Consider the following 144,179-nt stretch of genomic DNA (forward strand, 5'->3'; position numbering starts at 1 on the left):
GCCTGCCAATCCACAAATTCCAGATACTTTTTTACTGAGCCAGGTCAGTTTAAAAAAAAATCTACAAGCTTGACTCTGTTACATTAGTTTAATGTATAACTACTTAATGTTATTTGTAATTTTGTAATTTGTATGACTGTTGTTTTATTTTTGTTGTAATTGTCATGCTCTGACCAGTACACCACAGCGAATTCCTGATACATGTAAATGTATATGGCCAATAAAGTTAATTTGATTTGATTATGATATTTAATGTTGGTTGTGAATCATCCATTTTGGATGGACCAATAAAAACTGGGCAATGCTGCTAAGAGTAAGTGGTGGACATCCACCATTAAGCTGCCTGCTTAGATTTAGCCTATAAGATTCCTCCGTGCTGCTCATACAGTGTTGGCGGTTTATAATTGGTCCATTACATAGATGCTGTTCCAGTTTGTCACAATGCTCTTCTGGGTGATTTATATATTCCAATGGAGAGTAACAACAAAGAAATTACTATTATAAATAATTCCTTTCTTTGATTTTAGGAATGAGCTGGCTGTGATGGCTTCATTTATTTAACAGCTGCTCAGTCTCTGCACAGTGTATGTTATCTGGTTTAAATCACACACACACAAACACACACACATCAGTTTGATCTTGGCGAGGCTGAAATTTTGACTTTGCTGCCAAGCCTTACATCATGTGTGCAGTTAAAGGTAATGCCCCGAGGTAGGAATCCTGGCTGGAGACCTTAGCCACTCAAATTTCATGTGCTCTGTATTTGACTGTAATTTAATTGGGACATTTTATGATCGGGAAGGCTCATGTAATCACATCTGAAGCATTGCCAGCTACTTTATCTAAAGGCATGCTTGAGAAGCATTTTTTTAAGCATCTAATGTGTGCATGAACTTTTAAAGCTCTAAGTCTAAACTTGTGCCCATGTACCTCATAGAAACGCACCCCTCCCAATCACACTCCTAAACTGCCCGTGGAATGGAAATGGTGCCAAACTTGGAAGAAATGGTAGTTTAATTTGTTGAACAATGGCAGGGGCAAGCAGCTGTTATGTATCTGCTTCTACACAGAGCAGTAAGTGGAACCATTTGTCTTTTCCATGTTGTCCCGCAGGCAGAGAAGACGCCGTAACACAGGGTGAACTGTCATCACTCGGAGGTCGACCGACTGGACTGTGAAGGTTGGGTTGGCTCTGTAACAAGTACAGCCACGGTGCCATCAAGCGAGGGCCTGTCCATATGCCAGTTAGTGGATAATTGAGCACTGAGTGTTGGACAAACATTTCTAGGGGAGCGCAGTATAAAGCAGTGGGCAGAACACAAGGAAACATAATCTACAGGCTTCTGTGCTGGTGTTGCCATTGGCAGCTGAAATGAGTATGAAGGTCAACTGCTCCTCGACCACTGCTTTACCACATAAAAGGTTCTGGGATCTCCCTGTATCTGCAGGCATTCGCCAGTCAGTGAGATGAAAGCAAATGGCCCTAAATTTGAAAAACATTGAAACTTAAAGGGTTAGTGCACTGTCTGGGTTTTTCTGATATTATTTCACTTTCAGTCTGTTTTCGATTGGCCAAGACTGTTTTTGTGTGTGAGAACAAAAATGCTATCCCATTAGCCTCCAGAGGTTGTATGTGTGTATGCTACTTCATTATTCTACAAATAATTATATTTAATTATATATTTGGTTATAAATAAACACAGGCATGCAAACGACATACAGTAAAAAATAATATTTGTGTTTAGAATTGTGAATAAACACAAAAAGTACATCTGCGTACAGCCTCTAGAAACAGCAGCTGCTGTACGAGTTCTCATCTCTGAATGGTTTGAGGGAACACTTCTCCCTGGGCCATGCAGTATCTAATAACCACTTAGCATGGCACTGTGGTTGGTTTGCAAGTTTTTTGGTTAGAGCCTTAGACCCTGCTGTGGTGTTGTTGAACAGAGTGACCTCATTTGCTCCTGTTTAAAAAACCAGCTGTCTTAACTTATAAAGTTCATAAAAAGAACTTAGGAGCATTGTAATTTTCCTAAGCAAATAACTTACAGTATGCAATGCAGTACCTCTCAGGTGGAATTTAGCCCTCTCTCATCAAAACACTGTTTGAAAACATATACTTTTATCAGGTAAATAATTCAGTATAGATTTTTATAAGGGAAAAATCACATTGAGCTGTCATTGACGAAGTGATTTGCCTTTCTCTTTCTCCCACTTTCTCTCTCGGTTGGAAACAATTAATCTGCCACGTGGTGCTTGTACATCTTGAAACCATTTTGGTGAAAGTGGAGAAGGAGACCACTCTCAGCAGGCTTAATTTTGTCTCTACAATGAAACTTAGGGGCCTCAAACTTGCTGCTGCAGTGGCAGTTAAAAGGTAAAATTACAATAGACTTGTCGTGCCTGCCAAAGTAACCAGATATCACACTGATTCAGTGTGTTTGTGCAGCCTGCAATGATACAGAAATGCTACAAAAAAAGCACTCAACTGAAGAATGTTCTAGCCAGTTGATCTGATGTAGTTACAATCGCTTGTCCAGAGACATGTGCTGTACTCCATGCTGTTGTTAGGAGGATATCACACACAGGGATCAAAATGCGTGCTTGGTTTCCAAAGTTATCAAGCCAAAAGGGATTTCAATGGTGCTTAATTGATACTTTTGACTGTAAAGTGGATTGGCTTATTGGCATGTGGAATACAGAGTTGGAATTTAGCAACACTAATGCATTTCAGAATCCACTCTTCCCCTGTAATATCAGACTATCCCACTGCAATGGTGAAAGTGCGTGATATAGTTGCTGAGTCCTGGACTTTGACATGTGCAACCACTGGTAGACTAGCTGGTGATGTTTCTTCCCTGAAAACAATTTTGTTCATGTAGCAGTGCAATCAGCCAAGACAACCCCAGAATGTATTTCTCTCTATTCAGTCTCCATAGGAATTTAAATGTCAACTGTTTTTATTATTGACTTTGTTTTATTATTATTTGTCATTGTCTTACCATAACCTCCATCCTGCATCCTCTTTTCCGAGGGACCAAACCATACCAAAATAATTGTTTTTCAAATTCTTCTGTTGAACTCAATGGAAAAAATATTCAGGAGACACAATCTTTTTTTTCCTCGATCTACTGCATATCTGGTTTGAAGCTCATTTGATACATTGGACCCTTGATGACTTAAAGCCATTTAGCCAACACATGTGTTCCATACCAAATTCCCATAGAGATCCATCCAAATGCAAAGTTTTAGTATCAGTTGTAGGACAACCTGAAAATAAAATATACAGACTCTCATGATCAGGAAGTCATTGTATGCAAAGGATACGCAACAAAATACTAAACATGACTACTTCAATTCACATAACCATGATAAATATGATACACCAAATATTTTGGTGTATATAAACAGTGTTAATGTCTACATGGTGAAACCAAAATGTTTGGTTGTTAGAATTTGACGGTGACACAATTTCTGTGGTGTTGGCTCTGTAATCCAGCATTGGATTTAAAGTGAAATAAATAAGAGAATATTTGATATGTGGATTTTGTTTTTCACAACTAAATAGAATGTTAGGGAAGCCCAGCCACTGGCTCCCTCGCATCAACCACTGTGTCTGCCCAGAGGTCAGTGGTAAATTCCCTTGACATACATGAATGTAACAGCACTCAGAATGAAAGCAAAGTGTGAATTAAGTTTTATTATGAGCATTATAAGGGCCTCTTTCTGACCATTGCTACCTAGTCAAAAGACAACATGATTTCATCTCTGACACAAACAGAACGTCGTTCCGAAATTTCCAAGACCGAGTGGTTGTTGGAGAATAAAAACAAAAGTCTGTTAATTACTGTTAAGATACAGGTTTTTATTAAATCTGTACATACTAAAATATACAAAAACACTAACATCTGCCAAACCAGCGGCAACAGACATCAAATGGATTCTCAGGATAGGTCTACAGCACCCTTCCATTTTGTGCTTCATACATGTGGCATTATTCACCAAGATTCATGGATTTATGCTGTACTGCAGGTTCTAGGCCAGTCTGCACAAGCCTTTCACACAAATCAGTTGGATTATCACCAAAAGGAAATACACTTGGACCGAAATGCACAAAACGCAAGCTGGTCAGAGAGAGGGAAGTTTTATCTTCACTATCACACACAAACACACACCCACATGAATGCTGCACGTGCTTTCGAAAGCCATGCGGTGCCCCCCAGTCACACACACGAAAGAAGAGACGAGATTCACAAAATGTAAGTCTCCCACAATCATGTTTTGTGTCAAATTGTTCTTTCACACCTCTAGCCACCAATGACAAGACTGATTAAGTGAAACACATTTCATCTAACTGCACAGCAGTTTAAAACATTTTTTAATTCCAGCTGTCAACATGTTTTTTTTCCAGAGTTTTGTATTTTCTGTTAGCCCACATCTGACATATACTGTACTGTAGACACACACACGTGAATACTGCTTTTTCATGATGTAATATCTGCTGTAAAAACACAGCAGCTCATCTTTAAGTCTGATGCCATGCAAAGTTCATCCTATCATGATGCACCGTCAACAACACCATGTACAGTGTATTATTGGGGATGCAGGATAAATTAATTCTCCAATCCATGAGCCTGCAATACATCTTGTGACTTTTTTGATTAAGGCCAAAACAATTGCTTGAATTGTTAAAGTTCATTGAGGAATGATTTAAAACAAAACAGGTTGTAATCTTCAAGGCTATGTAGCCTTTTTTGTAATTGCACTTTGGAAAAATGGAATAGATATCTGCTGGATGGATGCCTGAATGAACATGCACACATTAGCCAGGCTGCAATGACTTGCACATGAGATGTGTAATGGACACCATGATACCAGAAACACTGTCATACCTTGGACCAACTGATAACACAAAAGAACACACATACTGGATAGAAAAATACATTGAAAGCATGACACAAAACAACAGATACTCCTGTAATAAGCATTTCCTAACTGAACCAGTCTCCTGATCTGGCAGCAAGTTCTTAGGTAAGAATAATAATATGAAAATAATAAGCTTCTGTTTCACAAACTAAGATTTTCACGGCCATTCCATCCTTCTTAGGTGTAAGCCTTACAGCATTAGATATGGCACATTAACCGTAGTCTTCATCCTTCTGATTATTCCTTCATGACAGAGGACTGTCGGGTTGATTCTGTAGAAAGGCTGGACCTTGTAGCTTACGTCGGGTAGCATCATTGCACAGCTGAGATGTGTACTCTCCTTGCTTCAATCCAGTTGCTTTTACGAATCTCCAGGAATGTCAACTATACGTACGATAACACAATTTTTAAAAATGAAAAAGGATCAAAAGCATAAATGTGTAAGATGGTCACATCAATTTCTGACAATGTATGTTAGAACAGATTTGGTCATCAGCTATATCATTTTTAATCACTTCTCACTACTTATAGATGTGTGATAGAATTATATATTTTATAGCAAACAGAAACAAATTCACCACCTTCTAAAATGATCATATTACCACATTATCATAAATCCAACATAAATTCCACCTTATCGTTATGGTCCGGTAAGAATAAAACATATTCTGTTGACAACACACTCACCACAAAGATTAAGATTTCTGAATAAATAAAGCTTGGTTTGAATTTCCAGACATAAGCCATACCAGCAATCCCTTTTTCTGATTTGTCACTTTTATACTGTACTTTGGTTGACAGGTTTTTAAAAAGATAACCAGAACTACATGTAGCAGCTGTTGATTTCCAACTTTTCTAATGATGGGGTCAGTAAAAGAGAAGAGGGTAGTCGACCTACAGTGCAAAAACATTCTACCCCCAAATAAAAAAAAACACATAAACTCAAAATATACTCAAGGCATTAGTATTACTGTTGTGTGTTCCAGTTTGTCACCATACCATTTAAAACAATCCTTTCTAAAAATGTCACCTCAGTATGAGTTAAATGATTTGATATAATGACATGTAAAAAAAAAAAAAAAAATTAACTTTTTAAAACATTAACTTTATCACTTTTAGAAAAATATGCCATTGAAATTTAAATTACCTCTTGGATTTGGTCTATGCCTTTAGTCCTGCTCTGGGTTGAAGTGCAGTGCATCATATTTAATACTACTTAGCACTCCCAAATGCACATAAGATCAGATTTCAACTGGGAATTCAGACCAAAGAGCTCAGCTTTCCATGGCTGGTAACAAAAGACAGTTGTATTTTATAAAGCCGAGAGCCTCACAGAATCTCTGAAATGTGACAATAGTTAAGTAAAACAACCTGAAAAATCGAAATGCCTTCCCCAATGGTGCCACCTCCATAGGCACCAAAATGGCGTCCCTCTTGTAGTCCACACTGTGGCACACGGTAAGCCCTTCGGGGGCACCTTCAGTCCAGGGGTTGAGCCATTTCCCAAGGTCTCTGTCCAGCAGGTGGCCCTGTGAGTCACATGCAGGAAGTCCTCCCAGCCACTAGGGGTCCTCCTCCATGTCGTCAAGGTTGGGTGACATGATGAAGTGATTGGGGTAGGCCAGGCTGCGCTCGTCGGCGTACTCCTCCCAGCGGGCGTCGTCGCTCTCGTGGGTGATGTAGCGCTCCCCTCTCCTCGTCTCGAACTCCCTGAGGTCCAGCCATGTTTGGTAGTCCTGGGAGAAAGTAGAAGGAGTCAGTCAGGTCACCCATCATGCACCTCTTAAAAGCGGGGTTATGAAATGTGTTGCATTGTGCATTACCTGGAGCCAGGGGTGACTGAGGGACTTATCCACACTGTAGCGTTTCCTCATCTTTACTTGAAGGAGGTTGTTTATTAAGTCTGTCGCTATAGGAGAGAATGGATAAAACAGCCTTACTCAGAATCAAGGGAAAGCCAACCAGAAGAAATGCACTTTAACCAGATTGAGGCAAACCAGATTTCTGGCTCTGACACTGAGGCTGACTAATTATTTCAGGACATTATTTCAGTGTGGAACAGTGCAGGTAGCCTGAGTACTACAGAAACACGTGTCAGCAGAGAGAGAGAGAGAGAGAGAGAGAGAGAGAGAGGGAAAAAGGTGAAGATTATAGAGTTTGCTGTAAAAGGTTGAAAATACTTGTAAAAACATGTGGGGAACTTTCAGAGTGAAGGGGTGGAAGGGGCCTGGCTGAAGGGGTGATTCACAGAAACCACTCGCTGAAGGTCAGGACCACCAATCTGAAACCACAGTGATCTCACCAAACAGACGCGTAGGTGGTCCACCGGCTGGCCTGCTACAAATCAAAGTCTCATTTTGAGACATGCGTTTCAGCTAGTCCCACTGCAGACTCCCTGATATTACTGAGGGTCACCTAGTTTAGCTGTGCAGAACATGTCCTTACACACTTCTTTCCCTCAAAATAATAAATCATACGTATTGAAGACTATATACAGGTGTATCTTTTTTTTCAGTAAACTTAATTCAGAAAGTGAAACTTTAATTACACATAAAGTTAAATTATTTTTAAAATGAAAAATCCAGGATCTCAAAATATTAGAATATTACATACGACCAATCAAAAAAAATGCAACATTTGCTTTCATCTGAAAAGAGGACTTTGGACCACTGAACAACGGTCCACTTCTTTTTCTCCTTAGCTCAGGTAACACGCTGAAGCTTGAAATATTTAACTTTATGTGTAATGAATCTAGAATATATGAAAGTTTCACTTTTTGAACAAAATTACGGAAGAAAACTTTTCCACGATATTAACATTTTTTGAGATGCACCTGTATGTTTTGCATAAATTACCCATATATTTCTTGACAGGATATAAAAAAAACTATTCTGTGTGTATCCTTGTAGAGCCTCCTACAACTCAAAACACAACCACACTACTACATTATTAGGTCTACAATGTAATGTTTGCAATAAAGGGTTCTGGATGGACATTAGCAAAAACTTGAGTAAGGTTGGAATTTGGCAAAGGCAGAACAGTATGTGCAGTATGATTTGAGTATACAGTGCAGTCCATAAGTACAGTGGTAGAATTTCTGTCCTTTTGGCTTCCTGTGAATGAATCCACTATGAGGCTGGGAACTGTTTGGAACATCATTAAAAAGAAAGAGCACTCGTGAGCTTGGAAATTGCAAAGGGGCTGGCAGGTCAAGGAAGAATAATAATCATTGCCATAATGAAAAAAAAGAACAAACACCTGTCCAACAGACCAAAATCCCTTATTTCTCAACCTCATAATGGCTTTCTTGACTTTCACTGGTGCAACTCTGGTCCTCATTTTGCCTCATTTTAATAGACTCTGAAGGCAAACAAAATTCTATAATCAAGAATAGATACAGAAAGCTTTCTTATACCTGCACTAGATGAATGATTGAGTACACCTGACTAATCAGAAAGATCTGAGAAGCACACAGACCACATGATTTGGATATAAATATCCTCAAAATTAAAGGTGATAATCTGCCCTTTAACCTCATATTCATTTTTTCATTTGAAATCCAATATGCTGGAGTACAGAGCCAAAAGAAAAGAAATTGTAACCGACCCTCCGCTGAGATGTCTTTCCACGGTGTGGGCGGGTACATGAAGGCAGCGTTCTGGATCTGGTCATTGATGTCCTCGTCCTCGTTGAAGGGGAAGGTGCCGCTCAGGCTGACGTAGACGATGACGCCCACGGACCACATGTCCAGTGAGCGGTTGTAGCCCTTGCTCCGCAGGACCTCAGGGGCCAGGTAGGCCGGGGTCCCCACCACTGAGCGGCGAAACGACTTCTCCCCGATGATGCGGGCGAACCCGAAGTCGCACAACTTCACCTGCACACACACAAAACACCCCAGGGAGATTGAGTGTTAAGGAATAGTCTCATCTCACAGGGATGTAGAATTGCACATAGAGAAAAGGCAAAAACCTATCCCTGGTGTAAACTCCAGCTATGACCAGTTTTAAATGACCAGTTACCAGCCGTTTCAAAACATAGTTTGAGCTGGTCAAACCATGTGAGTATGGAGCTGGTCTGAACTTGTCTAACAATACCTAGCTTGAGCTATTTTTCAGCCGGGATCTTTAAGGGCCATGAGTCATGTGACTCCATATATATATAATGGTCAAGCAGGATTACAGCACCTATCTTGACCATTATAACAATACAATCTTGACCCTCTAAGGGTCTAAGTTCTCCTTTGAATGATGTTATTCAGCTTTGAGGAGCCATGAACACAAAAGCCTCAGGGACTTCTAAGACAGCCTGGCTTGGGTTGGCTTAGCCTTGTACCTTCAGCTGTCTTCTGATATTTACCTGTGGAAAGGGCTCTGCTGAAGCCAACAGCACATTCTCAGGCTTCAGATCACAGTGGACAATGTTCTTAAAATGCAGGTGTCTCAAAGCCACCAGAATCTGTGGGAAGAAGAAATACATCATGCAATCATTTGCATTTGGCAGCCTTTAAGAATTTACATTAGAGTCGTACATATTAAATTGTCTACATAATTTTGAGATTTTACCGTAACACATTTTATAAAACTGTAAAACATTCTAGAATATATAAAAATACAGTTGTCTCAACTCAGTTTGGTCCAGGACTATGCTTAATATGTGTCTATGGAACCACCTCCATATGTTTCTGAATGACATGTTTCTGTATTTTATGTTTATTACAAATGTATTATGTACATAAAAACAATATGGCCAGGATTCAATCAACACTTGTCCTCATTGACTAAGAAATAATTTCTATTTAGATATTTTTTTCTTTTTTTCTTCATAAACTCAGTTTGTTAAGTTAAGGACAAATGTGGACTGAATTCCGGTCTAATGCATTATTGGTACAGCAACACCATACATAGTTGCACTAAAAACATTGATAGCAAGTATGTTGTTTTTTTCCACACTTGACTCATGACAGTAACAGCAGTAAGATTACAGTTGAAGTTTACTGTTGAAGTTTACTGTAGAAGTTTACTGTTGAAGTTTACAAGGGCCCAGTCTCTCCACCCATATCACATCAAAGATGGAATACGCGCGAGCTCTCCTACTCATGCGTCTGTGAATGTTTCCCGAGGGGCCCGATGTGTTGTGGGATTCAAGAACTCAGCCCCCCAAACCACATCAGGGCTGTGGCACAGAAGCAGCCAATCCAGGCCCAAATAGAGGGCTTGTGTACTCCGATGAGGTTTCTTTCTATAAATCACCCTGCCAACCACTGTGCCATCAAACTCCCGCCTGCAACTGCCAGTGTACGAGCAGGTCCCATCTTTGATATGATCCAGCCCAGAGGCCCATAAACAATCCTCAAACCATATAAATAAATAGACATCTCTGGCAAATGTTAGTCAACCATCAACATTGTGAGACGCATACTGTGAGTACACATGCGCAAATGGATACACACACAAAGAAACCTCAAGGCACTCAAAATGAAATGCACACGTACAGTGGGCCCCAGAATTATTGGCACCCTTTATAAATATGCACAACGAATGCTGTACACTAAAAAATTATACATTTATTGACATACATTTTCTTTTCCAACATGTGTAAAGCAGTGTGTTTTATTAAAGATTCAATGGACCTTTTTCTCCTTTGGCAGACACTCTTATCCAGAGTTTCTTCAGGCTGCAAATAATTCTGGAGCTCACTGTATATACAGTACACTCACTCACACACTCACTCACACACACTGACCTGTGTGACCAGGAACTTGGTGAGGCGCTCCGGGAGTTTGCTCTTCTCGCTCGACAGTATCATCTCCAGCATGTCACCGTGCAGCTTCTCCATGACAACGAAGACGCGCTCCGGCGTCTCAAACATGCACTCCAGGTTCACAATCCCAGGGTGGTGAAGGTTCTGCTCAGGAGAACGTCGAAGATGTTCACTCTTTTGACCATTTTCGCACATTCACTGGTTACTCAAATCCTCTACCAGTTACTATCCAGCAGCCAAAGGATAATGCTAAAACAACACACCCACCACACCACTTCCAAAAAAATTAAGCCTATCTTAATGTATTGAAGTATTTTAGTCTTACTGTCAGACAAATATTTTGCAAACTAGGAGAAAAATATTCCCAAAGAGGCTAAACAGCTTGACTCGTTTCAAGATTTCAAGTTTTAATGGGGTAAGAACATTTCACCAGTCAAACAAACGGTAACTTTTGCTAATATTTTGTACTTTAGAGAAAAAAGTAAACACTTTAAAGACTTTTTGGCAAAGTGAAATCTTATGCCGATTGACATTTATTACAGCAAGGACAATAAACATACATATTTATGAGAGGCTCCCCAGGGAACACAGACAACCCCATGTGCAGGTGTTTAAAGGCCCACGCCATGTTCTATACCTGGAGAATGGCCACCTCATTCCTCAGCTGGCTCTCCTGCTTGGTGGGGAAGCGCATTTTGTCGATTACCTTGATGGCCACGTCTCTTCCCGTTTTCCTGTGCTTCCCTTTAAGAAGTGAAAAATGTACAGTGGGACATTGCAAACACTCAATCGTCCATTTTGCGTGCAGTCAACAAGGATAAGAATGCTAACAGAATGACTACTACCCACACACTAATTACAGTGTCAGTTCAGCTGATCCCATTAAACCAATTACAATGCCTTTTTACTTTTTTATTTATTTATCACAATTTAGCTTCATTCCTCACATTTTAATTCCCTAATTGCAGGCTGGTTGCAACATCCTCTGTCAGTTTCAGTGGGCAAATGCCAGCATGCTCATCCCCTCTATCTTATGAAACCAGCACCCACTTATTTTCACGTTATAATTCACCGGTTGAGCTGTGCAGTCATTGCCCTGAAGTGGTACACAGCAAACTCAGTTGGTGCAAGAAGCTCAGCAGGCCCGCAATCAAGCAGGAATACCTGGCTGACTGAAAGCCTGAAATTAAATGCTGCCCTGTGCAGTGACACATTCAGTATTCAATCTGAACGTTGGGGTACATCGCTGCACAACAAACTTTTGCTTTATTTGGATAGGGTATCTAGGAGCACCACAGGTATACATCCATGTTCATATGGCAGAAACCTACCTCCATACACAATCCCAAACTGTCCCGAACCCAGGACCTCATCAGCAAAGATCTGGTAGACTGAGCTGATATCCTAAAACCAGGAAAGAAACACATACTTAGCAAGAAATTTCTAATTACAAAAATACGCCTGCTGAAAAAAACAGCTAGGTTTTGAAATAGCTGGTAGCTGGTTGACCAGTTAGATCAGCTCTATACTGAACATGGTTTGACCAGCTAAACTATGCTGGTAGCTGGTATTTCAGGCTGGTCATAGCTGGATTTTACAGCAGGGACTAAGGTCAAACCACAGAAGAAAAAAAACACCCAACACTAATCTGCATATATGTAACAGTACACATTAACATTGACCTTTTGTGGTTCCAGAAGTGGGGGTGATAAATGGTTAAACAATGTTGTCTGTGTGGCTCACACATTTTAGAATTTGATAAACCAAGATGAACATCCGCAAAGACAGGGAAATCCAATATCTAGTAACACAGAGTGCTGGTCAAATATAGTCAAACTCACCACATTCTCCTTCACCTGGGAGTTGGACACAGATATGCTGATGGACACCTCTTCTGTTGGAAAGAGTACAGAAAAACAAACAAAGGACTTTGACGGGGATTGCCAGTGTCAGACATGTTTTAAATTAAAGTGGGCCATATATACCTTAAACAGTATTACCCTACATTTTCCTTCCTCTAGACCTCACAAATGGAATTTTCCCTTTGCAAATACCAATGTGTGGCTTTAAGGCTAGTTACAATAAAGGAAAATATAGGACATACAAACTATACATTATATTTCAACCGTAGAGAAAAAGCGAGTGTAATACGCATTTGGGAAGCCCATTGTGTCTTTTACAGTAACCATCCACCAAATGAATACCAGTCATTGTGCTCAATGACAACAGCAATGTTTGTGTCTGGTATAAAAGATATATTGAAATTTAGAAATGTAAAACCTTGAGAAAAGAAGAGAAAGGAGGTCAGCAGTATTTGTGCTCATTAGATGTGTGAGGTTGTCATGGAAATCAACAACAGTCAGAAGAAAAATGAAATGCAGCCATTTCTTCAAAACACACGGTGCCTACGACTCGGCTAACTGCTGCAGACTGACGTTAGAAAAACCAGACAATCCATCAATTCAGAACAAAGGACTAAAACAATGCCCAGATCTGAGTGAAGAGAGGTTATTTTGTATGACCAGTAATGTAAAAACTAGACAGGTGAAGGTTAGTCTGCAATTTTAAAAAATGTATAAAATGAAATGTGACTATATATTTTTTTGAAATCAGAATTATTGACAGAACACATTTCTTTGTTTGAAATGACCTCTAAAAAGGCAGGCCTCACAAAAAGAGTTATTTTCCACAGGACTGTGTTATTCTGTTCGGCACGGCCGACCTTCATATGAAAGACCTTCTGACGCACGGAGACTGGGCTCATCTGGTTCTCCTCACCGTGCGGAGGAGAGGAGAGGAGGACAGAGAAGAGGAGAGAGGAGGAGAGAGGAAAGGACTGGAGGAGGAGAAGATAGAAGAGAAGGGGATAGAAGGGGAGAGGAGAGGGTGGCAGAGGAGAAAGAGAAGATAGGGGAGAGAGGAGAGAAGATGAGAGGAAAGGAGAGAAGAGAAGATGAGGGGAGAAAAGAGGGGGATAGAGGAGAAGAGAGGAGAGAAGAGGGGGTAAATTGCATCCAGAAGGGACCCAGATGAAGGCCTTACCCTGCTCTTTAGCCATTCCTATTTTTACATTTTCCTTTTTAAAGGATTCATTCATGCTAATTAAAAGCACTGAACCAGTAGCGTGTGTTTACAATATTGGCAGGACTTTTCGGCAGAAAAAAAAAAAAAACAATTATTTAATCCTGGTCTTTAACCCTGATGTGCTGTTATCATATTATAAGTAAGGACTGTTCAGTAGAAAAAAGCATGAATAAAATGGGGGATCAGCAAATAACCTTGAATCTGCCACAATTTCATTTGCTAGCTGTATGATCTACTTTCAGAGATTGGGGCCTGACATTAGTGTGGGCCTGAACATAAGCTGCATCGACATCACTCAGGTCAGCTCCAAGGAAAAATATACACCATTTCTTTCATCATTCTTCTTCCATTTTTCTACACTTTCCCAGTCTCCCACATTTGTAAGGCCTGCAACCCTTCATGGTCAGTACAGACATTAATAATGTACTGCCTACTATACGCAAACTCTTAATATATCTCTTACAGATAAAGGAAAGCCATGTCTCTAGAGATGAAGCTTTATAGTTATAGAAATGTCTGACAAAATAATTCCCCAAAATACTCAATAGCAACTGAGAAGAAGATTTTCACACATCAGTTTTCTTCCTGAATCCCGTTTTAACATAATACACAAAATTGAGATGTGGAGAGTAAATAGTTAGTTAATATGTTGGTTAATAACATAGTGAGTAGAAAAAAGCCTTTTGAAGAGTATGTTTTTTGTAAAGTTTTTTTTTTCTAGAACTGCATTTCTTTCTATTATCAGTAGTGACATCAGCATTAGAATGTTCAGTTAAGAACATTCTAATCACATAATTTGCGATCTTACACCTTAACCATTTGAGGAGTAGTTTTTTTGGAATGTTTTCTTCTTTCTTTTTTTTTACAAAATTATAAGTCAGTGTTCTCGGACTCTATTGCTTTCCATTATCAGTAATGACTGCGACATCAGCATTAGAATGGTCAGTTAAGAACAAATTAATTACATCATTTCTGATCTTACGCCTTAGAGTTAAAATGGCTATCAGCAAATCCAGTTGAATCTGCCACATTTGCTAGTTGTAGAACATCTTACAGCCAGTCAGTTATAACAGTCAGTTATGAAATTTGGCAATGAGGAGCACTCACTGTGGTCCCTGCTGTGTCCCGCGGTGGTGCAGATGCTCGGTTGGGGGGTGACGGGCATCAGCGCCTGGCGAATGGCCTTCTCCCAGCCCTGCCCCACCTCCAGGCCCACCCCCGAGGCGGCCAGCGCCGGGTTGTGGTGGTCACCACCGTTGTTCTCGCCGACATAGTAGACCATGGTGTCTGTGATTATCTCGAAGCAGTGCGGGTTGCCCCCCTGGGCCAGGCTGCCGAAATCCCGCGCCGGGTCCACCTGCAGGATCTCCGAGAGGGGTATCTCCTGCGGGGAAGGGGGGTCACGGCATGGTCACGCACGCGGGTCAGCCGCCAAAAATCGCTCCTGAGTCGTAACAGAACTGGGCTCCTTCTTATAATCTCAGAACTGACCTCTGTTAGTTAGTCCCAGACTTCCCCTGCCCCCCCTCCTCCCCCTCCTCCTCCTCCTCCACTACTCTCCCCACCCCCCACGGCCTCTCCACCACATTCTACCTCCCCCTGCCTCTGCTGAAGGCCCTCTGAGGAGAGAAGTGAAGCGCGGGGGCTTTTTGAGTGCGCCTTTAAGAGCTCTGCCTTGTCTTGAGCCGCAGTTGAACACACCCACCTAAAAAAAAACAGAAAGGAAACAGCAGCCGCCTAACCAATAGGCGCTCAGTCAGCCAGTCAGCCAGCGGCCCGGCTGCCGCCGACAGTGTCAGACAGAAAGGCTGCGGTCGGCCCTCGGCACCGTGTCACTGAGCGCCCAGCGACAAGCTCCCACTGAAGAGTTTGGAATGGCTTTTTGGAATGTTTTCTTCCAAAATTCTAAGTCAGTGTTCTAGAACTCTAGAATGCTTTCAATTACCAGTAGTGTTCAGTTAGCAACATTCTAATCACAAATTTGCTATTAGAACTCCTTAAGTGAAAAGCAGGGACATGAAGTTCTGATCCGGGTACGAGCCTGGTTGGTGGCCGGAGCCAGACCGAGATGGGTCCCGCGGGTGGTGGGAGGGTGGGGAGTGGTCCTGCGTTTGAGCGGGAGACGCTGAGGAGAAGCCCCCAGGCCCCTCTCAAAGAGGCAGAGAAAACCACAAGTAGAGGGATCACGCTGCCTCAAAGAAGGCGAACAGACTCTATATGGTTTCCAAATGTACGGACGCACGCAGCTACTGTGTAAAGAGATGATGAAAAGAAAGAGAAGAAGAAAGACAGCTTTGCAGTGGGTGGGAGGAAGGGAGGGAGGGAGGGAAAATGCCCCACACCCATCCACCCTAATTCATAAAGCCACTAAAGGACAGCTATTTATTCAGGACAGTCTATTTTTCAGACTCGCCACAAGGTTTTTGACTGTCAGATGACATCATCTAGACACTTAATTGAAGGTTGCAGCCGGGTAGAGAGGACACACATCATCATCACAGAGGATTACTCCTAAACCCTCTGAAGGAGAGGCATTGACTGACCGTATTCTCAATCAGTCTCAGTTACAATGGGATTATCCACAAAAGAAGTAATTTAGCATCAAAATAATGTATCTGTCATACAGAAAAAGCAAAGGAACAAAAAAGCACATTAGTAACAAAATTAAGCCAACAAAATTTAGAGCCAGCTAAACCTTCAATAAGCACCTTCATACAAGTGCAAATCCACAGAAATGTTTTAAAATATAAAAACATTAAATCCCAGAAATACTAACCAATGTTTCGGTCATAATTGAGAATAAGCAGTTTCCCCCTATGAACAAAGGTGGTGTGGAAAAAGCACCAGAGAACTATAATCTGAGCAGCCCAAACATGTGAAGGACCCTCCACATTCTCTGGCTTGACTCACTGTCACAAATTAAACCCAATGATTGATCCTGCTGTTGTACAGAAACCTCAGGGAACCATACACAAGCTACACCTTACAGACCACACTGCAATAGACCACACCTGGGTCAAATACGGAATTCAAATACTTTCCTACACTTTACTGAGCTTGTCTGGGGTATTGGCACCTATGAAATACTCTCAAAAAGCGCAAACTCCACCTTCTGGTCCTCCTGGTTGGCTTAATTGCACCAGGCAAGATCAATGCAGTATTTGAAAACAATTATGTATTTGACCCATCAGACTTGTAAAACTGTGAATTTGGGCAATATGAACATGATAATTACTATTCGATAAAATACTGTAATAGACAATTATCACAATAATGCAAAATAGCTGGTTGGTATATCTCTTCAGAATGAAATCACACCAGCTACACACTGGCAGACAGTTCAGACAGAATGAACAGATACTGTTTACTACATGAACAAACGCACTATCCAACATGAACAAACACACTGGAATATGTGGACAAACATACCATCGTACATGAGTGTGAAGAAACCCAGTGTACTGTTTGAAAAACGACACCATCTAAGTCTTGTACACAGTGGTTTACTTGAACGCAGACCACTCCCAGATGGCAGATACACACAGAAAGCAGTTTATAATAACTGTCATAAAGTGATTGTGATATATGTTATGTTGGTGTAATGACATCCATCTAAAACTGCAATACACAGAAATGGCCAGTTATAGCAGATGGCATATAGTTGGCCATAAATACAGTTTAAGGGCTACAGTGAGCATAATTAATATAAAGAGAGCAACCATGTCAAAACCAATTCAGTTAAAGCATTCAGTTGTAATTGTGCAAGCATAATATGAAATATTAAATTAATGCATTAATGAAATTATAGGACACAAAGATTCATTTAAGTGACCCCCGAAAATGTATGTGATTCATGAAGCCCAAACCAAAGGCAAGTAGCGTACATTGTTTGACATTTTAGCCATTAGCCTCCTAAACACTGGAGTTTCCTCTGACAAAAGTGTCTGTCAGATAAAGAGACTCTGTTCACTGACAAAAAACTTTTACTTTACATACAGGCTTATAATTCATAGAACTATCAGTGAAAGTGAAACCAACCAAATGGCTTTTCGGGGGATTTTTTAAAATCTGCTATCAGTGACCACGCTGTTGCTGTGTCCCCAGAGATGTTACAGTAAAAGCCTAGCTCGCCCTCCTGTTCAGTCATCACGCTGTTGACACATCGAGTGGGCGGCCAATTAGAATGACCTTTTCTGCTACTCCACTGATTGCAATACCAAAATCACTCAGAAAACCACAGTGTCATGTGTTAAAAAAAAAAAAAGAAGAAGATAAGTTTTAATCTATATTAAAACAGATGCAGCAGGGACAAACCTATCGCCTGAAGAGAGAAGCGATGGAGTGGTGGTGGTTTTTGGGGAGAATTCTGGGGACCTGATAGAAGCAGTTTGGTGTCTTACCTTGTAGTACTTGGCACCCGTGTCATTCTGAAACAAAGTCAGGCTCTTGCTGTCCAGTCTCCAGTAATGCCTCTTCCTCTGGAAATGAGAGACAAGCACGGAGAGTCACACCACCTATGTATCAGACAGTAGCATAGTATACCCCCTGTGTTAGCCCTTTAAGGTGTAAGATCGTATATATACAGATATACTACTTAATTGAACATTCTAATGCTGAAGCAACAATTATTACTGGTAACTGAAAGCAATGGATTACAACACTGACTTAGTTTTACTTAAACCTACAGAGCCAAGAGCAACATCAACATGAACACATACCCCATGGGGTTCTGAAGGGTTCCAGGCTCTGTCATGTGTGAAGTGATATGTTCTTACCAGTACACCTCATGTACACTTAGAAAAATTGTTCCAAAATGGTTCTCTGTGCAAAAATAATTCAATGAAAGGTCCTAAATAAACGTACTATACATTTTACATTACATTTTAGCAATTTGGCATAATAGTTAAAAATGTAATCAAATTAATATTTTTTGGACCACCCTTGCAAAACTGCATCACTTCTCTGAGATAGCCACCACTGTCCTGCAGTTCTATAAGACAATCAGCAGGGAGGTTGTTCCAAGCATGTTGGAGAACTTGCCACAGTTCTTCTGCAGACTTTGCTTGGCTCCTTGCTCCTGATCTCAGACAGCCTTGATCAAGTTTTTATGTAAAAAGTAGTCAATTGCTTACAGTAATATGTTACTTTTTTAAATTAAATAAAGAAATGTCTAATAATGTGTAAAAATTCAATATTTTGGAAAATGAATATTTGGAAATCTCAAATGTGTTCTTTTATACTAACACACACAAAAACATAAACATATATATAATAAAGTCTAGGGTGCCTAAGACTTCTGCACAGTCCTGTATATAATGTTGAAGTGTTCTTTGTAGGGCAATATGCTTTCAAACTTCCCACCACCAATAGAGGGTTCCATAAAGACCTAAAAAGGGTTCCCCTGTGCAGGCAAACCAAGGAACCCTTTTGAGAGTGTACCCTAATGGTGTCGGACTAAGGGTCCAACACTTTCCTCTTCTCCCCGCTCTGGGCACCTGCCCGGAGCGCTAGCCCAACTTTTCCTGCGCACCCCCTCCTGGCCCAGAGCTCCAGCCCAAGACCAGCCACACAACTCCCTCCTGCCACTGTTGATTCAGCTGTAGCACCAAGGCTGTCCCCTTGCCTGACAGTGCCACCCATTGGTGTTCTTGCCATCCCTCAACCTCATCTGTGCTTCAAGTTATTGGACATTTATGTACTTTTATTTAATTTTCTGTTTAAAACCATTGTTTCTACAAACCGGTGTCAACCAGCGGCAGATGGGTTCCCCTACTGAGTCAGGTTCTTCTCAAGGTTTTTTCCTGTTTCCAGGGAGTTTTTCCTTGCCACTGTTGCCCTAGGCGTACTCTTGGGGCCCGGTTTCTCTGTAAAGCTGCTTTGCGACAAAGGCCCTTTGTAAAAAGCGCTATACAAATAAAATTGAATTGAATTGAATTGAATTAAGTGCTAGGCCTTGTCACAAGTACCCAAATGAGCGTTTAGACTAAGGGCGCTGGACTCTTCCTCATGTAGGCGCTCAAAAAAAAAAAGGGTTCCTTGGCTTGAGGAACCATAGAGGAACCTTTTCTAGTTCTTTATAAAACCCTCTAACATAGGTGTGATGTATGAAAGGTCCCAGACAAAGAACCATGTTGCCTGACAAAGAACCATTGAATTGGAGATGGTTCTTCTATGGAATGACAGGGTTCCTTTCGGAACCATTTTTTTCTGAAAGTGTACCCCGTGGGGTGCTAGGCTCTTACCAGGTTGTCTCTGTTGGTGTAGTGCACCATCCAGCCCTCGCGCACCATGGTGGAGCTCTTCCTCTTAGTGTGCTTGATGGACTGAACCACTCGCATCAGGGGGATGTTACTGCTGGTGCAGGGACTGGAGACAGGACACAACACAGAAACATGCTAATCACAACACACATGTTCACATACAGTACCAGGGGGGCTGTTACTGTCGGCTAGAGATTGAGCATGATTGAGCTGATTGAGCATGCTATCAAGGTATAAAGAAAGTTGAAAGCATTCACACTCTTTGAAGAGAAACTTAACCGGGAACAGAAACTAAATGGTAAATGGTAAATGCTTGGCATTTATATAGCGCCTTTATCCAAAGCGCTGTACAATTGATGCTTCTCATTCACTCATTCATACACACACTCACATACCGACGGCGATTGGCTGCCATGCAAGGCACTGACCAGCTCGTCAGGAGCATTTAGGGGTTAGGTGTCTTGCTCAGGGACACAGCCCGGGCGGGGGATCGAACCGGCAACCCTCCGACTGCCAGACGACTGCTCTTACTGCCTGAGCCATGTCGCCCATGTGAGCAGGCCCCACTCAGAGGTGTAAAATTCGAGGAGGCAGAACTAAGCACTGAAATCAGCTGATGGGTGGAAGAAACACGTGGCAGGACTTTTACTTTCTGACCCCTGGATTTTGCAACGGCAGCCCCATGCTACCTGATAGTTTTGCTGGTCTCCTCATCCTTATCTCCATCCAGAAAAGAAGGATCCATGAAGAATCCTTCTGGAGGAGAGGCCTCCTCAGACTGCTGACTGCTGTCCACCTCCATGGTGACATCCAAATCGGGGCCGGGGCTGGCCGGCTCTAAGGAGAGAGGACACAACCGATGTCAACCCCGTCACCACTGGGTTTCTGTACACCCATGATGAACAGCAGCAACTGCTGGAGAGTATCACACAGTAAGATATTATAGTTAGCTGGATAACTGCACTCAGTGAAACCCAGAACAGTTCTCTGGGCTCCGGTCCATGTTCCAGATTTGGGATGGCTCTTGGTTTTAATCGATGCAGTTATCCAGATAACTCACTAAATCTGCTTCATGATACAGGCCCCTGTGCAATTGGCCAGACTGCTGCAAGAATGAATCACACATGGGACACTGCTATCAAGCAAAATACTCAACCCAAACCGCTTCAGTAAAGGCCTGTTATATAAGGGTGGGATGTGTGAAATGGCAAGAATATAAGTGCCACTGCATATGGGCGCCTATTTGGCAAATCAACACCGTTGGTGCTATGTCACTGTGTTACGTGATGTTCGACCCCATTATGCGCTATGCTGGGCATCCCTCTAATGACCACTTGAGGATTCTCAGCTGAATATTAATGAGCAAAACTCTTTACATGCTCAGCGTAGGACAATGGAATAACCTCAGAATTATGTGTTTACATTTACATTTTAAGCATTTGTCTGATGCTCTTATCCGGAGCTACTTACAATGAGTGCAGAGAGAAAAAGCCTAGATTCGAAAAAATTAACAATATTCCAAGTAGCAATTAATGAGAGCACAATGGTAAGGCCATAACACACCGGCAATAGGTAATCCTTTGTCACTAGAATTAACATGTGGAAGGGATGGTAGAGAGGCTTTTGGGGTAGGGAAATATAGGACAGATAGGAGAAGATGTGGAAGAAGGGAATGGGAATCGGGTGGAGGAGGGGGGAGCAGTCTCTATCATTTTAAAAGGCACTTACCTCCGTTAAAAACGACCTCGCCAAGACAATCTCTTGGTACCTTTGACGCACATCGCTTGTGGCAATTAAATTTACAATCTGAAATCGAAGTAGAAAAAGCAAACTTGAGTCAACTCTGTATCTGTGGGTCACATTGAGGTGAGGAAACAACATCAGAGCTAAAGTTAATCATTTTTGTTTATCATTTTGACCAATAAACAGAGCATAAATTATATAACTAATGTTACAACTGGCATTCTACCAGAGCAAGTTTTTGTATCATAGTGATTAAAAAGTCTCTGAAATACATACTAATAGTGCAATGGATCCTGTATATGCTACATATAAACAAACAGGATGAGTACATTAAAGCGGTGCTCTAGACTAAACATAGTCACAATATGAACGTTTGACTGGGAAATGAACCAAAACAACCAGATTTACAAGGCAGACTATGAACATGAAGGAGTACCACCTCCTCAAAATTTACGGAATGAAAAAACACATTTCAAATGGAGATTTCTTCAGTAACAAGCTGCCTTTAACCTGAATTTTAATGGAATCTCTTGGATTCATAATAAAATAATTTCAGTTACCCAACTGTACTATAATCTTATCATTCTGAAAAGCATTTTTCTCGAATGTTCTGCACAATTTCTCCAACGCAGTACTGAAATGCAAGGCACATGCACAGAAAGTGTCAACTTCGCAAAAGCAACACATTCAAACTTTAAAGGAACCATGACACAGAAGTTAGAGTAGCTCTAGTGTGTCTGTATCTATGCTTCCACTCTAGACACTGCCTCTGAGCTGTCAGTTTCACTTTTGGCTCCCTTGCCATTTTATGTCTATGGCGCCCCCTACTGGTTCGCAAGCATCACCGCTCCCATTGGCAACCAGAAAGTGTCCCGTGAGCTAGCAGAAAAGGTCCGTACCTTTACACTGCATGCCCTGGCGAAACAGGCCCTTCAGCAGGCGCTTGCAGTACTGGCAGATGGTAGGACGGGTATAGGAGTGCACGGCGAAGGTGTGGGGCACCTTGACCCGGCCCAACACCATCTTCTCCATCCAGATGGGCCGGCCGCTCCAGGATGGGATCCGCTTCCCGGGCTCCTGGTGGGAACGTTGCTGTGGAAACCCGGGATAAACATCACAGGGGGCAGCTACCACACAACGCAGAACATGGCTAAAGGGTAGTTGCTCCCGATAATAATGACCTTGAGCTGTCTTTGACACAATCAACGCAATCTGGACACCATGGAATTATAAGGTTCTAACAGACATTTTTGACAATGTGACAATATGTTGTTCCTGTAAGTGACAAGAAGTAACAGCAAAAAGACACGGGAGGGGTCCTTACCTCCTCCAGAGCCACGACCACATGCTCGATCGGGGCAGGGCGAGGGATGGACAGAGAGGGTCCTGGGAGGGACACGTTGGACAGGCGCCTCTTTCGCACCCCGCTGCAGTTGTTGGGGATCTTGAAAGCACAGCGCTTGTGATAATTCAGCCCACATCCTGTGGACACAATGACATAGGATAAGTTCACAGGTCATTTAGTGTGGAAGGCCATACTAATGCCTCAAACATCTTGACAGCCACAGAGTTGTTAGGATGTAAGTAACTGTAAAGTGTGAGAGAAAATCTATATTGTGAGAATTTATATTATTCCACTGCTCATCTCAAATTTCCTCAGCAATGGGCATAATTTGCATGAATATCTCTCATGAATGTTACCTCTGATTGTAATCAATAACTAGGGCTAACACATAACATGTCTTAAATTATCTGAGGAGTATTTAGAAAAACAGACAGACACAGAACATGTTTCCAGAACATTCTCTGAATGTTTCTACCATCACTTGGCTAAAATACTAAAGGAAATTAAAGTACCTATTCAAGAAAAAGATCTCACCTTCTCAGTTCCCATTTTTAAACACCAATAAGTCGCATGCTCAGTGGAAAGTGCACCAGAACGCTACATGTTTTAATGAGCTCCAATAACAGGGATAAAAAAACAACCCTCTCTGGCTGCTCTCTCCTTCTCTGGTTCTGAGGCCAGTTCCAGGCGAGTAGGGTTGGATCGAGCGCCGCAGTTGGAGCAGGCAGTAGGCCACACACGAGGGAGATGTCCCATAATCCCGTTCCTACCTTCACATTTGAGGCCCTGGCGCACCAGGCCCCAGAGCATCTCCCCGCAGTCATCGCAGAAGGCCGGGGCCTTGTAGGAGTGCACATACAAGGTGTGCGGTCGGATCTGGAAGTCCTCAACGGTGGCGAGGGCTGCAAGTCAAACACAACTTAAATCATCCAAATGCATTGAGAAAGAGAATGAATCAAATCAAATCTGCTTTTTTTGGATAGCGCTTTTGACAGTTCTCTGATTTACATGAAAACAGAAGGAAAATTGGGCAAAGCCATGCCCAAACCCGCAAAAAGCAATCAATTGAGGTTAAAAAAACCTCAAAGAACTCTCTAAAGGAACCTGACTATAGAGGGAGAGCCTGTCCTCCACTGGCCGGCCCGGTATAAAGTAGAGTTAGAATGGATGGTAACAGAAATGTCTATCACAGGAAATAATCCATCGGGTTGAGCAGGTTAAACACAAAACAGAACTGAATCCAGAACAATGGACTTAACAGACATGATCAAAAACAATTATAATTCTCTTCTAACCCTCAAAGTAATGGATTATTACTTCAGTGGTAACGTGTAAAAGCCTGGCCTTCATTGCATAGCACCGAATGTCCCACATTAATTAAAGACAGATTACATCATGCTAAATGAAGCTGACAGTTAAACAGAGCAATCCAATTCAACACATTCCACGATGGCTGTTTCTCATCACTTTAGGAGAATATAAGAATCCACTAATACTGACCCATTTAATTTCTGAAAGTTGCTAATGTGAGCACTTTCAATAACCTTTCACACTGCCCATTAATTTATCACAATGCTGATTAAATTGCATGTGATGCAACTAAGGCAGCATCTCATTCTTTTGATGGCAGGTTCATATCACCAGGCTGTTGCCTCAGAACTGCACAAGTGTCTGTCATTGTGTGTGTTTGTGTGTGCGCGCATGCGTATATATGTTTGTGTGTATGTTTTCTGTGAGTATGTCTATCATGTTTATGTGTGCAAGTATTGGTGTGTGTGTCTTTGTGAACGTTTGTTTTTCTGTGTTTTGGTGCATATCTGTGAGTGTTAGCTATATATATTTGTGCCTGTTTGTCTTTCTGTTTGTTTGTGAGTGTGTATGAACTGAAGTGCATTATTGTGTGTGTCTATGAACGTATGCATCTTTGCGTGTTGTGGGTTAGTCTTTGGGTGTGTGTGTGTGTGTGTGTGTGTGTGTGCATGTGTGTGTGAGTGTGTGCATGTGTATGTTTGTACGTGTGTGCATGTGTGTATATGTGCATGTGTGTGTGTGTGTGTATGCGCGTGTGCATGAGTGTGTGTGCATGTGCATGTGTGTGAGTGTGTGTGCGTGCATGTATGTGTATGTGAGTGTATGTATGTGTGTGTATGTGTGCATGTGTGTGTGAGTATATGTATGTGTGTGTGCATGCGTGTTTGTGTGTGTATGTATGTGTGTGCACCTCCACACATCTACTGCTGTGCCTGACTACCACCGCAGGTCCAGCTGGAGAGCAGATGCCTGCTGCCTCGTTCACCCCGAATGTTTGTGTTACAGTCGGGACTGAGACGCCCGAGACGAGGACACGGCCCCGCTCGTGCTCAACAAGGGAGAGAATGACATCATCGCCGCACCATACGTGTAATTACAGCAGAACAGCACTGTGCAAAGCAGTCACCACGAGCTGTGTTACAGACAGGCAGACTGCATGGAGCCAGTGCCAGACACTCACACAGGGAGTAGCTTTTGTAACTGAAGAAGAATGATCAACTGTGAATGCAAAGTTAGACAACAGTACATCTTAAGTATGTCACACTATCTGTGTGAGCAAACCAATTAGAGGAATAATTAGATTACTAATGAGAAGTAATTAAGACAGTGAGATGAGAGCAACGTGGCACTGGTATACAAACACTCAGATGCAGAGCAAGCAAATAAACGCTTGTATTTTACCAACATTTAAATCTGCTTTAGCGATGTGTGTTTGTTAATGCTGGGTCTTCCGTCTCTGAAAATATGTCCCTGATAAATATTACCTGGCCAAATAGCATCTTCAATGTAAAAAATGTACAAAAATTCTATACCACAGTAATTATAGATTTCAAGCTTGAAACCAACAACCAAAATTGAGTGAGTATAGTGCTCTTCAGCCTGCCTTTCTAACTAAAAATAGAAGCTAGCTTCTTTTCAAAGAAAAATATGTATTTGAAGTCAGACCATATTAGCTTAAATTGCGCAATCAAAAATTAAATTCAGTTAACAAGACATTTTCATCTGTATGTCAAAGTAACCATTCATAATTTGTTCCCCACAGCCAGTAAGTCACTTTGACATTCTGAGACATGCACTTAAGCAAAGCTATGTAGTTTGAGGAAGCTGAGGAAAATGATGGTGGATCTAGCGCTTCACATGAATGGCATGCTCAAGTAGAGCCATTGCTTCTCCCTAGCTGACCTCTAAAGAGTTGAAAGTTCATCTTCAGTTTAAGACGAACAATCCCTACCCCACATGCAGCAAACAAAATCATGTTACAATAACCTTTTAGTTTACCACAACAAACACAGCTCTCTTGCCGCTAACCCTCTATCATAGAGCCACTGTAGACCAATCAGTGGAACTCTAGACTCGACAAAATGCCAGAAAGAAGGCTCAGAATGGGAAGATTATGAAGTCATTAGTCACAATTATTAGTTCACACTTATTGAACAAATAAGCTAAACACAACCTGTGCAAATACGAGTAGCAAGAGTGTCGGTTTATTTTCATGTCTCAGTTCCTCCCTCTACATTAGGTAGAGCACTTCTTTGTCATGTCAACGAAAACAGCCCAAGCAACAGGCTGAGGGTGTGGTCTGGGGCTCAAATCCTCCATGTTGTCGTTTGCATGATCCTGGGACCGTCAGTATGGCACACAGAGGGGAAGGACACAATTGAGAATTAATTAAGCCCCAGGATTAAACTAAAACCACAAACCAATTCTATCAATATCACACCAATTTGGTTTCATACTGGATGATCCAATGTAAAAGCTAACGGCTGCTGGGACTGTTCGATTGTCAAATGCAGATGGATAGGAGTCATTTGTTAGGCCTTGGAAACAAGATGTAGGTTAATTAACCAAGAACAGACTGAACACAACTGAATTTGTGCTGGACACCCACCAAGTCTCCTGACAGCAGTTTGTGTTCAGCAGTTGCCATGCATCAAATTCGCACCACTGGTAAATGTAACATGTTTAATTTTACTGTACATTCTACTGTTCAGTGCCTTGAGTTATCCACTTCATCTTAATAGCCTATGACTACCAATAATGAAACAGATGTAGGAGAGACAGAAGAGAGCACAGAAAATCCCAAGGGACTTAGCAAACCAACTCTGGAGTTTATTAAACACTGCTCTGCCCGCCCTGTACCTAGCTACACCCAAAAACTAGACCCTGCCCCTAACCCAAGCTTCAACATAACAGTTGCAGCAGGCAATGAATCTGAAGAAACTTTTATGAAAGTCCCAAACTACAAATATTGCTCTTTTTTCCACTACATTGGCTCTGCTTTAGCTCTTCACTGATGTGAAACCATGTAGAAATAAAGACACCACAGAGACTGGAAACCTCCTCAGGTTGCTCCTCAGTTATCGGGGGGGCACCAGCGACCACAGCTCGGCTCTCACCAGAGACGACAACCTCGATCAGGTCTCCCTCGTGGATGTCCTCAGCCGATGTCAGCCTCTGGAGTATGTTCTCCGAGTTCAGGTCGTGGCGGAACAGCAGGATCTTGTCATACATGCCAAAGAACCCACATTCCGGGAACTGGGGGGGGGGAGAGAAGTGGAGGGGCCAGTCAATTTTCAATTTATGCAAAAAAAAAGTATGTCATTCACGGATTGTTTTTGTACGACAGGCAATTTTAACAGCCAAATTTCATACATGTGGACGTGGCTTTGCGCCTCTTCTTTTGTAGAACCGTCACTTGACCAGGAAGTACACAAAGAGCAAGAGAGCCCTAGTTCTTCAGAGCGAAAAAAATCGGCATCAGCTCTTCAATGAAGACAGCAGGAAGTGTAACCCACCGCCCCTTCACAAAGCTCTACAGGCCCTGGCACCACAGGAGCCTCACACCTCAGGCGTTACTAATCTCACCTCTTACACACGGCGTAGCCAACATCCACAACAGCGCGACACACACCTTCTCAACGCGCTGCCAAAGCTCATTCAAGAACACTGGACGAGATGCCACTGACACCATTGGCCCGACCCTGTATTACAGTCAGGAGGCAGCCTCTAGCCTAGTCGGAGCAATGCGCACACACACACACACAAGGCCCTTCACCGGATTTAAAGGGCAATTTCCACTGGACGCGAACCAGCAAAAATATATTATAAACACATCTCCTTGAATGGAAAAAGGATGGACAATAAAATGTGTCGAAACGTTTCCAATTGTGTCTTGTTTTCCATGCTTGACTGAAAGGCGCAGGATTGTTTCCTTTGAGCTCACTTTGCCCACTCCTCTGGCAGCACTGCTCCTGGCAGCTTCCCTCAACAAGTCAGATAGAGGCTACCCAGTCCTGGCAGGACTCATAATGACTGGCAGTTATAAGCTGACAAATTAGGAGAGAGAGAGGCAGAGAGAGAACGAGAGACATAGAGGGAGAGAGGCAAAAAGAGAGAGCCCTGATAAACGCAAGCTCCATCCTGTTGTAGGCCCCGCTGGGGAGAGAATACTGGTACTCGGGTCTCCCTGCCAGCAGCCTGGTCTGGAAAGTCCATCTGACGCAGCAGCTTCCCCGCAGGGCCCGCGCACAATGCGCACGGAACAATGCCAGTGTGAACGGCGGCCCCGACAACACCCCCGGGCACCTGAGAGCCGGCTCGGACAATGGCCGTCTGCTTCAGCAGCTGGGCCGAGCCCATCGCTCTCAATGTCACCGCTCCACAGCTGGGCCACACCTGCCTGCTGACCCTCCAGAGAGAGGGCACGTCCACCCTCAACGTGGTAGGGGAAAACTGAGTGCGGGGGAGAGGCAAACTGAGCGTGGGGGAGAGGCAAACTGAGAGTGGGGGAGGAGGAAACTTAGAGTGGGGGAGGTGCAAATTGAGCATGTAGCAAGCTGTGGACACGGGAGGGTGGGAGGTGAAGGGAGGGTGGGGGAAACACACTATAAGCGAAGTGATAACCACCACAGTCTGGAATCAGATCGGTCAATGTCAAAGGTCAATGGCAACAGTGGCTGGCAGCCCTGCTGTGTTATGCGTAATTGGCCACAGAGAATACCTGTTCAATACCGGTTATAAAATAATAAAATTAGACCTTATTGCACACTAGTACGCATCACTGCTCAGTTTGCGGATTACATAACTATCTAAACAGCAACTCCCCCCACTCCTTAGAGCTGAGTCATTATCTACAGCAGTCTCCCATGTGTGTAATCCATCTAGACCCCACTGGCTGTGGCCACTACACTGGGAGCTGCTCATTAAGCTTGTACAGACCTCTCTCTGCTGTGGCTTAGATAAGAATATCGGCCAGGTGAGGACAGGCAATTTGAAGATGGCTGTGCAGAATACTGTAGGAGGCTACTCCACACAGTGCTTGCGATTTGCTGCCAGACAGCGAAGAGCTCAGGGGCTGTTAATCTTTCCGGCAGCTTCCAGGAAAATGGGATGCCGGCAGTTTTCGCATTCCTATGTATACGGGATTACACCCTGTGTCTCTGCCCCGATAATCCCGGCACTTTCCTGCGCACTAAAGGTACTTATGTGGAGAAAACATGACAAATATACAGATGCGGTGAGACCAGAGGAACATAACGGAACAGTGTAGATGAAAAGAACAAAATGGACGGTATACATCATCGGATGATCTGCTCCCTTCTCTGGGGTGTTAAAGTGAATGTCTAGCATATGAATAAGCAGCCTGAGCACAGGAATCGTACCAGAGCCAAACTGTAGGCGGTACAAGAATTACCTCAGTCGACTGGAGTCCTGAAAATGACACATCCTCTCGCACCCTTCTAAGAATACACAATAATTACATGAAGAGGCTGAACATGCCCAGTTGCCTGTTAGGCCTAAGCCTATTGCAGCACAGAACAAAGTCAATTTTGCACCACGCAGGCTCTAAGCTATAATTTTCACCTGGGGAGGAACACCTACTCCCTGTCTGAGAGAGAAGCACCCTTTTGTAAAACATTTTATTTACACCCAGCTTTGGCTGGGGCATTCTTTAGTCCAAAGGGCCTGATAATCTAAAGGGACAAAAACTGACTGGTTTGTACAGAACAGGCCTTGCTTAGGTTAACTCCCAAGGCCCCAGGAAGGCGTGGACAGCAACAGAGCTAAGATTACACACGCAGCCGCTGGAGTGTATATAACACAACCCATGGGTGGATACACTCACACTAGGAACAAGAATGGACTGGGGTCTACACCTACACCCCCCCTAAATACATACTGTATTTTCAAGTTCAAGTACTGAACCCTTTGAGCTTGGAGTACAGCACCACAATGTGGAGAGTATGCACATATACCAGAGTGATACCACTCTCTGTTATCAACTTGCATTGGTATACGAGCTGTGGTAAATTATGCTACTTGATACTTCTGTTGTGAATGAGATGAATGAGGTCGACATTGGAGGCACATTCATGAATGACAGTACTCAAGCTGGACCAGTTTCAGAAACTGGCTTTGTTCCCCTAATCTTTGGTCAGGCTGAGTAATCTTGTCATCGATCTACTAAATCCAGTTACAAGCTGCAAATATAGATGGATAGGCCAGATCTGGAATGATGTTGCATAATGCGTGCTTTGAGAAAGAAATATATACTGTACACAGTACTTCAGATATACACTCAGCGAGCACTTTATTTGTTATTCATTAGACTTATTTCATTGGTCTTTTGCTGCTGTAGCCTATCCACTTAAGAGGTTTCATGTGTTTTGTGTTCAGATATGCTCTGCTCTGCTCTGCAGAACTGCTGCTCACTGGATGTTTTTTTGTTTTTCGCACCATTCTTTGCAAACCTTAGAGACTGTTGTGCTTGAAAATCCTAAAAGATGAGATATTGAGATATTCAAACCACCCTGTCTGGCACCAATGACCATTCCACAGAGTCATTTATATCACATTTCTTCCCCATTCTGATATTTGGTCAAAAAAACAGCTGAACCTCTTGACCATATCTGCATGCTTTTATGCATTTAGTTGCTGCCACATGATTCGCTGATTCAATATTTATCATTAACAAGCTGGTGTACAGGTCTGCCTAATAAAGTGCTCAGTGAGTGTATTTTCTGGCACTTGAAAATGAACTGTTATGATTTAATCAATGTGTTTTGCCATCATGTTCTGAAATAGACAATGGCTCATCATTGAGAAAGCTGGAACATAAGAGTTCAGTAATATTGTGTCTCTACCACCAAGATATAAAAACTGGGAACAGCTTCCGCTTAATAGTTCCAGGGATTCCTATGGGAGCTGCTTAATGGCGCATGAAGCCAGCTAATGGAAGTCGCCATGTTTGACTACGGTTTCTTTTTGGCACCACAATGGGTACCTAAATGTGAAGGAATGAATAGGAAAGTTAAAAAATCTTCTTCTGTACAGCTGAGAAAAAGAACGGGTACCTGCATAGTAACAAGTTCAATGCAAAGAAGTCTTAAAAGTACTGTCCAAAATGAGCTTTTTGGCTCCAGAAGCTTAATAAATTGAAATCTGGTAACCACAGGAGTTTGTGAGCTTCTGGGGAAATCCCTGGTCCCTTGGTCAGTGCTCAATTGGAATTTTAACTGGAACCGACTGTATGACTTCTCTCTGGCATAGCATACAGCTATGAAGCAAAATGCACACTCCAACCAGCGGGTGGCAGCAACAAGCTAGACTGTCTTTGGCCAATCACAGAGATCTCCTGGTGAAGATCTCCGGGAGTGCAGCAACTATGTGTTGAAATCATAGAGAAGATATAGGTTCCTATATCTAACCCACTCCTTATGCAATCAAAGGTCAGACTGAAACAGTTCTATACTATACTATTAGAAATACCTTCATTTTCCTAAAATCACCCACTACATCAATTTCACTACCAGAGTTGCATTTGTATATGTACAAGAAAATACAATTAGTCTGAATTGGCAATATGAGAAAAACAATATTTTGAGAGACAATGCTGGGAAACGTATGTGTTTTCTATACTGATTATCAGTATATGTTCTAGCGTGTCTTATCTGTAAGGTTTCCAGCTTTTCTTTTACAGCTTGTTCCAACTTAATTTTCTGTACTGCTTTCTATACAATAGAGAGCAATATAGAAAGTGTTTATGGGGAAGTGTTTATGTGGACAAACTGATAGACTGGCATTGTCTCTAGGTAAACTTCCAAATACCTTCACTTTTCTCAGAGATGTTTATCAATACTAGGCTGTTTATCACAGTTTCACACTGATAAATGTTACATTATAACAATGAGGGAAAAGGATCTGTAGTTCCTTACAGAAGTACTCTTGGTGCCCATTGTACAATGTATGAGTAATTTTTGTAACAAAAGCACGCAAAGAAACGTAGCACCATCGTTGAAAACAGCACACACCTTGTTTTTGAAGAGAATATTCTTTTTTTGTGTTCTAAAATAACCCTGCTGATCATATCTCTAACGGTGACGGAGGGGTGGGGGTGGAGAACGAGGGCAGGCTGTGTACGTTCGCGGTGCGAGGAGCTGCAAATGCAAAGCCCGCTGCACGGAAGCGCGAGGAAGCAGGCTTCCCTCAGTGCGCTGCTCGCCTTACGAGCTCCAGATGCGAGAAGCTTTCACTGTCACCTTCAGTCATTCTCGGTGTGACACACTGACTTCTCTGTAAAGCCCAGTCTCCACCAAACAGCCAAGAAGACACAAGACTCGAGAAATCTCGAGTATGGACTAGGCAGTCCATGCCAAAGCGGCGAGTAAACGAATGTATAAAAATTTCCATGAAGTTAACCGTAACGTTAAATCATGAATTGTTCTAAATCTCCAGGCGTAATATTTGACATGCTCAGTTTTCGAAACTACAGCCGTCAAGAGCTGATGTTCTAAAACTGTCTCCTAAAGATGTTCTAAAACCGTCTTGTGTCTTTGGTGGAGACTGGGCTTAAGGAAGAGCCATTTCAGTTAACCTGAAGAAAAGTGAGATTATACTGTATATTTTACCATGTTTTTAATGTAGCTTTTCTGTTGTTTGCAACACTGTATTGATGCTATCTTGGCCAGGGCTCACTCAAAAAAGAGACCGTGTAATCTCAATGGGACTCACCTGGTTAAAGGTTAAATGAAAAAAGCTTCAGTTGTATTAGAGGGGAAAGGGGCAAGAGGGTGTATAGGTTCTTTGTGCTGTGCATGTGAATAATGAAGAGAACAAATAGCATTACAAAATGATGGCCATTCAGCCCAGCAATGGTCACCACTTTCTAAAGGGTACTTAGAAAAATCTAGATGATCTGGACCGATTTACATCATAGCTTGAACGTAAACACTTTGAGGATGGTGAAGAGAAACATCGCAAAAACATTCTGAAAGGATGCAGTCGTGTTTTGTACAAGCTGGGCAGTTGGCATTTGCCCAGGAAGTCTAAAATGAATGTCAAGCTCCAATATGCAGATGCTGTGTTGACAAGAAAAGTAAAGTGTGAAATTGCAACATACCGTGCGCACACACATCACATTCCACTCCTCAGGGCACCCTCAGTACAGGCCATGTGTTCTGTAAGCCTCTCATCTGAGTGTGAAGAGTGGAAACCACCAAGCAGGGCAGGGAAAGGCCCGAGGTGGGCAAGAAAGCTCAGCCCAGCAGCCCACTATATTTAGCCTGTAGCCTAGCAGCTAAGGTACAGGACTGGGACCCGGAAGGTTGGTGGTTCAAGCCCCGGTGTAGCCACGATAAAGAGCAAGTCCCTTAACCCCTGCATTGCTAAATGGTAAATGGTTGGCATTTATATAGCACTTTTATCCAAAGCGCTGTGCAATTGATGCTTCTTATTCACCCATTGTTCCAGGGGCATTTGTCCCCTGCTTAGTCTAATGAAGTAATGTAATGTAACATGCAGCAGCTCAGTCTCATACAGTACTGTAAGTCGCCATTCTTCTGTGCGTTTCTTTAGTGAAACAGAGCCTGACAATCCTTATGAGAGAGCTTATGAAAGAGAGTAAGCCATAAGTTAGGAGATTTTTTTTCAATCTGTCACTTAACTGAAGAGCTCACTTAAATGTCTGACGTAGGACGAGCCAGATCGTGAGAGCATCACAGCAAGGGTGGTTGCCCTGGCAACAGAGGTGGTCAACCAATGTCAGGGGCCTGACTGGAGAGAGACAGATTCTCCCTCTTTGTATCAGATCATCAACTTCCCAGCCAACACAAAACATTCTCACAATGTTGCTGCAATGTAGTGGCAATGTTATAACATTAAGAAAACATTCTAGTAACATTGTGCGAACATGCTGTGTTCACTGGGAAGCACTTACCTGAGGTTAGACTTAGATCAGCCCTGTATATACCAGATATGTCATCAATAGGAATGTTGTAATGAACAATGCTACAGTGCGCCAAATATAATTTTCCTGTCGTTTTTGGTCTGCACGACCAAACACACTGTGTTCAATTCCATAAAAGGAAATTACAATTTCCCTTTGCAAACAAATAGGTGAATTCAGAGGACCAAAAATAACAATGGGAACGTAATGGATAATGCTCTTGCTGAGTGTCATTCACAAGTCTGTTAAGTCCATGACTCATCAAACAAGCACTATTTATTCCAGTAAAAATATCACCTTAAAAAAATCGGCAATACCATGCTTGGCATTACAAATACATTTCACTAAAAAAACAGTTAAGTTAAACTATTACTTCCTAAGATAAAAAATACTGTATACACACTCACTGAGCACTTTATTAGGTACACCTGTACACCAGCTTGTTAATGCAAATATTTAATCAGCCAATCATAAGGCAGCAACTAAATGCATAAAAGCATGCAGACATGGTCAAGGGGTTCAGCTGTTTTTCAGACCAAATGTTAGAATGGGGAAGAAATGTGATCCAAGTTACTTTGACCATGGAATGATTATTGGTGCCAGAGAGGGTGGTACCTCAGAAACCACTGATCTCCTGTGATTTCCACGCACAACTGTCTCTAGAGTTTGCAGAGAATGGTGTGAAAAACAAAAAACATTGAGTGAGCAGCAGTTCTGCTGCCAGAAAATGTGTTGTTAATGAGAGATGTCAGAGAAGGTTGAAGCTGACAGAAAGGTGTCAGTAACACATATAACCACGCATTACAACAGTGGTATGCAGAAGAGCATCTCTGAACACACACCATGTCAGACCTCTAAGTGGATAGGTTACAGCAGCAGTATTTGTTAGACTAAAAAATAAGTCTAACAAATACCTAATAAAGTGCTCACTAGTGTATACAGGAAATTTCCCACAAGCATACCTTGATGCATTCTGTCACTAGCCTACGCTATTCCCCACAAAGTTCAATTTTACATACCTTTGGCCTCCTACATCCAATTACTGTAAAACTCTGATGATGCATTTTCCAGTGAATCATCATCAGGATGACTCAGAATATTTTGACTGCCTGTGCACCTTGATAGAGGCAGGCTGCTGAAAAACGGCCACTCCAATTAAGAGATAGGCTATGTCATTTAGCTTTGCATTTGCATGCGGGTAATTAGTGCTAAAATTGCCATTTCCTTTCAGATTGCATAATTCACAATGAGAACTTTCATTTAGCACATATTGCGTAACCGTACAGAACCACACCTGGAGCAATTAAACCCAAATCAGATGTGTGAAAAGTCTAGATTTGCGGCAATGTGTACCATCAGAATGAATTCATAAAGTGAATCGATGTTTGATATATAATTCAGAAGATAAAAATGCGGTTGTCTATCGGTTGGTTTTCTCTTTTGTCTTGAGAGAGAATCAGCATCAACATAAATGATTTCCCAGCCCATAAGCTGGAAAAGTATTTTACCCACACAAGTTGGCAAAGAAAGTGACTATACTACCACCGAAAGCACAGTAAGTGGGGTGGTCTGTACAACATAAATAAACATAAAAAAAATAGAATGGCCACCATCCACATTTAGTGTACTAGAATTTGTTAGCCCCCACCACAACTTTGGTTCCACTTGGACTCTTATTTTCTTTTTGGCTTCTAATGGACTATTTTCCACCTTCAACCCTACCCAGCCCCCCCACCCCTGTTGTTTCTGGTCACCCCCCACGTTGAGAACCACTGCTCTCCACACAGCCTACGGTTCCTGTCCACCTGGACCGCGCAATGACTCATAGCAAGGAAAACAAAAGGATAATGTAATTAGTTCTGAGGCAATTCGTTTTCTTTGGCCGTGCCAAGACTTTAGCGTGGTTCTCTCGACTGTACTGCATGCTCCCCGTGCACAGAACCTGAACACTGCCCCAAAGACTCACTTTCACAAAGGACCGGTGGTGAGACCGGTCTCTCAAATGAGATCATAAAAGGACAACTGATGGCAATAAAATAAGTGCTCTGTTTTCAGGGATTGAGGCCCACTTAAGAGTTATGTCTGAGTCTGAAATATAAGCCCTATCCATCCCAGACTGGATTACATGACCCCAGCCTGAAACAACCCCAGCCAACATGAAATAGCACTAGCCTTGAAGATAATAAACATACATTTTCCATTAAACACAATTGCAGTATTTAGTCTACTTCTAGTTAGTTACATAAATGGATTTCAATTCGATTTGGATCCTGTAGGCTTATGTAAATTGAATGGCAGATGAGATCTGCTGTTATTGTTAAAAAAAAAACAACACCCAGAACTCAGCCTAAAAATGGATAAATACCATTATAACTTAGGTACACAAGACATCTTTCTCTTTCTCCTGAAAACCAGGCAGTGTGTTTTAAGGGGAAATGTATATATAGGTAGATAACTCATTTGCAAATTCATACAAAATCTGTGAGAGTTCTCCCCTTCACAAATGGACATTCACAATTTCTCAACTTGTCATGCTAATAAAGACTGCATCCAGAAGAGCAACATAAAATTGTTTCCAGCCCAGCATCAAAAGCAGCCATCATCAGCGGCCTTCCACTTATCATAATTTACGCACAGCCTTTTATCTTTCCTCAGGCTGCTTTTCTTTGTTGTCCTTCCCCTTTCCTCAGGTGGCTCAGCTACCTCGTGTTTCCTCAGCTCTGTTAACCATTACAATTAGCAACCATGATCCCTCTGATAGTTGGAAAAAGGGAGAGTGATTTTGAAGCTTTTTACCCACAGGGCATGAATCACGGGGTGCTGATGTCAATGGTAGCGCTTGTGTATTCCGTGTAGCTTTTAGCTAATGTTTATTTTTTTCGGTGTCATATGCCATTAAGTTGAGGGAATGTTTAAGGGAATATGCGGTGAAAATGGTGAGCTTTACTAAAGGAGGTCAAGTGAGACTAACTACATTTGCTGCCATAAGAGGTTTTTTTACCTGTTTTTGGCAGGCAGAAGGTGGGTAATTACAAACCCTAACGCAGTCTGCTGTTCTTATCTCTGTTCCCAAGAATGATGATAAGAAATATGTTAAACATGGCTTCAAAATCAAATTGAAGCAGCACACTTAAGTCAACTGTTTTCATCCATAGCAATTGTTCACGTATCAATTTAAAATAATGTGCGTAACTTACAGTGGTGTGAAAAAGTGTTTGCCCCCTTCCTGATTTCTTATTTTTTTGCATGTTTGTCACACTTAAATGTTTCAGATCATCAAACAAATTTAAATATTAGTCAAAGACAACACAAGTAAACACAAAATGCAGTTTTTAAATGAAGGTTTTTATTATTATGGGAGAAAAAAAATCCAAACCTACATGGCCCTGTTTGAAAAAGTGATTGCCTCCTAAACCTAATAACTGGTTGGGCCACCCTTAGCAGCAACAACTGCAATCAAGTGTTTGCGATAACTTGCAATGAGTCTCTTACAGCGCTGTGGAGGAATTTTGGCCCACTCATCTTTGCAGAATTGTTGTAATTCAGCCACATTGGAGGGTTTTCGAGCATGAACCGCCTTTTTAAGGTCATGCCACAGCATCTCAATAGGATTCAGGTCAGGACTTTGACTAGGCCACTCCAAAGTCTTCATTTTGTTTTTCTTCAGCCATTCAGAGGTGGACTTGCTGGTGTTTTGGATCATTGTCCTGCTGCAGAACCCAAGTTCGTTTCAGCTTGAGGTCACAAACAGATGGCCGGACATTCTCCTTCAGGATTTTTTGGTAGACAGCAGAATTCATGGTTCCATTTATCACAGCAAGTCTTCCAGGTCCTGAAGCAGCAAAACAGCCCCAGACCATCACACTACCACCACCATATTTTACTGTTGGTTTGATGTTCTTTTTCTGAAATGCGGTATTACTTTTACACCAGATGTAATGGGACACACACCTTCCAAAAAGTTCAACTTTTGTCTCGTCAGACCACAGAGTATTTTCCCAAAAGTCTTGGGGATCATCAAGATGTTTTCTGGCAAAATTGAGACGAGCCTTAATGTTCTTTTTGCTCAGCAGTGGTTTTCGTCTTGGAACTCATTTTTGCCCAGTCTCTTTCTTATGGTGGAGTCATGAACACTGACCTTAACTGAGGCAAGTGAGGCCTGCAGTTCTTTGGATGTTGTTGTGGGGTCTTTTGTGACCTCGTGGATGAGTCGTCGCTGCGCTCTTGGGGTAATTTTGGTTGGCCAGCCACTCCTGGGAAGGTTCACCACTGTTCCATGTTTTCGCCATTTGTGGATAATGGCTCTCACTGTGGTTCGCTGGAGTCCCAAAGCTTTAGAAATGGCTTTATAACTTTTTCCAGACTGATAGATCTCAATTACTTTCTTTCGCATTTGTTCCTGAATTTCTTTAGATCTCGGCATGATGTCTAGCTTTTGAGGATCATTTGGTCTACCTCACTTTGTCAGGCAGGTCCTATTTAAGTGATTTCTTGATTGAGAACAGGTATGGCAGTAATCAGGCCTGGGTGTGGCTAGAGAAATTGAACTCAGGTTTGATAAACCACACTTAAGTTATGTTTTAACAGGGGGGGCAATCACTTTTTCACACAGGGCCATGTAGGTTTGGATTTTTTTTCTCCCTTAATAATAAAAACCTTCATTTAAAAACTGCATTTTGTGTTTACTCGTGTTGTCTTTGACTAATATTTAAATTTGTTTGATGATCTGAAACATTTAAGTGTGACAAACATGCAAAAAAATAAGAAATCAGACCACTTTATGTATTTTCACACCACTGTATGTAAGGAGTATGTTTGGTTTTTCGTGCCCTGTGCCAACGCACCATTCGTGCCCAGCTATTTAAGTCTCGGATATGACCACTGATAGCAGTACTGATAAGTTGAGCAAGGTGTGAAAGTGAGGCCTACAAGCTTTGGGCAGCAACCACAAAGGCACAGACAGATGCTTTCCTTTTATCTGTCCTTAACAGATTCTGTTTGAATGAGCATTTTTCCTACAACCTACTTAAACAAAACAAAACAAAACACTGACAAGTTCCCTACTATTTCAAGACCAAAATGGGCACATATTTCATCCCAATATTATTTTCAATGATTTTCAGAAAGACTGTTCCCCTACATGAGTGTAGGTCTGGTTTAGCAGTAGTCCTGAAATAGAAGTTCATTATCCAATGTATTCATTCATACAAGTACATAGGTGGGTGGGGGCAAGTTTTAATGACAGCAGCATTATAAAACATGAAGGTCGAGCGCACTGACTAAGCAGCCATTACACATTTCATAAAAGCACTAAAGATTACATTACGGGGGTTCGATACAGCCACTGCGAATCTTCCCTATAAACATACGCCAGTGTAGAGGACCACATTAGGCAAAGATTACCCTGCCATTTTACAACCAAAGATATGCCCTGTCACTCATTAGAGCCAACGCTGCAAATAGCAGAGCTCCATCTGTCTAACTAATGGCCGACCCAAAGCTGCCATCCACAGGACACATGACCTGCATACATAATGTTAGAAAGTACACAGCTAAATTCCTCCCAGGCTGTGATTGTGTAACTAGTGCAATAATCACCAGAACATCTTCCTTCTACCAGCGGTGTAAAACTACTTACAGCACATCAGGGCAGTAGTTCCGTAATGCTACCCCCTAATCTCCAGAGTGTAGAACAGGTGCTGCTAGGAGCTTGGAGGACTACCTCCGCTAAGCGGCTGAGAGGGTGGCAGGAAGAGGCAAGGCCTTTAGCTTTTACCACAACAGCACATTGCATAAGAAGTCTGCCAGCCTGACACACTACATCCCCATGTGCAGCCATTACGTTTCATACGGCACACGTTTCTCACAGGCCCCAGGTTCAGCTATAGGCCCTATCAGACCTTACAGCCCTGAGATTCATTACAATTTCCAAAAGGCTCTACTGTAGAATATGGAATCAATCAACTAGGCTTACTCTCTCCAGGGCAACCTGTAACTGTATAGTAATAATATATCACTTTGTAGGCTGTTTAATAACATGCCATACGCATGTACGGGATTATGGAAAGCAGTGATGTATACTTGAAATTTACTTTGACTGCACTTCTGCAACTGTTCAGCTTTCCAAACCGTGTGGGTCAGGTGTAAAGTTTCAGAACTTTTCTGGCTGGGTCAGGCTGAAGTAGCTCATTTGAAGGAAAGTTATGTCAGTGCGCAAAGGCAATTATGACCAACAGGCTGACACAGCCCCCCACATGATTAATACACTTGGTCATTGTCAGATTGTACAATATGATATTTATCAGAAGACTTCCTGTTTATCAGGAAAAAACTTGATCTTGTCAAGGTTCTTCAGCAAGACTAAGACCTTCAAGTAAAATGTTTCCTTTGATTTTGAAACTCTCAAAGGCTCTCTGACCTTGAACATTCCTTTCTATGACAAAGGCCAACAGAAAGAGGACATAATATTGCAGAATTTGTGTCCAGAAGCATTTAGCTAGGCCTTCAGCTTCAGAAATTGCAACACCATTTAGTGTTACTTTTGCACAAACATAAAATAAATTTAATACCATGAAATAATTAAACCATTAATAATTTTATGTATTATATATTTTTGCCTGATTCATACACAAACACAAACGCACATTCATCCAGTTTCTTGTAAGCACACAAGCACTCAGAGACAAAGGTCAGACTATCATTAACAGGAATCCACCTTAAAACATGTGCGTAGGATGAGTTACATAACTAACAATTTTGAGTATCATCACAGATAGAGATGTACATTAAAGTGATCCAACTTGACTACCTTACTCAAGAGTGCAACCTCAGTGCCGTTGCCGTTACCTTCTAGTTACACGTCAAATATCTTCTGACAATGTAACCGAACCGCCCTGCTGCCGTGAACTCAACTGCCCTCTCTAAAGGCACAAGCAAACACAGCGACATGCGTTCTTTAACACATGTGCTGTCCCACATCAACATGAATGCAACCCAAAAGTTATGTTATGAGCTGCCCTTAAAAACCACACTGTAACCACTACACAGCGTTCTCAGGCGTCCAATTCCTCTTTCAAAGCACAGCCGCGGACCGCCGGCAGGCCCAAGCCACTCTCTCTATGCCCCCCTTGTACATCACAGGCTTACATCTGCTTAATTTGTTCCTTTGCCGTTTTCTCTATACTATGATTCTTTCACATTCCTTCTCCTATAGAGAACCATAGATTGGTACTCTCTGTAAACATGCCCTGCTGACAGGAGGGCAGAGATCAACAACAATGAGTGCATTGTGGGAATGAAAGCGTGAACTAGGAGGCCTCGCTAGCAGCTCGCTTCCCAATTGCCTAGTACGTTACCACACATGTTGACCATTTCTACTGCAAACAGCCTTTGTGTACCAGTACACTATGCAGACTGCATCAGTGCAGTATGGGAAAATACTCCCCAGTGTAAAATCCAGCTATGAGCAGCTCCAAATACCAGCTACCAGCTGCTTAAAAACATAGCTTGAGCTGGTCAAACCATGTTGAGTATAGAGCTGGTCTACCTGGTCAACCAGCTACCAGTTATTTCAAAACCTAGCTTGAGGTGTTTTTTTCAGCAGGGGTGACATCTCAGTGGTTCCTGCAGATTGAACAAATCTGCATCGCTGTTTGTGGAACACGCCTTCCCAACAAGCCGATATTGCATAAATAACGCACACATTAGCCTGATTAACTATGGAAACTCATTTATAATTGTGAAAAGGGTTCTCTCCATCATCACTGGTTTGTCATGTTTATTTTCAAAGTCACTTGAACCATGACACTCATGCTTTATGGATTCAGTGCTCACAATTTAAAAAAATCCCCAAATTCACGGAATGAGCTTTTCACCTGACATGTCCCTTTCTCAGCAACTATTTATTTGAATGAAATTCATTTCAAAGCTGTTTAATACCTTTGACTTCCCACCCAGCTTACTTATGGTGATATGCAAAATTGCCTGTTTTGTTCACAACCTCTGCAGGGAACTTAAACATGACATATTTCAGTAACTATTTCAGTCAGTACTTAGTAATACCTCCATTGACAGAAATCGCAGCTGGTTACAAACATTTCCTGTAGCCAGCTAACAGTCTTTCTTTCCCCACTCTTTGTTATAGAAGCTTTCTAATTCAGAAATATTCTTAGGACTCCTTGCATGCACTGTTTATTTGAAATATCCCCACAGATTCAATAATATTCAAGTCTGGGGACTGTGAAAGCCACCCCAAATCTTTTTCCTTTACGTAGTTCACAGTTGATTTTGAAGTATGATTTGGATAAATGTCTTCATTGACTCAGTTTCTATGACTGGTTGAATCATATTTAGCTGAATCCATTCTTGCTCCCACCTGCACAATATTTCCTGTGCTACAGGCTGCCACACAATCACAAAGCATAATAGATCCACCCCCTGCATAACGGTTGGCAAGGTGTTCTTCTATTCAGATGTTTACCCTGTTTTAATCTGTTAACAATGTGTTTTGATGGTTGCGGTGAAATAGTTATACTTTCCTCAGTTCACAGCACTACAAAAGTCCCTGGCTTATCTAAGCGTTGTGCTACATATTTCAGATGTTGACATTTGTGCTGCGATAGCAGGAAAGGTTTCCTTCTGACAACTCTTCCATCCAGATAATTTCTATGTAAGCAATGCTGCTGAGCACTGGTTCACCACAACTTTGGTGTCACTAAACCTGCAGGTCTGCAGGTCCTTTGCAGTGATATGTGGGTTTTTGTTATGCATACCTAACCAGCCTATGAGAAGTTCTACAAGAGATTTTTCTCAGTCTTCCATATTTTGTTTTGACTTTAGCAGTTCCCCTTAATTTCCATTTCTGAATTATGCTTCTGACAGTCAAAATTCAAAGCTGGAAGCCTTGTCCTCAGTCAGTTGCTTAGAAGAGCTCATGGATGAGAGTAAGCACAACACCCTGAGAGGTTAGAAGGGTCAGAGTATTTATTAGGCTCTGGAATTGACCTCATCTGGCTTAATTGAAGGCCTAATGATTCAATCATGTTTTGAGACCTTTTAAAAAGAAGTATTAATGGAGTCACTGGAAGGGTGCCTAAACTCTTGCACAAGCCACATTTATAGTTCCATTTTTTGTTTTTTTACTGTTGAATTCAGCAAATAGTCATTGTCCAATCAAATTTGTAGAAGTAGGTCATGTTTATGCTTGTACCCTGTAGAGGTTGTGTTCTGTGTGAACTTAAAGATACAAGAAATAATTCAATTTGATAAGGTGCGGCCATACTTGTGCATACCAATCTACAGGTCCAACTTTTGCTCTTTTCGGTGTTACAGCCCAGTCTGGTGCCAGTCCAGTCCGGCGCTGTTCTGGGCAGAGGTGCGGCCAGCTGTCCGTCAACGGGAGGGCACACCAATAACGGCCCGACGGTTCGGCCAGCCATTAGGCAGCCGGCGCGAGCCGCTCGCTCGGTTTCCATGTGACCTGTATCCTTGGGCACGGGTGGTCGGCTGAGGCCCGCATTCCTCTCAGATGACGGAGTGAGGACAGGGGGGAGAGGGGCCAAGTGCTCTGAGGAAGCACTGTGCGTGTGTGAGCCGGGGGGGTGGGGTGGTGGTGCTGTAGCTGGCTGTAGAAGTGGGGCTCCCCTTTCCTCTCTGCGAAGGTGGGCAGCCACACCATTTCCTGTCCTGGTTGACTTTCCTAAATATAATGTAAATACTGCTGCCACTTCCGCCGGTGTGCCAGACAGCTGAAGAATATGCTGACAGAGGCTCAAGCTGGTGGAGATAACACATTCGGTATGTGTTTTTCCATTCTGAAGTTACAAATGTGTTGGAGGCAACAATAATGCAGTGCATATGATGATAGGGCGGCCATTTTAATTTGACATACAACCCTTAGTTTACATAGGTTCTTTGGGCTATACATTAAGTCTCACACTCTTGATATACAGCACTGTACAGATACTTCACACACGCAGTGTTCTTCTACCATTCCTCCTTTGCTCAATTCTGTAATACAGCTCTAGAGAGCTCTTACAGAATTGAATATATTGCCATACAATGTAATAGAATTGTAAGACGATAAATAGGTCTAATAGATTTGAACATATAGTATATTTCATAATATACCATATTCAGATATATACCATAGACTGAGAGCAAAGTGGTAAAAATTGGTATATTGTGCAATACATTTTTATATATTATTCTAATTCAACCTATTCTCAGTACACAATATATTGACATTTCAAGCATCAGTCTTCTTATTTTTCAAAATGTTTTATACTGATATCATTTATATTTATTTGCCAATGTTGAAAATAGTGCCAGAAGAGCCTTCTTATGTCCCAAAAAAATGTATGTTCAATGATGAATCTCATATATGGTTAAATATACACTCAGACCACTAGGTAGATCTGTACACCAGCTTGTTAATGCAAATATTTAATCAGCCAATCACATGGCAGCAAATAAATGCATAAAAGCATGCAGATACGGTCAAGACATGGCACAATAGAATCTGTATTTGCAGGCGAAAAAGCAGTTCTGCAGCAGCAGTTCTGTGGGTAAAACCGTGTTAATGAGCTCAGAGGAAAAGGGCCAGACTGGTCAAAGCTGACAGGAAGGCGACAGTAACGCAAATAACCATGGATTACAACAGTGGTATGCAGAAGAGCATCTCTGAACACACAATTTGTCAAACCACTAAATGGATAGGCTAAGCCTAAAAAATAAATAAATACCTGATAAATTGCTCACCGAGTGTACTTTTAGTGCATAAAGGAGACTACTCCCATTTCTGCTTTACAGTGACATACAGTGACATACAGGCAGTGTGCTACTTTCTGCTCCAGCTCTATAGTATTACACAGACTTCTACATTATACAATAGTGTGGAGCTCTGGCTCCTTCCCCACTCTGAACTCTGTAGCGACTACACCCCTTCCTCCGCCTATAGCTCTCAGGTCGATGACGGCAGGAAATGATCCGCGCACGTGAGCTAGCCTCAGGGCCATCCCTGTTTTGCATCAGGGGAGATGAATGAGGAAAGTTCCGGACCAAGAGACCCCCAGCTCTGGAGAGAAACCCAACACCGTTTCCTCACACAGATAACTCTTCTGTCGCCCCTCCAACCCTCCTTACTTTTTTATGCCATGTGGAGAGAGAACTAATTTCATGTTCTGATTCATGCAGGAATCACAACAACAACATTTTATCTCATTATATTTATTTTCTGCTTTAACAGCAGAAGTGCTGCTTGTGGTTTCAATGGCGTAAGAGCACAATCCTAAGCAAATGCTCAATACTGGCCTATACTATAGGAAAACAAAGAATAACACAAGCACCAAAGCAAAGCGCAGGTGACTTCCACATTAGCGACAAACATTAACCGTGTTAATTAATTAAAGTATTTGCAGGAAGACTTAAGAAGTTGGATTTCTCACTGGGTGTAGAGAGACTCGCTCACTTCCTTGCCACCTGGTTATCAGATCTGCTGATCGCCCAGACAGGAAGGACGAACAGAGCGGAGAAAACACTCGTGAAAAAAAAAAGCATTTCATAACCATCGAGCATGAATCCTGCAGAGTACGAACAATAGGATTGCATATGGTTTCCATCATATAAACCTGCAGCGGTGAATACAGTAGGGATATGCCCTAAGGTAATGACATTAACTGCCCCGCTGAAAAAAACAGCTCAAGCTAGGTTTTGGCTCAACATGGTTTAGCTAGTTGACCAGTTCAGACCAGCTCCCAGCTTGACACAGTTTAGCAGGTTGACCAGTTCAGACCAGCTCCCAGATTTACATGGTTTGACCAGCTCAAGCAATGTGTTAAAACAGACAAGCTACCAGCACTAGGTGGTTGACCAGCTCATACCCAGCTAGACCAGCTTATGACTAGCTTAATCATCTCAATTTTCAAGCTTGTAAGTTGGTCTTAGCTGGATTTTACAGCAGGGCCCACCATCATGATCCGTTTTCGGAGGCTACGGACACTGGTATCTTTGCTAGTGAAACACGGAAAATTAATGTCATAATAAGGTCGATCTGCACTCCAGTATTTCAGCCAGCATGCGATCTGCCTAATGTAAAACAGATCCTGTTTCTGCCGCTTCCTTCATCTCCCCCATTGGGGGATAAATGTTTAAGTGATGCGTTTCCTGAAGGCCGTAGCCTATTCCGTAATATTTCACGCGGGGGTTTGGCGCTGCCAGGTCCGGATTCCGAAGCAGAGCTCAAACAGGTGCGTCCCGCTTGCCGTTCCAGAGGACATGACGCTGCAGAAGAAGATGGGGGCGCCCAAAACGCCTGCAACAAGGTCTTCTGGGAGAAAACAGCAACTTGCAATGCAGCATTTACCAGTGGTGTACACGTCGCCTGTTGCGGCAATTTAGCAACACGCTCACTTGAAATGGTATACTGCAGTGTGAGCTGGCAGGCCCAGGAGAAGACTGCTAGTGTTTGGCATGGCGGGAATTTGCAGTTACTAAACAGTGCTCGTGACGGGAACAGTTCCCAGAAAAACGTCTCATCCAGGAAGCACGGTGAAGCGGTTTACCCAAAAGGCATAGGCTACTTTCCGCATTGTAGCGTAGCCGTACCCTGCCAAGAAGAGTTATTCACGCCCACCTACAGGGCACACCGACTGATTCACAGTTTCTGGAGGCGCTGGGTAAATTTCCAGCCGAAAGCAAAGACCAGCCAGAGCTGGCATGAGCTCCGGTGTGTCATAGACAACATTCGCCCTCATCGGAAGCAAGGGCCGGTTTGTCACCATCTCAGTCCTGGGTCAAATACGTTTTTGTTTTGGAGTCAAATACTTTTCTGTGTTCAATTTATCTTGCCTGGTGCAATTGAGGATCAGAAGGTGGGGTTAGCACTTTTTGATAGCATTTCATAGGTTCCAGACAAGCTCAGTAAAGCATAGAAAAGTACCTGAATCCAAAGCAATTACGTGTTTGACCCAGATCTGCTCCGTCTGCCAAAAAAGTGCTGTGACTACTGACCCAGTTAAAATCAAAACAATCTTTCTGAATTTTGCTGCCTGCATTGCTGACCTGTCCCTCATACAGTGCCATGAGGGACAACCCCACACATCTTCACCTAGGCATCAGCATCCAACAGCGCCTAAACATGCCCCGTTACCAGAATTAGCAACAAACTAAACGTTCAAAGGTGGCTCCATTTGCAAAATTGCAATTACTTAGGAATAATCATTTCTGCAGTGGACATTTTAATGTAATCACTCCAATCCAAGTGGACCGCTTCAGCCAGTAATAACAGGGATTTATATAATCGTCCATTTGGTTACTGCGGGATTATCCTGCCGCACCAGGCCACACTCTCTTTGTACAAGCTGCCGGGAAAAAAAGGGCTGCATGGTCTGGCCCACTTGGAAAATATCCTGACGCTCCAGATAGCAAAGCAGACACTGAGCACTAAGCAAGCCAAAAAAACCAATGCTCTCAAAGCACTGTATTCATTTTTTCCATTCTAAAGCTTGCTGCCCCTTATTCGATCCTACATTAGGCTACAAGGCAACATGTAGACCGCCTGTAGCCTAGCGGTTAAGCAACACTTTATCGGTGGTTCGATCCCTGTTGTAGCCGCTATAAGCTCCGCACAGCTGTCGGGCCCTTGAGCAAGGCCCTTGACCTCTCCTGCTTAGTCTAATCAACTGTAAGTCATTTTGGATAAAAGCGTCAGCTAAATAACATGTCATGTAAAAAGAAGGTTTCTTTGGCACGTCTCCAAAGAGGAACCCTTTTGAGTTCTTTACAAAACGCACTATCATAGGTTTTTCCTGACAAAGGACCCTTTAACTAGATAGGGTTCTTCTGTAGAATGAAAAGGGTTCCTTTTGGAACCATTTTTCCTGAGTGTATCGTCCATTTGGATGAAATTAAATTGCAGGGAAAATGTGTGATAGCACAGATCAGCTTGCTAGCAAGCCCTTGATCACATGCGACTTTGAATGTAGCAAATTGCCACTCTGGTCTCCTAAAACGTCTGGATGAGAAAAAAGGGGTTAATTTATTGCATTTCAAAACCACAGAAAGATGTGAAAATATAATATGAAACAAGAACAAATCATATGCCAATTCATAAACTCCTATAGCAACCTAGTTCTGCTGTTATGAAACTCAGCAAGCATCATAAAATGATTTATAACCTGTAATTTCACAGCTAGTGAAGTGGTTTCTTTCTTTACTTACACTTTTCCTGGAATAAACACGGTTCGCCAGGAAATGTCTTTGAGTGAAAGTACATGACAGTGCTCTCACTCGCTCTCCTGAACAGAGATGATCCTAAGGGTAAAATATACAGTCCTCCTGCTCCACAGGACCTGTCCAGGTTTGGGAAGGGTGGGTGGGAAGCTGGGTTGGGTGTTTCCTGTGCTTTTCTCTCTCTCTCTCTCCCTCTCTCCCCCTCTCACTCTCACTCTCCCTCTCCCTCAGGTTCTCTGAGCACAGTACCTGTCAGCGGGCCTCGGTTACCATAGAAACATTTAACAAGTTGACAATTATCCCTGACGTGAAACTGCAGGAGAATGATAAAGCCAAGGCCACAGTTACTAAGCACTATCCAGCCCTTTTTCTCCCCCGCTTCCCCTCACCGCGATAAATCCTTGGACTGAACGGCTATTCAAATAACATATATTTTTAAAACATGTGTGCGTCATCCACGCTGTTCACATTCAAATGCCGAACACAATAAAATAAGTCTCATTAAACCCATTTGCAGCCGCCTATCAAATATGAAAAAAAAGTGCACCGCAGCTATTTAGCGGTACCGACAAATGAGGCGGTAGTCAGGGCTATTAAATGTCTGACTAATATGAAAAATTGAACATGTCAAAGTTCTAAACGTCTAACTGCCGTTAAAAAAAACTAGTACGTCACCAATGCCATTGACATCGACTATCAAAGCCTTAAAGGGGACAGCAGCAATGGAGAGAAGAGATTGACGCTAGCTTAGTATTCATCTCAAACAGAGTGCAAACTGCCTGGTTAGGAGACATCTGCAGGTACAACCATCCCAGCTGTATTCAATCTGGGGAGGTGCAGAAGAACAAACACCCCTGGGGCTACAAGTCAGGTAAAGGGCCATAAAAATGCCTTTCGAGGACATGTTTACCATTTTTTTCCAATGCATGTGCCAAAGAGCTGAAAATCTCCCTTCTCTACAAGCTTAATCATCCCTTGACAGAAAGAGAGCAAGGGTAAGAGCATGAGGCATTTACAATATCTTCATTTATTAGCCCACAATACACAATAAAACCTGAGATTTTACCTAAGGAGAAAAATATCCAATTAATCTTCACTTAAAAACATAATTGCAGCCCATTTCAAGCGAAACTTCATAGTGTTAAGCAATACTGTAGGCGTGCACTGTACACAGTGAACCCTAATGGAAGCTTTGATGCAATGACTCCACTCGTGCTTTGTTTTAACAGTATGTCCTTTTCCATTTGACTGCAAACCCAGAAAGACTCGAGAGGTCAACATGAAGACCTCTGGGTAAAGGAAGTGTTTCTTGTGGAAAAGGACTTGTGAACTCTTGTCCTGGAAAACCTTCCAAGCCTGCTCTGTGCAAGAGGACTCGGGCGACACCAAACAGGAAGTGGACATGGCCGTGTTTACTGCCATTCCTCACGCCTCAAGTCATGCTGGAGATTAAGTCACAAGATTGACCTGGGTAGTACGGTTAAAAGGATTCTCCGGATGGAGCTTTCACACCTCGTGCCTATTCCACTGACAGGTTGAAGTGAACCCACTAAATATTGCATTAACAGGTTGCAGTGCATGCACTGCTTATTGTGCACATAATGTACAGTGCACATACTGTATTCCACTGACAGGTCACAGTGCACATACTGTATACCACTGACATGTCACAGTGCACATACTGTATCCCACTGACAGGTCACAGTGCACACACTGTATACCACTGAAAGGTCACAGTGCACACACTGTATAACACCGACAGGTCACAGTACACATACTGTATACCACTGGCAGGTTACAGTGCACACGCTGTATACCACTGACAGGTCACAGTGCACATACTGTATAACACTGACAGGTCACAGTACACATACTGTATACCACTGACAGGTCACAGTACACATACTGTATACCACTGACAGGTCACAGTGCACACACTGTATACCACTGACAGGTCACAGTGCACATACTGTATAACACTGACAGGTCACAGTACACATACTGTATCCCACTGACAGGTCACAGTGCACACACTATATACCACTGACAGGTCACAGTGCACATACTAGTATAATAGTATGTCATTATATACCATTTCTACTACAAACTGGTTACTGTCCTGATTCAAATATGCAGTGCATATTGAATGTTGGTCATTTTCATTACCAAATCCCAAATATTGCACTTTCATAATGTTGAATGCTTAAATAAACTGAAAGTGTAAATGAGGCATATTCTCAGGCATTTTTATTTTCAGTTTTATTGAATCATGATTTTAGTGCTGAATTGTACATTCTTAATAAATAAATAAAAATAACACATTCCAAAACAGCTGCCTTTTACTCTGTGTCGCTTTCAACAAAGAATTAAAACACACCAAATCTACATATAATTCTGAACACAAAGTGAGGACATATACATATCAAACCTTCAACAAGCCTATTGTCACATTATGGCCAACCTGGCTCAAATTTGAGAGCATTAGCTGGGAGACCTTTATGCCAGTCTGGAAACACACTCAACGGTCTGCATTTCCTATTGCCTCATCCTGATGACCTCACCACATACAGGACAGATATCAAACATCTCAGGGCTACACCAGTCTGACAAGCTACTGACTGAGGTTGCATGTGTCCCGACTAAATCGCATGCTTTAAGATCACAGCGATATAAACAAAGTGCTATTTGTCTATAGGATATGAACAGGGCAGTCCTTGTGCATTCTGTATAAAGCGATTCATCAGAAATATAGAGGGACAACAGTACCTTCAGCTACATGGTACACGTTTATTCATGTCTATTCTTTCCACACCCCGACAACTCTCTCATTTTGCTGGGATTTTTCTAACTATAGTACTATTGAAGGTAATACCATTTCCTTAGTTGGATCACCTTTTTTTCTGTATTTTATGCTATCTTTTCTTCACATCCTCTAGCCCACTGTACTTTTCATTATAAGCCTATTATAATAATGTATTTTGTATGCAATGTCACTCCAAAGTCCTGTCTGTTGCCATTGTAATCCTAGGCTGTAATACAGTGTGAAGCCGTTAAGCCCCGTTGAGCTTTAGGCTACCTACTGTACCTACAGTACATTTCCTGATATGTAAATGTAAGTGTTCTTTTTCTTGTGGTAACTCCATACCTATTTCTCAGCACTTTGTAATCTGCACGTGCAAGCTTGCCATATTTCTGATGTTTTATGGGTGTTTCCTACCGCAAACTTGCAAATGCAGGCGTCCTATTTATTCAACTGCATAATTAGTAACAGTCTTAGTAAATCGGTCGTTAATTTGTTGGTATCTGCGAGCCCAAACAGAGTCACGATAGAGCGAATGTTTTTGCTTTGCAACTGTCACGAGGTCACGTATGAAAATATGTTTTCTGCACTCTACAGGCATCCATACTCTACAAGCTCGCTGAAAGGTATAGGAAGGAAACAATGTTTTTTTGCCTCAAACCTTTAGCATCTTTACCTTCAAGACTGTGGCCCAGTTTGTACGCATAAGTCAACCATTAACACTTGGTCAGCATTTAGCAGGTTCATTTTTCATTCAGCTTGCTGCCTGACAAAGCTCATGTATCAGCAACAGGCAGCTGTAAGCCACAAGGCCAACATGGTCCACCACTCTTCCCCCTCACTGAGTCAGCACTTAATCAAATTTGCGTACTTCAGGCATGAATCAGATGCTAATCAAAAGGAAACCTTCAAATCTGTTGGATTCTAACATTCTAGGAATGTTGTTGCCCAACATTGGTTTGAGCACCAGAGCATGCAATCTAGCCTGGTCCTCATTTCAACAAGCTAAATGTGTAGGCTATTTATTAGTTCATGTGCAGCATAAGAACTGAGTGCTGAATTTTACAATATTGTAAAATAATTTCGTGATTCATTACTGCGTTAGCCATCTGAGCAGTATTTGATGTTTAAACATGTACTCATAACAAGTTATCATAATTTACTGGGTAAATTTTCTGTCTTTGTCTTTGTAAATACCTTTGTTAATATCTAGTGTGCCATCCTTCACTACATTGTAATAAAGGGTAGAAACCTAAAGACTCATCCCAAAAACCTTGGTTCATTCAAACATTTCTTTAGGCTCTCCAGAAAAATGTGGAAAATGTCCGTTTCAGAAGAGCAGCGCCCTTGTAGTGTAATGTAGCGTCAGAGAAAAGTGCTGTGCCCTGTGGAACCAGAGGGAGAGGAGACGGAGGTCTGGGTTCAGTGCCCCGGCTGAAAATCTTTAACCAGAGTGGAATGCGGGGGAGGGGGAGGGGGGTCATTCCATGTGAAATCACACACACTCTGGCGTGACCCACACAGGTTTTCATTTGCAGTTCCGTTTTTACGGTAAAGACACACACACAGCTGTTATTTCCTAATTTGATGCTTTATTGTGCCATCAGGTCAATGTTCCGTTACTTAGTCCGGAATTTTACATTTGTAGCTTCCATCATTTTCGGGACGTGATTCACTGAAGTGGAAATATCTTCTATATATTCTCACCAACAAAGGCTCCCTTCATTGATTCAATCAATAGATTACTCCTTGACTAGTACTTACAAGTTAAGGCAATAGTTGGTACCCCCCCCCCCCCCCCTTCCCCCAAGTTAAATTTAGTGATTGCAGAACTTGCACAACTGTTTGTATCTAAGTCCTCCACATGCCCCCTTAGACATTCAATCACATATTAATACTTTTCTTTCGAGATTAAAAAACAGCTAAATGTTTCAAAATCCTTTTTTTGCAATGGGAAGCCTGGGTGTATTCCTCAACCCCATGCCCCCCACCAACGGGCAGTAACCGCAGGAGAAGATGAGTTTTTCACGCTTGGCCTCTGCCCTTTGCACAGCCCACACAATGCAAACGTTACACCCAGCTCCGGCAGGCCTGAACAATGTAGAAACAAACCTAATTTTCCTCCATTCCACAAATACTGGAGGACAGGGCGCTGAATAATAGGAAGTCCTCTTTGAAGAAGGGAACTGTGAAAAAAAGTCATTTTCACATTGAGAAACAACCGGTGCACTTTAGATTTCGCTTTTGCTTTTCTGTGCAAAATGTAATATTGGTCATGGCAAACATTTCTTATTTCATTGTGATCAGAAATGATAAAGGTCACAGGAAATGGACACAATGTACATTAAATTAAACAGTGAGCAAAGAACCTGAAATTCTCAGGTATTATTTCCCTGTGTTTGGATATCAAAATATGCATGAACAGGCCTTCACATAAATATCATAGAATACACAGTGAAATCGTCACTGTTCTATTTTCGAAACTAGTTATGACCGTGTGGTAAAATTACTCAAATATGTAATATTTTGAATCATTTTTCTGAAATTTAGTTTGTAAGTAAATTTATTTTGTTACAAACATCAGTCAATATTTGTCACTGTCATTTTGTATTGCAAACCAACAGTCGCAAACAGTTAACCAATTTAACGGGGGATACTTCTCCTACAACTCTAATGTCCAGCACAACACAAGGTTTGCATTACATTTTCTGAATAAGAGGGGGATTTCAGATGTCTTCCAAGCCCTCCCACCAAATCTTTTATCCATTATCCAGGTCTGGAAATGTTACGCAACCAAACATTCATCTTGGAATCCAAGCACTAAAAGCTTAACACATTCCACAGGAATGTGATTATGACTCTCCATTGTCCAATAAAGAGTCCACAGGCCAGCTCTACGAGTGCTACAGAGTACAGCTATTCAGTCAGAAAGAACTTTGCCTTTGTCCCATTTTATAAAAGCTGCAAGGGGTTTTACACAATATGGACTTTGAAAATAAAATATTAATATTTTCTCTAGACATTTTAAGGTTTCTGCATCCATTATAAAGAATTTTAAAACTGGTATTTAACTTTTTTTTTAAAGCATTTATCTTTATATTTAACATTGATAAGTGTATCCACAGTTGCATTTCAGTTCTGTGGGTTAGCAATGACTAGTTAGAAACAAATGATAACCAGCCATTGCTTTGACTTAGATCACATTTATTCCCCATTCCGACATTTGGTCTGAAAAACATCTGAACCTCTTGACCATGTCTGCATGCTTGTATGCATTTATATGCATTTTGTATTTGTATTTTTACATTTGCATTAACACGCTGGTGTACAGGTCTACCTAATAAAGTGCTCAGTGAGTGTATACTTTTATGTATGTCGTACATACGGGACTAATAGTGTGAATACCAACGTGGTGAATGAGATTCATCTGACAAACATCGTGCTGCAGATGACTGAATGACATTCTTGTGGTCTTCCTGCCAAGATTACACCAAATCACACAGATAACCTGACCACTTCAGTGCCTGTACTCTCCTATCTCCTTTCACAAAAACAGCCCTATAACACGCAGAAATGCTTTCAAGAGCACGGACCAATTTGTAAAGATACAGAATGCGCAACACCCCCAAGGCACTTCTCTGAGACCAAAAAAAGAACAACGCAGGTTTCAACCATACGTCATAATTGGAGTTATCGACACAAATGCTTTGCCTGTCTATTCCGCTCCAGAGCTTCTCAGGCTCTTTCTCAGGACAAACAGAGAAACTGACAAGCAGAGTTTCCAGCAAGAGAGCAGGAATATCTGGCAAAAAAGAGCAAGGCCCTTATAGTCAAATAACTGACAATGGAGTCAGACTTTTCTGTCAGGGGAAGCAGTGTGTGAAGGTAGACGCTTCTTTGAATGTGATGGACGGGGAACCATGCCACACACCACTTCCATAGTCCAGATGTTCGGTCCAGATGTAACTTACGGCAAACGCGAGGGCGGCAGGGAGCTTCCATGCCACGTACTGAATGCTTCTGGAACAAACAACCGCAAGCAGACTGTGTTACAGCTCACCATTCATTTATTGCCCTTCCATTTTCAACAAAATGAGAGGGTCAATTCAGGAGAGATAATTTAAACCTAAATTACTAAATCGCAAAACCTTGCCTGAATTTCTCCTGTAATACAATCTGAAAGGCTAAATCCTCCTTCCCCCAATGCTACAAATTCAGACTTTGTCTTTAATCTTGGTGCAGATATGAGGAGAAAATGTTTTTTGACACACAGAAGACAATGGGGAATTGTCTGTAAAAAAGTTATCCTTCGTTTGCCTTTTCCATTGAGAGCCAGAACACCAAATTCGTAACGTGAAAACAGGAAAACACTGCCATCCTACAAAGGAGATAATATCAGACTTTGAGCCTAAGAAAACGCATTGGATTGTTTTTCAACATTTTTCAAATTCTCGACATGAAAAACATAATTCAAATTCTTATAAGGCTTTTGCAGGTTCTGCACTTGTCACTTAAGGGGACAAAGTCTCCCTCCAAGATAAATTTCAGATGAAAATGTTGGTCAGGCATAGCATTCAGGAAAATTGGGGAACAGGAAGCTGGTAAGTCTAACATTATAGGCCTGGTCATTGACAACTGAGCTACAGTAGCTTGAGAAGGTGATAATCTAAACTAGCACGATGTAATTTCAGTCGTCATGAGTCACAACTAAATAGTGGTTAGAGTTTATATATAATTTATTAATTCTCACTGAGAAGATAGCCTACATGCAACCTCCATCCCTTGTATCTCTTACTCGATTAACTTGCACAACAGTTTAACCGCACCAAAGGCTAAATGGTTTAATAGTTTACTGGGACATCCGATTTATTAGGGCAAGGTACATTTGGTCAGACAGTAATTAGAAAATAATCTTTAAAGCTCTACATATACACCAGAAGGCCAGAGCAATCTGCATTCCTTTAGTTAAAAGCTACAGATACCACCTGTTTCAGAAGAGAGGAATAATCAGCAGTCAAACAAGGATAAGGATACACAGGCTGCACCAGACACATTTCCCTTTTAGCCCACAGTAAAACCAAATGCAACAATTTGGCTGTACAAAGCTATGAAGCTTAAATTGAAAAATTATTTCTCGAAAGATTCTTAATTTGCCTTAGTTAATCTTGCATCTTAGCTTGGACAGTTTGTCTGTAGTTTATGTATAATTTATTCATCAAGCACCATTCATTTCTATGGTTCAGTTGTTACTGTAAACAATCAGTAATGGATTCTAGCAGTGGTAAATGAAAACCAATTGACATATAAAGTATATTGTTTGGAATTTAGATAAATATAATAATATAATAATATATATATAGAGAAAAAAAGTAAACAAGTGCACACAAGCACAAGAGCAGCATGAGATCTGGGATTTGAACCCACCATCCGGTCTCTTCCTAACCTGAACCACCACACCAATTACCTCGGCCTATGCCTGAGAGCACAGTTGGGTCACACTGCTGCAAATGCCAAGTATCACCGTAGCACTTTAAGGGCAAACAAAACATGTTGCATTATTCACTGCCGCTTAACTTTAGCTTCCTGAAACTTTACACTGTCAGGGGTCAAGGAACTGACAGCTTTAAAGATTAATAGGCTAGGCTTGAGGGTGCATCAACAAAAAAGGATATGTAAGTGACTAATACTATAACTTCATTTCACAGAACAGTAAAATTGAGTTGCCTTGTAGCCGTACAGGGGGACTGCTTTGTCTATTCTGACTGGTTGTCTGCTCAACACCACAGATCTTTGAGGGCCGGAAATCATCGGACTGGAAAACTTAGGTCTCAGTTCTCTCAAAATCTGCCATTTTAATTAATTTTCCATTTCATCTCATCTTCTTGCGTTTCTACAGGGTGTGGACTACCCAAATATTCACCCTTCTATTCCACTTCACTTTACATTTCTGCTCATTTCACCTACTTTTATCAGTGCAAACTAAAGCTACGATATAGTAAAACAAGCAAATTATTACAATCGCAAATACTAACTTGAATGGATTCATCATTAACAAAATGAGTGTGTGATACAACATCAAAGACGGTGTGGAAGTTGCACAGACACCGGACTTTCATTCAGGACTGGGTCATGCATTACACGACAAGGCACTCTTCCATTACACGACAAGGCACTCTTCCTTCCTCCTTCACACACCACGGACCACATCCTCCAGGACATTCTCACCTATTACTGCTGGACGCAATTACCGGTCAGGCCTGACTACATGAGAATGTGTTTTTTTAATCAGTAGCGAAAGCCACTACCTTTAAGCCTCGCGCGTTTCCGCCATCTCATTACCTGCTCCCAGATAATGGCGCAAGTGATTAAAAATACATTGAATGTGTGTAGCGCGTGGAGCCATTTATCAGCGAGCTCTAATGGGAGTCACTGCCTTTCTGACACTCGATCACCAAGCAATCCTCTTCACGCAAAAATATATGAGTGCCCTGTTTGTTCGTCATCAGATTGTATAGCTACAGTGAGGTCCGTAAGTATATGGACAGTGACACGATTTAAAGGGCTGTAATTCCCACACGATTCAGTCCATACGGATGTAGTCAATACCCTCAAATGAAAGGAATTGTAGGACTTACATCCCTTTATATTGTGTCCAAATACTTACGAACCTCAGAGCATTGCAGTTGACTCATTGTAAAGGCGAATAAGCTGAAAGCTGACTAAAAAAGCCATTTTCATCTTTCAATCTGCAAGCAAAATCCTTGCCTGCAATACTGCCACATTACGTTTTACCTGGAAATGGAATACATACATAGCTAATCTCTTTGTAGAAGAAATCTCTTGTCATTCAGGTGAACAATCAGAGCGTGGATGTTCAAGTGGTTTCGTAGAACAGCCTGCGCATGATGAGGACACTTTCAGCTTTGTGGGAGCGGAAGCGGGAGGTGGGTGGGAGAGACGGCCTGAAGAGGCGGGGACCTCCCCCCCAAATCTCCTCGGGAATCTTAGGGACGGCCCCCCCATCCTACCTGAACGGAAACATTGACTCCTCAAGACTAGCCTAGCTCTTGTTGCCACGGTTATCCACCCTAATGAGAGGGTGCCTACTCTAACGGTGTCATTCAAAGACAATGAATACACAGCATATACCCTCCGCAAACAGACTCTCTCACACTCACACACAAACAGGAAAAGCACTCAGTTATTCAAATGCTGTAGCTTTGTGGTATCTGTCAAAATACATTAATTTATTCTAGTTCAAGGGGAGACCATTGTGATTAACAAAGGAAGATGTTCAGCATCACAATACAATGGTGGACATCAGGTGCAGAATAAACAGGCTTTGAACAGGGCACAAAGAAATTCAGATGTTCTTTACAAGCAAGAGGTGCCCAACGCTTAATTTTCCTTCACCAATTCTCCAGTAGTGCAACAATACAGAATAAATACATTGAAAATAGGAGAGCACCCTGCACAAACACTGTGGCCTCTAAAATAATTGACACCCTTGATAAAGATGAGCACAAAAGACTTCATAAAATACAGTCAGCTCCAGAATAATTGGCAGCCTTGATAAAAGTGAAGAAAAATAATAAACAGTACAGATAATAATCAATATGTTATGCTCAGACATATGTGAAAACTATATACTTTTACTTTTAACATACATTTACTCTCATGTGTCAATGTTATTCATTAAGTAATCATTTTCTTCTGAAAACAATAGGTGTTAAAATTATTGCCAATCCTAATAATTGTCCCCACAGACGTTAAGGAATATGATAATGGAGGTTAAAAAGAAACCCAAGGATCACAGTTTAGGAATTGCAGAGACTGGTTGCATCTTGGCGTCACCAAGTCTCAAAAAGAACCATAAAATGCCACCTCCATACCAGCAAACTCTTTGGAAAGGTTGCACAAAGAAAGCCCTTACTGTGTATAATAAACAAAACCAAGCATCTGGAGTTTGCCAAACTTCACTGAAATTATGACTGGAAGAGAGTGCTATAGTCAGATGAGACCAAAATGGAATCTGTGGTCTAAACTGAAGAGGGCAGTCCATATGCACAAACCCAACTTTATGTCTATAATGGTGCCTGGCCAAAACGCTCAAATTTAATCTCATCAGACCATAACCTCTGGTTATAGTACAAGATTCAGCACTGAAAATAATGATTGGAGCTGGGTGTTAAAACAAGAGATAAATGCAGGGACAGACTATTCACGGGCAGGGGTTCAAAGCTTTGTGTAACTGTATGCAACTGCACTGGTGCAATACAACCAGGCACTGATAAAAAAAAAGGAACTGTTTTAGTTGTCACATTTGTGAAGGCATAAAAACCTGGTTCAATTCTAAAGAGCCTACAGTAGATGTATGAGGGGACATGGTTTTAGCAACCTACCTTTTTAACAAACCAGATTTATTTTGGGGACATTTTGGGGACACTGGCATATTAGAATACATACCACAAACCAAAAAGATTGCACCTGGTGCTACATGGCTGAATCCAATAGCTTTAAGTGCCACTGCCACAAGCTGCCTCCTTTACCTCCTTTATCTCCCTCTCTGCTTTTCTACCTTTTCTTCGAGGGCACTTCAATACAGTGTGCAGCTGTTTGGTATTACATTCAAAGCAATAAAAAAATGCATTGGATAAAACTTTAGTGCTAAATATCATGGAGAGACTAAGTCAATTCAGTTAATTGTATGTTTGTCCATTAATTTCAGCACACTCACTCAGTGTAGTACAAACACAGAAAAAGGATAATAATAATAATATTTTTACTTACTTGAATCTGAATTGATTGACATTACTTTCTTATCAGTCAATATGTCCGTACTCTATACAGCCAAAGGAAAGCATGTCTCCAAACATGTCTATAGAAAGTGCAGTATACCTAATGGTTTCATTCATTCTTTCAACTACTGTACATTGTTTTATAAATAAAGGGCACATTAATCACTGACAGTGATCCTCAGATTAAAAATAAAAAAATAACTGCCTAAGAGGGGCACTTGGTCATCAAAGCAAAAAGGGTTTCCAATGTGCAACTCTCCAGGCCTCCCATTTGCACATGCCTGGTATTGCAATGGTGCATCGTGAACAGAACTCATAAGCAATTACGCTTGAAACGAGAACAGAACAGAACACCACTGTTCAAGGCCAGAGACCACTTTGCTTATTATTGCCCTTTTGTCATTCTACTGGCAAAACGAATGTAATGTCATTACTTTAGGGGACCTCTCTCTCTCTCTCTCTCAACCAACCATAGAGTGTGCGACACTACTGTTCCTGGGGATGCTTATAAGCAGCCAAGACTAATATCTTGTATGTTCCAATTCAAACTTTCATGGCAATCGTTTGCTATTCAGACACAGCAAATCAAGGGGGTCAAACATAAGGAATAATTGGTTTCATGTGATTCTTCCCAAATAAATTATTTTAAAGGGGGTAACTGAGTTGGTCCAAGTGAAACACAGTTAAACAGAATTTGGTTGCTTGTATAAGGGGGATTACTATTATTATTATTATTATTATTATTACACTCACAAATATCCTTTCATTTCTTATACCTGTTCTAAATAGTCTATATTGAATGAAGGTATTCATTATGTGATTGAGCAAGCTGCAGAAGAAGAAGGAAAAGAAGAAAAAGAAGAAAAAGAAGAAGAACCAAAAGCTCTTCGCACAACTGGCCCAGAGCAATCTCATACCTTTCACCACGGCTTGCACATAGTGCCTGGCAAAACTGGCCTGACCACATTCTCTTATCGACAATGCATATATTCGCTTCAAAGTGAGAACATACACTCAGTCAGCATTTATTAGGTAGACCTGTACACCAGCTTGTTAATGCAAATATTTCATCAGCCAATCATGTGGCAGCAACTACAGGTGCATCTCAAAACATTTGAATATTGTGGAAGTTCTTTTTTTGCGTAATTTAATTCACATTAAACTTTCATTTATTCTAGAGTCATTAAACATAAATTGAAATATTTCAAGCCTTTTTTGTTTTAATCTTGATGATTACGGTTTACAGCTCACAAAAATCCAGGATCTCAAAATATTAGAATATTACATAAGACCAATCAAAAAAAGGATTTATAATGCAGAAATGTCGACCTTCTGAAAAGTATGTTCATTTATGCACTCAATACTTGGTCGGGCAATCATGGGGAAGACTGCTGACTTGACAGTTGTCCAGAAGACACTCATTGACACCCTCCACAAGGAGGGTAAGCCACAGAAGGTCATTGCTGAAAGGGCTGGCTGTTCGCAGAGTGCTGTATCAAAGCATATTCATGGAAAGTTGACTGGAAGGGAAAACTGTGGTAGGAAAAGGTGCACAAGCAACAGCCTTGAGAGGATTGTCAAGCAAAGCCAATTCAAGAACTTGGGGGAGGTTCACAAGGAGTGGACTGAGGCTGGAGTAAGAGCATCAAGAGCCACCACGCACAGACGTGAACAGGAAATGGGTACAGGCATTTCATTTGGAAATCAAGGTCCCTGGAGGAAGAGTGGAGAGGCACAGAATCCAAGTTGCTTGAAGTCCAGTGTGAAGTTTCCACAGTCAGTGATGATTTGAGCTTCCATGTCATCTGCTGGTGTTGGTCCACTGTGTTTTATCAAGTGCAGAGTCAATGCAGCCATCTACCAGGAGACTTTAGAGCACTTTATGCTTCAGTCTGCTGACAAGCTTTATGGAGATGCTGATTTCCTTTTCCAGCAGGACTTGGCACCTGCCCACAGTGCCAAAACTGCTAGTAACTGGTTTGCTGACCAGGGTAATACTGTGCTTGACCTGAACCCCATAGATTCTCAAGAGGTATAGTCAAGAGGAAGATGAGACACCAGACCCAACAATACAGACAAGCTGAAGGCCGCTATTAAAGCAACCTGGCTTCCATAACAACTCAGCAGTGCCACAGGCTGATTGCCTCCATGCCACGCCGCATTGATGCAGTAATTTGTGCAAAAGGAGCCCCGACCAAGTATTAAGTGCATAAATGAACATACTTTTCAGAAGGTCGACATTTCTGTATTATAAGTCCTTTTTTTGATTGGTCTTATGTAATATTCTAAAATTCTGAGAAACTGGCTTTTTCGTGATCTGTAAGCCGTAGACATCAAGATGAAAACTTGAAATATTTCACTTTATTTGTAATTAATCTAAGATATATGAAAGTTTCACTTTTTGAATTAAATGACAGAAAAAAACTTTTCCACGATATTCAAATTTTTTGAGATGCACCTGTAAATGCATAAAAGCATGCATACATGGTCAAGAGGCTTAGCTGTTTTCAGACCAAATGTCTGAAATGTGATTTAAGTGACTTTGACTGTGGAACGATTGTTGATGCCAGACAGGGCAGTTTGAGACTCTCAGAAACTGCTGATCTCCTAGGATTTTCACGCGTTTGCAGAAAATGGTGTGAAAAACTACAAATACCCAGTGAGCAGCCGTTCTGTAGGCAAAAACACCTTGTTAATGAAAGAGAAGGGCTAGACTGGTCAAAGCTGACAGGAGTGTGACAGTAACGCAAATAGCCACACATTACACATTACACATTACAACAGTGGTATGCAGAAGAGCATCTCTGAAGACACAACGCATTAAATCTCTAAGTGGATAGGCTACAGCAGCAGAAGACCAATAAGTCTAAGTATAAAAAACCCCTCCACTGCTGTTGATCCCCACTGATTTGACTTTTTCAAAATGCAGGTGCCACCTTCATGACAAGGAACAAAGAGGCTGATAACACGGAGATGCAAAACCACAACCATCTGCGACTGAAAGCGCTGCTGTGGAACGAATTGCAACTGTTTCTTTACTCTCTTCTTTTAACATCAAAACAACCCCGTTTTTTTTCCAACAAAGAAACAAAAATTTTCCATCAAGTCAACGTTTTCAGTTCTATCAGTTCTAAACAAATAAACGCTGAGTGGTCTGTGCTTGCTAGTCAAAATGTCACAACATAGGCCAACCCATTATTCAATGTCATGGCCTCAGCCAAGAAGTTTGCAGCTTTAACAGACATCCTATATTTTTAAGACTTAATAGGATGTAACACTATAAACTGTTATTTCCATTCTGTATAAAAATTTTAAAAGGACTGTCTGCCACGTTAGTCGTGAAAATGTATTTCTTCTTTAAACTGAAACCTGTTTTTTCTGCTTCCAACAATTTCACAAACATTTCAAAACATAAAAGATAAAAACCAAAGAATTTACAGTATATCACTGATCATTCATCTATCAGCATTAATTCTAGATGGAAGGCAAGTTAAAATGTGCAACTCCCAAGTAGAATTAGAAGTAGCCTATATATTACGTAATTCTCAGGTATATGAAGATATGTGGTCACTTCTAAAACATAATTTTATATTTTTATAACATTTTCATTCATGTACAACTGATGGATAAAGTGTCACTAAATATCAAGCATGAAACACAAAACAATTGAGAAAAACCATCAGAACAATAACAATGTAGAAAGTGGCTAATTACCTTTTGGTCGACTATTGAACAGACCAGGTCTTTAACGGCAGAAAGGGACAGATCATTCGCCTCGAGGTTCACCGTTTCCCTGGTCAGGCCTATCTGAAGAAGGAAGGAGACTCCGTGGAAAGACCCACGGGAGTTCGTAGGGCTTGGAGCGCTCACACTCCCGTTCGACAGTCGACTATACAGCGGTGCCGGTGGGCTGGGGGACGGCGAAGGAGTTGGCGGAGCAGCAGGATGCTGAGAGAGGGGGGAAAGTCTTGGTAAGGACGGAGGAGACGGGCTGCTGCCGGTAGACATTGGTTTCTTCCTCTTATGTATCAAAAAAAGAAAACTGTACGGTTAAAAATGTTTAGAAACCAAACAGCTCGATAATTGTTCAATAGCAACACTTCGGCAGATATTGCATGTTTGTCCGGTCTGTTGGAGCTTCACTGATAAGATATTCATCTGTTAAAAAGCAATTGCAGACGCGGCGTTATCTTCCATATATTGTTCTGTTCGATTTCCATTGGAATAAAATCATTCAGAAATGCAAACAAGTCTTCCAGACACTTAATGTTGCCCTGTTTTGTTAAACAGCACAAGCAAAATTCAAGAGTTTTAACTCAAGTCACTGAGATCACTGAGGTCGGTCTGTTTCCCACAACATTCTTCTAATTGTTGCAGTTCACGCTTTGTAGAATTGACCAAAGTCCTGTCCACCCTCTCGGTTACACCTCATTGGATCGGGCTGTCCCAGTCCAGTCAATAGGATTACTGGTGGATGGGCATTTCCGTTGCCTGTTCTTGTCCGACGTACTGTCTGTCAACCACCGGAAATCTGCAACGAAATCAAAACGGTAGTATGGACACAAATCAACTGCCAGGCAACTCGCTACGATGAATGTACCTACTCAACAGGTAGCCGATTACACATAGCGTCTCACGAATCGTTTCGCTGCTGTTGACCCCGTGGGCTACATTGTTTCAGTTGATCATAGCCTTCAATATACAACCGAATTCACAACACATAGCCTACTCCTCAAATAATAGCCTAGCAACATAATATTTTCCGATATTTAACCGTAGCCATTTTATTGATTACAGTAATTAAGTCCTGCATGAATGTGCAAAATATCACAGATCAGGATGACATAAATAAATGACGCATAATGTGAGATAAGATGGTACACTAGCCTACATATGTGCCCTATTTCCAAATATTTTCAGTTGGCGGATTATTTCCGCTCGCTATAACGAGATATGCCTGCTTTAATCAAATACATGTAAAGCGGTTTGCTTCATTAAAGCAGACACTGCTACTTCGTGAGAGGAGTCTTTGTGTTTTTCCTTATTTTATCCTTTCAAAATTCAAGAAATGATTTGAAAAACCGAAAGATTGAATTATTAATTATTAGGCATAAGACCTATTTTTCTTCTTAAGTGAAGCCAACACCGTAGCTCTCGAACTAACAAGCCATTTTGTGCATCTAAAATGCATGGCAAGTGCATGTTATATAAATATGAATTCAATATTTGCAGCCTAATGCAATGAGACTATAGTGCGGTTCGAATAGAATAATAGTTATGATAGCCTATATCTAAAATAACTGTAGGCTACACTAATAATAGCCTACGATTACAAAAGTTGTAATTGCTAATACACAACAAAAAGAACCTCTGCAATTGCACATGCATTATTGCAAGCAGTTAGTGCAGTGCGAATGGCACAGCATGGCTTTGTGCGATTTTAAAATTCTACACATCTGGAGCCACGACTTTCACATCTGGACCCTCCCACTTCTGAGTGAATAGCGGACTTTGTGAAACTCGTTCAATCCCCCCATACAAACCAAATATGCTTAAACAATAACAATATTTTGGCAACTCCCTTCTTCGTCCTGACATTGCAAACATTTATTACACGCTGTAATGTTCATTAAATTCTTTTTTTTCAATAAATAAAAACATCACTTTGAAGAGTATTTACCTTCATCCAAAGGGCGGTTTTGTCTCCCTGGTGGATGGTCACACAAAGTTCTAATTCCAGAATAACCTGACAGAAAATACAAGTAGTCGATTCACAACGTCGTTGAGCAAAAGAGGAGTGCTATGGGTTTTTTTTTTCACTGCATGAAAATCGGCAGAGTGAGTAAGCTTTGGCGAGCAGCAAGTTTCATTTCCTCCTTCCCCCCTCTTGGAAAACTTTCCTCTTCTCGCTGCCAGTTCGCAGCTAGTTCATGCGCATCTTATTATCCCTCCAGCTGTAATGATCCCCTCCTACAACAACACAGAGAAGCACAAATGAATTCTGGGCTATGTAGTTTAGTAATGTTTATTCATATCTTAAAGCAACGACAGTCTCGAATAAATGAACTACATTCCCCACAGTATTATTGGACGCCTCAGCGTTCGGATAGTTAGTGCGCATGCGTATTACCATGTTCTTTTTTTAACAGACAAACTGTAATGATGGCTGTGGTATCTGCGACCTCTAACGGTCTTGTTGAAAATACAACAGAAACAAAAGAGAATAAAAAGGGATGGTTATCAAAACGTACACATTTCAGTTATCGTTGGAAGCCTGCGTGGTTTGAGGTGACAGAAACTAAACTCTTGTATGGTGAAAATGAAGAGGTAAGATAAAGGATACATTGCATCGCGTTGTTTTCATACAGCGTAGACCTAGTAATACTGTCCAGTCAGGTGCTTCAAAATCGGAGTAGCCACTCAGCAGCAGCTACATGATTACGTTGCCAAGGCAACAAAGTAAGCTTAGCTAGTTCCTTCCCTTGTATTGTAGCGAAGAAGTACCACAAATGAACATTTCATTGTTTCCACAGTAGCTATTTAGATACAATTTAAAATTGTTACATTCCTCCAACACATTTTCGGATTATTTAACAATTAGCTAACTATGCGTTGGATAATTTCTTGTGCCCCCCCCCCTCTCCGTTACATTGCTGTTAAGTTGCCATAGCAACCTGTAGGTTCTGTCACACAAAATGTGAAACGGAAATTATAGCTGAATTATAATTATAACTGAATTAATAAGAATTGTATTGCGAATTTGTGAGGATTTAGATTTAATGACGGTTAATACAATGCAATTCAATGTTACCCGAAACAAACATCTACACATGTTGAATGTATCGTGTTAAAAACGTTATAGGCTAGATTGAAATAGGCCTAGCAGGTAATAGGTAACTAGTCTATACCTAGCACTTACTGATTGTTACTTTTTGCTATGGTGAAAATTCAGCTGGCTGATATGTGTTGGCTTTTTAATTTGGTTTACATAATTTAAATACCTAAACTTAAACCATCCAGAAAATAATATAGACTATCATGTTTGTATTGAGATCTGCACTCGTGGCATAAATAATGTAAGAATGTAATGTTAGAGTTAATTACCTATAGATTAACGTTAGCTAATATAACTTACCTATTTATGTAGGTTTTCATGTACGGTATCGTTTTAATATCTGACACATTATTATATTGACAAGGAGCCCCAGAAGACTATTAACCTCATCGGTGCTGAGGTTGAGGCGTTGGAGGGCGACGGGGCTTTCGGCTGGACAATTACCCCCAAGGACAGCAGTCGGACCTTCTTCCTGCGGGCTAGCAGTGAAGCGGAGCAACGGGGTTGGATGCTTGCGATATGCGAAGCTCAGCTAAGCTCGACAGAACATGCCTCGAATGCTTGCGTGGTGCAGTAGCTGCAGTCGATATTTATGAACATTGAACAGGGTTAGCAAAAACAGCATTTGTACCTCTAGTTTACTAGTTTTGATAAGATATATTTTGGACTTTTACGATATATTTGATGGGCATACTCAGGGAAACACGTAAGTTATCATTTGTGGAGTAACTTCTTTTGTAACTTCTTTTGTTTTTAAACTGATGAAACCATCATGGATGTCTTTAACTGACAAATATGTTTATTGTTTTGTTTGTTAGTTCTTCCTGATGCGCCAGTGCATACAACACTGATGTAATTACATAATTATGCCCCTGCCAGTAAGACCAAATAAGTTGAAAGTGAAACTCCAGACAGAATAGGCTAGATTTAGGGAATTTAAAAAGTCAGTTTGAAATATCTGCACTATAATCTTTGCACTATATTGTTTCGCAAAACAAATGAAATGGGTTGTACAGACACATTCCCGTTATTACCGTATGGTGCCTCCCTAAAATATCCTGGGCCTGACAGAATGAGAACATAGAAGTAAATTCACATGAATACATTTGTATTAATAAATTAATGGGTTGGAAGTACAAATGAATTGTAAACAACTACCTGGAAAAGGTATTCAGAACTACTTCTGCTAGAAATTTGTCTGTGGTTTGCGATCAGTCCAGCTGCATCCCACTTAATGGTCACCTGGATCTTCTACATCCAGTTCAGACATACAGTAATGTCAGAAAAGTGTTAAAAAATTGTACCAATATTGGCACAATGGCTTGTCACTGGGGAAGTATCCTCAAAGGTACACAGTGTGCCCTTTTCGATTATTATTCTAAGGTACAAATATGACCCAGAGAGGGAACATTCATAGCAATTGAATTGTACCTTAGAGAACAAACAGAGCACCTACCATACCCATTTTTCTGTCAGTGTTCCACAGGACACGGAGTACCTTCCAGGAGTCATAGCTAAGCTTACAGGTAAGAGAGTCAGTGGTTGACGGAGCCTGCCCCAGTCACAATAAGCCTTTATTTTAATTTGGAGTCCAGTTGTTTAAAATGTAGCATCTTTAATTGTGTTCATAATAGGCATGCATCTGTTCAAATTGAGCTGAAGAGTTCTGCGTTAGATAAATATACATTCACTAACCACTTTATTAGGAACTAATACTAATACTGGATAGGGCCTCCCTTTGCTCTGAAAACAGCTTCAATTCTTTGTGGCATGGATTCCACAAGATGTTGAAAACATTCCTTTGAAATTCTGTTCCATGTTGACATGAATGAGTCATGCAATTTCTGCAGATTTGTCAGCTGCGCATTTATGGTGCAAATCTTCCGTTCTATCACATCCCAAAGGTGTTCTATTGGATTCAGTTCCGGTGATTGAAAGATTGAGATAGGTACAGCCATGAAGGGATGCGCATGGTCAGCAACAATACTTAAATAGGCAGTGGCATTCAAGCGATGATTGATTAGTATTTACGGGCTCTAAGTGTCAAGACAAGAAAACATTCCCCACACCATTACACCACCGCCACCAGCCTGGACAGTTGATACAAGGCAGGTTGGGTCCATGGATTCATGCTGTTGGCACCAAATTCTGAGCCTACCATCTGCATGCTTCAACTGTCCAGTTTTGGTGTGCCTGTACCCACTGCAGCCTCAGCTTTCTGTTCTTGGCTGACAGAAGTGGAACCCAACGTGGTCTTCTGCTCTTCTAGCCCATCCACCTCAAGGTTTGACGTGTTGTGCATTCTGAGATGGTTTTCTGCTCAGCACAATTGTACAGAGTGGTTATCTGAGTTACCGTAGCCTTTCTGTCAGTTCAAAGCAGTCTGGCCTTTCTCCATTGACCTCTTTCATCAACAAGGCATTTTTGTCCACAGAACTGCTGCTCACAATGTTTTTTGTGTTTTGCACCATTCTGAGTAAACTCTAGAGACTGCCATGCATGAACATCTCAGGAGATCAGCAGTTACAGAAATATACTGGCACCAACAATTTTGCCATGGTCGAAATCACTGAGATCACATTTTTCCCCGATTCTGGTGGTTGATGTGAACATTAACTGAAGCTCCTGACCCGTATCTGCATGATTTTATGCCTTGCACTGCAGCAACATGATTGGCTGATTAGATAATTGCATTAAAATGTAGGTGTTCAGGTGTAGCTAATAAAGTGCTCAGGGAGTGTGTTGCCTGATGATAGTACAGGGCAGTACAACAAAATGGTCCCAGTAATAGGTTATGAAGATGGTTAAATTAGTTAAAGGTACATTTCGAACTGGCTGGAAGCAGATTCCCTCGAGGTGTTCAAGACCAGACTTGTTACAGTAGTAGCTGCATTCAATATAACAGACAAATGGTAATCTATACATTTAAAAGTTTTTTTTATTTTTATTCTGGGTTACCTTGTGCGCATTGGTGTTTATTCCATCTGAAATCTTTTCCTTATCATACTCCTGCTCTAGAGGAATATATCAGTTTGACAGAATGGTCCTGAAGCTTTTGAAGCAAGTTCTCTTATGTGCCTAGAGTATTGCTGTGCTCAACTCCTGATACCAAGTAAGGTGATGCATCGGACCATAAAGACAACCACTTGATGATGTGTGCACTAGATTAGAGCCCTTCAAATTACGTAAGCCATTCATATCTAAAGCCAAAAACAAGAATGGTCCCACACATTTCCTCATTTAGACACCCTCCTAACATGCCTTTTGTACTGACACAGAACTGCAGTTTCCTGTTTTTGTGATATTGCATCTATTTTTCAGCCAGTAAGATTTTGTCAGATCAGTGGAGCTGTCAGGTCATTGATGGGATATAAATCAAAATGGCTGTTGTTTCGGAACAGAGTTAATGCATTTCAGGTTATGTTATGCTTTTGCCCTTCTGCGACAATCTTGGAAAGGTTCAGCCAGAAGCCCTTGTTCTCCTGAAAGTTGACAGCACTGAAGTAAAACTTGTCTTAAAAAGTAACAAGGAGTTCCTGTTCTCCTCATACAATGATGGGAAATGCGTGTGTGATTCCAGGATATCTCCAGCCTTTGACAGTACAACAACATAAGTCATGTGAAGGCTAAAAGTGATGAATGTGCAGAATTTAAAGGAGATCAGATCTGAAAAGCAAATGAAAATAAATGTTGCAGGTCACAATGGGCCCTGATTTCCGTAACGTGATTGGATTGACCGTTTTGATTAATCTATTGTTATTTCATTTCGAAATTTTTGTACCTTCAAATTTGTGCCTCAAACTATAAGCATGAAGTATGAAGGTCTACATAATTGTTAGATGACATTGAGGGGGATAACAGGATTTATCTGTTAAGTAATTTAACAACATGTAGCAACATTGGCTCAGGAGCAGTCATCTGGCAGTCAGAGGGTTGCCGGTTTGATCCTGCCCTGGGTGTGTCAAAGTGTCCCTGAGCAAGACACCTAACCCCCATTTTCTTCTGATGAGCTGGTTGGTGCCTTGGTATTTTACAGTAGGATAACATAGACCAGTGGCCAACCTCCATTTCAAGCTGGTCATAGCTGGATTTTTCACTGCGTTATTCTGCTGTAGTGCTGTGTAGATAATGTGTGGGGTGGTCTGAGAGGACAGGGGATGGCAGCAGAGAGATAGCACTTGCTGCCTAAGTACTGGACAAAAGCACTCAATGCAGAGCCCTGACATCACCCACACAAACACCATGGTAACCAGCTTCAGAAACAGAGAGCACCTACAAAATGCTCTATATGCTTTTAAGTACCAGGTGGTAACTGCAGCCAAGCATGTGACACTCCCAGAAATCTCTACACCGGGTCTGCCAAACCCTGTTCTTGGAGATATACTATCCATTTCATTTCAACCCTGCTCTACACTTACCTGTATTCTAGACAACAGATAGTTGCATCAGAAGGAAAGCTGTAGCAATGCATTACAGAAGCAAACAGCTACAATAGTTTAATTTGCTTGTATGGTGAAATGGCAGTTGGCAGCTAATTGCAGTTAGTGTCTCTCCTTCGCTGTTAATGTGATAATGAGATAAATGCTGCTGCATAATTGCAGGCTATTTTATTATTATTTTATTTTTAAGGACAGCTTAGTATGCCTTTAGGTGCTGGGTTGTACAGGGCAGATACGCAGTACCTGATAATTTGCTGCTCCAAAGTACCAGAACAGAGAGATGTCTGCAAGCAACCATGTGACCCTATCCTCATAACTGTAAACACAATCAGGCATAATCGTGATTTAAGCAGAGCAAACAATAAATAAAAGGCTAAACAATTCTATTTCTAGCTTCATGGCTTTGTATCAGATCGGCATGATAAAAAATAGACACTCTTTTCTTTGAGATACACCACCACAGATGCATTATGAAATTGCAAGGCATTCTTGCAGAACCAGCTCTGAAGAATATTTATGTTACACCCTTTTGAGGTAATAAATAATCCTTTATTTTAATAAGTGGTCAAATTAAGATAAGAATCTCTTTTTCAGGTACTAAATGAAGTGAGTACAATCCATTTATGTCTACAAACAAAGGTACATGCATATACAATGATATAAGTGCTTTGTGGATTCTGGGTAGTCCTGAAGCTCGACTTGTCTGTGAGACCAGTCTGGGGATACAGTGCAGCGCAGTTTCCAGAATGTTTCCATCATAAAGTCACATTTAGTCTAGCACATTCCCTACAGTCTAGGATAAAATGATAGAAATTGCCCTTAATATAGATTGTTTTTAATTTCATTCATGTCATAAAAGTAGATACACTTCTGCTAGATAGCAGTGTAAGCACTGTAAGTTTCTTTCCATTTTAAAGACAATTTAATCACATGTAAATGTATTTTCAAAGACAATTTAATTCTATAGAGCCTGACCAAAAAAGTTTTAGACAGTGGAAAAAGTGGCTAGAAACTATCCTGAACCGGTACATATTTATTCCGAACCAATAAAGCAACAGTTTGATCTCTTTCCAAAATGATTCCAGTTGTTGTCAGAAGAGGGCAGTATTTCCATATGTTACTAAACTTTTGCATTTAACCCAAATTAAATTACTAATAAGAGGCCAACTGGATTCTCTATCCTAACTGGGTTAGTGTGTAAGTGACCCCAGCCTCAATTTCAGTGGCACAGTTCATGGACACCTTTAAAAGCTTGTATGGTCAGAGTCAATATTTACCAAAGCTCAAAAGCCAGGCCAAAATCCAGACCAATATTTACCCAAAATAGAGCAAATACCACTCAATGCACACACTACTTGCTGCATGCAATGATTACATATGACAATCCAGGTAGCACCTCCTCTTTTCATAAGACATGAGTCTGTTTGCGTGTGTGCACGTGTGTGCACGTGTGTGTATGTGTGTGTGTGTGTGTGTGTGTGTGTGTGTGTGTTATGCATGTGTATCATATTAACACGTCAGTTTTTCTTAATTTGTGTCTTCCCCCTGTCATTATCTCTTCCATCCTCACTCAGTATGTTCATGTTAACATATGCCTGTGTGGAAACAGTGTATCAACTCCATATGTGCGCTGGTATCAGACAGAGCTATTTAGGTTCAGCAATGGCACCATCAATTATCTGTGCTCTGCTGTCCAAGGGTGCAGCTCTGAGGGCTTGCAGGATATGTCAAACATAAGTTTACCAGGCTCAGGAGACCCCCAAATCAAATAGCTGAAATAGAAACCATTCTCACCAAGTTCATTCCTGGAAAGAAAATAGCTGTAGTATGTATAACTAATCGTTTGAGAAGTTTTATGTTTCTAGAATTAATATAGAAAATAGAATATATATAATTAATTTGCATACAAAATAAAACAAACAAAACACTATCAACCAAGAAACAGTAATGTAAGCTCATGTAAGCTAAAATAACTCTTGTTTTGCGGTTGTTTACTTTGTTAAGAGCAGAGTTCAGCACAGCTCATCAAAAAGAAAGTATGTTTGCGTCTATAGTTTTTTAAATCAACGTCAATGTCAACGTTAAGTGTGAGTCACCCATAACCAATTTCCATATTTTGATTTGTTCATTGTGATTTATTTGACATGTTTTTATGTTGGTTAGTAGGTAACAGCCTTCATAAAAATATAGCTAAAAACCACATGGATACTTAAATAAATGTTAACATATTATCATCAACTTGTCTGTTGGTGTTGTCTTTCTATACTCTCTCACACCCACAGTTTAGAATGGAGTAAACTCATAAACCTTTCATTAGCTCTCCAAATGAATTTTCTGAATAGTAACCATGTTGTTTTCCTGCTTTACATTTCCTTGTGTCATAAATTGAGAAATTGAGGTTAAAAAACGAAAGGCCAAAAACAATCATCCAATTTTCTTATTCACACCTGTTGGATCTACAAATTGACTACAAGTGTATCATGCTGTGCGCACTAGAGAACAAAATTGTTTTTGAGAACTGAAGGAAAATGTTCTCAATAAAAACATATTTTTTGGCTCAGGCCTGTCGGAGACTGCACAGTGAACTGCTGAAGTTGACAGACCATCTGTTTATACTTCTCACCACAGTCCATGGCTTTTTATGTTAGCTTTAAACCAGAGGACAGGGCAGCCATTTTGTTTTTGTTTATGTTGGAATGTTCCATTTTTAGTGTGGGTTAAAGAAGCTGCAAAAACAAGCTGGGCTGCTCTGGGAAGTAAGCCTCCATCCCACTTCTTCCTGCAAAATAGTACTCCCCTACAAATATCTGTACTTCCCCAAAAGTTACGTAAGGTTGCATTAATTGTTCTTATGTGAGTAATATTTTTAGATTAGCAGGACATTCCATTCAGGTCTTTGTTTCCAGATTAAGGGAAGCTGTTTTCTAACGGAAGTCCGTGTGGTTATTTGAAGAAGCTCTTACCTAGTGAATGGATTCATTATCCTAACTATAATTAAGAACAAATATTGCCCTGGAGAAATAACATAAAACACAAGGAAACTCATTCTGGTTCCGTACCCATGTCTGAACCCAAGGAAACGAGAAAAGAGAGGCAGAATTGGAGTCATTTGTTTAGTGACCTTGTGGTTAGTTCCTGCCATAACCCTAAAAGCAGTGGATTCTGTCCCTACCCAACTCAAACTGAAGACTTCAAAGTTGTAACTCACTGCCTCTGAGAGCAGTTGAGGGTACTCTTGGGAGATAGCCTACACGTTCTGTGGAGACAAACTAAAACCATGTGCATAGTTTTGGAGAGAGGCTGACAGGAAAGTGAAGTTTCCTTATTTAGAAGGATCTGTTTGAAAATGCTTGATTTTCATTAAAACTCATCAGGATAAAACTTATGGGTATTTGCATCTCATGTTGTCCGAACCCTGCCAGAAAAAAACCAGCTCAAGCTAGGTTTTGAAACAGTTGGTAGCTGGTATTTCAAGCTGGTCGTAGCTGGATTTTACACCAGAGAATATTTGTAGCTTTTAAAACTCCAAAATATATATATATGTAAAATATATATTACTTTGTAATATCATACGGGAAAAACTCTTCCTTTATTCAGTTGTTGTTTCAATATTTAGAAAAGCTTATAGTTTCAAATAAAAGTAGAATCTATCATTTATGAAATGCAGAAGGAATGAATCTTCTTCTTTTTTTACTGTGAACTGCTACACTCCTACCCCTACCAAACCACTCTCAGTAAAGTACCTTTGCTATTACAGCCTCTCTCTTCCTCTGGGAAAATTTGAAAAGACAGGCAACACCCAACACATGAATAGAAACAGCTCATGCCTATCTGAACAAAAAGGATCTAATTAGGCAGGCAGACTAATTGCTCCTGTGGGCATTGGCAAGGCCTATGATGGCTCTTTGCTTATAACAGCGAGGGCTGAGAATTCACAGAGAACCTGTAATGAATTTGTCAATTGATTATGCAAGAAGCATTACGTAAACAGACTTACTTGGTAGTTATAACTGTTGGTGGAGGTGGCGGGAATACAAGTAACAGAAGCAGCAATGCTGGTATTAGTTGTGGTGATGGTTATGGTAGTATTAATCATATTCATAAATAGAATTAGTAGCAGAAGGAGTGGACATATTATTTGTGGAAGCCTTACTACTAGTGGACGTAAAAGTCACTGCTGCAGTAGTATTAGTCTTAGAAGTAACATTTCACTTTTTACAAAGGGAGGCTGGTTCTTTGAGATAGCCCTAGCCCTCAGAGCATGAAATTAACTTCCATAAACATCAGGCAGTCATTAAATAATGGTCTTCCAGAGTTGCCACATTTTATGTGTAGCACACCAAATAAATAAAGGAATCATTACGTGTGCATACTGTAACGATCATTTTCATATCAATTTAAAATCCATTCCATTGCCATTATGTAATGTGAATAATGATGTTCGATCAGAGTGGTACAGGATGAACACAATGGACCATATCTCTGCTTTCACCATTGCGAGGACAAAATGTGAAGAAAACATATTCCTCATTCAATTATCATTTCGGACAGAACATGAAATTCAACAGACTATTTCTTCACCATGGCTGTGTTGTCTTGTTAGGTATAATAACATTTCCGACAATGGTCGTTGTGAATGGACAAATTTACATGTAGTGAATACCGTGTTTGTTTCTCATAGAAAAATAAAAACTGAGTGTCTTCAGCCAGGGCTATGTGGTATTGAATCCACAAAGGACCCTGATTGCCTACTAATTGAAGTTTCCCTTCTTAATATTAAGCACACACAAACTATTCTTTGTGACACAACTGAAAAGATAATCAAAGCTACAGAACTTGTCTGTGGCAGTAAACAGCAAGAAGTGTCACAAATAGGGAACTAAATTGTTTACCTTTATAACCAGGAACTTAAGTTGATTAAGTTAACAATTCCCACTGATTAAAAAAGTAATCTCCTGCAGAAATGTAATAAAAACATCTACATAACATGCAATGAATATCACTGGGATTTTTATTCTCAAGGAGGTTATATTAAAGGTTGTATGATGTAAAGCTAACTGAACTCACATCACAAACATGTACACACACACACACACACACACACACACACACACACTATGACATTGGCAATGAGAACACTGACATGGAGCAAATGTACTTAATTTAGGCTACTAGTTCTTGCAAAGAAGGTATTTAATCATATTTCAACAACACAAGGCCAGATAATCGTGGCATCCTGTATGCATCACATTTTCATTAAGTATCAAATAATGAGCACGGCCCATACATTGTAAAATTCACACTGTTAGGCCAATTAGTAAGAAATAGTGTGTGTTTAATGAACATCATAATTAAATACATTGCTTTCAAATGTATTTAAATGTATTTAATCATTGATGTAGTAGGCTATATATAGTGTTATTGAAGAGTTGGAACGAAAGGAATTGTTCCGATTTCGTGGCAATACGCAATCTTGCCAACAGAGCCCACTAGCGAGTAGCTAATAAAATCATAAATGATAGAGCGTCAACCATCGCGCGAGCATTAACAAAGTTTTATCAAGGAGCTTTGCTTCTATTACACCCGTCTAAACATTGCTTTGCTCTACCATCCTAAATGTATGATATGTAGCATATAAGATATTATTTATTAATCGCCTACAGCAGGGTTTTCTGCCATCTTAGACTGAATTTCGTGTTATCTTACGTTTGAATTTACGAATACCGCTCATTTAATAAAATAAATAAATATTCATAATAGGAAACATCAATTAACCTCAAAATAAAGCAGGTGGGGCCTATTGCCTAATCAATTACAATGCTGTTTTCAAAACATGACAGAGCAACGTGCTGTGGTTTGCATGAACTCCTGACGATAACTGCAAATGACACACTTATAACATCGAATTTTGCGCAAGTCATATTGCTGCTGTTCATTGTTTCCCGGGTGACAATATAAACATTTCCCCTTTAGCAGTTTCAGGTGAATGTTGTCGTCGCACTGAAACTGTAACCTGATCCCGCTCCGCCCCCAACCTTCTCCTGGGCACAGGAACCCAGCTGCTCGTTCCTGCGCGTTCACAATTCACATGGATTCTGTCTGTGAGTTAGGCGATATGTCGCGTATGGGACGTTTTTGAAGAGTTTTGTGTGACACTATGGGATTATTAGTAAAACTTTCTAATTGACATTTATATCATAAATAGGACAGAGTGATAGATATTGTATTTTAATCTACTTAACAGAACATGCAAGTTATGGAACCCATAACGAAGTGGTCTCCGACTCAAGTTGTCGATTGGATGAAAGGTGGGAACTAAAGAACGTAATTATTTTAATGTGTCGAACATGGGGCGTGTTAAATGTAGGCTAACATATAATGTCATATATAATGTGATGCGATAATGTCATAGTTGACTGATACTCGTGGCTGCTCTACTGTACCTACTGTCTAACTACTTTGTTTGCGTAGCTATATGACCGCTAGCCTATATAAAACTGTGTAGGTTGTTGACACCACAAGTAAACAATGCGTGGCTAAAAAGAGTTTTAAGCCACGTGTATTGATTTAAGAAGTTGTTTGCCTTTAACTTCGTCAGTTTTCATGATACCATTCTTAAGTTGGTGTCCACAATCGAGGCTTTGTCTCCAGTGTTACATTTTAGGCTATGTCCCATCAACAACCAGTGAAACTAATTACGTTAATCAATAGCCTAATTGCAATAAATAATGGTGCACTTTTTAACACGAGAACCATCAGAAGTATGCTGTGAACAGAAGCTGGGCTGTTGATGGTAGATACTTTGATACATATTTGCGGTGCGCGCTGAACGAAAAACCTTGAGGATCGGAGTTTGTTTACTTTGAATGCACGTGCGACTCAAGACTGTTGAGTTGACCTCAAATATGTCCTATTGCTCTTCGATTGTTGCTGCTTTCCAAGATCCTTCCGTGGTCTGGCTTCCTGATGACCACACATTTAAAAACAACAGGCATATCGACGATAGAACGGTTTATACTTTCTGCTGTTGAATAATGTAAATCGGCCTAGCTAAGCAAGTGGTTATTACCAGTATATTTAACATGGCATAGATCGTAACACACACACACGTGGTTGCTTTTTGTCACAAAACGAATGCAGTATAATAGACTTGGAATTCTTAAATCTGAGATCAAATGCTTCTAAAATACTCCTCTGTCACATTATTATTTAAAAGGATTACTCTCCACGGTACTTCATGTTACAAATCCCTCTGCTTTGGCTTGAATGAAAGTTATTCTTAAAGGTCCTGGCTGTCGATTTAAATGTTAACCTTGTTCCTTGACATACAACACAAAAGAAATTCCACAGATACATCATTGTGCAAAGGAGATCCACTCAGATGTACATGTTCTGTTTTATTCATGGAATGTCAAGCCTGAAATTACAATTTCATAATCATTGCAAGAGGTTATTCATTCTAAAAGTTAATCTGATTCATGACATCCTTAATGTATTCAAAATGTTATTCAAAACAGAGAAACAAAATCGGTGTGTTTGTGGCATTAAAAAATTTGTTGGAAGAAGGGTTGCTCACTTGCTTCAGCTGTTAATTGGCTCTCAGCATCCTAATGTTTTCATCCAGCTGTGTTGCATCTGGTTAACCCCCCTAATGAGATCCCCTTACAGATGTCCAATCTACTCCTTGCAGTATGCTCTATGCTCCCCTGGATATTTAGGCTAGTGTTTATCATGGATGCAGGCTCATTTTGTGAATGGATTTCTTTGTCCGGTGAGTGTACCCTTGCCTTGAATGAAGTGAGTGTGAATGATCTGTCTTTGTGGGATTGTTGAATATTCAAGCAGATGCACCCTTTGCCTGCACTGAAAGTTATCCTCACACTGTACAGAAGATCCAAGATTAGTTCTAAGAAATGTCATCAGTCTCCTATGCCCTGGGATCATGCTGATTAAGGGGAATGATCATTTCTAGTTGGGTGTCACCAACTATCATATAAATATTGACTAAGACTCAGATTGAGTGCAGTATAATGTGTACAAATGAATGATCAATATGCAATTCTATATCGTTGTGTACATACTTTGTTGGGATCATTTATTCTTTTTACTGATATTGTCTTATATTTGACTTCATCCTGTTATATTTGGAACAGCAAAAAAAGCTTCCTTTGGCTTGATTTTAATTTAAAAAGCATACTGTATATGCACCTCACGCAGACTCATTCGCTCATACAGTAGGCTTGATGCTATAAGGTTTGCTTTGTGTGACTACTTGGTTTGTGTACAACAGTTGTGTCCAGTCTTGCGTGGAATGTCATGCAAGCCACTTTCCACTGCGATCGCTTACTTGAGTGCGATGTATTCATTGCTTTGTTTCACTGTGAATGATAATGGTCTGGTAGCTTGGGATGGTAACGGTTTGTCCCATTTTGGAGAGTGGTGCATCCATACCCCCGTGAATATACAATTGGCTACGGATAAACAATGGAGTGCTGTCCGTAGAGAAACAGCAAAGAGCTCTTTAATTGGGAATTGTCCCAGTCATCCTGGGGCACTGTTCTGAAAGAAAAGAATCCCCGCCCCACCCCCCACCCCTAAGTTTTATGCCACATGATACAAGTACCATATGCCTCTTGTTTGGCTGCCGTCGGCGTAATGTGTCAATTAGCGCATCATTGCCCTTGCTTTCTCCTTTGGGTCACCTTAATTAACAGATGTAGCCCAAGGGCAACTTTCTAGCATTTGCAGTTGCATGAATGGCCTCATTATTTAATTGCTTGTTTTTGCCTAGTGCTGGTCAAGAGTGTAAAAGACCTTCTAAATATAGGCTACTTTGGAGTTCATGATGGTCCTTCTGGTGAGTTGTGCAGATGTTATTTGAAGAATCTATTAAAACGTGGCAAAAAAAATATTTTGCTGGCTAATTTGAAACCACCTCTTCATCTCTCTCTTCTCAACATTTTTCTAGACTGAGAAATGCTTCCTGTTTCTAAAAGGCATTTGAGGTATGCTAAATATGCAGACGTGTACAGCTACACTACATTGTTTTGTCATGCTATGCTTCAGAATAGTACGTAGTGTGTGCTTGCTTCTCAGCGAAAGCTTGAGATTTTAAAATGATAATTGTGGTTTCTCTGTATTGTGTCATTCAAGAAATATTTTGGCCTATGATGGTTTGAATACTCAACCACTTATCATAATTGACACAATTAGAAAAAGTGTTGTTTACAACTATATATGATTATAAGCATTAAAACACAAGAAGGGTCTAATGTTTTTCATCAGTCAGTTGGGATGAGAATAAACCCTGAAATCTTGTGACTATTGTAAAAATGCCTTTTTACAGTCCTGTGTTTCCGGCCCAGTACTTTCCTGGTGTTCATATAGTCTTAAATGGAAGAACCATTGGATCTATAGAAGCTTTCTCTAAAGAGATGTCACGTTGGCACTGATGGACGTGATGACCATGATCGAGTGATTTGTCAGGCCAAGTGTGTCTGTGTGACCAATCGCTTGGCTGTAAATCAAAGATTCCCACGCCTGGGTTGCTCATGGAGTTTCAAAAATGTGATGAGGACGATGAATGGAGTGTGAAAATGTACCATGAGAAAGACTGACAGTCCCTACCTTCCCATGAGTGATGTGTGTCTCTCTGTACTGTCCCGGAGGTCCCGTCTGTGAGGTCGTCAAGTTTGTCCTGCTTGATGACGCATCTTCCTCCATTTTTAAAATGTCTTCACTGTGACCTGCACGCTTGTGTACTGTCACATGGCTTCCCAAGAACAGGTGTTAGCTATTCTTCATGGGGGTTTCATATTTTTGGGAAGAATGTATTGTTTTGTTTTTCCATTCTTGATCCTGGGCGGAGTGAATGGTAAAACTGCTTTGAGGCGAATCGACCTAAAATACCAATACCAAGAGAGGTGAATCGACCTTAAAAGAATTAAGTCAGTAGAAATGAATCGATCTGAAAGAGTCAAACCAGTTGAGGCAAATCGACTCTAAAGGAACAAGCAAAAAATATCATATGGCCTAAACCCAAAAGAGAAGAACAAGAGCAAATGAGGTGAATTCACCCAAAACTTGAATTCCTAAAATAGTGTTTTTACAGTCATGGGCAGCAGTCAAGCCAGAAGAGAGGGAAATACCAGCACCTTGAATGGAAACCTAAGCCTATTCAAGAATCATAGCTCTACTATTTGACTACATTGTTTCCAGCTGACAACACGCATCAGTTTTGGGCTTAAAAATAGGGAAAAGGGTACACATTTGCTGTTAAATTCAGAAACTATTTCAGTATTCCATTTTTATGAAGCAAAGCTGAAACAAATTGAGTACATGCAGTACTGGACTGCAATGGTGGAGCTTCTCTTTGTTTTTTGTGTGTCTAGCAGTATTTACTCTGTGGTGTTATTCAGTCCTTGTTTGGAGACTGCACTTGTGTATTCCGCTCTTTCAGTGTCTTGACACCAAATGTTTAGTGAGCCATCCATTCTTCTTTGCTACTGTTTTCCCTGAACAGATCCGTTCCAGTCTAACAAGGCTCTGTAGTGTGTTTCCTTGAACAAGCTGAAGGATGTATTGTCAGACATTGCATCCTAGACATGAGCAGGGTAGAGGACTGGGGCCAAGTTTTTCTATGCTGGTCCAGAGAAGCCTCAGAGTCACTGTGACCCAAACTTTCCTGGGGGCAAGCTGAACAACTGTAATAAGCATTGAGCCTGTTAGCTGTTGGACCCTGTCAGTTCACACATGTAAAATGCTGTGACGCAGAATGATGGCTTCCACTGCGGTTACCATGGATATAAATGTGCCTCTTGACTCCCACAACCACCAATGTCCCCAGTGAGGGAAATCTGAGAGGGGTATCGCATTGTTCCATCTGTAGGTACGACCTGTCCCATCTCGTTGGGCTGTGTTCCTGCATTCATCAGTTCTAGGCACAAAGGGAAGCAGAGGACCAATGGCTATGGAGACGGCTGTTGTTGAAGAGGAAGTGGTGTGATTTTCCTAAACAGAAGGGGCCATGCTTGAGAATGTATGCCTTGCAGTCATGCTGCGTTTAGCTTACCATCATGCATGTAGTGAAGCCCATCTGATGTTGGGCAAAGATGTATTTTTCATGAGGCAATTAATTGTAAGCTTCTCTGTTGTAGTTCAGTTTTCTCTCTCATCTTCTGTTGTAAGCTGTTGAAACCATACCAGTTCAGAATGGGGGCCATTGTATGTTTGCACCATGCTAGAAAAGGACTTTTCCTTTACTCAAATATTCATGTGCATTGCAAATCACAGATCGCTTTATCTGTGGATGATTGCCCATTCATCAGGGGAGGTTTGGCCTGGGAACCAACGGTAGTAGAAACCACAGGACGGCTTGTCTGGATGCCTTCATATGCTGATGAACTTGAACAGTTGCTTATGATCAGAATTTTCCAGTGATTACTGGTAGCAACAGCACAATGGACAACTATGCACATATCATGATAGAACTAGCTAACAGGCTATCCAGAGAAGATCCATTTTATTTGGAGCATGAAAAGATCTTAACTGTAAGCGGCAGTACCTACCCAGACTTGAGAACACAAAGCCTGTTTTGTTAAGCATTAGAAACATATAGGTCAGTCAATCTTGTTTTTTTCTGTTATGGCAACATAGGCATTGCAATGAGATGCAAAGGTTGTGTTGCTGCCTATTAGGCAATTGCCAGTCAAAGGTGGGATCTCCAATTGCTTTGAGTCTGGAGCCATAACCACAAGTAAGTCCATCCCCTGGCTCATAGACATTGTATTTACATTGTTTAATGTACATGCAAGTCTTCTGGTCCTTGTTCCTTCATGCTCTCTGGCAAGGCCTACTTGCCTCTGTGAGTGTGTGTCACAACTATTCTTAAGTCAAAATAGTAATGGACTATTTGTATGAGAACCAGCCATTGGAGACACTCGTCTGTGTTTTTGTTAAACCATAATCCCTCCTGTTCAGTGTGTTGACAATGGGCTGGCCAGAAGTGCAGCACTATGGTAAAAAAAGAAACCAGGTGCAAAGGTCAGAAACACTATTGTGGGGGTAAAAAGGTCACAACAGTATCTTCACAGGCTTCACCGTGTCTACCTAATGTTCAAAACCGTAAAGAATGACCTGATTGGACACAGTCAGTGTGCCAGTTGACAGAAATTTCACGCGTTAGAAATCTCGTGTTCACTACTCTTTTTTTTGAGGCATGTTTGGGTGCATAGGAAGTATCAAATACATTTCAGTAGTTCTGGATTTGGTAATTCAGAAACCAACAAGAACGCTTACTCAGGCACCAGCTGAGCTCATTCAGTACAAAGTGTCAATGTTCAGAACTCAACTGCAGACCTGACTCGACAGACTCAACTTGCATGAATTGCTGAACTTATCATTATCAAATTATCAAATTATCATGCCTACTTTGCTAATATGTCAGGTTGCGGTTTAAATTGCTGAAATGAAAGGGTTGTGGCACAGGGAATTTTTTGTCCAACAATGAAATGGCAGAACTTGCAATGGGGAGAAGACCAGGCTGCTACCGATACAGCAGCTGTGTGTTTACCCTCCAGTTCAAAGGAACCTCACTTTATCCCATGTGGCAGTTCCACTCGAGTATCTTTACCCCGTGCCTGTAGAGCAAGCCGAAACTAAGGTTTACACAGTTTCACCAGTTGTAAGCAAGCCACATTAGTGTTCTGAGGGTTCCGGTATGTTCTGACAGAAGCCAAGTATGAATAGAATTTGTGTTTGGCTGCCTGAGCCTCTCTTTCAAACCCCTCCACTGCGGGAGGTGTGTGGACAATTATGTAAGTGGATGTCCTTATATGCACTTGTTGCTTTTAATGGAATTCAGGCTTTGGCTAAAAGTAACAAGCAAAGACTACCTCAAAGATTTGGGATGCTACTGGCTACTTGCGCGTACTTTCATTACTGGTCAGGCTTTCTGTGGCAAAGTGCTGTGTGTTCACATAATACCAAACAGACTAAAAATGTTTAAAAAGTTGATATTGAACAACTTTTTCACAACCCGCATGGAAAGGGTTATAAATAAATTTACCGAATCATGGAGTAAATGTATGCACCACCATGAGCCAGGAGTCTAACATGTCTGGACATGTTCACATATTTTTCACAGCTTACAGCAGGTGCAGTTACAGGGTACTGAAAGAAAAGGCATATCAGTGATGGATTTTAAATCACACCACTCATTCTTTGAGATCTTTCAACCTGCTTGCTGTTGTTATTTGGTGTTAAGTTCGCCTTGGACCTCCTTTCTCACCACTGTGCTAGCTGATTTTCTTTTTCTTCTCTCGTTGTCAATGTTCATTTGAGTTCAGTGGTTACTGAAATGAGATGCATGTAAAACTCGCTAAAACTCCTACTTAAGGACAAATCACATGAGCATAAGCAATTGCTTCGAGCTTTAGTGGTAAATATGGACTGTTTTTGCAGTTTGCTATTATGGCCTCTGTTTCAGACTATGGGGAGATAGAAAAAAAATATATACTTTGCTGCCCATTGGTGATTTGTAATTGGCTTATATGGAAGTGGCTGTTGGGTGGAAATCTCCTGTTAGAAAGAACCTCAAAGCAATGGCATTTTACGTCTGCTTTTTTAGGGTTTAAGGTATAGTTAGTGATGAAATACAGCTCCTAGTATATTATCCAGTTCATCGGCTTTTAGAACAGGAAGGACACTCCCAAAATGTTGTTAGTTTGTGGAAATGTGTCACTCTGACTCATTGTCTCCCTTGTTTTGTCTTGAGTAATTGGTGAACAGACCTGTTCACAACCTGTGATCATGAGGTGTGCTGAATAGGGGCTGGGGGGGGATTTGCTGTGACTACTCTACAGACGGGCATTGAAGCTCACTGGTGTGTGACACTTGGACTTGAGGGGGAAGTCAGGAGCATGGTGTAATGCTCACATGATTTACCTCACAAATGGTAATCTCTGACCTGTCTGAATCAGAGTTTTTGGCTTTAAAGGAATGCATCAACATTTTGGAAAATATACCTTTTTTCCGACATACCCAGACTTACCCAAAAACTTCATTTTTTTGCATTCACTGGCTCTGTTTCCATGTTAGCATTACGTGTTAGCATAGCATAAAGACTTGAAGCCTATAGGAGTCGGTAGCCTACCTCCTTTAAAGTAAAGAAATACAGTGAGCGTACTTTGTGGCAGATCTAGCTGGACAGGTTTCAGTGTTCTTGTGTCTGTCTAGCTGTCAATAGAACTAAAAATGATTTTCTTAATTGTTCCCATTAGTTGAATTAAAATAGGTTAATTACTGATATTAATGTAAATATTCATTGGTATTTAATGCTAGCTGTATGACTGCTTCTAGCCCCTGTCTTTGGCCATGGTTACTGCATTTAAATTACCAGTAGTGATTGTTTAAGCCAGTTTATAATCCAGCGGTGTCGCTCGACTGAAATTGCAGAACGTTCATGATCCTTCTATTGTTGCCCTACATAGCCTGCGGTTGTTATCCTTAGATGGTATAAACGCAATGCAGTAGCCTGGAGTATAAACCAAATGCTGCTGTGTCCAGCGACGCCATTGCTCATTGTTGGTCGCAGTGATGCCCTTTAAACTTTAAACTGGCCTTTAGATCAACATCAGAATATTCAGTTGCATATTCTAGTTGCATAATTCTGGTCTTACAATTTAAAGGGTTAATCCATGGGGACAGATGCAGTGTTGTACTCTATTCCTGTGTGTGCTCTAGGAGCTCTAGGAGCAGAAAGTAATGCCTCCCTGGGCTGTGGTAGTGTTTGTTTGGGCTATTGAATGAGTGCTGCTGGCCTCCAGACAGATGCAGTTGCTTTGTGAGTGGTCCATGGAGCGGGGGGCCTTCCAGAGACACACTGAGCACCCCCTGGCACTGTCAGTCAGCACTCGCCACTCGAATCAGAAGCGCCTTGGAGCACGTCATCGCCATGACGCCCCCAGGCCTAGGGCATTGGGATGGCACAGTGTGTCATAGCACTGCTGGCATTCTAACACAAAGATATGATGCACACTGACGTTTTCTCGCCAACGCTCCTACCACCAGTTTCCTGTGCGTGGGATGAAAACAGCGGTTGTTTATTTCCACACTCATTCTGTTATTCATGGTTTGCCAATCCTGGTAAAATAAATAGTAGTTAGTAGGGTTAGTTAGTTAGGGTTTCATTTGTTCAGCTTTCTGTCTGATCCAAACACAGCCATTTCTACTAGTAATGGAATGGTCACATGATGTTTTTATTTTCATAAATGCACACTGTTTCAATATGCAAACGGCGGAAAGGGATTAGTTTCATTACGATCTGTGCTTTGTTTTGATTCCTGTGGAAATGAAGAGGTGCTTCACGCACAGGAAGTGAAGCAGGGTTTTGCTGAATCGCTTTGACCTTTTGTACTGCCGTTTGACCTGGATGGAAGCCCACAGTAAATCACTTTGCTGAAGGATCTCTGCTTCTCTGCCCATTCTATCTCAAAGCTGCATCAGTCAGCCAGGTTGCCATGGATTCAGGAACACTGTGCGTTTAGCCTGTCTTGTCACCCTCACTCATAGCCATAGAGTTGGGGTCACTGCCTTTGTCTTCCCCTGGTTCCAACACAAAAGAGAAAGGGACACTATTAATGTTGGGTTTAGCACATAAAGCACACACACACAACACGTATACAATTGCACTTTGGACAGGGAATGGTAGTTGGGGAGCTGATTATTAGAAAATTTGTTAAAGCGATGTCAGGTTCATTGTTCAACATGAACAAGTATTCCTTTTTGCTTCGTCTCACAAAGAGGACTACATGTCCCCCCCTGGTTGGCCCAGATTAAATGCTTTTGGACAGAAAACAGACGGGAGCAGAGGCAGGGAGAAGTACTGAGCATGTAACCTGGCAGCTTGGCTACGAGCAGCACAGTGGCGCAGTGTGTAGTACCGTTGCCTCACAGCAAGAAGGATCTGGGTTCCAGCCTCGTTTGGGCCTTTCTGTGTGGAGATTTCATGTTCTTCCAGTCTGGGTTCCTCCTGGGTACTTTGGGTTCCTCCCACAGTCCAAAGACAGGATAGGTTAGGTTACTCCTACCATTGTTCTGACCAAGGCACTGGCCTCGGCACTGGAGTTACACCTGGAGTTGGTCCCTGGGCCTGAGTAATTAGGATGGGTTAAATGCAGAGGATGCATTTTGTTGCTCTAAAAGCCAATGACAAGTACAAATAAATAAATAAATAAAATAAAGAGTCATGAGTTATAGTCTCACTGCTGACTGACTGAGTAGCAGTTTTTACTGACACCATTGATGGAATCTGGGTGCAATTCATCTGCTGTCATTCATTCTGGGCTTCAGCTGCAGCACGTGTGTTTGCTGACTTCCACACAGACCTTCAGTAGCACGAGGATTTGCGAGGCACTCAAAACTGCACTCGCCTGCCACATTGTTTATTTAACGTGAAGAAAAATACGTGCAGCGACTGGTGACATTTAGCCTCTGCAGAATATCCCATCCCTTTGGAGAAGCAAGCCAATCCACAGTTTGTTCCGTGAGTGACTGCGGCCAGTTGCAAACTAGCATTTACCAGAGCAAAAATACTAGACCGTACAGTTTGTTTATTTTTGTGTACAATGAAAGCGTGTTGGCTATGCTTGGTTGCTGTTGAGAATCAAAGTGGAGACTGGGTTATTGTCAAATTCCCAAATTCCCAAATACTGACCCTTTTTTTTTTTTTTTGCTGTTTAAAAATATACTCATAAACATAAACACTCTTGTTTTGGGTAAAAGGTTTGTGTTGATGTTTTTCTAGTAGCCTCAAGCCTGTAGGAACAGCCAAATTTGGTGGCCATGAACTACTTCTGTTCTGAAACCTGTGTGCGGCAGACATGTAAATTAGGCGAGACTAAAGTGAACCTGTCTGGTTGGTTTTTGTTCTGTGGCGAACTCCGCCTTGCTGTCTGTCAAGAAAGACATGAGTATTGAAACCGCATTTCCTCTCCTCCATCCTCTCTTTCTCTCCATTTCCTTTAACTATCTATTTGTTTATCTTGCACAATCTAAAGCCTATTCCTCTTCTCAGCTGGTTTAAATCATAGGGCAGACAGGTCCTGGTCAACTGAATGAGGCAGGTCACAGCTAGCATGCCCTTATTTTATTGACCATGCTCACAAACATAGACCAACATTTATTTCAAAGCTCCCATTTTCCATACAAGCTGTGTGCACGAGTGGCATTTATTCGAGGGCAGTGATTATTTGAAGTAATATGGGATGTCCTTTCATCCCAACGGTGTATTTTCATGTGTGTTGAATGGATGACTTATGACTAAAGTGAGTCCTTTTTACACATGACAAAATGCAACTTCCTTTGTTTTCCCCATCTGAATTTGTGCATTGAAAAAAAAAAAAAAAAAAAAGACAAAAGTGCTCATTCAGTTAATTCTTTTTTCTGCTGTCAATGGGAGACACTGAGCCATTGTGGGGAATCTTGGAATTCCCTCAATAGAACTCAGAGAACAATGAGCATTCCACTGTTCCCCACAGGTTGGCGGGTTTAAAAGCCACCAAGAGTTACAGTTCCCTCCTATTGTGCTCCTCGGTGTTCCCACTGTCCTCTCTGCGGAGAAGGAGGGTCGATGTCGAGCTCGGAATAAGAACACCCATGGGGAACGGGGAGGGGGCCTTTCTACTGTAAGAGAAAGACAAAAAGTATTCTCCCATCTGTAATTAAACCCTGAGAAGGTAGTCTTCTCCGATTCTACACTAGGCCCATTCGCAATGTGGGTCTTGGAGGGGATTGGGAGGGGGTGTACGCAGGCTGTGCTGGTTTTTAGAGGCCGGTTCCAGCGTGGCTTTCATGTGGGAAGCGTGGTGTCGGGTCTCATCCGGCCGGAGCAGATGTGCAGGTCACCGAAAAAGCTGTTGCGCATTACCGCAAATGGTGTAGGATTCACCATTGATTAGATCAAGGATCACTTAGGGAAGTCGAGGGAAGACACGGCCCACCTAATTCTGCAATTATTGCATGCTTTTTCACCCAGAGATGGTGCTAGGAAGCCAAAGGTCACATTGAATAAGCGTGTTTTAGGTATCTATTTAGTAGACGGTCTTTGAACATTGCTTCCCCGGATCGTGTTTTGACTTGCACAATTCCGCCGTGAAACCATAATATGTCTATTGCTGAATTCAAAATACTGTCCTGGTATGCTGTTGTCTTTAAAAAAAATTATGTTAAATCAGATTGTGGAGTTTTTTGTCATTCCATAATCTCTTCCCAGGCTGCAATTCAGATGAGAAATGAGTTAGCATTAGGTTTTTTCTGCCTTGATTCTGTAAAGGGGCTGTTTTATTGAGACAGGAGTCATGATTTATGTTGCTGGGTATTTTACGTGCTTGGCAGCCTAATTTGCGGGTGCTTCCTGTTCAGAAGCCTGTAGTCTTGTCTAGATAGGTTGACATTGAGACTGAAACAGAACTGGTGGGGACTTTTGCAGCTGTCCATCTGAAACATTCCCATCAGGTCTGGACAAGGTCTTTGTTGTGTATTGAACCTGTTGGACAAGGCTCTCACTCGTGGTCCTTTGAAAGGTACCACCAGAGACTGGGTGGCCAGAAGAGTATGGGGGCTTTGGGCTCTGATTTTGAGGATTTCCATCCTATAAGTCTGACAAAAATCGGTCTTCTAAAGCAGGACACTGTGAAATGGAACTTTGCTCCTAAAGTTACAGCTTAGATGCCAAGAATGACCCTGAAAGGACATGTAAAATGTTTAAACCATGCTCGCGAGAAGGATCTTTTTGCAGAATCTGTTGGGATCATTGTGTTGTGGCAGTCAAGCCTTGAACAGAGTGAGAGACTACCCATCATTCAACTATTAAGCTTTCAGATCCAGATTAAGATTTATTAAGATTTCAGGTTGGGGTATGTACAACCAGAAATAAGAAGGAATAACTGTAATTCAAAAAACCAACATAACCTTGGTCTTTGTACTTTCTTTGATTCTTTAAGCTGTAACTCTTGATTTTCTTTATAATGTCGAATTTTGAGAGTCTTTGTTTTTCTGATTTCTGTCTTCACTGGTTGAGGTTTTCACCTATCTGATGGGCATCCTGATACGGAAACCACAGCCTTCAGTGACATTGTCAGGATGGCTGTGTCACCCTTCTGCGTTTGCTCCTCCCAGAACTGTGCACTGGGGGCTCGTCTTGTCTTTAGTCTCTCTCTGTTGTTATCTTCTGAAGGTAAGACGATAGCTGCACAGCACTCAAGTGGCTGGTGGCTGCCTGTAAATGTTTAATAAGGTTTTTGCCGACACTGTGTGGGAGTGCCGTTATGAGGAGGGACGGGTTGAGCCAGGCCCTGGGGGCCTCGGTGTGTAATTGATTGTGACCGGAAGGTCTGTGTTCTTCTCCCCGTGGGCTCCCATTAGCGTGAGCCAAGGGCAGGTGGGAGGGAGCCATTTGAAGTCCATAATCGGATCATTAATCCATTCCAATTAGATTCCAAGACCCCAGTCAGGGCTCAACATGACCTGGAATTTCACTCTTCAGGCTTTTGGTTGTGGGCAGAAGGGAAAGAGAGGAGGGCAGACATCTGCTGAAACGGACGCGATGCAAGCTTTGTTTTCTGGGAATAGATGGTTATTTTGTCCTGTCAGTGGCGGGATGCAGTTTGTTTCCCAAGCTGCCAGGATCAAACGCATTTGGTACCGATTAGGCTCTCTCGTAGATACTAATGTCGGTCTTGTGTCACCGAGTGACACGGCAATTAAGGAAAATTGTCAAGAAAGAGCAGTTGCAGTAGGTCTGTAATCTGAGATGCCTTCCAATCCTCCGACAGCCCAAATTTCGACAGAAAGCGGGCTTCTGACAGCATGCTAAACACAACCAGAGGATTTGGGTTTGAAAAACAGAAGAATGTAGTCATTTTTTTAATTAAATGAAAAGCTACAGCTGATGTGTGTTTTTAAATGCCTCTGTAGCAGGACCATTAGCGCAGCTTTGTTTGCGTTGGGCTGAATTTAGTGTGCTGAAGTGTCTCGGTCATGCTTTGGTTTTCTTTTGAAGTGATTTTGCAGACTCATTCAAAGTCTGAAGGTAGAGTGAAGGTAAACTGTGGAAAGCGGTCCTGGGAATTCTCGAGAGAAAAATGAACCTCTTCCGTCGCTAACCAGAGCAAACGGTGAATGTCATTTATTATCAAAACATTAGACATGTTTTCCTTCCAAACTTTTTAGGAACTGTTTTGAGTTCATGTCCTTCAACAAAAACAAGCAAGATAATGGCTGTCTTGTTTTTGCGTGCAGATGTGCATAAAGCATTCTCTGAGGACAAGAGAGGTGTTGTGATTGTCGTTATGATAATACTTTGATTGTGTCTCATAGTTTAGTCAGCTTTGGCTGTGATTACCTGTTACCTTTCTGTGTAGACATAGGCCTGTCTAGCAACATGTACGTGCATGTGAATGTGTGTGGTTTTGTACTGTTGGGTGAAAATTATGCTATTTTCTGCAGCACAATATCGTGTGATTGCCACCTCTTTGTCCCAGAGTGCCGACAGGTTAACCCTCTCGAGTATCTGAAACCTAATTCTGCACAGTTCAACCGTGTTTGTCAGTTAAGCACTTTTACAGCTTTAGCAGTGAGTAACAGGACACCCCAGGCGCAGTTCTCCCCCAGTTCTCACACTAGTATGATGATGACTCCAATTGGCAATTAGAATTGCACTAATACTTCCTGATGGGTACTATTGGTTGGGTCTAAGGTAGTTTTATGGAGCTAATTATTTGAGCATTTCCTAGGTTTTCCAGACTGTTGTAAACCCTACTTAACAGCAGGAGAACAATTAAGTGTCTCCTGATGCTCTCTAGGTACATGCTTCTTGTTCCATGCTTTGCCTTCCAACAGCATGTTAACTCCCACATTAATGTACCTCCCCAAGACTACAGTGGTTTCTTCCATTATATAGCTTGTGATGCGAGGAAGGGTCCGCATCTGTCGGTTTAGGGGGAGGGTAAACTGAAATGTTCCTTATTGTTTCCTTCCACAGCTGTGTGCTATTCACCTACATGAATACAAACAGATCCACGTGGTTTATGTTCTTTTCCATATTGTAAAGCTTTCTGTAGAGTTCTAGGACGACTCTAAAGTAGTTGACTGCCTTTTGTTTTGCAAGTTCCCTTTTGTGAATTCGCAGAAACGCATTAATCAGAATACCAGAGGTACCATGTTACTCAGCAAGCGGATTATGTGTGGGACAAAACCAGATGTCCTGACAGAGGCTCCTTTAAACCTCTTCCAATTACACAAGAGCTCCGCACTAATTGGGCTGTAAAGTTCAGATGTGGAGCTGCAAATGGCGTCGTTTTTCAGTCGCGCCTCCTCGGCTCTTGTTTTTTTCTGAAGAAAAGTCACTCCGTACAGTCACATCAAGTTCAGCAAACACGGGCAGTGTCTACCGCTGTATTAGCTGCCTCTCTCCATGGTAGGCCCGCAGCCATCTGTCGGTTAGCTCTCCAAACAAAGGTGGGTGGGGGTTCAACCTATGTGATATTTATGACCCCCCCCCCCTCCCCCTTCCACCCGTCAGATGTTGCATTTGTTAGGTCTCCACTATTTACACAAACAAGTGTGCTGGAGGGTACCGCTCTTTGAGATAGATGTTTGTTTGTTCCCAGAGGTTTTTGAACGGATGAGGTCTGATGGACCTCTTCGTCTTGTGTAGACTGGAGGGTTGGGTGGTATCTGAAGAACTGGTCATGTGGCGCAGGGTTGTAAAAGTCCTAAAGTGTGGTGGCGGTCTAGCAATGCAAGTATGGCCACACTCTGGCCGTTTGATCCGGTGATCTGGTCTGACGGAGTCATGATGTTATGAAGCCATGCTCTATCCATGAAAGGGGATCTTTGTCTGACCTTCTCTCTATTTCTTTCCTCTTTCCCTCTCCACCTCTCTTTCCTTCTCTCTCCCAGGGCTGGACGACAACCTTCAGCAGTACGTCCGTGGCTTTGAGCTGGAAAAGATAAACGGCGAGCAGCTGCTGAAGATCTCGCACCCTGACCTGGAGGAGCTGGGAGTCGCCAGGATCGGCCACCAGGAGCTCGTGCTGGAAGCTGTGGACCTGCTGTGCGCTCTGGTCAGTGTGTTTTTAAAGGCGACCCACAGCTTCGTATCCAAACATAACATGTTTGTCTTTCCTCCATTACCCCATGCCCAGTGAGAACTTGTGTTTGTCCTCGTGTTTAGTCAGTAGTTTGGGACTATCCCTCCATTACAATTACTACATATTCATCCCCATGCCCCGTTGAGAAATTTGCATCCCCAGACCTATACTTATTTAATTCCTTGAAAATGGTAACTTTCGATACAGTGAGAACTGTGTGCCTCCTACTAGTTTCTGATTTAGTCAGGACCTGGCAGGTTCCTTTCTTTCTATTAATGGTGCTTCCGTTTCTTTATGCTGAGAAATCATTTTTGGCTGCCGTAAACACACCCACATACTCGAAAGCACGATTTCAGTGGGTATATGTATAATTCTGTCAATAATCCCTATAGAACTATATTTAACAGAGCTAAATCCAGACTATTAACATACCATATGTATTGGGCACTATACACTCAGAATGTGTCTTTGCCTCATGTTCAGTATGGGGCGACATGGCACTAAGAGCTGTTGTCTGGCAGTCGGAGGGTTGCCGTTTCGATCCCCTGCCCGGGCTGTGTTGAAGTGTCCCTGAGCAAGACACCTAAATGACTCCTAAATGCTCCTGACGAGCTGGTTGCTCCAATCACCATTTGTGTGTGAGTGTGTCTATGAATGGGTGAATGAGAAGCACTTTGGATAAAGGCACTATATAAATGCCAACCATTTACCATTTGAATGTCGTGGCCTTGCGTTTGTCCATACCACATTTCACTTTCATACCACTTCTGTTCCAAGCCACAATGGTGTCAGGAAGTGAAACGATGGGCGGGATACAAGCCTGTTTGATAACATTCACTTTGCACATTGACCTTTAAGCACAGGCTCTGACATTTCCAGTGTTAGCTACTGGGAAAGAATGTTGTTGCCCACAAGCATTGTGTTTTGTGGGGCCCGGCTGTCTTGGTGTCCAGGTTTGTAACCTGGAATTCAGACCTTTAGAAGCAGTCTCAACATAAAGTAAAGCCATCAGTTTGGTATGGTTGTAGATAATTGTTTGATTTTTATCATGTATAGCTGGCAGTTGTGTATGATTGTAAAAATTGTCATTGTATCATGGAGTGGTGCACTTGACTATTGATACATTTATCTGAAAGATTAATGTTAATTATCTCAATAATAATAAGTACACATAAACCAACAATTAGTACTCAATAATTCAATATAACAAGCAAGAAGATATCGAAAGAGGAGCACGGGAGACATTATTGTCTTACCTACTCCGTTCAGACTTGGCAGGAGAATTAGTTGGATTGCAGCCATTTTACCACACTCATGATAGTCTTACATTTATTTAAATACTGCTTAATCAATGTTAATTACCTTGTTAGATCTTCAGTGAGGGCAGCTATACTGACATTTGGCAGATTTACCTTATTACACACTGCCAGACCCAATCAGCAAAAACATTGGGGTCATAGTATAAGAAAATCTGGGCCATTTGAGGACATTTGTATATCTGTGTTTGTCAAAAAGCCTGACAAAGAAAGAGAGAATTAGGAAGCATGTTGTCACACTCCCAGTCATTCATTAGAGAAGAGGCACAGGAGTATATGGTCCATACACTCATTGGGGGTGGGGGCATATTGTTTCTACTCTTGCAAAGAAACCAGACCGACCACTTAATCAGAATCAAGATCAGTCACGCGTCACTCACTGGACTATAGGGGCACAGGAAACTCCCAATACAGACAGACATGATTGTGTCCGAGATAAAATTCATGCACTTAACCGAGCTGGGAGAGACTTACTCAGAGACCGGGAAGAATTTGGTGTAATTCTAAGGTAAAATATAAATCTTTATGAAAACATAAGGCCAGGTCATGTCAGTCTCAATAGATTTTTTGGACTGAATAGTGAAGTGTATAAGTGAAAAAATTTAAAGTAAAGAGTGCAGCAGTCTGAACAGAGGCTGAGGTTGTCAGCCCAGTAACATACAGTACATTACTGAGGGATGAGCATTACTGAGCCCAGTACATGACTAAGGCCTCATAGCTATGGTGTGAGCCTCTCGGCAGGAGAATGGATTCAGTGGGGAGGGATGAAGGGATCTCTCTCTCTCTCTGTCTCTCTCTCTCTCTCTCTCTCTCTCTCTCTCAGTACCTCACTCACACAGACACACACAGAGGAATGTCCGATCAGCTGTCGCCTTCCCCGTGTTCACACCCCTATCCCTCTCCTCTCCCAGCGCCACACCAGGGAGCCCAGGGGGGCAGGGTCACAGGGCCAGGGCTCTCTCTGTGCTCCAGAGGCCCTTCAGTCAATTACAAGTGCGGCTCGGGCAGAATTTACGGCCCTCGGGCCCCTCGTAAACATGAAAGGGGCAAAGAAAGAAACACACTGAGCTTCAGTTCTCACACTGCGGTCACGCGTACAGTGTTCAGCGCTGTAGAATTACGGGTCCCTGTGCATATTTCAGCTCGTATTCAAACGCATGCACTGTGCTCCCAAGACAAACAGCGCAATTATTACATTCACTATGTTAATTGACCTTATTTCCGTCCCATTATGTTATGTTATAGTTGCTGGACCTCCAGCAGGACCTTCCTTGCTTCTGTTTTTTTTTTTTATGTCTGCCCTATGTACCAAGAGGGAAAAATCTATTGTTTGTGTATGAGCTAGCCAAGCACACTGCTTCTAGGCTTTCCTCTGATAGCAGAACATGTATGAGTAGAAGGTCAATGCTATAAAGCACTCCATTTAACCTATGTAACTGCACAGACTTTGCTGGCAATTAATCCACATCAAGCCAAAATATGAGTTTGTGCCCATTTTTTTCTTGTAATACGGTCAAGCCCACACGCAGTATGGTTACAAACGGGCCTGTCAACCCAAAGTGGTTAGTTGTGTGTAGAATGTTAACAAGCATTAACTTATGTTGGACAAGGAACAGGAAGTGTACAGTAGGTGCGTTAATCTTCCCTGACAGCGGGAAGAAAACAAGATGGCCGACAAGGCTCTTGTATAAGTACAGCTGTTGTCTTGCATTAGTTCGGCCCTCAACAACTTCTAAAGCTCGAGTGACTTTTGATCCCCGGACACAGGAAGTGTCTTTGCTCCTTTAACAGGGCTGTGTTATCAAAAGATCCGCCAGCGCTGAGAACTGGCAGTACCATCATCGATCCAAAATGTGCCTGCACTCTGGCAGGTGTCGGGCCGACACCTCCTCCACTGATAAGCTCTAATGCGATGACGGACATTTCGAGGAGCGAATCGGCTGATAGGGCAACCTTTCAGTCGGATGGTTGCCGTGACTTCGCGGCGGCGCCAGCGTTTCCATTTTTGGGGCCTGCGGGTAGCGGCGGTGCTGAGACCGGGCACGGCGCCAGGGGAAGCGGAGCGGTGTCGCCTCTGTGTTTCTCTGACGCGCTCCTATCGTGAACGCCTGCCAAAGGCCCTCCGCCGCTCCCGGACGGAGCCGAGCGCTTTAATACGCGGGCGCGTACTGACAGTAATGCGCAAACGATGGCTCCTGACGTTCGGCCAGCGCGTTACCCGGGCTTTGGTCTTTATTGGGAAAGGGCCCCTGGCTGGTCTCGAGCAGCTGTCACTCGGGGGCCGGCTTTGACTCTGCAAAAGGTCGGCAGGAGGGATCGTTCCTGGCTGACTGCGGATAAACAGGCCCTCCGTGCCGGGTCAGACCCGAGCTTCGGACTCGATGGCGTGCTCTTATGATGTCACCGTCATGCTCAAGGGAAGAGGAGAGGTGGGATACGAATAATATTCACTTCTCTCACCTATGTGAGAGCCCTGTTACCCTGTAGGATAAGATCCTACTCCTCTTGTTGCTTTTTGGATGGTGTAAAATCCCTGCATCAGTTACTCAAACGGAGCTGGTAATAGAGGAATGATGTGAAAAATGACAGTCATTCTGTAATCCTATTGAAGGAGGCTGCTGTTGAAATGGCAATAGCGTTGAACATTGACACCATTGTGAACACGTACACGTTTTGGTCCATTTCTTTGTTTTGTTTTGTGGTCTGCCTATGTGCGTGCGTGCCCTATGAGCATGTGTTGCGTGCTTCAGTGTGTGCATGTGTGTGAGGGATGTGCTCAGCATGTTAAACTATAGCTTGTAGCTCATGTTTCTGGTGATGTGAGAAACAGCTGTCACACCCGGAGGCTCCTATGGTGTGACTGCACTGAAGCTCCTGAGTCTATGGAGCTTCAACACTGCACTCAATTCTAAGCCAACCCTGTAGAGGGGGCCCTGCGTGTCTAAACGCTCTGTCATCTGCACTATGCCTTAAAACCATAAAACAATCTCTTGTTTAAAATCTTAAATTTTCTATAGAGCTGTGACCCACAACCCACAACAAAGCCTGCAAACTGAAACCTCCCGCATCAGCGTTTTCAGAAAGTTATTTTCAGATACACGGGAAATTGGCCTGTAACTTTTCCCCCGGGTGGCTATGGAGCTGACTTCAGTGTCAAAAGAACGGGGTGGAAACAACAAGTCATGAGACGAGCTTTGCGTGGTCGAAGTTGCCAGAGGAGTATCTGCTGAAGAGCAGGAAACAGATGGGCCCTCCCATTCTCCCTTCCCCCACCTGTCTGTGACCCCTCCCCCCCCCCCCCCCCCCCCGCCCCTCAGCCTGGGTGTGAAGGCCCTCACGGTTACATTCCGGTCGTTTCCGCAAAGCAGGTGATGCGTGCCCCACTTCCTGTGTCCCGCCGACAGGAAGCACAGCCGGCGCCCCTTTCCTTAGAAAACGGGACAGCGCTCAGGAAGTCGACCTGACACCTCCATCCATCAGCACGGCCATTCCACGGCCTCGCGTGCACTCCTTTGTCTGTCGCTCCCCCTCTTCTCTCCCTCTCCTTCCATCCGTTCATCCCCTTGGGGCTTGAATCCGTGCCCCCGGGTTTAAAACGGAGGGTGCCGTGGACCAGAGCAGGGACACAAACGCGTACGGCCGACGGCCTGCGTCTGGGCCTCATTACCCTTCCGGTGATTAAGGAAGGACGGGTTTTTGATCTGTAACGACTCCGGGTGTCCACCATTTGGCCTGACGCTGAGGAATTAACTGAATCTCCCTCGCTCTGTCTCTCACCCCCGGCGTCTGTCAGACAAATGATTCATGGGGGAACGATTCCGAGGGACTCGCTCTGGGTTGTTTCCTTCAGCGCCTCCGATTCTTAGCAGTTTGAGGCTCTTGTCATAATGCTGGTATCCAAGCTCCACCACCCTCTAGACTGCCTTGGTAACCTCTGTCTGAAGCGCGCTGTCTTTGGTTTTTCTTTTAATCTTCACATTAAAGAAGAAAAGCCGCTTGCTGGGATGCGTTTCTGACAGCCGTGTTTTTTCCTGCATTCTTCCGTTCTTCCAAGAAAAGCCCATATGCTGTCTAGTGACTCTAAAGGATCTGCAGTGCTGAGATTTGCCAGATCAGTTGTGACCAGCCTAGTCGGGCCCCAGGTCTGGACAGATGTATACCTTCCCTTGATGGTAATGCCTGAGATTCGGTCTCAGTCATCCACTGCAGTTGGCAGGGCAGGCTCATAAATGCAACGACGCCTCCTTGGCGGTTCTGGGCCCCAGACATTTGGCCACGTGGTTAAACTGGCCAAGGGTTCTCAATAAAGGAAGGCTGACATGACAGTTTTTGCAGAGATAGGATGAAATGCAGATGCTGTCTCGCTGACTGGCTGTTTAGCGTTGAGCAGATGCTCCTGTCCAGAGTAAAGCCCCAGAACAGCTCTTCTTAATTCAGTCCATGTTCCAGATTTGGGAGGGTTCTGGATTTTTACTCTGTGCTGACTCGGTAATCCTGCTTTCTCATACAGGCCACAGTTCCCCCAACCATTGTACCTCACTAACAACCCATTTCCCAGAGCAGTGTTGTGGAGATTCAGGGTGTGCAGTGTGTCCTGAGTGTGCACACCATGGTCTGCAGCTAGTAAGGAAGAAATTGGTGGACCTTTTCACCTCTCCCATTTGCACCCCTCTGGTGGAATGGGAGAGGTGAAGGATCGCCTAAATGTCTCAACAGACAGAGAGCCTCAGGGGGTGAAACGCTCTGTACATAGAAGCAGAAATGTATATTTAGCACATGATGGCATCAGGCTGAAACTCAAATGCATGTAACGTTGGAAATATGGTTGAGACATTTAGGCGATCCTTATGATACATACTAGAGTCTTTAATTTTCATGTCAGTGTATATACAGTCTAAGTATTTGGACAGTGACACATTTTTCACTCTGCACTCCAGGAAACAGACAGTTGAAATAAAACACTGTGTGGTTAACATTTCAGCTTTAATTTGATTGATTCCCCCCTATTTTTCTAGCAAAGAAAATAATAATAATAATAAAAAAATTTTTTAAATGTGCCGCTGTCCAAATATTTATGGACTGTCTGTGAAATATGACAGCACTAATTATTTGTCTGTATGTATAGTTATAAGTTGTGTGTACAAGTGTTTCATGTGCGAGCAGTGCAGAGTAAACTGGAGTCTGAGGAATGTTTCAGTGCTAGCCCAGCAACAGTCACGGGCCAGACCCCTGGAATGCAGGGCGGTTTGCACTGCAGAGGCCGTGGGACTGACCTCGATGTTTATAATCCGGCGTGTCACTGCAGATTACAATTAAACGCTAATGTTTGTTTTCAAATACTTTGTTTAGGATCTAATGGAATGACGCTGATAAGCGTCAGACCTTAAAAGTAAGGATAATCATGAAGCCTTATCTGTGTGTAGTCAGTCACTGACAGTTGGTGACTGCGATATAGAAATATATTAGCGGATTTTGTTTTGCATTCACTCACAGAGCATATTCACTTTACGTATGCGTTGTTATTGTTATTATATGTCATTTAAAAGCATTGCGTCTGTGCTTATTCCCCCCAGAACTATGGAGTAGAGACGGACAACCTGAAGAATCTGGTTGCGCGGATGCGGGCATCTTCCAACAACCTCCACAACTGTGCGTGGGAGCGCAGGAAGAACCCTTCCTATGAGGGGGTGACCTCTGGCAAGCCACCCAATGAGTTCCTCACCTCTGTGGTGGAGCTGATTGGAGCAGCAAAGAGCCTGCTCGCCTGGCTGGATAGGTAGGGTACACCTGGCACTCCTAAATCCTAAAACATGCGTGACTTGCTGTATAACATATCACATTGACGAACAGGTCAGGTCATTCAGGCCAACAATGCTCACAATTTTCCTACTATTAAAGGGTACCTAATTGCTCACCATTTACTTGGAACACTAGATGGTATCTACTGTAGCACTGTTTCAAGCCTGCTCTTGAAAACCCTGAGCGTTTCTACCACTGCTACATGACCTGGCGAGCTAGTCTATGCCATAGTCCAGTCCCGTGCTCCCTATCCATTCATCCTTATTCCAATACATCTGGCACTATTAAGTCTAATTAGAAATTGAAATTTTGTATTTGGTCACATATCAAAGCATTTTACAGATGGTAAATAAATGTTGATTCCTTTGCCTGTGACTGTAAAGTTGAATCCACGGAACCAAATGCAAAGCCTGTTCATATATTACACTCGTTTTCTTGAAATATTACTGTTGAGCCCCTTGCGTGCAAGTCTTTTAGGGGGAGGATTACCATTTGTGGTTCTGAAATATGATGTTACATCTACCAGACGTCAGGAGACAGACACCGAAAGAATGTCCATCAGGGGCATTCGTGCATCTGTGGTTTCAAACCTATTCCTTTCCTGAATTTTTCCTCCACAAAGTCCTTTTTCAGTGAAACCCGAAACTGTCTGCTTTGTTTCCTAAAATTTGAGAAGTTTCACTGTACAGAAGTTTCACTTGTACAGTGTTTAGCTGAGGAAATATAGGCGGTATTATCTTGACACCATATATGATTAAGGTATCTCTCATAATGTGTGTTACATGAAGTTACATTATTTAAATGATCACAGAACCTTAACAGTTTAGTCCTTGTGCAATTAGTATTTATACTCCTGTCTTTTAGTCTCTCTGATGTTTAAAACTACTAGAATACTAGTCATGAAAGAAAGTGGACATCTTTGAAGACAAAGAACAGTGTGCAATAAAGTTAACAGGATCATCTGAAATGTGTGTTTGCTCTTTGGTTGCTGTCCAGATGTTATCAGAAGAGTTATCTTATTTGTCCCTGGCCTGCACACATTGTAAAAGATGTGTTTTTATTCTGTAAGAATGATGCCAACAGCAAAGTCTTCATTTTCAACACAACACTGTTTCATGTTGAGCTGATCCTGTATTCTATATCTGTATCTGATTGGGTGTTGGGTCAGCTGTCCATTAGTTAATTAGTGACCTATGGCCTCTCTCTCCTATATGTCAATACAGAACTCCTCTGACCGGCATTAGCGACTTCACCGCTACCAAGAACAAAATTATTCAGCTATGTCTGGAACTGACAACCACAGTTCAACAGGTCAGTATGGTTTTTTTCCCACAGCCTATAAGCTAATCTCCAAATACATGCCTACCCTACCCCCTCTTTAATAGTTCTTAATACTTTTTCCACTTCACTCTGGGCAGACTTGCCCAAAGCGTTGGCATTTACCTCAGTGTAGCTAATTCGCCAAGCTGAACTCAACAAAATCTCGGCAGCGCTAATGAGAACGGCCCCAATGGTGTGAACCTCGGTTTACCATTTCATAAAACCGCTGATCGTATTAAAAACGAAAGCCCTGCCAACATTCCTCTACATTGTTTCCTGAAAGAACTGGAAGCAGTTTTCTTGTAAAATTGGGGTCTGGATTGCGTGCACGTCATGTTCAGAAATACACAAAGTAAAGAATGTGTGTCTCGTTACTAAAATTACTACTCACTAATTGGCATCAGGCAACTTCTCTTATTCATTGCTGTGACTGTTTTAGCAATCTGAATGCACAGTAATCTTACAATGCGTTGCCCTTATCAAGGTGTCATGTTCCTAAAATATGCCATAACGTGAGTGAACTGCGTCTTCTTAATCTACACACGTCAAACAGCAGGCTTAAGAAAAGATTATATGGTTTATACAGACTTAAGATTTCTTGGCAAACCTGTACTTCATTTACACGAAACATGATCCCTTATCCAGGGCAATTTATAATACAATTCCTAATTTCACATTATTCTGTAAAACCAGTTTATCCAATGTGATTATTTACCTAAACAATTGTTGTAAAGTGCATTGTTCAAGGCTACAAAAGCAGTGTGCCAACTGATATTAAATCCTATAACAGCTTCTTCCTACATTCAGTGAGGGAAATGAGGCGAATGCTACTGAAAAAAACCATGATATTGTTAAGAGAATATTTTTTAAATACGAATTAATGAATGCAAGAATGTGATCCAATCTTGCTGTACAGGTGATCTTTAAGAGTCGTAAGTATTTTAGCAGCAGCATAGTTTCTGAGAAACTTAGGCAGGTTAATCTGGGTTTGTCTGACCACAAATTGGATGCGTTTAAGACTGTTTACGGGTTCTGGGGATAAAAGCACCGAACCAAGGTGTAATTAACAGTGTGAAGTGGTTAGAAGTGGAAGACATCAAGAAGTTGTTATTACGAGGAAACTCATCACATGATAGTTTTTTGTGTTTTTTTCTGGTGAAGAGATCTAAGCATGAGACTGTCTGTTCTGCATGGCTACACACACTTCAAATGTGGAGGGAAAAAATGTGGCAGTGTGTAAGTCCTTGCATGTGTCCAGTCCTGTTCCATATCACAGGCGATCTTGCATTCATTTTACCGTTAGCGACATCGACTGGCGCACAGGGACCCAGCATAGTCTGCCCTCTTCTGGAATAGCGGTTTGGTTGTTTCCTCCTTCGTCTATTGGGTAATCTCAAAGTTTGAGATTGCATACAACATGGTACACATCCTTCTATTGTCTTACTACTCACAATCTGTTTAAACCAGAGGTCACCAACCCTGGTCCTGGAGAGCTACTGGGTCTGCTGGTTTTTGTTTTCACCTTAAAATCAGCCCCCTGTTGAGACCCAGGAAAGTGAGTTAGGTGAGTTAGTTGTGTAATCATCTGCTCTAATTGATTAATTAAGTGCAGAGTAACAGCGAAAACCAGCAGACCCAGTAGCTCTCCAGGACCAGGGTCGGTGACCTCTGGTTTAAACTATTTGTAGCCTACTTGCTAAATCCACTTAATGAAGCCATTAAAGATTTTAATGTAATAGTATATTAGACTAATGCATTGTGTTAAGTATGACGTGAGAGGAATCTTGTGTCTAAACCGCACTTAAATACCTTTTGAATGAATAGTAGTCTTTGTTGAAATTTAAGTTACACGTAGATCCTATTTAGGTGTCCTGAGAATTAAAGTATTTTCCACTCATGTTTTTGTAATTATTTTACACCATGTGCCCCAGACGCTGCATGCTGTGAAGTGAAAATTATAAACCGATGTTTAATAAAAACGCACGCTAGCGTGAAGCGACGAACAGACCGTCCTTCCGCGGCGCTCCATACGAACGTAACGAGACGTCTTTTTAAAATGGATTGATGCAGACGTCCTCGGCAGCACTGTGTATGTACACGGCAGTCTCCGGCCACCACAGCTTTCAAAGATAATCCCGCAAATCTTCTCGATTCAGCCGGAACAATGGAACGGCATGTTAAGTTTATCTGTTCGCTGACCCAGTCCTCCCTCTTGGGATGTGGAATGTGCTAGGCTAGGACGTGTGAACATGGCAGGGTCGCCCTCAAACATTGTCCGAACCAGAGGTTTCACAGCCTATGAACAAAACTGGGCTTTTTTGCTTTAGTACAATATCTATGGCAGTGTGAGTCCTCTGGCGAAAGTTCAGTTCCTGTTTTTAATTCGTTAGCGTGTAAAATTCTTCATGCCCCTTAAAAACTATGTTCTGGTATTTCTCAGGAATGCTTTTATAAAGAATTCCACTTGGCTATTGCAAGTACTTGCACACAAGTGTTTATAACTTCAGCTGCATTCTGCTTGCTACACAAGGCTTTCGGGCACTGAAATGCCTGGATTGAACAGTGCACTGACTAAAGGAATCCTCATTGAATATTAATGGAGAATGCATAATTTGGGCTGCCAGTGTATCTGTCGGGAATGGAGAACCAGTATTTCTGTGGTGGTGCCATGCCAGGGAGTTTGGCCTCTTCAGCAGCACACTGAAAGTCAAAGAAAGAAGGAGTGTGAATGTGAGTGAGAGAGACAGATAGACTGCGGAAGAGTGACAGGAGTGAAGGAGAGTTTCCACGGCTCACCCTGGTCTCTAGAAAAGCTGATATTAAAGGTTCTGGTTGCCTAAAGGGAAGTCTCTGTGCTTCTGAAATTTAAACTTCCTCTTGAAATTCAAAGGTGTGACTGAAGAAGAACAATGGTCACTGTGGCATGGACGTTTACCACCATGTCTGCCTGGTATGGGTAAACGGCCATAGCAGCAGTGATGAGGAAACCAGGGTATCGCAAGACCCAAAGAGGAACAAGCCATTAATACTATTGCCATTGCCAATTTTATTACTAACAGTCTTACTGCTAAAATCATTATTATTCTTGCCATTGTTATTGCTATCGTTAGTACTCCTGCCATCCACCCTTTGGCATTGATTTTTATATTTACAGTATACGCTTGTGTGCCTTGGAAACAGAATATCTTATGATTGCCTTTCCAGTTATGCCGATTTGAATAGGAATTTGTGTGAGAGAAAGGGAGGGGGGGAGGGACAGAGATGGTAGTGTCTGGCAGTGTCCATCTCTATTAATGCAGCAGATGGCAGTTTAATAAGGGCTCCTGGATTCAGCTCACCAAGGCCCTCTGTTCTCAGTGATGGACAACAGCCCGGCGTAACCATGCAACCCCAAGCAAAGATCCTCTCACTCACTCCCTTAGAACTGATACACAGTAGAACGTACCACTTTCTTTGGAATGTTCTGGTGGGGGGGGGGGGGGGGGGGTCGTCCTCCCCTCTGCACTGTCTTTAGTGGTTATTGGTCACCCCACACTATGCCCTGTCATTAGCTTGTCACCATATATCCACAGACGTGTAATTTCAAAACCCCGATATCATCAGACTGTTTATTTGAGGGACGTTTCCAGTCTCCCCATTTCCGGATGTTTAGCTTCATATTATTTAACAAGCGCTGGAATTTCTTTTCTTTTTTTTCTATTCCGTGGTATTTGTATGCATTTCATAGTATATTTTAAGCCTTTAAGTGTGCGTGACTCAGGACGTGGCCTCTAAAATATGTGTTCTCTTTAACTGCAGGACTGCACTGTGTACGAGATGGAGGAAAAGATCCTGGATGTTGTAAGTATCCTGTCTCTCTGTGCGGCTGCAAAGAGTTCGAACCAAATTGCATTTGACGGTCACATCAAAGAGAGGGTCTCTTTCTCGCCAGAAAGCAGGGGAAATAAGTCATCCTTCGGAAATCGATTGCGTGGCAACGAGCTTCTGTCACTTTCCCTGTTATAATAGCGCAGACCGGCTTCAGCTGCTTCCTGAGTGTGACACGAAGCAGTCATAGGCCCTGACACACAACTTCCTGAGCCTCTTTCACTCCGTCTCTCTCTCTCTTTCACTCTCTGTCTCTTTCTATCTCTCTAGTAGTTTATACATCTCTCTCTCATTGTCACTTTCTCTCTTTCTATTGCACTCTCTCCTTCTGTCTCTCTCTCACCATTATTCTGTCTCTCACTGTTGCTCTCACTCTCTTTCTGTTTGTCTCTGTCTCTCACTGTCGCTCTTGCTCTCTTTCTGTCTGTCTCTCTGACTCTCGCTGTCGCAAACTTCACTGTCGCTCTTGCTCTCTTTCTGTCTGCCTCTGACTCTCTTTCGCTGTCGCTCTGTCTCTCTCACTGTTGCAGTCTCTCTCTCTCTCTCTCTCTCTCTCTGTGTTTCTGTCTCTGTCTCTCTCTCAACGATGCTTTGTTGGCGTCCCCTGCTCGGACGATCACACTGAATGCGGTTGGGTTGGTTTAACCATTGCTGTTACTGTCTGACCTTTAACCTTCCCTTTCGTGGTCAAGCATCAGAGGCCATTGCTCAGTCTCTTTGATGTTGACGTGCTGGTGACATACCTCTGGTCCTCTGACCCTGAGAATGCAAAACAAGAATGAGTCAGCAGTCCATACGCTAATTTGTTTAGTCTAAATTTAACACGTTCCCTAACACCCTTCCCCCCTCTGTTACTTTAGTAGATCATTTGAGTACTTTCTGCTGTGCACTGAAAGTTCCCTTCTAGCCGCCACTGTCACATAGAAATATCATACTCAGGGGGCCAATGCTAGAGCAGCAAGCATACAACTGAACAGGATAAAGAACATTTTACAAGCATATAAAAGAGCTTTAAAAGTGAAGCAGCCACAATTAGTCACAAGTGTCTAATGAAATGAGATACTTCAGTAATAGAAATACATTTTTTCAGAAATTAGCTGCCAAGAGTTTGTTCACTAACCAGGCTTCCTGTTAATTTCAGTCAAAGGTTTTGAGCAGCATCTGCGACCAGACTGTGAGAATCACCTCTGACCCCATGATGAGCCAGCCAGCCTGTCTGGAGGAGGTGCAGATCCAGGACGTCAAGGCTGGGGAGGGACTGGTGAGATGGGCTTTCCCCGATAACCCAGCCAAGTCAAATAACTGTATGGATTTATTCTAGCAATCCGTCACCCGAGTAAACAGTGACTGACTGGCTGAAAACAAAGCATGGCAAATATTGAAGAATATTAGTGCCGTTTACTTATCAAAGCCTAATTTGTCATTATCATGATGCGACACATAAATTAAATTCCTTTAAGAAGTAAGTGTTAAACTCCAGCCAAGTGTTGGGGAGTGAAGGAAAGTCAAGTCTCCTGTATGTAGACATCTGACCGACCACTTTCCCTGGGTTTATTTTTCACAACCTATAATGTAATGTAAACACCCTGTGCCATGCATTGCGAACAACGCTAGAAATGTAGCAATCTAGAAATTCATGGGATATACGTTGCATGTGTGGACCAAAGCCTTCATAAGGACCCTGTGACCACAAAGAATTTATGTTTCCTCTAATTTTCCAGGGCATGTACATAAAATCCACTTACGACGGGCTACACATCATCACGGGCACTACTGAACATGTGAGTTTGATTCTCTCCCTGCCCGCAGTCTATCTATATGCTCTTACTGGGGTCCTGTCTCCTGTCTGGGGTTGGCTGTCTGGAAATGGGATGGGGAAAGAGGAATGGTCTGTTAGCTTTCTGCTCTTTTAACATTTACAATTGAATGCCATTCTGCTGTTTGAAGTGCCAAATGCCACTGAAATGTAAGTCTATCTCAACAAGACTTTTAGTTGTTCCATTTGAAGTCTTATATTTCGAGTTAAAATCTCATTTCACTTTTTTACAAAATTGAGACAAAAATATTGCCTTTTACTAATTTCAAGATTTGTCAGTGAGTTAAGAAAAATTCACTTGTCAAGCAGACATTTAATTAAAAGAAGTTGGGTTTGTTTTACTTGAGAGAAAAAAAGATTTTAAGTCTCATTACAAAGCTAAAACTTAAGAGGAGTCTTTTTTGCCATATGTTTCCATTGGTCTTATGAGCAACTCCAAACAAATGTCTCGGATGCTGAGAAATGTTTGTGGGTTCCTTGCGTGATGACATGGGGTGGACCCAAAACCCAGTGAAAAAGAGGCGACATTTGAAACAAAACCACATAATTACTGTTATGGTGTTTCTTTGCTGCATCTCTGTACCTGAATACATTAGTCAGCCTGTTTGTCATTCTGGCTCTGAGAAGTCCTCCCTGAGAGTATACAATAGCTTGTTTGTTTGCAAGCATTTTTTTCTTTTCCTTTGGCTTCCATTTCTGAGGACTGCACATCTGAGTTTTTATGAGGTCCACTCTTGGGTTCCACCCACTCAGCCTCTCTGAATGAAACCTATGTAGGGCCTCTTTGAAAAGGATTTACCACATTCACACTGCAGCAGGGGGTTTCTGAACCAAACAAAATGGTAGCGTACTCACATGGACATTAAATTGCTTCATATGATAATGTCACCTTGATAACTTGTGAAAGCTGCAAAGCTGCACCATTGAAACTATCTTGATGAAACCACCAGCAAGGCACTTATTTCACTTCAGTAGACATCTCCTGTAATCAGAAGAGTGCTTTACTGGCAGGTAACACATCTGCAAAAAAGATAGTAGCACTCTTTTGGAAGTCACCACACTACCAAGGATAACAAGGACACATGTATTTAAAGAAGAGTCAATACAAGACTTCTCAACAACATGATGACAGCACATATATTATATGATTGTATTTTCTTCTATCACTTGTATATAAAGTGTGTGGTTTTTTTCCCTGGTCTCTCTGTACAAGCATTTACGGTATATTCTCATGTAATATGTTGACAAAAATGAAGGCGTGTGTATGAGCTGCAGGATGTATGAGGTGTAAAATAACGAGCTCTGTAATTTAAGGTAAGCAGATGCAATACGGCAGTCTAAAAAAAGTTTCTAAATAAAATATCTCTCTTGCTCTGCTTCGTAGTCTCCAGCGGACAGAACTCACAAGATCCACGCCGGGGACGAGGTCATTCAGGTCAACAAGCAGACAGTGGTGAGCAAACACACTTTTCTCCTGTCTCTCTCTGCATTCACTGCAACTACCTCACACCGGTACTGCGATGCGAGAGTGGCAGTATCAGTATTAAAATGGCAAAGGGTGAGCATTTAACGTGCCATGATAGGCTGAGAGACAGAATGCAATGTGACCTGATAGGTGGAGAGAGACAATATTATGCACTGTGAACATTGGAAATGCTGTATTGCACTGTGATAGGCTGATACAGGGGCAGCCTATAGCCTAGTGGCTAAGGTGCTTGACAGGGATCTAGAAGGTTGGTGGTTCAAGCCCTTGAGCAAGGCTCTTAACCTCACATTGCTTCAGGGGAGAATGGCCTCGCTTAGTCTTACCAACTGTAAGTCACTTTGGATAAAAAGTGGCAGCTTAATAACTAATGTAATGTAATGATGGAATGTGCTGTGAATTTTGAATGGAGAGAGAATGAATGTGCCCCTTGTATTGGGTCCAGGTGGGCTGGCAGCTGAAGAACTTGGTGGGAAAGCTGAGGGAAGACCCTTTGGGTGTGGTGCTAGTCCTGAAGAAGAGGCCCACTGGTACCTCCAGCTTTGCCCCGGCCCCCCTGAAAAACATGCGCTGGAAGCCCCCCCTAGTGCAGGTAAAGCCTCCGTTCCCCTGCTTCCTCTATTTTATTTTATTTTATTTGTAGTCATCGATACAGTCGCTGGTCAGGGTTCTTGACTGGGATCTGAAAGGTTGGTGGTTCAAGCCCCAGTGTAGCTACAATACGATCTATGCAGCTGTTGGGCCCTTAACCCCACATTGCTCCAGCGGAGTAAGCCCCTGCTTAGTCTAATCAACTGTAAGTCGCTTAGGATAAAAGCCTAAGTGAAATGACTCGTAATGCAATGTAATGTAATGTTTTTCGCTTAGACCAGTGGTTTAGCAACCCTGGTCTCGGAGTGCCAGTGACGTTTCTGGCTTTTGTTCCATCTAAGCTCAATGGTGAAATGCTGAGTGCCTCCAAGCTAATGTTTTCTACTTGAGGGGGAAAAAAAAAGATCTTAAGTCTTATTACAAGACTAAAATGCTTGTTAAGATGGTCACTTTTTGCAGTGGATGGAGTAAAAACCAGGACCATCCCTGGCACTCCTGTACAAGGGCTACCTACCCCTGGCTTAGACTGCGCTGTTCAATTCGCAAGCGGAGACTGTGATGTGATGTCGAGGCTGCAACAGGCTGAGGCAAGTGTGTGGCCCACCCAGGCAGACTTCGAGGGTGGAGACTGAGGTGTAGGAGTTAGAACAAAACAGCAACCTTGCTCTTTGGTGGAATAACCTTAAGTCATACAATAGGCACAGGTTGCTAATGGATACAGACAAAGGTCTCCATGAATGGAAAAGGCACTGCCCTTTTTTCATTGAAATAGGATCAGGATGTGTTTTTTAAGACCTTGTATAGATATGTCCACCAACATTAGACTGATGGCTTTGAAGTGCTGAATAGGTCTCTTTTAATAGGCCAAGCTTCATTTAGTGGGTCCATTCTACCCTTACAGTAAATCTCAACCATGCTAAATTCTCAACCACCCACCTCATGACAAAGGGTACAGTCTACCCACCCCTCCAGAGGTGGAAAAAGCGGCTGCAAAAAGATCAAGCGGATTCCGAACGGCCTGTTTTGTCCATTAAGCCTGCTTGTGTAATGGTGGTAATCCAAATCCATTTACAGTATTCCTATGCAGTGGGTGAATGTGAGGCCATCAGAAGACCAAACGGGAGCTTGGAGTTCCTGAATGGTCAGGGTCCCATTCAGTACAAAAGGGACCTGTGACGTCAGCCATCAGTTGACGGCTTTCCCGTCTCGCAAAACTTGGATGCACCCCACCCAGCCCACATTTCCAAAACACAAGACCTCCCCTAACAAAGGGCCCATTCTGCTGTCTGTTTGTTTTAGATGGGAATCAAAGTGCTCACTCTTGATTTTTACGATAAGAGGGCCTCAGTACTTCAGACAAGATCTTAACTATGCCTATCCTCGCCTAAATCTGTTGTGCCCTGGAGGGCGGGGATGGGGGCGGGAGAGATGGCCCATAAATAGGAAATGTCAACTTGTTGCTAATGGCAGTCCTGCTTTTGTGTCAGCACACTGCCTATGGAAATGGGTTTTTAAATCAGCAGAGCCACATTCACAGTCGGCATTGAGCCTCTCACTCTTCAGCCTTGGTAAGAGCGTGTGCGTGATGTTTTTCGTTCCAGAGCGCCCCCTGTATGCCCAAAGCCCAGTCTCCGGAAAGCTTGATGGACTCCTCCAAGAAGGAGAAGCCCGCCATCTTGGACCTGTACATCCCCCCTCCTCCTGCTATGCCCTACATGCCCAGGTGAGGACACCTGCCCATCTGCTCACCTACAGGCCTCCCAGCCACATTACTCAGGGCTGATGGATAGCTCTGATAAGCATTTGGTTTCTTAATATTTCCCTACACCAGTGGTCTCCAACCCTGGGTCTGCTGGTTTGTGTTAAAATCTGCACTGAGTTGAGACCCAAGTAACCAGGTGAGGTGAGTTAACTGTGTAATCAACTGCAATGCAGAGTAACAATGAAACCAGCAGACCTTGGGGTTCTCCAGGACCAGGGTTGGACACAACTGCCCTTGGCCTACAACCAGAGATGTGTAGATGGCTCTAGTGGTGGTTTTCTAGCCACATTAAATGGTTTGTAAAATTAAATAAAATGCTCAATTGCCTTCTGTTTAAAAAGCTTCTGCCGAATGTCCAAATTGAAAATTTGTGATTGTACTCATCCGAAGAGTTGGCCATTTCTGTGGAAATCAGCGACCACAAATCGTTTCAGCGCCTCACCAAATGTTTGTTCCGCCATGAAGTTTTGAAACTTGCTCTGTTTTCTAAAAGCACAAGTCACGACTCATTTGCCTTTTTACTGTGCATCTTTTTCCTCATTTCTCGACGGTGCTTTTCTCCGCTCCTCTCAGAGATGGAAAGGCGAGCATGTGCTCTGGCGCCAGCAGGAGGCAGAAGGGCTCGGAGTCGCCCAACTCCTTCCTGGACCTGGAGAGCCGACGGCGCTTCACCATCGCGGACTACGAGAACAAGCTGACAGTCCACCCCATCGAGGTCAACGTGCTGCAGCCACGCCTGAGGGAGCAGACCTCCTCTCGCGGTCAGTCTGAGAACAAAAAATAGCAAAAAACCTTGAGTGATAAATACATTTATTGGGCTTAAAGGAAAACGGCAACATTTTGGGAATCTTCCGATTTACCCAGACGAGATGTTCGATTTCATTTTTGTGTATTCACAGGCTCAATTTCCATGTTAGCAAAACGCGTTAGCTTAGCATAAATAACTTGAAGCCTATTGGAGTCAATAGCCTACCTCCTTCAAAGTGAAGAAATACACCTTACAGCTACTCCGAAGCTGTCTTATTTACATGAGGTATTACCAAGAGGCTTCAAGTCTTTATGCTAAGATTACATGTTACGCTAACATGGAAATTGAGTCAGTGAATGCACAAAAATTTTAATGAAATCAAACATCTCAGAAGTCAGAAAAAAGGTATATTTGTTTTCCTTTAAACCACACAAGGTGAATAAAGAGCCATAGGAGCAAAAAAGGCTTAACTACACTGCTGTATGTGCATTGAGGCCACAGCGCATTTCGAGACCGTATTCACTTCTTCAGGCATGCATCCTCATGGGCATGTCTTCTTTTATGAGCGCCAATATAGTTTATTTAATCGACTCTTTTCATGTGGCGCTTTTCTACAGATGCATTGGCAAATTAGCCAATAGCAGGTGACTGCAATATTGCATCTATAACTCGGTGCTATTTCTCTACCTGTGCAGCTAAGCCCCGCCCCCTGTCCATGCCAGTGGATACCTGCATAAGCATCACAGACCCATATTCCAGGCCCTGGTTGCAAGGAAGGAAAGGTACGTCAATATTTTTTGTAGTACAATCCCATGAAGGAACACTGCAGCGAAGTTAAAATAAAATTGGTCACAATTGGATTAGTACATAGCCTGCAATCTCATTCTTTTTGTTTTTAGTGCCTCAATTGAGTCAGAGGGGTTAACAACAGTGTTTTGTTCAGAGAATCATTCTCACTGTGCAGAACATTGCTTGTAAAGGACATCTGTGATATTTTGAGTGGTGTCCTTTAAACCAGCGTCTGACCAGATAGCATGGTCATTAGAAGATTTAGCTTCATTTGTTTTCTGCTTCTGTATGGTACACTTAAGTCACTATGGATAAGGAAATAATCAAGTAAAGGCTAATAGCTAATTGCGGTGCCCATTAGGCCCATGTTAGGGTTGGTAGCGGTGACGCTATCCGTTACATTACATGGCATTACATTTTATTTAGCCAACACTTTTATCTGAAGCGACTAACAAAAAAGTTGAAATGGCAAATAGGCCAAGTCAGTCAGGAATTATTATCCACGCTCTGTGTGTCCATACGGTAAGATGGCCGCCCCTTGTCCCCTGCAGGGGAGGACGGCCTGCACAGATACCTGAGCAGCGAGCGCATTCCCGCCATCGCAGAGGAAGCCCCGCCCTTCCAGCCCCCTTACAGGCCGACGTCGCGGGGGGCGGACCACATCCGGGGCAGCCGCTGCCTGGTCGACCTGCACAACAGCGCCACCATCCCCTACCAGGAGGACTGCGGCAAAAAGAACACCCCCGCCCCGGCCTCCAAGCCACCAGCAGCAGAAACCTCGGTCCTCGGCAACTTGATCAGCCGCCTGAAGCTGCTGACCCATTAGCATGCGGCTCGTGCTGGGTCACCCGCTCGTCGTCTCCCCCACGCTCGGTGCCTCTTTTCTCCCGCACCCCCCTCCCCGGCAGTCTGGCACAGCAAGTGCCAGACCTCACTCGGACTCCAAGCCGAGCCGGGTTGTTCCGTTAGAACCCTTCGCCGCATTTCAGCTCCTTTTTGGAGCGCTGTCCGGGTCCCACAGAAGCCCCTTTGTGAAGACGGTGGAAGAGTCGGTGAATAAAGTCACTGTTCTACGGGTTATGCAAGGCGCGGAGGGCGCTATTGGAGGCAGCGGTAGCTCTGCCACGTCTTATTTTTCACTTCTCCAAACGGAAAAGGAAAGAATTATTCAGGTTCTAGAAACACTTGCCTTATTTTCTGGGAATAAACTGTCTTATGTGTGACGTTTAAGTTATTAGTTTTTTTTTGTCGTTTTTTTTGGTTGAAAACTTCTCTGTACAGTCGTTTTGATTTTGACATGCCAAAGTATTGGGACCCGTTTCAATTATTCCTCCCCATGCTATGCATTTCTTAGTAAATGTACCTCAAGCAAAGTTAACACTAGAATGAAAAAAAGAGTTTTTTTCTATTTCAGATAGAGTTGTGTATTTCATGTTGTTTACCTGTTAGATTTTGTTGATAATGCACACACTGCCAGTGGTGGCCTCTTGTCAGCTATGCAGTTAGGATGCCTTTATGCAGTACTGTTACACACGATGCTTTTACCCTGAACCTTACATGTGACGGAATCCATTTTGTGGTCCTGGTCACCCTGTCGTAGGTTGGTGCACAGCGGTCAGGTCATGGCGTTATCAGCCCAGTTCTCTCTGGACTCAGACAGATCTTCCTTCAGCCTGTGTCCTCACCCACTGTGTCTAAGAGCTGTGCTGCTCCCAGCGTCATTTGTTTCAGATAACCAGCAGGGGGGAGGAAACGGCACTGTGCCTTCATTACTGTCAATTGAGTATGCAAGCACATACACACACACACACACACGCACACACACGCATAGATGCACCTACCAGCTAACTCTCATAACGTTTCAGAAACGTTGAGAGATTGTTACGTTTGTTTGAGCTGTTTGTAGCAGACTAGCCTTGTAAACCTCAGGGGTTGTTGGCCTCCCTAGGAACCGTGGGACAGATCGCCCTGTTAAACACGCAGATCGAGGCCACGGATAGCTTGACGTTGAGTCTTACAAGAGTACAGTATTAAATATTCATATTGAGAAAAGTGTACGTTAATGTGTTGTATCACAACTGCCTTTGTAATGCTGTTGAAAATAGTATATTAAAATAAAAGTGCAATTGATTCAAGTTCTTGTCCCGTGATTGCTTTTGTAAAAATTATGGTTTACTTACTGTAGAGGGAATCTGTAATGAATGTGAGAGAAAGTTGAGTTGAGGTTAAAGGTACAATAGGTAATTTTGGACTTCTAACGGTCAAGAGAGGAATAGCAGTAACAAACACCTTCAAACCACAACACTGTTTATCCCTCCCCCTTCTCTGTGAACGCGCTGACGTTGAAACGCCATTGGCTGTGGCAGTTAGAACCAATTTTCAACCAATGAGCTTGAATTATTGTACAGCTATACAATGTATTGGCACATTGTATGCGGCCCGTCAACTCTATATTTTGAAACCCAAATTTTAGGACTATGAACACAGACAAAGAGTGAGTCAACATGTCAGTGAGCCTTTTTCAATGATAGGAAGGGATTTACAATGATCTTGTAACAATGTTTTAACACAGAAAAAATCTTACCTATTGTACCATTAAGTCCAGTTAAGTTCAAATAAGACCCTGAGAAATAATAGGTTTGTTTTTCATTTACTTTCATACAAGTTGAGTTTCTAACAATGTATATATACTCCGGCCTGCTTTGTCCATTAAGCCTGCTTGTGTAATTGTGGTAATCCACTCCTGGTCCTAAAGAGCAGCATGGTGTGCTGGTTTTTGTTAGTATGCACTTAATTGATCAATTAAGGCAGTCCCAGGAGTGAGAACCCCACTGGACTAGTTAATTGAAAAATAGCAAGTGGACATTTGCAGTGCTTATACAGTCTTAACAAAGGGTTCCTGAAAAGGGCTGGTCTGGGTGCAGGCCTTTGTTTTAGCCCAGCCCTAGGACACCTGATTCATCTAATTAACTAATCACTGTCTTCAATGAAGACTTGATAAGTAGAAACTTGGGACCACAAGCTGATCCTGAATCAGCTATTGTGAGCAGAAAGCTGTTGAAGCTCGGCACATGTTATGCACTGCAAAAAAGGTGTCTTGAGTTGTAATGACACTTAAAATATTATTTAATCTCTCAACTAGAAAATGCTAGCTTGTTTGAAGGTACTGTTTGCTTGGCAAGTCAAAGTTTCTTACCCCTTTGGCAAATTTTAAAAGAGTTAAAACTGTTATCTTATTGGCAATAGTCTTGTCTTATTCAGCAAAAAACTGAAAAATAAGATTCTAAGTTTAATTATAAGACTAAAAGCCATCTGCTCTGGTTTTCCCACAGAGTTTAAGCGCAGTTCACTTTCGGCTTGGATCGAATCAAACAAATTCCAGCACATAATTAAGAGGGATCAGTGTCCCTGTTACAACACAGAGTGCATCGCGCTCATGGACAGATTGGTCATGGAGCCCACTGCCAGTAAATCTCACTTTCATGTCACAGAGGGTCAAAAGATCCCAGCAGGCACTGAATCGCCTCGGCCTCCCAGACACCGAGGAAGAGGAGCAGATAGCGTGAGAAATTAATGCTGATGAGAAACAAGTCCAACGTTGTTAAATCTCTAAAACTGTAGGGTGAGGTGGTGATGAATGCTCACAGTAGCATTTATGGTCTCAGTATTTTAAACTAAGCAAATACAGTGCAGTCCATAAGTATTTTTCTGTTTTTTTTGACTTTGTACTTCAACACATTGGATTTGAAATGAAACCAGGAATATGAGGTTAAAGTGCAGACTATCACCTGAAGGTATTTACATCCATACCAGGTTATCCGTGTAGGAACTATATCCCTTTTATAGATAGTTTCCCCAATTTAGGGGGCCAAAAGTAATTGGACAGCTAGTTTCCCATCTGTCAATTTGCATTATCCTGGGATATAATCACACTTACTGTCAAATCTAACTAACTGTATTAAGATCCGAATACCACACACCCAAAGAAATGGACTTCAAATTGCACTTCAGCTTATGTGAGACTTCGCACTGGGGTGGACAAGATCATTTTGAAGTTGAATGCTGTTAACACCTGCAAAACATTCGATGAGTTTAAAGGCGTATCAAGCTTTGAGTAAATCTACAGTAATTCTAAGTCTGTGTACAGGCTGATGAAGATTATGTAAAGAAAACCTAAGCAGCTTACAAGGTATGACTGGCATGCATGTTTTAGTTTACATTCATTTCAGAGCCTGTTAAAAATTCTGAGGGGAAAGGGAAATATCAAGGGGGGATGGACAAGCCAGGAAAATGAAAGAGAGAAAGAAGAGGTGTGAGGTACTTGGTTTTTTGCCTAATTCACTTGCTGGAAACTCACCCCACAGTGTCAGAAAGGCAGGTCTGAATGCTAATGAGTGCTTGCTTGGGACTGCAGCTGCCCTGTTTGACTGTGTAACCCCCCCCCCCCACCACCACCATCTCTCTCTTTCTCTCCCTCACCCACCCACAGACACAGCTGTCAGAGCAGCAGAAGACCCAGGTTCCGTCTCTCACATGGGGAGAGTGCTGCACAAAGATTGGTCTGTTTTCATGCACTTCCCTTCCATCGGAGGGTACCTCCTACTGGACGAGTACTGTCACTTTTTTAACCTTTCAACTCTTGCATTAACCTTTTACTCTTTTTTTCAAATGTATACCCCAATTCCACTGAGGATATCAGAAAGGGAATCCGGCTCTGGCTCAGAGTGTCTACAGCTACAGCCACCGCATTGGACTCGATGTTCTGACCCGATGGGTCAATGACCCAGTTTTCATTGCTCTTTATGGTGAAAACCCACTATAGGGAGTCATATAATGAAGAGCATGGAACACCATATCAACAGGAAAGGGCTCTACTGACAGAAACACACAGAGTGACTCATGTTTTGCTTTGTTAAAGTGACTAAGATTTTCTTACTCCCACCCCTCGCAGTAGTCTCCCCATGTAATTTACAAAGAACTCACCTGGCCCGATACTTGGTGCTGCATACTCGGTGAATCGGAATGTGGATATACTGTATAGACACGTGGTAGCAAAAAGAAAAGAAATGCGAAACCTTCTAAACAACAGAACTAACAGAAGAGGGGCCGCTGCTTAATTTTTACCAGTAAGCGTGGTGGCTTATTCTGTTGAGACATGGATGAGCCCCACGGTCCGTGGGTCTGGTAGCACATCCAGACAGCAACAATTCTGACTGTGACCAGAGGCATATTTTGGGTTAGTGTTGCCTGGAGTGTTCCCTTGTTACGCACCAGCGACCTCTGCTGTTCAGCTGGGCGGTCGCAGGAAAGAACCGGCGACAGCATTATGCGCTTCAACGGACAGCACACGATTGCCGGCACTCTCCCCATTCGCCAATGGTGGTTATGATAATTTCATTTCATGAGAAGGCTGTCACAGATAGAGAATGAAGGATGACTCTGTGTGTGTGTGTGTGTGTGTGTGTGTGTGTGTGTGTGTGTGTGTGTCTGTGTGGCAGCACAATCAATACATTCAGAGTTACCATCACTTGTCAGCTGTGTTTGCTGCTAAAGAGAGTAACACCCAGCCACAAGGCAGATTACCATAATTATCACAGTCTTCCAGTGCCAATCTCATAGTCTCACAACACAGAGAAATAACCTGACCCCATCTGTAGCTCAGACTCCTGCCACTGTCTGAAACACTGTAAAGAAAGACCTCAGTGTTGCTCAGTATTCCCTTTCTAAGGCAATGTTCAAAGTGAAAATCCAGGGCAATGTGGACTAACAAGGGAGACTTCTTCTTCTTCTTCTTCTTCTTCTTCTTCTTCTTCCACGGGCTCTAATTAGTCCTTATCTGGGCCAAAAAGCAAACATTTGCTGAAGGGCACTGAGTGATCAGGCTCTGGGATACATTCCTGTAACTTCATTGGTGATCTAATTGCATTTGTAATCTGGTGAATCTATATGCATTCTTGGGTTTGCAGCTATATATTTCGTTTTTTAATAAATTGCAATATGACTGTTCTTGCTTAGTGTCAGCATGTTAATACAAGCGGATTGAACCACACATATTCCCTGCCAATACCCTTTGAAATTATTTGTTTAAATGGTGAAAGGTGCTGATGTGCCATTTAAGAGCCCTCAAACACATGTATTGCTGCCCTGTAGGATAAAGACAGAAGCCTTTGCCTGAATGTAAAAGACTGCAATCACAGTTCGATAGGAAGGGTAGGGATGGGCGAAATGCCAGCACTTCGGGTCATTGCAAACTTAAGCGCTTCATACAAAACCACAATAAACCCAAAATCAGTACTTCCCGTCAGATATTTCGGGAAATGTCTGCTAATGACTAGCAATTTAGCAAACAGTGTGAGTGAGTGCACGGTCGAAGTGATAGAGCGACCCTCAGTGGCCAATATGGACAAGAATATGAGAAATGGAAAGTTTTAACCACAGAACGTATTGCAGTTTATTTAGTTTTTCAAAGCATCCTAGAACGCAACAAGAGTTATTAATGAGTAAATCACCAAATCACTTGGCGAATAGGAAACAGGCCAAATTCGCACACAGGTGAAGTGTGATATTAAACGTTATACGGTTGTGCCTGGATTTAGCCTCGTATTTTCCCCGGAAAAATAATTTGACCATTTTGGCCTACTTAATTTGCATCCCAGAACACAGAAAAGGTGATCTTTACGCTTCTCTGGAACGTATTGCCAGTAGTAGTAGTCAAAATGCGAAGTCTAAAATCGTGGATTATGGTAGGTCTACGTTTGATCTGATTGAACTGAGCAGAAATTGTGTTTTATTTGTGCAAATTACCGAACTCAACAGACAGGCATGAGTACTTTAATTGAGACATGTTTTGGAAAGACAGACAAACTGCATTAGATAATGTGGTGCTGTAGCCTACCTATGAATTTGAATGTTCATCTCGCTTTTAAGTTTAGCCGTCCTTGATTTGTTTAAACTGAATTTTTTTCAAAGAATGCAAAGAGACTATATGTAAGGGGTGGGGGTCCATTAAGTCACAATTAAATAGGTATCTATGTAGGGATTCCTCCGGTCTGCCTGTTGTCCCCAAACGCTCGTTTTTGCAGGAATATCCTGCAGAGTCTGACATGCAGGCATTACGCAGTCGAAAGAGACTGAGAAGGATAAATAACTGGGTAATTAAAACTGTATAGCTCAGCTCTGCTTGGTGGATTCGTTCATTTGTTGTTGTGAACCTTTTGTTGAAACTCTAAACCAGCCCTTTCAGGGGCATTTGTAGTTTGTTTGCCTCGGAAATGTGCTGAAATAGTAATCCACCGTCGTGTCTCCTGTAACTGCCGTGGTCGGGCAATTCTAAGTGCACTCATTGCTTATGGTTCATGTGTCTCCAGGCTGCTTTTCCTGCCCTGCTTGCACATCCAATGGCAGCCAGTGACTATCACTCTGTAAGTACATATGCCTTTTCCTTGAAGAAAGTATGAGGTGGCCCAATATAATTCATCACAGTCATTTTTTGGAAGAAAGCACATTATATTAAACTTAACTGGATAAATAACACTGTCGTAAATATCAGCATGCGAGCAGTGTTATTTTGTAGACCGAATGTCGCAGGGTTGCACAGCACAAGATGTGCAAGACACAGACAGAAATATATTCTTTAAGAGGAAGTTACCAACATGTACTGCTGCACTGTTGCATTCATTATATCAGAGCATAAGATGTCCACACTTCCATTTGTGTAATTATTCACTCAGTGTAATGTCCTCAAGTGCAATTAGCAGTGCTGCCAGTGTTTTAAGGCAAACTTACGACGTTTTCTTTCATGCATCAGCTACATGTATCTACACATCAGTTTGGAGCTGACAGATTATTACACATTTTTCAACCTCTATTCATTTCTGTAGCGTGAACACGAGGGTACATCTAATGTGGAGTCATTCCCCTTTGATGTTTGTTAAAAGGAGATGTGTGTAAAACAATCTGTGTGAAAATGACATTTCGGTATCAGAATCTACTGTATGTGCACCAGAGTTACACAGTAACTTCTGCAAAAGCAAAAGCACTTGGTGTAAGTGCCAGTATTGAATGTTATACACAGCCAACATTAAGCCAGATCTCTAATTGCATGAGAGAGAGATAGAAAGCGACTGTGAAAGCAAGTGTGAGAGAGAGAGTGTGAGAGAGAGAGTGTGAGAGAGAGAGAGCGAGTGTGAGAGAGAGAGAGCGTGAGAGAGAGAGAGTGTGAGAGAGAGAGAGTGTGAGAGAGAGAGAGAGTGAGAGAGAGAGAGAGAGAGAGAGAGAGAGAGAAACAAATGAAATGTCACTAGCAGAGGAGAGCTTGTGGGGGAGAGATGTGGTGTGAAACAGGATGTTCCAGTCGATCAATGCTCAGCAGTATGGTTGGGGGGGATGGGGGGTGTGTGCTTGAGCTGTCACTCTGAGCAGTGTGCTGGAGACTTCTCCGTCCTGGGACAGCTGCTGCCTCCGTCCTGGACCTGCGTGTTTCCTACCTCTCGCCCTCTGCTGTCTCCCCCCAAAGGTGTCCTTTTTCCAGAAGCCCAGGAGGAAACCCAGAGGTAAGAGGGCTCGTGCTTTTTTTCTGCTTTCCAGCACTGGCAGATGTTGAGCCGTCTGTGGTTTTGCTCCGAAAGGCAATTTTAGCCCAACATATCAACTCGTAGAATGAGATGATCTGATTAGATGCTACTTGGGCAGGCAACGTGCTGTGTGCAGGTGATGGTAGGTACTTTTTTAGCTCTGTGAATGTTGGTATTTTTTATCTGGTGTGTGTATTTGTTTATGTGTGTGTATGCATGCATTGTGCATGTTTCTGACTGTATCTCCATGTAGATCTGAGGCTGGTCAGGTCAGTGAAGAGTGTAATTTCTTTAAATAAAATATTTGAGTTGCTTAATGGAGGTAGAACTGTAACAAGAGTCAAATCCAGTAAGATGAATCACGTTTCTGATAGTCATTTGCATTTTTTAGATGCATATGATCCTTAAAGAAGAGGGCATCAAATTCGGTAGTGAACTCTTACTATTTTTTGATCTGAATCCCACTAAGAACAAAGTCATTTTGCTGTGCGCAATTTTGTATACTTTTCTGTTCATTCCATATGTTCAGTAATGCAGGTGTTAATGCATGCTCTCAGCTATATCTCCTGTTGAAATGATGAGGTTTATACGCGCAGTATTGTGCAAACTGTGGATTGATACGGCTATAGTAGCACAATTAAAATAATCCATTCATGCCTCTCATCGTTATACATGACATTGAGTGTGTCGTTTTAACTTTATGGATTTCATAGCATTTTTATCTACTATACTATAAAGGCATTAGTCTTATAGAGTCGTAGATGCTCGGTGGTATGAGCGTGGTATTCTGAACTTAACTCACTCAGATAATGTAATAGATTGTATCTCAGTGCTTTAACTTGCAATGTTCGAAATTTCTTCTAGAATTAGTTTATCTTGGCTTTAGCCTCAAACCCAAGCCCACACATCTTAGTTTCGGTTTCAGAAGTTGTTTTGATATGCCATCGATGTGTCACAAAACTGGTGTATTGCACTTCAACTGAAATAGTCTTGATCGCATCGATTCAATAGTTTTGGTCTCTATCAGACGATGGTCACATTATTGCTTCTTATTGGATACGCTGGTCTGCACTCTATCACTGGTTTAATGGTGCTGTAATTGAGTTTACTCTGTGTGAAAATACTTGCAGATCAAGTCAGTGAGCCTCACAAGGACTACGACTGCTAGGATTTGTGCAGTTGTACTGTACTTTTTCCAGAAAGATTTAAAGTTACGTTAAGAACATGATTCGGTAGATCTAAGCCAAACACTCCTCGCTGCTCTTTTGTATTACATTACATTACATTAGTTATTTAGCATATGCAAGTGCATTGAAGACCCTAGAGAAAAGTACAGTTCCAAGTCTTAGAGTGATCACATAGATAAAACTTGAACCATTGAAGACTACATCAACTTTCCAAGTAGAATACCATGGCAGTGCAATTATAAGCTATAACATACACATAGCTTACATGGCTAATTATCACAGTGACGTCATTCCACAACTGTGGGGCCAGAACAGACAGCAGTCGTGACCAAGAAGTTTTTAAAGAGAGCCTCTGTTGGCAGGCAATGTGAGAATGAGTCGGAGGAGGATCTCCGTGAAGGACCTGGGGCAGGTGGACTGTCAGGGCTGGCTCTACAGGAAGAAAGAGGGCAAGGCTTTCCTTGGGAACAAATGGAAGAAGTACTGGTTTCTGCTGAAGAAGACCTCTCTCTACTGGTACACTGGTCAGTTGGTGAGTCACGCGGTGAAGAAAATGACATAGCACTCCCAACGCTGCCAGTCAGGCGAAATTAGCTGGAATGATAGTGCTTACTGCATGCAGCTGTCTGATAAGGTGTCTGCCCTCTGTCAGAGAGCTTGAGGGGGTGCCATTTTGGGTTATGACACATTTTGAAAAAACTTTATGGTGGAGAGGGTGTGAAGCAGGGGGCGATTAATTTGCATTTGAGGGTAGAATACGGTGTTTATTCAAAGTTGCAATTGCACTACTGAAAAATGTTCCTTTTATGAAGACATCCACCTGACTGTAAAAGATCTCCTTGAACCAGGTATGTTCACTGCAAATATTAAATGTGTAAGCATACACTTGACTTTCTTTGTGCACTTTTCATAGGCTGAGAAAGCTGAAGGGTACATAAACCTTGCCGATTTCACCATTGACCAGGCTGTGGAGTGCAAGAGGAAACAGTAAGCGCTTTTAATTCATATTCTAGCCAAATTTTTTTACGTTTATAGTCGTGCTTGTGTACCTCAGAGGACAATGGGGGAGATGTGAGAGATGGAGAAGTGATGCTTATAACTCTTTCACATGGGCTACTCCTCTCCAATTGAATTCTGGGAATGATTGACATTAGCCACACTTACATGGGCTGTATTTAATAGTGGCGTGAATGTCGAATAATGAAGATCAATTCTTGCCACTTAGTATTATAAAATGCTGTGTATTTTATGTCAAAAAGTACTTAAATACTTCCTTAAATTTGAACTGAATCACATTACTGTTCTATTTAAAGCCTAGTACTATTTTAAGTTATATTTAGGTTGTTGAAGTGCTTTTTCTCACAAGCGTATGTACAGTTTATTGCTAACACTGCACCACAGTGTGGGGACTTCCTCCCTGTCACAGGAAGTAGTCTGCCTGCTGAATTCTTGTCAAGTGCCTTAACTTTTTTTTTTACCAAACCTGCAAGAACTGTTTGTATTCTTTTTATGGCTGTTTGAAAATAGCTTATTTTTGTTTAGTACTATCCCTCTACACTCTTTATTAGGTATTTATTAGACTTATTTTTTAAACTTTAGACTACTACTGTAGCCTTTCTACTTAGAATTGTGATGGGTTTTGTGTTCAGAGATGCTCTTCTGCCTACCACTGTTGTAATGTGTGAAGTTCGAGCACATCCGCTCCCATGTGCTCGAGACCACACGCTCTGAGACTCACTCTAAGACCTCTGAGACGCTCTGAGACTTCACTCTAGAGACTAGTGTTTGTGACCCTGTCTCACTCCCTGTCCCTGGTCTCACACTCTAGCGTTCTGTTTCCCATGACCCTGTCTCACTCCCTGGCTCTGGTCCCACACTAGCTTTCTGTTTCCCATGAACCTGTCTCACTCCCAGTCCCTGGTCCCACACTAGCTTTCTGTTTCCCATGACCCTGTCTCACTCCCAGTCCCTGGTCCCACACTAGTATTCTGTTTCCCATGACCCTGTCTCACTCCCAGTCCCTGGTCCCACACTCTAGCGTTCTGTTTCCCATGAACCTGTCTCACTCCCAGTCCCTGGTCCCACACTCTAGCGTTCTGTTTCCCATTAACCTATCTCACTCCTTGGCTCTGGTCTCTTGCAGCGCGATGAAGGCCTGCCGCCCCCAGATCGCGACGTTCTACTTTGCGGCGGAAAGCAGCAGCGAGATGAACAGGTGAGAGGGGGAGGGGAGGGGGGAGGGGGGAGGGGGGAGGCGGGGGTCACGGCCGTCAGAGAGTCTGGTCTCCAGCAGACATAATGGGAGCGGATGTGCTTGAACTTCAGCCCAAAATGAAAGGAGTGCGCTGTTGAAATAAAACTTCAACCACAGTTGTGGGACTTTCGCAAGGTTCTTCTGTAGCAGGGACACTGGTTCAGTGTAAAAATAAGCATTCAGCATATTCTCCACAAAAATAATCAGACAGGGTGCATACCATTCTCTCTTGCATAGGACTTTTGGAATATGATGGTAATGGGACCAGCGTTTTGTCTTTTTCAGATGGCTGAATAAACTTAAATTATTGCCGACACAGACGGAGCCGGTGGAAAGAAGCTCTGGAGGTATATTATTCCAAAATGATATGATGATTTTGTTTTTTATTTTATTGAGTGGTAATACTCATTTACAATATATTTGGAAATATTATGTCTACATCTATTATCTAAATAATGTTTCCTCACTTTCTTATAGCATGATAATTGTATGTGCATGCATGTGTGTATGTGCGAACTTGCATACTTGTGTGTGCCTGTGTGTGCTTGCATGTGTGTCTGTGTGTGTGCGTGCGCTTGCATGCCTGTGTGTGCGCTTGCATGCGTGTGTGTGTGTGTGTGTGTGTGTGTGTGTGTGTGTGTGTGTGTGTGTGTGTGTGTGTGTGTGTGTGTGTGTGAGCTTGCCTACCTGTGTGTGCCTGTGTGTGCGCTTGCATACATGTGTGTCTTTTTCTAAAGAATGTTACAGTGAAGCAAGTGATAATGAGGAGGCTGAGCTGACGGATGCAAACTCTTCTTCAAACCCAGAGCAGGCCTCGACCTCAGTGAGTGTGTCACCCGAGCAATTCTCTTCCCAGATTAGCCCCCGTAATTACAGTCTGCACTGAGACCTAATTAAACATCTCCACATAAAAAAAAAAAACCCTAGCACCAATCCAACTCTGAACTGAAAGAAATATTTATCATTCTAGTACAATTATCTGCTGAATTGTTGAACAAATTCTAAATATGTGTTATTAATGAGTTCAGGGGTTTCGGATACAGGCAAACCTTTGGCGTCCATTTTGTACTTTTCTGGAATCACAAGCTACAGATCTCACCAGAGATGTTAGCGAGAAGAAAGGCTGTTTGTTGTTGTTGTTGTTCTTGGTGCATTGTTTTTGTTTTTATAGCCAGAAAGAATGGATTTGTCTTTTGCAATCGATGATGCCATCAAAGGCTGATTATGCGGATTAATGTGAATCTGTAATAAAAAACATTATTTATGAAATTTGTGTAACATAACTGTGAATGGAAGACAAGAGGTCTTTGTGCCCAGTGTGCTTCACAGCACATTTGTTTATAAGGGTTTTTTTCTGAGGAAGTGACCTTTTATTTCCTGGTAAATACCACACACATAAGTAGCACACAAAACAGGTCAAGTAAAAAATGTTGAAAGGAAATAAGTCTTACTTTAATGGAACCCCTTCTCTGACCAACAGCTGCCTTCATTTAATAGGTGAATAAATCCCATTACTGTCCATGTTAGTTAGGATTATGAACCCCTGTGGCTGCATAATAATAATAAGAATAAGAATAATAATAATAATAAGAATAAGAATAAGAATCATAATAATAATATGGTATGCAGCTGACACCTTTATCCAAAGTGACTTAGTCTACGCAGGGGACAATCCCAGTCTTGACTGCCCATATAACAATGGCAGTGTCAAGCAAAACAAAGATTATTTAATTTGTTATATTTTCAGTGCTTATGTTGTGACTTCAAGATTTCAATGCATTTTTAAGGCTTTGACACATGGTTTGTTTCAATTAGGTGAGCCTCCCACCAACTTCCTCCTCACCTTCTCCCAATAAGACCAGTGACCCCGGCCCTTCTCCTGCCAGTGTGACGACGTCACAGAGCTCCTTGACCAATCACAGTCAGTCCTGGCTGGAAATCTCCATTAACTCCTCCCCTGGGAGTGTGGCGGCTGTGGGCTGCTCCTCGCACGATGTCAGTGCGCTGCCCCTACAGGCAGACAGCGAGACCTGCAGTGAGGAGGGCTCCCAGAATCCTTCATCCTCACAGGCCTCACCACTGATTGTGCTGGGCAGGAACCACCATCAGGATGAAGTGGCTCTGTCATCGTCAGGTGAGCTGAGTTTGCTGTGTAGCTGATAGTTACTGTAGAACTACCTGGTAAATACTGCAGCAAATAGGAGGATGCAGCAATATGAATTTTTCAGTTGATAAAAATGCACTCCCTTATTGTGAAAAATTATATTTACCTTGCTATGTGTATTATAAAGGAGTTGAAGGTGCTATACAAGCGCTGTGAAAGTATCAAAATGCATAGTCCCCAAATAAATCCACACAATCCGTATGAAGGAAATGTGCATTTAAACGAGCTATTTGGAATTCCATGAAGTTGTGACATCACAACAATACGCACAGCCCACATTGTAGCGCGAACAAATCCAAGCACTCGGTACAGATGGTGTTCAGCTTGTTGGAGCCGGCCAATCAGAACAGACGGTCATTGATGTCAATGAGCCTTAAAGACACAGTGAACAAAACAGTGAATAAAACAGCCTGTTCTTGGTAAAGATCATGAGAGGCCCTGGAGAATGAACATGTAAAACTTGATAGAGATTGTTTTTGGTACTTAAAAGCACACCGATGTCTTCTTATGGATATCAATACCTAAAATAAAACACTGGAAAAGTGTACAATATGGGACCTTTAATATTTCCTTTTGATTATAATGTATGATAATGAAACCTTATTTGTGTATAGTTTTTATGTATTACAAATAAATGTGTAGATCCATCTGCTTTTGTTTGGTGAAATTTGTAGCCATAACCATGAGTTATATTTTGAACGCCGCTTGGTTAATGTATGTCCACTACAATTGTAAGAGGTGTCGTGGTAGAAGTTATTCTTGTGTGCTGTATTTTTATTTAGAGCATCAAGACGCCACATCTGATGAAATGGAACAACTGTACATACATCTGAAGCAAGCAAGCCTATCTCCGATTGGAGAACACAAACCTTCAACCAAAAAGGATTTCAGAAGTTCCTTCATAAAGCGTTGTAAAAACCACTCCATCAATGAGAAGCTGCACCTTGTAAGGACCCTGAACAGCACTCTAAAGGTGAGTTTTGACGGCTGTTATCGTTGACATTATTTCTGAGTTGAACACTAGAGGGCAGTATCAATCCATACCATCACACATCTGTAAATATGAATTTGTGATATTAGGGTATTTAACTGCCAGTTGTAAATTGACATCCTTGGTTGATTAGCTATCAGATTTGTTTTGTCTATCTTTGTCTTACTTTCTTTTCTCAAAGTAGATATGCAAGGAAGTACTCTTTTGCTCTTTTCCAACAATGCATCCAGGTTCTTGCGGGTCATTTTATGTCCACTCTACATACTTTTGGACCACGTCATCACAGATTTTAATGATATTTTGCATGCTGATTTGGCCTTCTAAGAAACCCATAGAACTGAAATTTCACTTGTCTCAGATTAATTTGACCTCCAGTAATGGAGATGGGGAAGTCAGATTTGTGGAATCATGCAAATTCATGCCAAATTTGTTTGCCCATATCTCCCAGATTAACAATCTGAGGCAAGTATTATTCCGGTTCCAGGGGTTTCAAGGCCAAATCGTGAAATTACCCTGAAATTACTGGATTTGTCACCGTTGTCATGGTGCCAGAGTAACTGCATACCCGCTGTCTCCTGTGACGTAGGCTAAAGAGGCGGACCTGCTGACCATTGATCAGCTACTGGCCGATCCCAGTCTGAGCGCGGTCAGGTACAGACAGTGGAAGGAGGCCAACATGTTGCTGCTTCAGGAGATCTGCCACGGACAGGGTCCCTGGAGCAGGGACCAGCCCACCCCAGCTGCCCACACAATCCTCTACACCGAGACCAGTGTGTGAACCAGACCCGGGACAAATGCATAATCTCTTTAGATTCACTTTTATCAGACAGACAATTTAATTACAACAAATGGAGCTGGAGTGTATGCAGTTCCAGTAGGTTGCATCTTTCTCAACTTCATGCTTTTTGTTATTTGAGGTTTTGTTTTGCCCACGTGGGTTCATCATTTTCACCTGCACCTTTTGTTCTGGTACCGTTTTATTTTGTCCTTATGTGTTTGTTTTCGTTTTTAAAAACTGGGAATTCACATGTCTAGAATTTACTCCCCCACATACATATTCACTTATTTGAATAAATATCGCACTACTGACTCCTTTCTTAAAAATGTTAAGGTTGTCTAAGTAAGATTAGCTTCACTGCTTAAAAAGCATTGCACTGGGATGACCTTTCTTTTTGACTTCTATATGAACACAATTGAATATAATGAAAATATTTTGTTTGATGAACAGTGAATAAAAGTCTTAGTTTTAACTTTTTAACAACAGTACGATTTTAAATGCATTAAATAATGATTTTAATAATAGCATCATTTTATGCGTCTGATCTAAATGCTACTGTAAATGTATTTTGTACAGGTGATACTGTAAAACGGTTGTATTTATTTCTGTTTCACTTGTAAGTATGGAAGTACTTGTATAAATATAATTATACAAAAATTGTTTGGAACTTTGCATCTATAAAACAATTTAAAAAGTGCCATTTCAGGGTCCTTTCTTAAAGCATGCAGTGCTGTACCTGTATGTTGGGCATATTTTATACAGTGGAAGTCGATTGTCAGGAGTTTGCACCTTATCTCCTAAGCCAAAATACATTTATTATCTGTTGTGTGTTAAAATATTTAAGGAACAAACACCTCCAGGAACTTAAAGCCAGTTTGGGAATGCACTGATGATGATGATGATGATGATGATGATGATGAATATTAAAATTAATGTATTAATATTCTTATGGGTGTAATGTTAGGGGGACTGGAAGTCCAGTACTTGTGTATTTATTGGTCTCAGACCTGGCCACATAGCTTGCCATTCTCAACCAGCTCAGGCCGTGTCCTTGGGTGACCCCCCGCTCCGCTTTAAATTCCATAAGCTGTGTTTCCATAGCAACCTGTATAAAGGCAAGAACAAAAATGGAACGATGGTTTCCATTTTGCCGTCCTGCTCTGCATGCGCTCAGTTTGGGCTGTTCTTCACTCGTCTGTACCAACCCATTTGACCGCGGGAGGTCAGAACATTATTTGTGGCAGAGCAACATAAGGGTGGGGTTTGAGGGCGATGGGTGGGCTTGGATGTCCTACCTCACTCATTCATCGTGTGCAGTTGGTCATAAGCAATTCCACCTTTTAAGGCTGTAGCTTCAACTGGGGGTAGGAAGTTAAAGGATTGGGTATGGACATCAAGCCCTGCCCGTCTGTAGCAGGCAGTCAGATGCCTCTCAAATACAGGGGAGTGTTTGTGTTCATTCTGACCCCACGCCATGTGCAACAATACTGAAATAAGTTCTGCAGATGAACCCTTGTTTGTGTTTACAAGAGAAAGAGAATTAGAATTATTGCATAATTTGCTCTAGGCGCACTCCATAACAACAACCGTGTTATCCATGTAATAACAATATTGTAAAATAATACAGTAAGCCACTGCACTGGGCACACACTGAGGGACAACATTTAAAAATAAAAGTTGAATGTTAATGATTTCCATGACCGTTCACTCTTGATTAATTAAAAATGTTAAAAATGAATATATCAGATGGTGCCCTGTAACTTGTGGTGTTTTGAGGATGTGGCAGACCCTTCCCACCACAGAATAAACCCCACGTGCTGGGTTTGATGATATTGTATTTCACGTTTATCATCAAATAATCATATTTGCCTTTTTATTATTTGATAATTTATTGATATGAGTGTGAAGCCAAAGGAGGCTAACAAATGTTTTGGTATTCACCTCATCAGCACTGATGATATTACAGGTTTTGGAAATTGAGATGAATAAAATAACAGTAGCCGCAGGCTTATGTGAATTAATTTTACACCGCACAAAAGCACATTCCCACAGCTAACAAACTACTGCCATAATCACTTCTTCCAATTCTGAGACAGCACATTCCAGAACTGTCCGTGGAAAGGGGAATATATTTGCGGCTTCCCCTCTGGGTCAAATGAAGGCATAACAAGTAGTAGCCTACCTTAATTGTTTCCAGAGTGAATTACCGTCATGTCTCCCGGGGTACCGTGAAGAGAATGTTTGCTAGCAAGACCTCTTTGACCTGCCCAGAATGATTTTGCATAAAAATGTCAAATTCAGCATCAGTTGTTTTCAATTGGGAGTAGAATTATTCTCTAAAGTTTTGCACGTCCTTCAAAAATGCAACAATTTTTGTCCCCTGTAGGGGGCATGAATCTCTGGTCTTAATCTCAAGACCCATATTATATTCTACTGTGATGAAACCTACATTACAAGGGACATCCAATAATCCATCCATCCATCCATTATCTTAACCCGCTTATCCTGAACAGGGTCGCAGGGGGGCTGGGGCCTATCCCAGCATACATTGGGCAAAAGGCAGGAATACACCCTGGACAGGTCGCCAGTCCATCGCAGGGCACACACACCATTCACTCACACACTCATACCCATGGGCAATTTAGACTCTCCAATCAGCCTAACCTGCATGTCTTTGGACTGTGGGAGGAAACCGGAGTACCCGGAGGAAACCCACACGAACACGAGGAGAACATGCAAACTCCACACAGAGAGGCCCCGGGGGGGGGACCGGGATTCGAACCCAGGACCTCCTTGCTGTGAGGCGGCAGTGCGACCCACTGCACCATCCGTGCCGCCACATCCAATAATAATACAATTAATTATATTTTTACAAATATTTTTGTGCAACTTGTTTTTGTCCTCCAAAACACTTATATTGCGTCCAACATTTAAAATATTTAAATCTGTCTCAGAAGGATATGTATGATTTATCAAGATGGATTTGAAATCTATAAATATATAAATACTACAATAAATAAATGGTATAAATCCAGATTAATACTGTGTGTGCTCTCCTGCGGAAGATTTTGCAGTATCTCCCTTGCATTGCTCAGCCTCCACCACCCCAGTGTTGGAAAGCATCTGAACTGTTTGTTGGGTTATCCTGTTTTATTCCTCATAGAACAGAAGAAACACAGTACAGTTCTGGCAGTTAACATTTTGAAGATTCGTGGATGGAGAAAACATGTCTCACAAACACCAGTGAGGTGAACTTGTGGGTTCACTAAATGTGTGAAAATGTGGAGGCAACTCAGATCAGTGTTAATGAGATCAATAACCTCATTAACAGCCTGAGATAAAATGCTAATCCGCTGCTGTGGGTGCAAATGCCCTCAATCTAAACCACTAAAATGCCTAGACTGACCGGTTTTGCTGAATGAGAGGCTAAGAGAAGTGTGTGTGTGTGTGTGTGTGTGTGTGTGTGTGTGTGTGTGTGTTGTTTACAGATGTAAACTTTTAGTATTTATATTTGGCTGGGTTTCACCATCTCAATCTATGTTTTCGAACAGCTGGTATCTGGTGGCAGCTAGAGCAGCTAGCCCAGCTAGAGCAGTTTATGACCAGCTCAATTTTCAAGTTGATCATAAGATGATCTATCTGGGTATGAGCTGGTCAGCTGGTCAAGGAACTACCAGCTGTTTCAGAACATAGCTTGAGCTGGGAGCTGATCTGAACTGGTCTACCAGCTGTTTCAAAACCTAGGTTGAGTTGTTTTTTTTCAGCAGGCCTTTGTCTCAGCTGTGAGATTTACATCCTTGACTCGCCTGTACCCTACAATCCAATTACCGTCTGTGGGGCCTGGTGGTCAGTCCCAGTTCAGAAAGTCACCATTAGCTGGCATACAGTAATAAGAGTCCCCACTGATGAATTCAGACTTAAAAAGCACTTTTAGCAGTCTTTTCAGTAGCGGTTCTCACTCCATTATACCATTAGTACTTGTGGTAATCATCCGTAAAAGTGTTAATTATCAGTAGAAGTGTCATAATAGTTTGAATATTATGTAATTATAGCTTTACCAGTACAATTGAAACCAGATCGCACTCACTGCGCAGTCTGTGCTACATTTAAGCACATCTGCTGGAACCATAGCAATAGTCATTTTCACAGCTATTAAACAGATAAATGCTGAAATGGTCATTAAACAGAGAATTGAGTGTTCATTTGCTGAGGACTGATTTCATGCTTCGGTGTGTTGGGAAAGCATAGTGACTCAAGCCTGTTGGGAGGTGAGGGGACTGATGCATGTTGGGAAAGCTTGGCCAATGAAGCATGCTGGGAAAGCGCAGGTACACACGCTTGTTGAGAAATCATAGAGGCTCATATAAAGACATATGGACACAGTGATGAATGGTCAAGCCCCTGATTTGAGGTGAAAGAGGGGCTACACTGAATGTGTCTCCAGGTGTGCTGTGAATTTGGATTGAGATTTCCTGGCATCTGGATCTACAGTTGAAGCAACCCAGGGGGGTTTTTCCATACAAAGGTCTGTTTTAATTGGAGGACTCTGGTGAGCAGTTGGACTGCTTTGAGTATTTTAATCACATAATGTGTGTAATTTGTGCATTCCAGTTGCGTAACATGATCCACTGAGCTAATTAAGGCTGCTTAGGTTCATGTGTACAACTGCTGAGACAAACTATGCGATATCATAGTTCTGACAGGGTATAAATAGTATGCTTCGCTTGTTCTGGGTTTTTTTATTAATTATGTGAATCCTCTTCCCTTCTCAGCACCCAGGGAAGGTGTTTGGCAGATATAAATATAAATATAAATTACCCCTACAAAGCTAACATGCCAGAACAAGTATTAAACAAATCGTACCCATTCAAGACTTTGTTTTGCTTCGATGGCGATTCATTCAAAATTCAAACAGCTGCACTGCCACCTAGAGGACTGAATGGTAAGTGCTTTGTTCAGCCAAACACATGTTCCCTGGGTTGTTGTAAAAGACAACAAACACTGTGAGGTGAGTAAGTGAATAACCCTGTGCTCTGTGAGTCGGTGGGTGAACGTGGATCTATATGATGATCAAGTGGTAGAGGGAGAGATCGTTGAGCCAGATGAGAAGGCGATACTGGACACATGGTTCAAAACACGATCCAGGTCGGTTTCACAGTTGAGGTTTCCACTGATGCAAAAATGTGGAGCTACAAGCCACAAGCACCAGCCTCTGTTCTCAAGGAGACGACTGATGGCACAGTGCAGGAGAAGCCCCTGACAGAGTGACACATGGGGCCCCTGATGGATATTCCCCCTGAGGCTTGCTAATCCTAGTGGTTACTGGAGGTATTGGAGTTTATTAAGCCTCTGGTGCCAAAAAGCAAAATTCCCAATTGAAGACTGTTCGAAACTGTTAATTTACCCAAAAAAACCCTTCTATAAAATTCAGCTATGCCAGCTTGACCAGCTTGAAAATTTGAGCTGGTCCAGCTGGTCATAAGCTGGTCAAGTTGGGTACAAGCTGGTCAACCAGCATGGCCAAGCTGGTCATAAGGCTGGTCTAACTGTGAATGAGCTGGCCAACCAGTTAGTAATGGCAGCTTTTCTGAGCCAGTAGCTGGTCAACCAGCTGTTTCAAAACATAGCTTGAGCTGGTCAAACCATATCAAGCTGGAAGCTGGTCTGAACTGGTCAACCAGCTAAGCCATGTTGAGCTGGGAGCTGGCCTGAACTGGTCCACCAGCTACCAGCTGTTTCAAAACTTAGCTTGAGCTATTTTTAAACTATTTTGGACAGTTTAAATTCTGAAATGTCTTCACACTAAATTAATTACTCTCCAGGGACCACTTTTTTCTGAGCCACATAGAAATATTTTCATTCCCTATCATCCCTTCACGTTTTGATGTCTATAGTCAAACATGGCAGCCTCCATGAAATCGCCACTGCACTGCTCCCATAGGAATCCATGGAGCCAATCAGCAGAAGCTTTCTCTTCTTCATGGGGTGAAGAGTGGGGCAAATGAAGCTACGCTGACCTACAACGTGTCCCAGAGCCAGCCTCCCATCCTGGAAATGCGTTGGGCCTCCCCCAAGCACAGAGAAGCACAGAGTGAGCACAGCAATGCAGATGAAACACAGCCTGTGGTAGAGAATACAGACGGAGAGAACATAATCATCACCCAGCTGGCCTGAACTGGTCCACCAGCTACCAGCTGTTTCAAAACTTAGCTTGAGCTATTTTTAAACTATTTTGGACAGTTTAAATTCTGAAATGTCTTCACACTAAATTAATTACTCTCCAGGGACCACTTTTTTCTGAGCCACATAGAAATATTTTCATTCCCTATCATCCCTTCACGTTTTGATGTCTATAGTCAAACATGGCAGCCTCCATGAAATCGCCACTGCACTGCTCCCATAGGAATCCATGGAGCCAATCAGCAGAAGCTTTCTCTTCTTCATGGGGTGAAGAGTGGGGCAAATGAAGCTACGCTGACCTACAACGTGTCCCAGAGCCAGCCTCCCATCCTGGAAATGCGTTGGGCCTCCCCCAAGCACAGAGAAGCACAGAGTGAGCACAGCAATGCAGATGAAACACAGCCTGTGGTAGAGAATACAGACGGAGAGAACATAATCATCACCCAGCTGGCCTGAACTGGTCCACCAGCTACCAGCTGTTTCAAAACTTAGCTTGAGCTATTTTTAAACTATTTTGGACAGTTTAAATTCTGAAATGTCTTCACACTAAATTAATTACTCTCCAGGGACCACTTTTTTCTGAGCCACATAGAAATATTTTCATTCCCTATCATCCCTTCACGTTTTGATGTCTATAGTCAAACATGGCAGCCTCCATGAAATCGCCACTGCACTGCTCCCATAGGAATCCATGGAGCCAATCAGCAGAAGCTTTCTCTTCTTCATGGGGTGAAGAGTGGGGCAAATGAAGCTACGCTGACCTACAACGTGTCCCAGAGCCAGCCTCCCATCCTGGAAATGCGTTGGGCCTCCCCCAAGCACAGAGAAGCACAGAGTGAGCACAGCAATGCAGATGAAACACAGCCTGTGGTAGAGAATACAGACGGAGAGAACATAATCATCACCCAGCTGGCCTGAACTGGTCCACCAGCTACCAGCTGTTTCAAAACTTAGCTTGAGCTATTTTTAAACTATTTTGGACAGTTTAAATTCTGAAATGTCTTCACACTAAATTAATTACTCTCCAGGGACCACTTTTTTCTGAGCCACATAGAAATATTTTCATTCCCTATCATCCCTTCACGTTTTGATGTCTATAGTCAAACATGGCAGCCTCCATGAAATCGCCACTGCACTGCTCCCATAGGAATCCATGGAGCCAATCAGCAGAAGCTTTCTCTTCTTCATGGGGTGAAGAGTGGGGCAAATGAAGCTACGCTGACCTACAACGTGTCCCAGAGCCAGCCTCCCATCCTGGAAATGCGTTGGGCCTCCCCCAAGCACAGAGAAGCACAGAGTGAGCACAGCAATGCAGATGAAACACAGCCTGTGGTAGAGAATACAGACGGAGAGAACATAATCATCACCCAGCTGGCCTGAACTGGTCCACCAGCTACCAGCTGTTTCAAAACTTAGCTTGAGCTATTTTTAAACTATTTTGGACAGTTTAAATTCTGAAATGTCTTCACACTAAATTAATTACTCTCCAGGGACCACTTTTTTCTGAGCCACATAGAAATATTTTCATTCCCTATCATCCCTTCACGTTTTGATGTCTATAGTCAAACATGGCAGCCTCCATGAAATCGCCACTGCACTGCTCCCATAGGAATCCATGGAGCCAATCAGCAGAAGCTTTCTCTTCTTCATGGGGTGAAGAGTGGGGCAAATGAAGCTACGCTGACCTACAACGTGTCCCAGAGCCAGCCTCCCATCCTGGAAATGCGTTGGGCCTCCCCCAAGCACAGAGAAGCACAGAGTGAGCACAGCAATGCAGATGAAACACAGCCTGTGGTAGAGAATACAGACGGAGAGAACATAATCATCACCCAGTAGACAAAGTCCATCTTGTAAAATTGTTAATCATTTTAAATTCAATCAGAAATAAATTAAGGGAATGGCAGAATGGATGTGAAACCGACAGATGTCTTAATCAAGCATGATTCTATATGATTTGCTTCTGTAGGTGGCTTGCCACTGGATTACATTTATTCAATTTTATTAAAATTGTAGATTAAATTCACACTGCGATCTTAATTGGGTGAATGTACACTGAAGTGGCAGCCAAATGTTTTAATGAAGAATAAGAAAAGCACACGCTTTCATCCTCTGAGCGTTTCCAATGGATTGACGCACAGTGTAATCCTTCAAAGCAACATTTGGTGGTCTGTTTTGTCAGCTCTGCTTCTGTGAATGTTTTAAATTGATGCCTATTCATTGGTCTTTTTCTGCTTTTTTTAAAGCATATTTGACAACTTAAATTCAGCCCACTGTGAGAAGATAACCGCATTTTACCCACTTTTGATTTAAGTTCTTTTTGAAAATGCACTGTTCTCTACTACCCTCCAAATGTTTTGTGATCTGCTCATCATGTTATTCTAATTCAACCATAAAAAAATGGAAAACTAAAAGTATTAAAGGTTCAAAGAATGTTGTGTTGCTTCTGTTTTAGTTGCTAATATATAATATTTGTTGATAAAAAAAATGTTCTTGGATTTTATTTTCTCTTTGATATAATTTCCGCACACAAAATTCAGCAGGAGAGATGTCCGTAGACACCGCTCAGGATGTTGGCGGAGAGGGTTGTGAGAGTGAAACTCTGGCTTCATTAACGCTGTCTGGTGTTTAATTGAGCATTCCCATCTGTACACACTGATTTACTGCTGCACTCAAAGTCTGTTATGTCAAGTAGAAAAATCGTGCTTTTTAAGGCTTTTGGCCAGGTGCGCGAGACTGAATTATTGGAATGTCTGTTTATTTCCGACTCTGTTAGCGCCTTATCCTCTGGCCCTGTCTGAGATAGTTACAACTGATCAAGCCTTTCTGGACACTTCCTTAAATTACATTACATATTAGCCACCCGTTCTGCTTGAGGGAACACATCGAATCTAGTCACCCTCTGTAGCCTGTTTCATATGGTACGGATGGCTCTTTGGTAACCAATGAAAAGTGAGTGTTGTGGGGTGTGTGAACCTGGGAGGCTAACCTGGTCAGTGTTCATTGGACCATTCTGTTTGGTTGAGCAGGATCTGACAGCACCTTGCCTAACATACATACGTAAGTAACGAGCAATGCATTAATGGCAGTGGTCTGGAATTAGTTAATTCTTCTGCTGGCACTAAATCGCTAAATCCTCTTGAAATGTACAGAATTATTTATTCAATTAAAAACTAAAATTGTGATAAAGTGCACTGAGCACCTAAAATGTAACTGAGGATCCAAAACAAATATTTAAAATCCAATATACCAGAAGGTATACTGGACCAAATATTGATCATCCTAATTTAATCAATTTGTTTGCTTTGATAAATCTGAACTCTAGAGTGGTACGCTCCAAGGGATTTCTCCATAGTTCACTTGGACTGAGTCCCAGAGCATCTCCAAAAAGGTGTATTTGTGCAATGCCATTTTGAGTTAAAATGGATTCACAAATACACACCGCTATGCCTTCAAATAATGTGCACTGTCACTGAAAAGGTGTCCCAGAAAAAAAGGTGAGTGGAGTTAGTAATAACATGCGCTAAAATAATTTTGGTGACTTGTGTTGAATAGATGCCGATGGCACGAAAAGACTGAGTTACATTTAAAAGCACAGTTCTACTCAGTATAAAGTATATTTTATCTTCATATATTTATGTATCTTGAGTATATCAAATGTTTTTTTTACACTACTGTTATTGGGAGGTTGTTAAGCATACTAAATTTTATTTGCTATTCGAGACCACTTAAATGCACATAGAACTATAAGATGTATAACTGCCACACGGCAGAAAATAATGTGGCAGAAATCATGACAGCACCCGTCACAAACTACTGAGTAATATCTGAAAGTCCAACATGAGAATAGGCTCTCCTTCGTGTCCAGAAATGCAGACATGTGTGAAAAATGTAAGTGTCATGTTATCTCAGGTGTTCAGGTGTTATTTTTGCTGGTAAATACTGTGTAATGCCATCACTTGAAGGAAAGGCATTCACAAAGAGAGGCTTAAAGCTGCACATAATCCAGCTGTCTGTTCGTGGCTTTGTGTCCAGTCACACAAAGAGCTGGACTTCCCCATTGTCCTCTCTGACAATCCCGGTCTACCTCTGTACACCTGCCATCACAAAGGCACTCATATAAGCAGTGCACACAGACACATATATAAGCCCCTATCACACACTCACACACACACATAGTACCGATATAAGGCCCTGCCACACACACACACACACACACACACGCACACACCACCAATATAAGGCCCTACCACACACACACACACACACACACACAGCACCGATATAAGGCCCTACCACACACTCACACACACACAGCCCCGATATAAGCCCCTACCACACACAGACACATGCACACACATAGCAGCAATGTAAGCCCATACCACACACACATACACAGCACCAATATAGGCCATACCACACACACACAGAACCAATATAAGGCCCTACCACACACACACTCACACACACACAGCACCGATATAAGCCCCTACCACACACACACTCACACACACACAGCACCGATATAAGCCCCTACCACACACAGACGCATGCACACACATAGCAGCAATGTAAGCCCATACCACACACACATACATAGCACCAATATAGGCCATACCACACACACACACACACAAGTGCAAATACAAATTTTCTGTCAAGTTTCTGTTGACTGAGATGACAGCATGTCATTGTGCACTAGTGACCCCCGTCCGTCTCTCGAGCTGCATGTGAAAGGTCCTCCTCCCGCTCATGTCTGTGTGAGCACGACTCAGAGACTGCAGCATATTGAGAAGCAGCGGGTGCCTTCCAGATTGGTTGTAGCGGCGAGCACTAAATATGATTGGCCGTTCCAAATTGGGGGAGGAAAAAAAGAAAAGTCAATAGAAAGTAAATACAACCACTAATCAAAGCTTTGCAAGTTTCAAAAAACAAAATCCAGCGTAAAAGCTCTAATGAAAGTATTTTCTAATGGCTAAAATGACATAAAAGACTCTGCTTCAGACAGCCAGGTCAGTAAGGAGTAGAGTATGAATGCATTTCCTTATTTCACCACGTTTATTTGATGTGAATTTCCGAACGCCCTGGTGAGAAAACGCACTGGCAGCCCACGAGGGGGCACTGAGATCATTACAGCGCGTTTCAGACGAGGTCACCCGGCGTGACATGACGTTGGGGCCGAGAGCTATTTTAGCGCGGGCTATTCATCGCCGCACCGAAGCGTCATCCATCAGCTGCGCGAGATGCGCCTAGGCGTGTGCCGCGGTTCCGCTCGGCTCGGCGTGAGGCTGCCAGACACATTCCTATTGTGAGATGTTCCTGTGGAGGAACTGACTGTTCTGTGAAATGAAGAGCATAATTAAATTATAAAGCCATGGTTTTAGCTCTTTTCCCACCTAATCACTGAGACTGACTGCACAGTAAGTGCTTTTCACAAAGCCATAAAAAGAGGCCTCCCTGTGTTACCTCCCTATTTTTTCAGTCGCTCTGTGAATGGCACATTGTAGTCTGAAGCAGGCCATTTATGGGTATTTTGAACTACTTTGGTTCCTGGGTATGGTTCAGGCTCTGGCCCTCTCCTGTCCACTTCTGTAAAGAGGCCTTTAGTCTTCTTGTCATCTTGTCATCTTCCGTACTTCCGTACTCTGCAATCTGTTCTGGGTCCTCGGTAAAGGAGGGTCATCACTAGAAGGCCACCCTACAAAGGACTAAACGCCATGGGCATAGGAATCCTATTGGCCATACTGTTCCATTCAGCTTGACAAGGTAGGATTAATACATGTTGTTAACAGGACTTCCAGCCTTTCTAGGGTGGTCTCATGATAACTGTGGTGGCGTGACCTAACCAGGCGGTAAGAATAGCAGAGACACTGTCAGCCATCTTCTGACAGACTGGAGACCCTCCATTTCAGGCTGAACTTCAGCTCATCCACCCCGGCCCTCAAGCACTTTGACCCAGCCCTAACATCTGATTAGGTCTCACTTTTAAGGCTGTTTTCAGCCTAAGATTTTTTGCTCTTGTTTGTATAATGATGTTTAGGGCCACTTAGGTTGGTTTTAATATTGTTTATATAACTGAGTTTAATGTTCATTAGGGTAGTTGACAAGTTGTGAATTCAGCCTACACTTATTGCACTTGCTGACTCTCTTGGGATTATACTTCCTCCCTCTGGTGAATTAATGAGCTTTGATTCCTGATCTTTACGTTTGTGTTTGTGTTTATCAGATGCTCTGGTTAACAGCATCTATGTAACGCCATTAAAATAAATGATGGCATGTTTGTATGGCTATTGGGGGAAGTAGATAAAATTCTGTGGCTGTCCACAAGAGATCAGTGTGGAGCTGTAGTGCAATGCCTTTTGTTTGCTATGTATGCGGGTCTCATCTTTCCAGTTGTACTGCTGTTCTGTACCTAAGGTTAAAAAAGAAATGACAGCGAAAACAAGAATTCTGTACCATCTGTCCGAACCATTTCAGGATGAACACGCCATTACTTTAACTAAAGTCACATGGAGGGTCTATGGGAAAAGCCTCAAAGCAAAACTGTAGATAAAAGACCAGCTTGTTGAGATTAGACATGTCTGTCTTTATCTCCAGATAAAACTTCAATAGAGAGATGCAAGTGTTTTCGTACTGACTGTTAAATTGTTAAACTAACAGTAAATGTGTGTGAATGTGTGTGCGTGCGTACACGCATGTGTGCGCGTGTACAAATGCATGCGTGCCTGTGTGTGTGCGTGGGCGTCTTTGTGTATGGACACGTGGCTGAATACACACACAGTTGAATGAAACAGGAGCATGTTGAGCACGAGAGAGAACCGTTCTCACCTTCTAACAGCAGAGATTAAACGGTGTAAACGCTTCAAGCCTGTCAAAGTGCCAGACACAGATGCTGCCCAAAGGACAATGCAATGCAGTAAAGGCTGTGCCAAGCCAGCTGGTTAGACCAGTCAGACCCTTTGTGATGCTGTTTTCCTTTGGACAACTTGTTAGTTAAGCTGCAGACCAGCTAATCTCCATCTGTTTCTCATATGCTGACCATGACGATCTGAGGAATTCAGAGGACCTTTCTGAGCTGGGTTAAACTGTCTGTGTTAATGTACTGCAGAGTGAAAAGGAACATTCATTAAGAAATGTCAGGTAAAAGGTCACGTCGCCTTACATGTTGTGTGCGAGGACCCGAGACCACGTTCCAGGCCTTAACTACACTGAGGGGACGGCACAGACGAGAGCACTGCAAGAGCATCACCGGTGGACAGGATGACTGGGGACTTCTGATGGCACTACTCACATCACAAATGTTGCGTGTAATCCGGGGCCAAGCAAATCCAAATTTGATGTGATCCAGTTTCAAACCCTTGATTAGTGCAGACATTAGGTACATAAATCCATAAGAACTATATGTTGAGTCAGAAGTTTCCACCATTTTGTATTTACTGTCTGAGTTTGTACATTGTATTTGAGGTTGAGAATCCAAAACAAATATCTGAAATCCAACATCCCAAAGGTATACTGGACCAAATATTGGTCATCCTAATTTAATCAATTTTCTTGTTTAAATCTGAGAGAGGAACACTCTGAGGGACTTCCCCATAGTTGGCTTGAACTGAATCTCCAAACAAGTAAAGCCTATTTGCGCAAGGCCACTTTGAGTTAAAATGGATTTTCAAATACACACTGAAATGCAAACACACTTTGGAACAGATGGAGCAAGTATAACAACTACATGCTCCTGCTCATCTGCATATATGTATTGTTGAAGGTACAATAGGTAATTTTGGACTTTAGGTCAAGAGAGGAAATAACTTTTTCAAACCACAACACTGTTTATCCGTCCCCCTTCTCTGTGAACGCGGAGACGTTGAACCCCCCCCACGCCATTGGCTGTAGCAATTAGCACCACTTTTCAACCAATGAGCTTGAATTATTGTACAGCTAGACAATGTTTTGGTACAAAGTGCCATTGTATTGTGTGTGCAGTATGAACAAAAGTGCTTCAATTTGGATCACATTGTCTCATCACCACTCATCCACGGTTGTAGCTGCTTTTTTTTAACATCCTGATGCAATTCAAACGAGGCTATCAATCTCTAGTATTATCTCTTGACGGGGATGTTGACAAAATGGAACACTTGTTGATTTATTACATATATAAAAATCCTTAATTGCTTTACAAGTGGTCTCACATAGCACTGTCAAGGACAAGTAAGAAAGAAATATACAGCAGATCAGGCTACAACTTTTTGTCCTCACAAGGATATGAGAATTAATAGGGGGGATCTTGCAGCCACCGACATCTGTCCTTAAACGCTCTATGTAGTATGCAAGCGTGCGCTTTAGAACGGGCAGGCGTGGAAATGCACCCAGGAGAAAATGATTTAATGTAGCATGAATTTCTGCACTCCTGCCTTGCCCCTTATGTCACTCTTTTATATCGCTCCCACACAAAATGAGCGGCAGTCAATAAATGCCACTGAACATAAAACAGCTGCATTGTGGCTGTGGCTCAATTAATATGCTCGATAAAAAATGTCTGTGGGAAAACTGGTTTTAAGGTTCATCAAAATGTCTTCCACTTCATCATTGCCATGTCTAATGACACATAAATAATCTCTAACGAGGACTACTATGTCATTTAATGCTCAATGATGAGAAAATGCCCAAATAACTTTATTTCTGCCACCCCAACCGCTGCATGCTGTTTGAAAGGGCTGAAGGGTGTTAAATAGTTTTGAACAAACTCTGCTGTTATTCTGCAAAAGGCGACTTTAAGCCACAGCTAAAATGGACTTGGAATCGCTCCTGGCATCAGGTGACGATCACACACACATTCTGTAGGGTGTCTGTGGTTTTTAGAAGTGTTATCACATTAAGAGAGGATGCCAAAGAAATGGCAGATGATACACCACTTATTTTCTCCCTTTCTTCTTCTCACACTCA

At 42.1% G+C, this 144,179-nt stretch overlaps 4 protein-coding genes across 11 annotated transcripts; 3 read left to right on the plus strand and 1 right to left on the minus strand.

Moving 5' to 3' along the window:
• Positions 1 to 3,844: 3,844 nt before the first annotated feature.
• On the minus strand, positions 3,845 to 66,107 carry LOC133129118 (serine/threonine-protein kinase D3-like). 2 transcript variants are annotated; one of them, XR_009708799.1, is made up of 20 exons: positions 65,880 to 66,107; positions 63,914 to 64,730; positions 27,546 to 27,684; positions 23,889 to 24,020; positions 23,098 to 23,255; positions 22,673 to 22,865; positions 21,759 to 21,836; positions 20,720 to 20,867; positions 20,013 to 20,136; positions 18,171 to 18,248; positions 14,878 to 15,154; positions 12,528 to 12,580; positions 12,018 to 12,090; positions 11,324 to 11,430; positions 10,669 to 10,830; positions 9,283 to 9,381; positions 8,533 to 8,800; positions 6,750 to 6,835; positions 6,298 to 6,662; positions 3,845 to 5,310 (listed from the first exon to the last, which is right to left on the minus strand). XR_009708799.1 is itself a non-coding variant. In XM_061242963.1 (19 exons), the coding sequence occupies exons 2-19, from the start codon at positions 64,205 to 64,207 to the stop codon at positions 6,489 to 6,491; spliced, it is 2,643 nt and encodes an 880-aa protein (XP_061098947.1). In that variant the 5' UTR covers positions 64,208 to 64,730; positions 65,880 to 66,107; the 3' UTR covers positions 3,845 to 6,488. The 2 variants fall into 2 exon arrangements, 1 of the variants encoding a protein (XP_061098947.1); XM_061242963.1 differs by having other exon boundaries at positions 3,845 to 6,662.
• Positions 66,108 to 66,361: 254 nt separating this feature from the next.
• On the plus strand, positions 66,362 to 67,867 carry si:ch73-111k22.3 (pleckstrin homology-like domain-containing protein). The gene is made up of 2 exons (XM_061241694.1): positions 66,362 to 66,526; positions 67,399 to 67,867. The coding sequence occupies exons 1-2, from the start codon at positions 66,362 to 66,364 to the stop codon at positions 67,609 to 67,611; spliced, it is 378 nt and encodes a 125-aa protein (XP_061097678.1). The 3' UTR covers positions 67,612 to 67,867.
• A 9,448-nt stretch (positions 67,868 to 77,315) lies between these two features.
• cnksr3 (cnksr family member 3) lies at positions 77,316 to 115,250 on the plus strand. 4 transcript variants are annotated; one of them, XM_061241957.1, is made up of 14 exons: positions 77,317 to 77,574; positions 77,718 to 77,781; positions 93,434 to 93,597; positions 100,514 to 100,716; positions 101,963 to 102,050; positions 105,858 to 105,899; positions 107,068 to 107,187; positions 107,648 to 107,707; positions 109,127 to 109,195; positions 109,671 to 109,817; positions 111,418 to 111,539; positions 112,152 to 112,339; positions 113,022 to 113,108; positions 113,667 to 115,250. In XM_061241957.1, exons 2-14 carry the CDS (start codon positions 77,721 to 77,723, stop codon positions 113,939 to 113,941), a joined length of 1,626 nt encoding a protein of 541 aa, XP_061097941.1. In that variant the 5' UTR covers positions 77,317 to 77,574; positions 77,718 to 77,720; the 3' UTR covers positions 113,942 to 115,250. The 4 variants fall into 4 exon arrangements, with proteins under 4 accessions (XP_061097942.1, XP_061097941.1, XP_061097943.1 ...); XM_061241958.1 differs by lacking the exon at positions 77,718 to 77,781 and having other exon boundaries at positions 77,316 to 77,574; XM_061241959.1 differs by lacking the exons at positions 77,317 to 77,574; positions 77,718 to 77,781 and adding an exon at positions 78,210 to 78,266.
• Positions 115,251 to 119,551: 4,301 nt separating this feature from the next.
• Positions 119,552 to 129,762, plus strand: ipcef1 (interaction protein for cytohesin exchange factors 1). 4 transcript variants are annotated; one of them, XM_061241961.1, is made up of 12 exons: positions 119,653 to 119,667; positions 119,772 to 119,858; positions 120,483 to 120,536; positions 121,631 to 121,667; positions 123,238 to 123,407; positions 123,789 to 123,862; positions 125,019 to 125,090; positions 125,415 to 125,476; positions 125,867 to 125,952; positions 126,945 to 127,263; positions 128,076 to 128,266; positions 128,871 to 129,762. In XM_061241961.1, the coding sequence occupies exons 2-12, from the start codon at positions 119,832 to 119,834 to the stop codon at positions 129,060 to 129,062; spliced, it is 1,284 nt and encodes a 427-aa protein (XP_061097945.1). In that variant the 5' UTR covers positions 119,653 to 119,667; positions 119,772 to 119,831; the 3' UTR covers positions 129,063 to 129,762. The 4 variants fall into 4 exon arrangements, with proteins under 4 accessions (XP_061097944.1, XP_061097945.1, XP_061097946.1 ...); XM_061241960.1 differs by having other exon boundaries at positions 119,552 to 119,858; XM_061241962.1 differs by lacking the exon at positions 119,653 to 119,667 and having other exon boundaries at positions 119,769 to 119,858; positions 121,567 to 121,667.
• Positions 129,763 to 144,179: the final 14,417 nt, after the last annotated feature.

The sequence above is a fragment of the Conger conger genome, chromosome 5, assembly GCF_963514075.1.
Source record: "Conger conger chromosome 5, fConCon1.1, whole genome shotgun sequence".
NCBI classification, from domain to species: Eukaryota; Metazoa; Chordata; class Actinopteri; order Anguilliformes; family Congridae; genus Conger; species Conger conger.

Excerpts from the sequence above, each read along its gene's own strand:
- ipcef1 (XM_061241960.1), top strand. The coding sequence starts at position 119,832 with ATGCGAAGTCTAAAATCGTGGATTATG. Across the intron at positions 119,859-120,482 it reads GTCTAAAATCGTGGATTATG|GCTGCTTTTCCTGCCCTGCT; the intron begins GTAGGTCTACGT and ends ATGTGTCTCCAG. Across the intron at positions 125,091-125,414 it reads AGCAGCAGCGAGATGAACAG|ATGGCTGAATAAACTTAAAT; the intron begins GTGAGAGGGGGA and ends TGTCTTTTTCAG.
- LOC133129118 (XM_061242963.1), bottom strand. The coding sequence starts at position 64,207 with ATGTCTACCGGCAGCAGCCCGTCTCCTCCGTCCTTACCAAGACTTTCC. Across the intron at positions 24,021-27,545 it reads GATCGAGGTTGTCGTCTCTG|CCCTCGCCACCGTTGAGGAC; the intron begins GTGAGAGCCGAG and ends TTTGACTTGCAG. Across the intron at positions 23,256-23,888 it reads CCAGGGCCTCAAATGTGAAG|GATGTGGGCTGAATTATCAC; the intron begins GTAGGAACGGGA and ends TTGTGTCCACAG.
- cnksr3 (XM_061241956.1), top strand. The coding sequence starts at position 79,172 with ATGCTCCCCTGGATATTTAGGCTAGTGTTTATCATGGATGCAGGCTCA. Across the intron at positions 102,051-105,857 it reads TGACAACCACAGTTCAACAG|GACTGCACTGTGTACGAGAT; the intron begins GTCAGTATGGTT and ends CTTTAACTGCAG. Across the intron at positions 111,540-112,151 it reads GCTATGCCCTACATGCCCAG|AGATGGAAAGGCGAGCATGT; the intron begins GTGAGGACACCT and ends CGCTCCTCTCAG.
- si:ch73-111k22.3 (XM_061241694.1), top strand. The coding sequence starts at position 66,362 with ATGGCTGTGGTATCTGCGACCTCTAACGGTCTTGTTGAAAATACAACA. Across the intron at positions 66,527-67,398 it reads TGTATGGTGAAAATGAAGAG|GAGCCCCAGAAGACTATTAA; the intron begins GTAAGATAAAGG and ends TATATTGACAAG.